The sequence below is a fragment of the Festucalex cinctus genome, chromosome 1 (assembly GCF_051991245.1).
Source record: "Festucalex cinctus isolate MCC-2025b chromosome 1, RoL_Fcin_1.0, whole genome shotgun sequence".
Classification (NCBI taxonomy): Eukaryota; Metazoa; Chordata; class Actinopteri; order Syngnathiformes; family Syngnathidae; genus Festucalex; species Festucalex cinctus.
The window spans coordinates 23,080,771-23,224,949 of NC_135411.1; the positions used below are offsets into that span (position 1 = coordinate 23,080,771).

At 39.4% G+C, this 144,179-nt stretch overlaps 3 protein-coding genes and 1 long non-coding RNA gene across 9 annotated transcripts in view; 3 read left to right on the forward strand and 1 right to left on the reverse strand.

Annotated features, from left to right (window-relative positions):
• The first annotated feature begins 7,938 nt into the window (after positions 1-7,938).
• On the forward strand, positions 7,939-42,515 carry LOC144018973 (uncharacterized). Of its 3 annotated transcripts, none has more exons than XR_013283594.1 (5): positions 7,939-8,178; positions 11,065-11,131; positions 12,943-12,993; positions 14,456-14,524; positions 29,744-29,909. XR_013283594.1 is itself a non-coding variant. In XM_077521838.1 (5 exons), exons 1-5 carry the CDS (start codon positions 8,040-8,042, stop codon positions 42,475-42,477), a joined length of 330 nt encoding a protein of 109 aa, XP_077377964.1. In that variant the 5' UTR covers positions 7,939-8,039; the 3' UTR covers positions 42,478-42,515. The 3 variants fall into 3 exon arrangements, 2 of the variants coding, with proteins under 2 accessions (XP_077377964.1, XP_077377881.1); XM_077521838.1 differs by lacking the exon at positions 29,744-29,909 and adding an exon at positions 42,474-42,515; XM_077521755.1 differs by lacking the exons at positions 14,456-14,524; positions 29,744-29,909 and adding an exon at positions 23,866-24,452.
• Positions 32,255-33,693, forward strand: LOC144018935 (uncharacterized). Its single transcript, XR_013283557.1, has 3 exons — positions 32,255-32,478; positions 33,178-33,420; positions 33,521-33,693. It is a non-coding gene; the product is annotated as an uncharacterized LOC144018935 (long non-coding RNA).
• A 1,681-nt stretch (positions 42,516-44,196) lies between the features above and the next one.
• Positions 44,197-56,446, reverse strand: LOC144020462 (alpha-amylase-like). Of its 4 annotated transcripts, none has more exons than XR_013283889.1 (11): positions 56,023-56,446; positions 51,415-51,759; positions 49,705-49,935; positions 48,268-48,401; positions 47,880-48,102; positions 47,666-47,787; positions 47,409-47,534; positions 45,978-46,163; positions 45,650-45,759; positions 45,452-45,526; positions 45,253-45,324 (listed from the first exon to the last, which is right to left on the reverse strand). XR_013283889.1 is itself a non-coding variant. In XM_077523981.1 (10 exons), the coding sequence occupies exons 1-10, from the start codon at positions 56,191-56,193 to the stop codon at positions 45,243-45,245; spliced, it is 1,695 nt and encodes a 564-aa protein (XP_077380107.1). In that variant the 5' UTR covers positions 56,194-56,446; the 3' UTR covers positions 44,197-45,242. The 4 variants fall into 4 exon arrangements, 2 of the variants coding, with proteins under 2 accessions (XP_077380107.1, XP_077380121.1); XR_013283891.1 differs by having other exon boundaries at positions 45,933-46,163; XM_077523981.1 differs by lacking the exon at positions 45,650-45,759 and having other exon boundaries at positions 44,197-45,324.
• A 31,010-nt stretch (positions 56,447-87,456) lies between these two features.
• Positions 87,457-144,179, forward strand: part of LOC144020474 (collagen alpha-1(XI) chain-like) — an 82,116-nt gene continuing 25,393 nt past the window's right edge. The window contains exons 1-26 of the mRNA XM_077524013.1: positions 87,457-87,537; positions 95,019-95,183; positions 98,457-98,670; positions 99,184-99,346; positions 109,343-109,471; positions 114,862-114,954; positions 115,910-115,993; positions 117,157-117,453; positions 121,628-121,693; positions 123,642-123,683; positions 123,949-124,011; positions 129,113-129,187; positions 129,324-129,407; positions 132,019-132,075; positions 132,397-132,450; positions 134,314-134,367; positions 134,492-134,545; positions 134,620-134,673; positions 136,492-136,545; positions 136,627-136,671; positions 137,774-137,827; positions 137,913-137,957; positions 139,740-139,793; positions 141,707-141,751; positions 142,885-142,938; positions 143,029-143,073. Coding sequence (XP_077380139.1) covers positions 87,489-87,537; positions 95,019-95,183; positions 98,457-98,670; positions 99,184-99,346; positions 109,343-109,471; positions 114,862-114,954; positions 115,910-115,993; positions 117,157-117,453; positions 121,628-121,693; positions 123,642-123,683; positions 123,949-124,011; positions 129,113-129,187; positions 129,324-129,407; positions 132,019-132,075; positions 132,397-132,450; positions 134,314-134,367; positions 134,492-134,545; positions 134,620-134,673; positions 136,492-136,545; positions 136,627-136,671; positions 137,774-137,827; positions 137,913-137,957; positions 139,740-139,793; positions 141,707-141,751; positions 142,885-142,938; positions 143,029-143,073 — 2,193 coding nt within the window. The 5' untranslated portion in view covers positions 87,457-87,488. The remainder of the gene's footprint in view (positions 87,538-95,018; positions 95,184-98,456; positions 98,671-99,183; positions 99,347-109,342; positions 109,472-114,861; positions 114,955-115,909; positions 115,994-117,156; positions 117,454-121,627; positions 121,694-123,641; positions 123,684-123,948; positions 124,012-129,112; positions 129,188-129,323; positions 129,408-132,018; positions 132,076-132,396; positions 132,451-134,313; positions 134,368-134,491; positions 134,546-134,619; positions 134,674-136,491; positions 136,546-136,626; positions 136,672-137,773; positions 137,828-137,912; positions 137,958-139,739; positions 139,794-141,706; positions 141,752-142,884; positions 142,939-143,028; positions 143,074-144,179) is intronic.

The window sequence follows — 144,179 nt, forward strand, 5'->3', positions numbered from 1 at the left end:
GAATTGGGTTCTCAGAGAATACTGTCTTACATTTGAGTCAGTCTGTGGTTTTATTTTGGTAGGTTTCCACTTCCTTTTTGTGTTCCTTTGATCGGATCCTCAGTCAGATTCATTTGATTGACTGGCTTTTTAGTCAACAAATAACTTGAGCTTCTGTGACTTCTGTCTTGCATTCCTTGAGTAGTTTTATTTTGCTAGGTTTGTACTTCTTTTTTGTTACTCTTGCTAGAACATATAGCTAGAGTTGCTATGGAGCAATATTTTGTAAACAAATAACCTTGACTCAAAACTTGTGTGGTTTTATATTGGTAGGTTTCTACTTCTTAATTTTGATGGGAGTCAAAGAACAAAGGGCCTCTTCGGATACTCGCTTTTTCCTCGGAAATTTCCTCTCCTATCCTATCTGAGCGCGATGATCGGTAAATACTTAGAGGATAGGAGCATTCGAATTCTACAAGAAGTGCCTGTATGCCACCTTTAATCCACCTTTAGCAAAGGTTACTTCTGACCACTGATCTGTATATATTACTGGATAGCCGTACCTGTCGGGCCGGATATACAGGACCGCGAAATCGGCCACCCCACTCGCATAAATACAGTGGGGTTAGTGACGTGTAAAACCGAGCTGCTAAAACAGCCCATTTGAGAGTGCTGTTTGAGCTAATGTGATACAAACGGCCATAGAAAAGGGAAACATGGATCGCTTATCTTACAACTTGGGGACTTTGTCAGGCTGTTGTAAGGCATATTTATGACCAAAAACCCACCAAAAGTGAACATTTCATATGAGGGGACCATTAAAATTGTTAAACATAAACAAGAGGGCTTCAGACATTTTACATGCACAAATAATATGCTTAATGATGTTTACAGGAGGTACTAAAGAATTATAACTGTAATTTAGCAAAAGATGCCTCTGCCAAATCTAATTTTGAGGTCCGAAGCAGCACATACTGTCCACTTGTTAAAAAAAAAAAAAATAGTGACCACCGCACCCCCGACCCTATACTAGAACCTACAAGCTGTGTATGTCTAATCTGTACGTATACGTATAATTTATATTCGCTCGCAAGATGGGAGAGGTAAGATGGCCGCCCTTTGGCTTCTACGGCTTGCACAGGCATGTATGAGCTATCTGCTATCAAGTAATATATACAGATCAGTGCTTCTTTCCAACATTTATGAAAGGATATTACCCACAATTCTTTATGACAGCAATATTTAAAGCAACAGAGCACAGACTATGCATTGGCGCTCGAGTTTCACGCTCAAGACTTTAAAAATTAAGTTAAAAAAAAAAAAAAATTAGATAAAATTAGAAATTCAACGTTATTGTCACAAGTGGATAGTCAATGAAATATATAAGTTCAAAGCAAAACGGACATAAAAAAAATTCTAGAGACCTTTCTATGATTTATTTCAGAAAGTGTCATTCCAAAATCAACGAAGAACATCATCATTGATCCTTCACGAAAACAATTAGTATCTCTATTTTTTTTTTTTTTTTGTCACTTCATTAATATTTTATAGGTCAAGTCTGCAAGCAAGAGACTTGCGTCAGTAATACTCGCTGTTGTACGATGTCAGTTAGAAAAAGTGGAGTCGAATTTGTGTGAAAGTGTGCTGTCATTTCCTATGTTCGAAAGGAAGCACTTTTTCATTTCTCCTTGAAACGATGATGTAATCCAACAAAGGTTAAGGAGAGGTGCCATAAGGGTTAGTAGATTTGACTTTCCGAATAGGCCCAAGGACTTTGATTAGGTTTTTCTGTGGCCAGTGCCATGCGTTTAAGTCCATGTGTAGTTTTGTTTTGGTAGGGTCCAGTTTTTTTCCCCTTGGTATTTTAGTCAGTTTGGTATTGACCTTTTTTTTCCCCCCCATCTGCTCTTTCCTTGCCTTTCATTTCCATGATTTGTCTCCCTGTAAAAACTCAATATTTGTATTGTGTATATGTAGTAGCCTATACTTATTGGTTTTGTGCGCCATGCAAGCAGGGGTGATGCATGATGAAAGCAGTGGCAGGTGGACTCCATTTTGAAACCCTCAAAAGACCCACCGGGAGGCAAATCAAACGACCGAGTCTCCATTTCCGCCGCGCCATTGAGGGAGGGGATGCCAGCGGGTTACGGCTTGTCGGCCACCGAGGAATTCCCGCCTCTCTGATGTGATTTGGAGGCGGGGAGAGGAGGGGCACGGTGGGATTCCTCCAGCTGACCCCGCAGCCTCTGAACTGCTGGGGTGTGAAGGGATGGAGTGCTGGCTCAATAGTAGACTATTGTGTTACCATCACCACTCATTCTCCATATTCTCTCAGCCTTTTGAGCAACAGTTTCAGGTAAAATATAATATAAACATGTATGCCATCTATTATCATCAGACCTCATTTCAGTCAGCATCAAATCATTAACACATAGTTTTTTGTTAACAAAAAATGTTAATTTGGCGCTTCCGTGACTTCTGCTGTACATTTCGGTTTGCGCTGTTCTTGGTTTTATTTTGGTAAGACCATACATCCTGTTTTTGATCCAACACCCTTGACATGATGTTTCAGAGCCTGTTTTGATCAACCTGTTGTGAACAATGTTCACAGTTTGACCAGATTTGCATCCAGTCGGTGATTCGGATCTTCTGTGACTGCTTTCCATGTATTGAAGTCCATCTGTTTGCCCTTTTCCTGGTTTGATTTTAGTAGTTTGTACTTCCTGTTTTTTCTCCCTTGATTGGACTGTTAGCTCCGGTAGCAATCGACTTTTTTTGTGTTCCGAGGACATTGATTAGCACTTATATGATTTCTTGACTGTCAGTGGTTGCAACTTGTTGTTCAGTCACATGACAGCGCACAAAGTTTCAAAGGCCTCATTTCCATGAAGCATATAGTAGAAACAATGGAAAGTGATTGACTGATTCTTTACATTCCTATTCAAAATTTTTGTCTAGTTGACATTTATGCGCCCATAAAAATCAATCAATCAATACATACATACATACATACATACATATAATAAAAAATGTTAGCAACTCTTCCATTAGAAAGAATTATATAATTTGTGAAAGGGCAAAAGGACACATTTGAATTGACAGCGTAGGCTGTTTGAAAGCGCTATATAAATAAAGATGACTTGACTTGACTTGATCTGGAAGCTTTTTATTTCATTGAAAAAAAAAATTATGATGAAAGTAGATTGGATTTATGGTTATTTAAATTGTATAGGAATGTAAAAAGATAATATAAAAATAGTTTTAAAAAAAGAATAAAAACAGTTGACAATAAAACAAATGACAAAAAATAAATCATTACATAAATCTGAAGTTACTCACCAGTTGGTAGTCTTACTTGCTCTGGTGGATGAAACTCACTTTTCTTTTCTTTTTTCTTTTTTTTTTTAACTTATTTAACATTTACTAAAGTAAATTTTTTACGCCTGTATCTGTACTTTTAAAGTAAAACTAACCAGCTATTCTGTGAAATGGATAGTTTCAACTCTTCCCTGAAAAAAACTGCCAATTTATGTTGAGCAATTATGATTTGATAACACTTTTTATGACTATTTTTACATTAAGTACTGTATCGGCATTTTGGACAGTAACGTGATCATCGTGACGTATCGTGTGCGTAAAATACACATTGAATGAGATAGCCGTCAGTGGCAGCATTGAACTCACGAGAAATTATCGTGTCCCACGGCGGACATCAAAGGTGGAATTTCGCCTTACAACAAAGAAGCACTTCTTCAAAAGCAGTGCAGCCACGGAGGACACCGAAAGCCGGATAAAACTGGCAGATTCGGCCGCCTGCGAGTCGAGTGGACGTTAATCTTCCGGGTGACTTTTCACTCTGCTACATGTCGTGTGCTAAGCCTGCTTCAGTCCAAATTAGGATCGGCCGAACTACATGAAATGACATGAAATCGGACGTGTTGAGGACTTTACCCCTGAACAGAATTGACGCAGTATTTAGGATCGAAGACGTCTTTTTCTTGCACATTATGTCAGCAAGTTCCCATTGAAAGAAGCGAAGACGGCTTGCGGTTACGCACATGATACGTCATCACGATCACGTGACCAGGTACATGGTGTCCCACACCGTACAATCGAATTCGGACACTTGATCGGTTTAAACTAAAATTCAGGGAATAAGATGCCAAAGATATGTGTACTTTTATTGTTTATAAACAATGCCCTTTCCAATACTGGAAAGTGATTAAGAAGGCTTGTGTTGCTTTAAAGTAAAAAGTAAAAGTACTTGATCCCAATTCAGTCATACTTCAAGTAAAGGTTAAAGTAAATATCAATTAAGAATAATTAACTGATATGCTGGTAATTAAAAAACATACATATGTTAAATATACATACAACATGTATATTAACTAGCATAAAATGACTCTACACATTTATTGATAACTGAGCGCATGCAGTAAACCAGGACCAGCATTATAAAACGACTGGCCAGCAGTTTTTAATACTCAATCTAGGGCTACAGGTGAACAGCCCTTTTGTCTGCGGAATTTTGTCATCTCACTGTCATCTCCTGTCAAGGCTGCCGTTCTCCACTATAACGTCTGTCATGTTGCCTGTTTCGCCAATTAGAAAAGCAGCAGAGTAAAAAGTACAGAGACTCTCAAATGTAGAAAGTTAAAAAAAAAAAAAAGTACCTCTTCGTGAATCCACTCAAGTTGATTTGAACATATAAACATACAAACAAACAAACAAACAAACAAACAACATACAAACTCAAGTAAAGTACAAATACATACAAAATACTTACGTACAGTAACAAAGTACTTCTACTTTGTTACATTCCACTACTGCTTACTTGAGTACAATTTTCTTGTTCGGGCTCTGAGCTCGAGCTGGTATTTCTTAACTTTTTGTGATCAAAGAGCCTGTCCTGCATTTGAGTGCACCTGTCTGCGATAGTTCACAAAAACAGAAGGAAAGTGTAGAATTCTATGTTAGCTACTCACACTATTTTTAGTTTATGTGGCCGTTTAACTTAATATGTGACATTATTGTATTTAAGTAAATAAAGTATTCATAATAGATTGTTTAACTGGTGTATAAAATTATCAATTAAAACATCAAATGTTTACGGGTTGCTCAAGATTTTACGGTGGTGACAGTTTGTCCAAAGGTAAGATATTGACATCCATCTTTTGATGATGGAACGTACAACGGTTGGTTAAACATCATCGACAATATTTGATCAAGTCAGCAATGACGTGAGACTTTTGGCGGAAGTCTTCATCGCTGGAGCGTGGGGTGGACTGACTGTGTGTCGCACCAGAGCCTGAATGATTTATGCCTTTGTCATTTCTCATTTGCCCAAGCAAGGTGTCGTCGTGTGTGCGTGTGTGTGCGTACGTGTTGTGTACGCCAGTCAAGTCTGCAGAGACAAAGAGTTAAGGATGCAGAGAATACCCTTGAAGGAAATGGCAAAGTCAAGCAGGCAATTTCCCATTTTTTGCTATTTTTATTGTACACAAATACCCAATCGTCATGTGACACAATGTTTTAACAGGACAAACTCCTACTTGTTTCGACTTGTACATTTGACCCATAAAATACAAAATATAATTGTTGATAGTTTTTCACATCAACAATTGGAAAAAAAAGAAAATGACTAGAGAAATTGAAATTGAAAAAAAAAGTTCAAAGTACATTCAAATGAATGAAATATTGTCTCGAATTGAACATTTCTTGTGATCAGTTAAACACACCAGTATTGTGCTAAAAAAAAAAAAAATGAACACAGTGCAACAACACAGTGCCTCTGACTATAGGGAACATCAAAACTGTGAATATCAATACCGTGTTTCCTCAACAACAGTGTTTCTGTTAGGCAGACACAAATAAGAGTTTTAACACTTTATTCGCACAACATCGAGAGGCGTAGAACAAACTTGACTAGACGAGAAACAACGAGAAGGTATCAAGAATCGCGAGACGGTAAGCTAACTTGGGCTAACTTGTTGCACAGAGGAACAGAGGTAATAATCCGACCAAAACACACACTTCTCAGACAGGCTTATATAGACAGCGACTCGATCTGATTGACTGTGGCTAGACATGTGGTTAACAGAACTGACATGGAATTATCTGATTGGCTGTTGACCAGATAAAGAGATTAAAGATTCCTGATGTCACATAGCTTCTGACATCACATACCGTTTTACCAGTTGAAACTAGATTCTGGTTACATCAGTTCAAAACAGACACTTGACCACACGGTCATGACCCAAATAACCCTTGCATGACCCAAACACAACCATGTCATGCCCTTGCATGACCCAAACATAACCCTGGCATGACCCAGTCATGACAGTACCATGACCCAAACATAACCCTTGCATGACCCAAACATAACGCTGTCATGCTTTTGCATGACCCAAACTTAACCCTGGCATGACCCAGTCATGACAGTTTCATCCTATTCAAGATTGGAACACCAATCCAACCAGGAAGATAGTTGCCAGCTATGTCTGCTTTTCCAGATGCTTGGCAGTTGTCAACTACTTAGCTTAACCGCCTACCACATAGGAGACCAATATTGGCTTTTCACATTTAAATGGAATTTACAATCAGGGTTTGGGAATACAGATCTACAAAATAAAAAGCCTGCCACAGATCGGCTTTTGCCACAGGTGCTTATACTCAAACTGGCAGGTAAACGAGCTCATCATCATAAGGCCAAACTGTTTCAAGGTTTTACTTTCTGTACCTGGATTCCTCGACCCTGTTTACAATTTTTATTTTTTTATTTTATTTTTTTACCAATAGTAGTCTATTGGTCTTCGAGCTGGAGTCCTGCAGGTTTTAGATGTTTCCATCCATCAACACAGCTAATTCATATAATCAGCTCATCAACAAGCTCTGCGGAAGCCTGATCGCGATTTTCATTTTTAGAATCAGCTGTGTTGGAGGACAGATAAATCTAAAACCTGCAGGACTGTGGCCCTCGAGTACCAGGAGTGAGGAAGGCTGCCTTAAAACAAGGCTGATGTCCATCCATCCATCCATCCATTTTCTTGACCGCTTATTCCTCACAAGGGTCGCGGGGGGTGCTGGAGCCTATCTCAGCTGGCTTTGGGCAGTAGGCGGGGTACTCCCTGGACTGGCCAATCTCAGGTGTTTCCTTTTTGAAGTAACCAAATTGTTATATTCCAAGCAAGCAAGTGAGTAGGCGTGTGTGAGGCATACAAGCAGTGAACATAAAATATTTAAGTGAGCGATACACATGATGATCATGTCTGGACCTAAAGACATTTTCCTGAACTGGACCTCTCACTTTCTTTCTCGTATTGAAATCCCTGTTTTTGTTTGTTTGTGGCTCACTATTCATGAATGCACTTATTCACATTCTTTGTGCACTTTTTGAAACATACTACCATGCCACCAAAGCCGTGTCTATATAGAAATTAGTGTCAAGGAAGTATGTTGAAGTGATACATCTTAACTGAGAGAAAATCCTCGTGTGTTGGGGGTGACTCAGCAAACTTTGTGTTATATTTATCATTGAAGTTATTACCATAGGCACATCAACAAACACTTTTAGAGGGTGCCAATTTTCTCACGTTTTGTCAGTATTTACGGCAGGGCTTGGTCTCTTGGTCCCTGTCCCCCACGAATATCAGAGGATTACGATTTTATTGTTCTGCCCTGGCGGAGGTCTACGCCTGCTCGATTTTTGGCTTGGTGGCACCGTGCATGACCGCGCGAGAGTCGTGCGCCGAGAGCCAAATAAGCTTTCGACTCGCTCTCACGTACGCAACTTTTGGGGGCAAACTTGGCCTCATCCTGTCAGTGGCGTCGCAGGCAGGCAGACAGACGTGCTCCTGCGTGTGTGCGCGTGCGCGCGCGTGTGTGTCAAAGGAAGTGGTCCTCTGTCGACTTGAGGGATTCGCTGAACGGGGGGAAGAAAGGAGGTGAGGCAGACAAAGAGAGTGAATGACAGACACGGCAACAGAGAGGCATGTTTTTTTTTCTTTTTGGTGGAGGGGGAGAAAGTGGAAAAATGCCTCGGGCGAAAACCCAGCGTGAGGATGGCTGGCCAAGTCAATGCTGCTGCCAACCGGACACACAAGACGACGACGACAAGAAGCCCAAATGCATCCATGCTGACGTCTCGGCCCACCAACTTGCATTGGGATGTCGATAACGTAGCCTCACTACTTATAAAAGGTTACCTTGAAGTGCTGAAATGTTGAAGATTTTTGGGTCGTAGACAAGCGGTTCGACTCAAGTACGATGATCATTATAGAACAGGAAAAGTCATGTATGCAGTGGATATAAAAAGTCTACACAGGCCTGTTCAAATGCCATACTTTGTACTATTAAACAAAATGAGATTAAGATAAATCCTTTCCATTTTTTCCCACCATTAATGTGACCTATAATGTACAAATTAATTTATTAATTTTTTTTGTTCCTGTGTTTGTTTAATCTTTTTCAGATGAGCTTATCGGAGATTTTTTTTTTTTCCAAGTGCAATATCCAAGTTATAGGTCACATTAATGCTGGAAAATGTTATTTTTTTCATATCGCAAAAACCTAACATTTGAACAGGGGTGTGTAGCCTTTTTCATACCCACCATATGCGTATTATACACTATAACCGACGTATGTTATTTCCATCAAAAGCTATACAACTACGTGAAAATCCCGACAAATTGAAGGTCGGGAGCACTTTGAAAGTCAAAAGGCTGCAGGCAACCGGAACGAGTGCGGCACAATAGCAGTCAGCTCGATGTCCAATTATTGCTGATGAAAGGCACATTCTGTGTGGCCCACATCAGAGTGGCGGATTAGCCAAAGTGATTTCTTTCGCTTCCTCCTTGGCTTGTTTGACATAGTCTGCCGCTAATCCTCTTGATAACTTTGAGGTTCTGCCTTTTACCGACTGATGGCATGGACACCGATGGGGGGGGGAAACACAAAACGTATAGAGGAATCCGTTTTAATATGATGGCTGTGACGTGATATTACTGTTGGGAAAGTAATAGAATTTCCACACTGTTTAGACTCCCCCTTTTCAAAATTTGAGCAAATCAAACTAGCATCATAGTCATTAGTCAACATTTATCATAATACCAACAATTTTTGCTTGTACTTTTCATGTTTTTTAAACGATGTGTCAACGAAGATATTTTAAGTACCGTATTTTTCGGATTATAAATCGCACCAGCCAAAAAAATGCATAATTAAGAAGGAAAAAACATATATAAGTCGCACTGGAGTATAAGTCGCATTTTTGGGGGAAATTTATTTGATAAAATCCAACACCAAAAACATACACGTCATCTTGAAAGGCAATTTAAAATAAAAATAAAAGAGCAAACAACAGGCTGAATAAATGTATGGTATACTAACGTTCCATGGCTGACATGCCTGGTAATGTCAGTAACGACGTAACATATTGTAACGTTTCACAATGACGCCACCAGCAGTGTAGGTTGGGATGTCACCCATTTAATCTTTTTCGTGAAAGAACCGCCACTTTTGGCAGTGGCCGACGCCAGATAACAGAGCACAACTCTCGAGGTTAGCAGTCCGAAAAACAACAGGAAGAACAGCAACACAAAACAAAACTGAACGTCTCCCCCCCTCCCTGCTGCGAGACATGTGTTGTGTTCACGAACAATCAGACATCCTAGTGCTTAAGCTAAATGGTAGCCCCAGAACACACAACCACTTAGTTCGTTGTGATTTGGAGTGAAACTGATAGTTTGGTAATCTTGTTAGCATGTTCTTTATGCTAGAGTTATATGAATAACTTGTAGTGATGGGAACATAATTCACCCACGGAACGCTGGGACGAAGGGAGAGTTCCGGGTGGGAAGGTTTTGTTATGTGGAAAAGGGGAGTTAGCCTGTTAGCTTCTAGCTGAGTGGGGAGTTGCTGTTAAGACCTCAGAAGCTGATGTCAATAAAACGCCAGCCTTTGGCTCCGTGCTTCAACATTCCGCCTCCGACTCCCGTCACTGCTCGCAACAAACTCTTAATATTGTAACGAACTAAGTGGTTGTGCTAACAGGCTAACTCCCCTTTTCCACATAACAAAACCTTCCCACCCGGAACTCTCCCTTCGTCCCAGCGTTCCGTGGGTGAATTATGTTCCCATCACTACAAGTTATTCATATAACTCTAGCATAAAGAACATGCTAACAAGATTACCAAACTATCAGTTTCACTCCAAATCACTAAATCCAATGAAATCTTCATCCTCGGTGTCACTTTTAAACAACTCCCCCAACTCGGGAGGTAGACGATGTGCCGCTCCCTCCGGCAATGTTGAACTTATCAACACAGGCCTAAAGTGCCCTCTTGCGGTTTAGTGTGAAAATAACATGTGAAATGATATAATATTGTGTTAATAATTTCACACATAAGTCGCACTAGAGTATAAGTCGCACCCCCGACCAAACTATGAAAAAAAAACTGCGATTTATAATCCGAAAAATACGGTATTTGAAAATAATTTTTACCCGTATCCTGTTAGATTAGGCCTCTTTGGTGCACATAATTCGATAGGTGACTTTAAGTAGGCTATTACATTGCTGTGACCTTTCAACTATACTTGCTATGGCCTTCCGTATTTATGGCAGTCTTGGCACATGTACTTTGAAAACACGTTTTATATTCTAGTTTCTTCAAAATAGTCACTCTTTGCCCTGATGATTTTTTCTTTTTGCACACTCTTTGCATTCCCTCGCTGAGCTTCAAGATTGTCACCTGAAATAGTTTTCCAACAGCATTGAATTTGAAGGTGAGAATGCCAAGAATGTGCAAAGCAGTCAATCAGAGCAATTTTGCGTTTTTGAAGAAACTAGAATCTAAAACATGTTTTCAGTTATTTCACCTCTTTTTTGTTAAGTACATAACTCCACGTCTTGATTCTTAGTTTTGATGCCTTCCGTGAGAAACTTCAATGTAAATAGTAATGAGAATAAAGCAAACACATTGCATGTGTCGAAAACCAAAACTTGCTCCAAGTTTTTATGACAATGTGAGTGAACCTATGCAAACGAATAACTTATCTTGTAATTACAGCATTTTTTCTTTCCGTCAGATCCCGGACGAGCTGCTCGCCGTTTGAAGGAACATCTCGACGTGACATGTCGACACTTTGCCCTCAGGTACGAGCAATACCACTTCACAGAGTCAAAACGCTACCATCTGAAGCTCTCGGTGTTTTACGTTTCATTTTTTTTTTGTTCAATTTTACAATAAAAAAAAAAAAGTGATTTAGTGTAGATTCCAATGCAGATCAGACTGTCATGTTTTGGTTTTGTGGGGGGTGGGATTTTGTTTTCTTTTGGTGTTTTTGGTTGTTTGTCATGTGTTCCTTGTCTCTTCCCTTGTCCCGTTATGTCAAACCACGTCCACCTGAGTGTGTCTTCCCTTCCCAATGTATCCACCAATTAGCTTCCCTTGCCACTTGTGTCTTGCCCAGCTGTGTCTAGTCATTGTCAATTAGCTTGTGTGTATTTAGTCACCTGTTTTCCGTTCAGTTCTTGTGGAGTCATTGTGCCTGTTCATGTTCATGTCCCTGTTTTCCATGCCATGCCTTGTGTTTGTTTTTGATCTTGTTAATTTTTTCCATAGTCCCTTGTTTACATTTTTTGTTAATTAAATCCCTTTTTTACTTGCATCCCTGCCTTGCCCTGTTTTTGTTGCCCCCTGCATTTGGGTCCTGCCTCCAACACCGCCACACCGTGACACAGACAAGTTGATTAACTCTCCTAAAATGTTCCGTATTAAGCTGATCAAAAGCCTCAATAAAGCTAACACGGCGTAGTGGACGTGTCAAATGATTGACAATGAAGGTGGATTAGGTTTTTAATCTCCACACTGGATTAAAATGCCAGGGACGTTGCTGGTAAATCCATTGCTTTCTATTCATGGGGGTACGTGTGCATACATCTGTGCGCTCTGGTTAGTATTCTCTCGCAGGCCCGTCGCATTTTCATCCCATTTGACTGCTTCCATTGAATTGTAATGGCGTGTTTAAGTTTAAAGAGAGTCGTGTTAGGCGGAGCGATTCCCCGCGGTGGTCATTACTCAGTACTGACAAACACACCGCGGCGGCACACTGTGGATGTTTGTTTTATGGCTTGGCATTTTTACATGATGGGAGACAGGGGGGGAAAAAAGCATGCATATTTACACTGCAAAGCACGTTTTATGTCATTCTACTCATATAATACTGTTGAACAGATTGTGTATAAATCCGAATACATGATTCCTTCACATACCTCCGGAGTTTAAAAATGTTAAAAGAGCATTTGGTGGCTTCAACTTGGCCAAAAGCACGCACCACTTTTGGCAATTATGTGTTTCCTGGTTAAGATATCTCTGCATATGGTCCTGAACCTCACTAAGTAGTGCTTCCTGGAGAGTTAAAATAAATAAAAATAAATAAAAATAAATAATAATAACTCTGCCCCCGACACTAGTTACAACAAGTTATCCAAAACCGGGTTATAGTGGTGGGCATGTCAATAAGCAATAGTCATTCGCCAGTGGCTGGGCCACCCATCTGTCATCATTATTCCGCCATTATTTCAGGCCAGCCCAGTCCGTCAGTCGTCAATTTGGAACTCATCATCATTTTTTAACCACACTTCCTTCCATCCATCCATCCATCCATCCATCCATCCATCCATCCATCCATTTTCTTAACCTCTTACTCCTCACAAGGGTTGCGGGGGTGCTGGAGCCTATCCCAGCTAGCTTGGGTACACCCTGAACTGGTTGCCAGCCAGCCAATTTCAGTAGTCCAATGATGATCATGAAAAATGTTATGAATGGAACTCTGCTGAAGTGACCTGACTATAAGTTGCCCATCTGATTGGACGAGAAGTTTTGTGCCAAGTATACTGACATGGCATACTTTTGTTGTGCTGATTTTAGTTGAAGTTTGCTGATAATCCCTTCTTTTTTTCAGCACCAGCACCCAAAGATGTAAAAGAGGAGTACAGGCATTGCTTATAAATAGGTGAGTGAAAAAAAACTTTACTATACTAGTAATTTATGGTAGGTGACTACTGCTGACTACTGACTGAGAATGGGTGGATGGATTTGTATTTGGCAATTAACTACAAGTTACTACTTAATAATTACTATTAATACTACTACTGTTTCTACTATTACTACTACTATTACTCGTATTTAATAGTTAATTACGTTGTAATTTTGAAAATGTATCTTTCTATTTCCTTCATTAGTATTCAGCTACTAGCATTCAGCTTTCAGCATTCCCACACAATTTCTACAGAAATTGCACTTAGTCTAGTTCATTTAGAAACAGTTTGTAACACTTTAAAAATAATATATAAATTCATATAAATACAAGAAATATATAAATTCTTACGCTTCTCCTCCACAAACTGCCCCTCATCTTTGCTATTCTGGTTAGTGACGGTTCGGGTGATGGCTGAAAATTGCTTCCTTCTGCACTTAATCCAACAGCATTTCAAATTTTCCGTCAGTCGTTAGTCCGCCAGCGAAACGGGAGTCCGTTCGTGACATACTGACAGCCTTGTGATAACGCGGTGTCACTGCCCACCTCTGCTGGGTAATCAATTCTATTATAACTGAACGCACGGAAACGTATCACACATCCATGACCATAATGGAACAGGAAGTCGTTTTAAGTATGTTCCCAGGGTTTGGACATACCTCAGCAATCTGCTACCAATGAAGTTGCCCAAATGACCAATTGGGAGTAGTTATCCAAGACAAATTGGCAACATTAGATGCTATCTAATGTGGGCATAGCATGGTGTCAAAGTTTGATGGTTATTTTAGGGATTTGGCATGTAGCAGAGGGTGAAATATTGGAAATTTCAGCCCCTGAATCCAATTTCACTTTGGAACATGAGGGTTGGCAGGATGTATAGAAAATTTCAAGAACCTATCCGTTAAGTCTAACAGAAAGTTGGCCGTTTTGGTATGAAGTTTGATACATTAATTTTCGATTCCCAGGCTTCTGACGTACTCTGACAATTTCTCCTTGGTCATTCATAAAAATGCGCCCGAAAGCTGTGTCTTAGACAAATGGTTTAATATCTATGGGGTATATGCCACGGAAGAGAAGAGGCGGGACTGTTTTTGCACATCAGTTTGTTTCCGGTTCGGTTTGCGACGTGTGGGCTGCGTCAAAAATACTTGTGCTTCCGAGTTTGTGCCCCTCGGTTGCGCGTTCGCAACCCGGACCGGAAACAAACTGATGTGCAAAATCACGTCCCGCCTCTTCCGTGGCATATACCCCATTGCCCACACTATCTATTATGGGCAAAGCATTGAAGAGGGAGTCGACAATTATGGTTTAAAATAGACAATGCTTCATGTTCAGGTGATTTCACGGGTTCACCCAAATAAACCCAGATGGGGAGCAGTTATCCTAGACAGATAGGCAACACTAAGACTGTTTTTTTTTTTTTTTGCCGACACTGCAGGTGTCAACCTGAAGGCCTGGAGGCCAAATCCGGCCCACCATATCGTTTTATGAGGCCCGCAAAAGCAAAGTATGTGTTCATGTTTCTTGCTAAAATTACACATTTTCTTCACTTCTAAAAACAATGATATTGCAAGCTTTTTTGTTACCAACAGTTTTATTGGTTAATAAGCCACATACTGCTTCACGATGTCTCAAGACATCATTGTCGGATCACACGATGCCTTTTCTGTCGAATATCTATTCCATTCCATTATAGAGTCCTCTTATCTTCTTGTTATGTCAAAGTGCCTCAGTGAATTAAATTTGTACAATTTATTGGAAAAAAGTGAAATGGCTGCTGAAAGAAATGGAAAAAGTTGAACAATCGCACATCTCAGGCGCTCCAAATATGTCACCACTGGTAAAAAACAAAAAACAAAAAAAAACATCAGGGATCCTTCGTTGCATCTCTCTCCCACACAGGAGTCAACTTCAGGGACGCTTTGTACATTCTACAATGCATCAGCAATGAGATTTTCCACAGCAGATGTTAAATGATACGCATAAAAGAATAGGGAAATATTTGCCAAAGCTTCTGTCGCTAAAATCAGTTTTAACCTCCATCAAGGACCCCCACTCCTGCTTGTTCCCATTGAGATCCATGCAATAATACACGCCCTTAAAGTAGATGTCACTTTTTCCATCAGAAAAAAATGGAGGTAAGTGTAATTGTCGATCTTGTTCACATCTTGTGATCTTGTTCAATGAGTTCATGCTAACCAAATCAGCAACACCTACAGAGCCTTGTAAACAGATGACTGTTTTAAATGAGTACCTGGTGCACTCTTTACAATGATCTTACGTTAAATTTGAGACCGGGTCTTGAATGACAATCATCAGTATAGTAGCTTTTGGCATATTGCAGTTGCTCCACAATGTTGTGTACAGCCATGTCTATGTTCTGGGGCAATTTGGCCTAGACAAACTCCATCTTCCAAAGTAGTTTCTGTGTTACCTAAAAAAATGCCAACTTTAACTCGTTTGCTCCCAATAACGTGTAAATACGTTTTTTTTAAATGTTGTGTCCCAAAGACATGGTTATACATTTTTTTGTTTTTTTTATGCTAGAGCATAGAGAAGGCTTTGATGCAGCCTCTCAACTGCAAAGAACGGTTGCAGAAATGGTAGTTATTACACAAACGGCCAGCAGGTGGCAGCAGAGCAAAGATCAACCAGGGCCATCTAGGAAAAAAGCTAAATTATCATTTTAAATAGATTTGTGAAAACTGATGAAATTTAGCTCTCTTCTAATGCTAATTGCTGCAAAACGGAAACTGATAGAATCATACTTTTTTTTTCCTAATGAAAGAAGAGACTTTAATCTTTCTTTTGGTAGGTTCCATGCTTTTATAGCAATTGAAGACAATATTCTGTGGGCCTTGCAAAATCAGTCAAAATCCAGTAAAACAGCCGGGAGCGAACGGGATTGAGAAATGTGAAAATGGCTGGGAGTGAATGAGTTAATGACGATTAGCATTCTGTTTGCATTGTAATCATTCCACACTGTTGTTGTGTATTTCCACGTTTATGCTCTGTCGAAATTATTTTGAACCTACAGTATATCCTCACTTACTCACTTTTTTTTGTGGTTCTAAAGCCAAAAAGTGTCATTTTGTCGCACCTATAGGAAATTATAAACCTTTCATTACTCATTTTCTCTATTCGTGGCAAGGCTCCTACTTAACTCTGCGCCACGAACAGCAGGGCTTCATTGTAATGGTGTTTCTTTATACATTTTTTTTTGGTACCCACCAATAGAGACCTCCCGTACATTGCAGTTGAGTAAATAAACAACACACCGTCAGTGGCATAGTGGGGTAACTTGAAGTGCAGTTCCAATTGAACAGTGGCTATGCCCTTTTCAACAACAACAAAAAATGTACCCTCAATATCTGCTCTTGAGAGTTGTCAATGTACATTTGATTTGACACTCACAACTGTCTCCTTCACAGTCGGCTTGCTCGTTGGCTGAGTAGTTGTTCGAAACTAATGAGCGTCATGTTTGGCAAATCGTTTTCCGCATGCGACCGCAAATGATCACAACCCGCTCCGCTCAAAACGGTGATTGGCAGTCGCAAACACCTGCGTACGTAAAACGCCCGTCTCAAGTCAAAGTATCATTTGCATAGGCGGCGAAATTCTTTTATGACGATTTCCCAGCTGCTCGCGGCGGGAGATAATGATTCCGTCGAACAGATTGGCTGCCATTACGCCGGTTTCTTCTTCTTTTGCGGGGACTCCCCCGCCAAAAAACATCTTTGTCAATGTGTAGAACTTGGGAAAACATGTTTGTCTTTGGGGAGGAAGATTGAAAAGATGACAGTGCTCTGTTGTTTGTTTATTTTTTGGGGGGGTTGTGTTGTTGTTGAAGTTTCTGAATATATTCTGACAGCAAGCAATATGAATGGTGAAGGATTTTTTCCCCCCCTGTGTAAAGCTTGGAGCAGCCCTTTGAAGGACCTTTGGAAATATCCAAAATGAATCTAAAATTGGAGCTTCCAACCAAAGTGTACATTTTGTTGTCTCTTTCAGACACTTCTTCTTGAGTCAACTCATCAAATTTTATGTTGCTAAGTGAAACTGGCTCTGGCCTTGCGGAGAAAAGTTTCATCTTTTATGATGACTGGCGTGGCGAGTCATCAAACTTTGCTGCCACGCTACGCCCACACCTCACGCCGAAAAGTCACGTTGCCTTGCAAGTTATCGTTTCCATCTGTTTAGTATCTTTATTCATTCATATTATTCACTCTGATGATAAAGTATATGAGAAAATTGGGAGACACCAGTACAGAGAAAATAAAATGCTCTTTCAGGGTGGTTTTGGAGGGGTGTATTATACACGTAGTTAATTTGCATCTTAGCATGTTTTAAAAATAAAAACTTTACAGTTTATAAATATTTTTTGTAGCAAATATCGTTGTTTGTTGATACCGCTGGCCACTTGAAAATGGTATACTAGTATAAACAATACATTGTTTGATGGATTGGTTTTAACTAGGGGTGTCAGGTGGGCACATGACATATCTGTTCTAAATGTACAATTTTTTTTTTTTCGAAGTTTCATACTAGATGCTTGTTAACATAAAAGTAGAAACAATTTTTAAACTAACAGAAATATGACCGCATCTTTTAGTCGATACAGTCATTTCATAATAATTCATAAAATTTTGTTAAAATTAAAATGTGCTGGACTGTAAAAAAAAAAAAAAAAAAAAAAAAAAAAAAAACGAGTGTGATATTGATTTGTGTTATTGTCATTTTTCTGCCACTAGATGGCAGAATTTTACCTATGATGCTGGTGACAGCTCGGTGCATTATTCTTTTCATATTAAGAGCTATCTAAATCTTTAACGTGAACCAACTTCCAAACCAAATTCTGTAAATGTTTTAAATTATTGGGGGATACTTGGGGTGGGGGGTCGTGCATGCTTTGCTGGGCCGCGGTCGATGGCTCCCCTCTTTGGTGGCGGTCCTTATGCATGCCAGGTCTATCACACCAACATCTACTGAAATTCAAACAGAATTCGCTTCTCTCTCCCACTGCTCGTTGAATCAGTGGGTGCTGGTGTCTGTGGATCTCACTCTGCTTCATCTATCCTTCCCTCCTTCCTCTCTTTAGTTTTTCCTCTGGTCTCTTGGGATCTCCTTAATTTGTTGGAATTTAGAGGTTTCTGGAGTTGGCGTAAGACTCTGATTTTGTAACCATGTGGATGGTAGGAAGTGTTTAGTTGGTGCTGGATTTTACTTTGATTTATCTTTCTTTTCTTTGACCTTTCCTTTGGTCTCCTGACCTTCTGAACTTCACGACTCTGGCGAGACTCTGAAGTATCCGGTTAAGGTGAAGGGTAATGGGATTTTTATTAGGGTTTATATGAACTAGTACAAACTTACACGAATTCAGACACATGCACGCACGCACACATACGCGCGCGCACATGTGAGAGAGAGCAATGATGATAAGATGTTGAATCGGTAAGACTGCCGAATGAACAATTCTGAGCTCTCGCTTAAAAAAAAATAAAAAATAAAAAATTGTGAATTACAACTTGACCCCATTCTCCACAAATATATTCATTTCTATTAAATTTATTACTGCTAAATTTTGACATGGATACTGCGTTGCGAGTCTGCGACCAAGGTTATAACTGACCAAAAAACTAAAACTAAATTTCAAAAAACAATTTCATTAATGAAATGTAATAAAATGCTTTTTAAAAAACAAAAACTAACTGAAACTACATTTTATGTTGACAAAACTAACTAAAACTAACTATAATTATAGCAAAAATGTCCTTCGTTTTAGTCTTTGGTAATTTAAAGCATGAGCCTTTGGGGATGATTTTAAGTAGATTTATTTTGATATTAACCGGAATAAGGACATTTGAAAGTGTGTCACACAGAAGTGATGTCATCTAGCAGCAGCCAATAGAAAAGCACGTCGCTACCATGGTGTTTTTGAAATATTGCACATAAGTAATACACATTAAAAAAAAAAAAAAAAAAAAAAAAAAAAAAAAAACTAAAACTAATACTGAAACTACCTAAAACTACACATTTATTAAATAACTAAAACTAATAAAGACTACCATGAAAACTAATTACAACTAATTAAAAAAAAAAACTCACAATGAAATAAAAACTAAAAACTAAAATGAAAAATTCCAAAACTATGATATCCCTGGTTGTGACTGGAATTCCCCCAGTACAGGCTTTCCAAGTAAGGGGCGATCATTAATCACACATTAAAAAATATAAAAAATGTGTCGCGTTAAACAAACTTTAAATGAACGCACTAATTTTGACACCCCTAGTTTTAACTCATTTGTTAAATTAAAGTTGAAGAATTTTAAAGTGAGCGTTGCATCCATACATTTTTCTGTCAGGCCCTTGATAGAAAAAGCTTGGACATACATTGTTGCTGCCAAATCACAATTACCAACAAGAGTCACTAAATGAATGACGGCAGAAATTCGTGTTCAGCAAAAAGAGAGATGCTGGCGAATAAAGCTCATCACACGTCAGAAAGTGTACTCGTGCTGTTCTGTGTCACCGTAAAGACGCAGCCTCCCTTCCTTCCCTCCCCGCCCTCCGTCCCTCCCTCCCGCCGGCCGCCGTCCTTTTCCAAACACGGCCTCTCCAATCGACAGCACAATTGATTTCCTGATTAATGTCCTGGCCCACCTACTTGCATGGAGGCCCCTCGAGACATCATTTCCTTGTGAGCGTGATCAATATTTGCAGCAACATAAATGAATGTCGGGAGAAAAGTAATTTTGTTTAGTCGGAGGAGGCATTGAGGCTAAAATACTTGATGGCTTTCTACCTATTTGCAGCCATCTAGCGATACATTGCAGAGCGCTAATTGCTTTTGCTTCAGTCCAATCATAGAGCGCACGCCGGGAGAGAGACTCTCTTGCAATACTTAACCGCGTTGTGTCCCGAGCTGCCGTCCATCATACTGGGCCGCTTCCAAGTCTGTTTATCTGCATCGCCACCACTACACCGTTTCAGTTTTGTCTTTTAAGGCAAGTCATCAAACTTCACTGCCATGCTTCACCTGCAATTATTTACTTTGATTAAATGTAAACGTACTCAGTGTTATCATTTCAGTTTATCTTCAATAAGTGGATTTTAAGGCTAATTCTTAACTCAAATCAAAAGAAGCGGCAAAGTTCAAGTTCAGAAGGTAAGACAATTCTATCAGTCGTGCGAAGTGCTGAGGTACATTTACAGTCGAGCGACCGTGTCGGAAACACGCAGGAAGGAGAAGTTGCCACTGGACTGCTGACCTCTCTCTTTCTCCGACTCTCGCTCTCTTTCTCTCTTTCACTTGCTCACCATCTTTTACATGATGAGCGCAGATAAAATATGTAAGAGGCTGTCGGCTAATTTTAGCTTCCGAGTCCTCCATCATCACTTTTGAAAGTTTGGAGCTTTTTAAAAGGGACTGTCGGCCTTGTCGTCATCATTTGTGGCTGTATCACAAGGGCAGGTCTGGCATGTTACCTTATTTGCATCTTATTTAATGTTCTATACAGTACACTGTAACTGCAATGGATGATATTTACGTATTTAGTGATTAAGACACATCTAATGTAGTATTTGTACATAAAGGTCTATACAACTCACTTACAATATCCATACAACTCCACTGAATCGTTTTTACACCGTATTTACCATATTTACTTAATGCCTGACTCTATAACAGACTATTTTGCCAAATTTACACCTTATTTAATATTAAATGCTACACTAATGACCCAGGTCATTATTTAATGTTCTATATTGCTCTGATGTACCATTTTTAGTAACATCATTTATGTTGAACGTGCTCTACAACTCTAGTGGATGTTATTTGCATGACATGCACTACTCTAATTGACCACATTTACAAAATAATCTTACATCCATACAATTTGAATGTACTACATTAACATGAACATACTCTACATCTCTTATCTACAATAGTTACATCACATTTAATGCTCTGTAAGTATCATATTAATGTAAAATGTAATGTTCTATACCATTCCAATGTACTATATTGACATTACATCATCTTTAATGCTCTTTACACTCCTAATGTACTCTATACATATACTGCAAACTGTGCACAGTTCGATGCAACTCTAATTTATCATCCATCCATCCATCCATTTTCTTGACCGCTTATTCCTCACAAGGGTCGCGGGGGGTGCTGGCGCCTATCTCAGCTGGCTCTGGGCAGTAGGCGGGGGACACCCTGGACTGGTTGCCAACCAATTGTAGGGCACACAGAGACGAACAACCATCCACACTCACAATCACACCTAGGGACAATTCGGAGCGCCCAATTAACCTGCCATGCATGACTTTGAAATGTGGGAGGATACCGGAGTACCCGGAGAAGACCCACGCAGGCACGGGGAGAACATGCAAACTCCACCCAGGAAGGCCGGAGCCTGGACTCGAACCGGAGTCCTCAGAACTGGGAGGCGGACGTGCTAACCACTCTCCACCGTGCAGCCCTCTAACTTATCAATATACCTCATATTTAATGTTCTATGCAACTTTAATCTACCATGTTTAATCCCATTTATTGCACCGTACAACTGCAATTTCTTATATTTAATTGTTCTATACCACTCTTAATTAATCATATTTAATGTTCTATACAACTCTCATGTACAATATTTACATTATATCCAATATTCCATACGACATTGATTTACCACATTTACAACCTTTTGTAAGTGATGCTTTATATGACCCTAATATGTTGAAAGTTGTATACAACTCTAATTTACCACACTTGCATTATAGTTAATACTCCATAAAACCATGCTGTACCTAATTTGCCAATTTAATGATCTATACTAGTATCTATACTAGTTGCTAATACTCCATATCCATTATCACACTTAATTTGAATTCTTCACAGTTGTTTTCGTGAGTATCTGTTTCTATTTCCTACCAAAGGCTGCTCTTTAAAATAAATAAATAAATAAATAAATACACTTCCTGTGTGGCGATCATTTATCGCTACAATCCCAGACGTCGTAAACCGACCCCCCCAAAACAAAAACAAAAAAAGCCAAACAAAAAGTGTGATTCATTTGTAGGCTGTCGAGACCCGGTATTGTTTCAAGCCACTGATGACTTTGGGAGAATAATTAAAGCGTGGCCAAATTGTTGCCGGGGGATATTTTACATGCGCTAGACGATGGGTGGGGGAGGCAAACGGCCAAGCGATATTGATTACTTCTGGGATTACGGCACCGGCAGCATCGCTCTCAGTCCAACAATGTAATCATCAGCATCCCCACACTTGTAATGCGCAGGTGGCCGCCCGCCTCCTCACCGGCGGAGGGGGTGTCGGGGTGCGTGTGGACGCGGAGCAGATGGATAATGTTGCGTCCGCCGGAGGTCGGGATGAATTGGAAGGCGGAAATGTGCCGACTGGGGATTTGTTCTTCTTAGTGACGTTTGAAACGGCGCACTTCTGGTGCAGTTAAGAAGACGGGACGATCGCTTTGAGCTTTGGTGCCTTCGTCAAGGACGCGACAACACTTTCCTACTAAAAAGCTACTGTTTTCTTGTCTCATTGTATAGGCGACACCGACACAGAATGTTGGGACAAAGTCGACCCGGCAATTTTTCGGCTTTGGCCGTAGTATCAGGAAAACCATGGAACAATTTGTACACTCACTTCTCCTCCCCTGTTTTGTTGAAAGCCGTTACCCCTACCACTCTTACGTATTGAAACAAACGACAAACCATTACTGTTGATTTGGTATTTTTCCTGCTTTGGTGGTCGTATCACAGGCAGTGGTGTCCAAACTAGGGCCCGGGGGCCATTTGTGGCCCACCGTCCATTTTTTAGTGGCCCGCGACATATGCTAAAAAGTGGCATTTGACTCAGTTCAAATAAAATAAAGAAAACAAAAGTGTTTGGAGATGGTCAAAGTAAGAAGGGAAGGTGTCGAAAAACACAGGAGCTGTTAAAGGTTATTTTAGTTAACTAAAACTAACAAAAAAACTAAAATTAAAAAAAAATTCGTCAACGAAATAAAAAAGAAAAAATAACTGAAACTACATTTTAGGATTACAAAACTAACTAAAATAAAACTATAATTATAGCAAACATGTCCTTTGTTTTAGTCTTTGGTAATTAATTTAATGCATGAGCCTTTGGGGATGATTTTAAATGTGACTTTTAGTAGATTTATTTTTATATAAACTGGAATAATGACGTCGCGCCCATGGTGATTTTTAAATGTTGCGCATGAGTAATACACATTAAAAAAAAAAACAACTAATACTGAAACTAACTAAACTAAAACGAAGCATTTATTAAACAGCTGTCTAAAACTAATAAGAAACTAACAGAACCACCCTGAAAAATAATGAAAACTAACTAAATAAATAAAAGAAAAAACTAAAAACAAAATAAAAACTAAAATGAAAAATTCCCAAACTATAATAACCCGACTGCCATATTACAAATAAATTGGTTTATATACTGTAGCATTTTTCTAAATGGTCAAAAGCACAAATAAATTATTTGTACAATTTTTAGGACTAAACACACTTTCTCTTCATAACATTGTGTGGCCCTTGCGTCCTTCTGATTTTCTGTATGTGGCCCTCAAATGAAAAAGGTTTGGACATCCCTGCTGTAAAGGAATGACACTCACGTCATCCTTTTGTGTTTTTGACCTTAAATCTTAAGGTCAAAATTCCGTTTTCTGAAACATTTGGGACCTTAACCGGTTTACATACCTGATTGATTTTTAAAGTATGCGGTGGGATCGGTGGAGCTACAACGATGAATGGCTGTGTCATGGTTCGGTTCTCAGCCCTGTTGTGCTCTTGTGTGTGTGTTTTCAGTGTCAATGACAAGGGGGGCGTTCCCCAGCCCCGCACCTGCATCGAGTTGGCAATCAGGACTATAAGAGGACTCCGACAAGCAACAGCCAGCTGTCGGATTATTATTTGCTCACCATCGTGTCCAAGTGATCTCCGCGTTTCCTGTTGGTAATAGTTTTTTGAATCTGCCGTCGTCTTTAGTTAATTTGTATTCACGTGTGTGTTTCCGCGTCGCCTTTTGTTGATATACTCGTGTTGAATTGATTCCGTGTGCATTTCGTGTCGTCCTTGCCGGTTGCAAGTGGTTTATGTTTTTTCTAGTCCTTGCTGTTAGCAAGTGTTTTTTGTTACGTTAGTTCTCCTTGCCGTTTGCAAGCGATTTTGGTTATGTTAGTTTTCCTTGCAATTGCAAGCGCTTTTTGTTACATTCGCGTTCCCTGCCTTTTGCGGGTGTTTTGTGTTTTCCAATTCCTCCTTGCCTTTTGCAAGTGTCTTTTGTTACTTCCGTGTCCCTCGCCTGTGTGCAGGGACACCGCTGTAAATTCCGTTATCTTGCCTGCGTGCAAGCTTTGTGCCTTCGGTTTTTCAAGTGGAATAAATCGAGCTTGTTTTCCTCCTCTGAGCCTGCCTTTGTGGGATCTATTCTTTATCGACTCGGCTGAGTCCTTACAGGCTGAATCCGAAGCTCACCGGCTACATGCTACTAACACTCGAAGCTAGGAACGAGCGTGCACAACATCGTTACGCCGGATTGATTGACGGGATCGAGAACCAATCGTTAAGATGATCCACCCGGAAGACGCAGCGACAAAAAATTCTTGAATACACCTTTAATTACTCGATCAGTATAAAAAATGTAGCACATTTTAGAGAAGGGTTTCCTATATGGATAACCTTCTTTGAGTAATATTTTCTTTTCCTATGACTATTCACATAAAATGATTTGAAACAAAAGAGTACAACTGGTGGCACAGCTCCAATTTTCATTTTAAGATATCAGAAGACAAATGTGGCGATTCTTTCTGCCATTAGTTCACCAGCTGACTGGCTTGTGAGGAATAATGGCACATATTAATGTCACAATTAGTCCAAAGTCACTTTCACTATGCACAAAAAAAAAGAAAAAAAAAGAATGAATGATTGCGATTACTGAAAGAACAAGCGATGACTATTAATGTATTTTAAGTTGCGGGAAAAATAGTAGAAAACTAGACTGAATGAATCACATTTCATCATTTTTCACAAATGCATGTATCCTGGTAAAATGGATTTATTTTAGAGCTCCCAATGCAACTCCCCCAAAACTCACTCAGTAGCACCCCCTGGAATGTTAGGACAAAAAGAGAGGCCAAGTTTCACTGATCGACACAAAATCGGAATACAATATGTTTATCATGACAGGATGCATGGACATTTCTTAAGGGCCCATGCGGAAACCGAACAGGAACAGGCTATTTTGATTTGAAACAGGCACTTTGGGTGAATTCCAGGGCTCTGATCTACTATCAAATTTGCCCAAATCATCCCCACTGGGAATAAAAAGGCATCTTAGATGAGCAGTTGTACGTTTTGAAGCTTTTTTGCCGTTACCATCTAATGTGGGCAGAGCTGGTCTTCAAAGACTGGCCGTCATTTTGAGGGTTCCCCATGAGAGAGGAAATCGGGGAGGAAAAAAAAAAAAAAGAGAGCTCACTTAGCAACAAGAAATTGGGTGGACATGTCTATCTTAACAGGATGCACAATGAAGTCTTGCAGATCCATGTGTGCAATGGAAAAGGAATTTGACATTTTGATTTGAATCAGCCACTTTGGGGCCAACTCCCACTTGGGAATTTGCCCAAATGAACCCAAATCGCAAGTGTGCATCTTAGACAATTGGTTGACACTAAATAGCAAAGCTTTTTAGCCTACACTCCCCAATGGGGGCAAAGTGGAGCAACAGAAATGGAGAATTAGGACTGGTACTCATTGGTAAATCCCACTCTCAGGAACTTGCATGCTGGAAGAGCCAAGACAAGGGCAGGCAAAATTCTCTCAGACCCTCAATATCCTGGTCACCACCTCATCCAGCTAAATCCCTCAGGTAACACTATTGAAATATGCAAACTAAAGCCAGCAGCCATTAATTCCCTAAAACAGTTGACACGAAATTCCATACTGTCACTTTGCAAATTGCTAGTTTTGCACATCCCTGTGTGACATTCCATTATTTTGTAGTATTGATTATTGAAGCTTCAGTTGGTGATCAATATTCCAGAGCACTAGCCACTTTAAAGTGCTGCAAGACTTTCTGCATCATTGCACATTCAAAGGAGTATCACGACTCTACTGGTCAGTTTAAATCGTGCCACAATTATCTGCATCATCTGCACAACTGTCATTGTGTCGTAATTACTGCACTGCTGCAGAACTGGGGTCACTTTACGAAATTCTGATTCCGAACGGGTGTCAAAGTTTGATGATCAATTTGAGGACTCACCATGAAAAGGTGGTGAATTTTAGGAAAATTCATCCCCTGAACCCAGTTTTAGCAACATGAAATTTGGATGACATGTATATCAAAACATAACGCACAAAAAAAAAAAAAATCTCAAGGCACAATGTCCAAAATTTTACAGGAAGTCATCCATTTTAGTTTTCCTGTGCCATTTGGGGGCGATTTCCAGTACTTGGAGGACCTCTTCCTATAGGGAAGATGTTTAAATGATCGCCAATCAGGTATTCAGGACACGAGATGACGGATGACGCGAAATGCTTACACCATCTAACGTGGGCGGAGCATGGCATCAGAGTTCAATAATCATTTTGAGGATTCGCCATGAATTAGGGGGTTATCACCAGGGGGAAAGTGGGACTCGAGTTATCGTCAGCCTGTGCGTTCAATACTCCACAGAGTTGGTGGTGTCGGAGGGATGTGGATTTGATGGCGGATAATGACGCCATTCACAGCCTCCTGTGTGTGTAGGGGGAAAGTGGAGCTAGCTTCCCTCAGGGGGTTCAGGGGGGTGTTGGGAGAGAGATAAGTGTCCTCTCACGGAATGAGCTGGCAAAAAAACAAAACATTAGATTTCTTTAGATAGAAATAAAGAAAAAAACTAAACTCAAGAATCACTCACGAGTAACCGAGGTGGAAGCATTTGTTTGAATGCTGGGAAGGATTAAGTCCAATGAGTAAATCGCCAGCACAGTTTCCGGTGTTTGCGTGTGCGCGTGTGTGTGTTGTTGGTTTTTTTTTGCGCTGGCAGTGGGGAAACAAGGACAACTGGCAGCGTGTTGACAGTCTGCAAACACAGATGTTCAAAGCGGGACAGCGGAGGTATTCCCGCTTGCTCGCTTGGTGGCCTTCCATCGGGCACAGGCAGATAAGAACAATGAGTCATACTACGCATAGAGTTCACTAGTTAGACACAAAGGACATCAGGTCATCCACGTTGTGTTTTGCTTCTAGACTTAAATGAGGTGGGTTAATCGATACAAATACCAACACCAGTTTTGGTATTGCCATTGCCAGTCCAATGAGATCAATACTGTGCTTTCAGTTTCTCTCCTCTATTGACCAATATTTTGTGGAAGACGAGGCTTTCAAGAAAGTTGCTTAGAATCACAAAAAACACTTGAAGCTCGTGAACATTTGCTCATATTTAGAAATGGGTCCACTTTCATTAAAAAATATGAGAAACTCCGATATTTACCCTGTACTTTCTTAATGTCGGATCGATATCTATCATGCGTCATTCTCATCCTTACATCAGAGAGGATGAAAATACCGGTATGTCTTTTTTTCCTATCTTTGTCACCATCCAGTGCTAGATTAAGTAGTAGTAGTAGTTCTAGTGCTAATCCTTGGCTCAAGGGTGACCAGCAGTGATTAGCAATGGTGACTACACATCACACTAATGGTGCTTATACATCCTTAACCATTCACTCCCAGCCATTTTCACAGAAGCAATCCCGTTCGCTCCCGGCTGTTTTACTGGATTTTGACTGATTTTGCAAGGCCCACAGAATATTGTGTTCTATTGCTATAAAAGCATGAAACCTATCAAAAGAAAGATTAAAGTCTCTTCTTTCTTCAGGAAAAAAAAGTATATTTCTATGTTTTCGTTTTGCAGCAATTAGCATTAGAAGAGAGCTAACTTTCATCAGTTTTCACAAATCTATTCAAAATTGTAAGTAATTGAGCTTTTTTTTTTTTTCTACATGGCGCTGGTTGATCTCCTTTGCTCTGCTGCCACCTGCTGTCCGTTTGTGTAATAACTACCATTTCTGCAACCGTTCTTTGCAGTTGAGAGGCTGCATCAAAGCCTTCTGTATGCTCTAGCATAAAAAAACAAAACAAAACAAAAAACGTATAAATACGTCTTTGGGACACATAAAACATTAAAAAAACGTATTTACACGTTATTGGGAGCAAATGAGTTAAAAACATCCATAATGAGCCTGGAAATAACGCATCATCCTGAAAGAGGACATATTGTGGAAAATAGACTTTTTATTCTTTGTATACATCTTGTTTGGTCTTGTCCCACCCATTAAGTGTGAAATCAAAGAACTAAGTAAATATTTTGTTAGCTGTCTTGTTTAGAAAATGTTTTTGTGAGCAGGCAGTTCTGAAATTTACCGGACTGTAATGTTACAGTGGGACAATTTACAACTCCAAATGTCTGTATGCGTTTGCGGGCGACCCAGATGCCAGCTCTTAAGTTGTCCTTCTCTCGCTCCCTAACTTTCTTTTCGCCCGAGCAACGTCCAACGTTAATGACGTAGAGCAGACAAATGTGACGTCAACGCATACAGTAATCACCAGCATGGCAAACTTGGGGCAACAGGCTGCTACAGCACTCTTTTTAAAAGAACACACTACGAATAACTCAATTTTCCAGTAATGGATTAAGCATTAAAGAATAAAAGTGCAAATACACTTGAATGGGAGTTTGCTGACGTAATGGGCAAAAAAGACCGTCTTCTATCCAGAATACTGCGTCTGGTCAGAGTAAAATCCTCAGCACGTCCGGTTGCATGTGTGGGGGTGGGGTGTGGCCTCTCCTAATGTGGGCTAAAGCATGCTGAGCACACGACATACAGCTGGCCAAGCAGAGTAAATGTCACCTGGATGTGACCTTAGAGACTCTTTACCCCAACCCCATGATGAGTTTCTCCACTAATGACTTGGAAGCAAGCTTGAGTTGGGATCCAAAGTCATTTATAAGTAGTTACTAGACAGAATCACCGTCAGAATCATAATTAAATAAATAAATCAATAAATAAATAAATATATATATATATATATATATATATATATATATATATATATATATATATATTAGCCAAGTATGTAAAACCACGCAGTTTATTCAATTCACATGCAGCATAACACTTAAATGCTTCTTCACCATGTTTGCTTTGAACTCTGGACTTCACTAATTGACCCAAATCTGCAGACCTTAGAGCCCTTATGGTTTTATATTCAATCAGCATTTCCTTAATCTATTCAGGACCCAAACCTTTCAGTGATTTATACGCCAGGAGCAAAATTTTAAAATCCAAACCAGACTTGGCCATTCGCGAAATCTTGTGACAGAACCCAAAACATTGCGCAAATTGTCAGTGGAGTAGTGGCAGCCCTAAGACACAAGGGAACTTTTTAAAATTGTGTAACAGAATGGAAACTAAAAGCCCAAACCAAAACCAAGATCTCCTCCGCCGTCGTGTCATCGACAAGCAAAGACGGCGTCACCTCTACGAAAACATAAGGCGGCAGGGTCGACCTCGCTGAATTAATCGAGACAACATATCGATCGCGGCCTGTTAAATATGCTAAACATTTGTCCGCAGAATCCTGGCTCGCTAGGAATACCAGGAATTAATCTTTTTTTTTCTTTTTTTTTTCTTTTCCCAGACGTGACAGCAAGAGGTTCAATTACACCGCTAATAAAGCATGCAGAGTCACCATCATCAAGCGTCCTTCTGTCTGCAGAATGTTAAATACTCGTGTGATTAAACCCCTCGCTGACTCTATTATTGATGTTTTTGCAGGTTTTAAATGGGATTTTCTAACTAAGACATGTAATCTCTACATAGCCAAAACACGTGCTAACAGCACTTTTTTTTTCTTTTTTTTTTTAAACCGGTCTTTTCTCTGAGAAGACGCCTTCAATGGAGTTGGGAGAGAAATGACTTTCAGTTTGTTCGTAAGGACTTCCTAGAATTCATAGATTCATAATAACAATATGTCTCCTACACTGCCCCCAGGTGGCCAATGTGGACACATCAGAGGAGCAGCATTTAATTGCAGTGTGACAAAAACTGTTTTTCTTTTTTCATCCCTTTTAATGTCATTACGTCATCAATGTCGTCAATGTCATCAATTATGTGATTTCTGTAGTAGTACATCACAGAAGGCTATTTTTCCTCATTAAAATACATATTACAACAATTTTGGTTGTTTTTTTGGGCAAGGCTGGAACGGATTCATGGTAGTTCATAGATGATTTGTGTTATGAGCATGGTCACAAAATGAATTAGACTCGTATCTCAAAGTTTCAGCAAAACTTGCCCTGTATCTACTTTGTACACACACAAACACTTAAAGATTATTAAATTGACTCCAATTTGCTAATAAAGTGATGCAATTGATTATTCAAACGCGTAATAGATAATAATCTGCATTGGTATCAGTGTCAGTATCAGTATCTACTTGTTATCAAATCATAAACTACTGTACTTTTAGTCATTAAAAGTCAGTATCAGTATAAATACTGTCTTTGTATTTACTTGATATTGGACAACGTAAAAACTTTAAGGTCATTTACCAGTGCATGAATTCAGTGTAATTATTGAAAATAACAATACATAGCCAGGGCATTCGTATCAGTATGAACTTATTGAATGTCAGAAACATGTCATGCTAATGAAAATGTATTCATAATTAGCAAGTTATTCACACATCAAGCTTATTTATTAAAAAGATTGGTATCAGTATTGGTTTCAGCAGTCCAATACCTACGTCAACTTGGCAACCAAAACAATTAAACGTCATTAAAATTCAGTTTGATTTATCAATTTGTTGATTCGTACTTGAGTGAGTGCTTAAACCTCCTGCTACCTCTATTATTAATGTTTTTGTGGGTTTTAAATGGGATCTTTCGGCTAAGACGTGTAATCCCTCCGCAGTGAGGATGCGTGCTAACTTTTTTTTCCCTGGCTTTTCTCCGAGAAACGAGAAGCCACGTTTGGTGGAATCAGGAGATAGACTGACTCGCGGCGACATCTGTTGTCATGGAGCGCACCAAAGCTCACTGGGGGGCATCGAATTGTGTTGTTGTTTTTTGACAAACTTTGGTAATGGCACAATCCCAACAGTTCCCCACTGATGTCCGCCCTGCTGTCCACGCGTGTTCCCAAAGCACGAGGCTTCCTTTTGTCTGCTTCCGTGACAGACCGGACCGCCGCTTCCCGCAAGGCTCGCTTGTCCACGTTTGATGCTGAACTTTCTCAAGCCTGTCCCGGCCGTCACGGCGACTGACGTCAGTCTCGGCGTTCCCCCCGCAGAGTGACATGAGACGGCCGAGAAAGTCGTTTTAATTACCGCTCGCGACGTGTTTTTGAGACGCCGCCTCACACTGGGCGGCCTTCTGTTATGGAGAAGACATCTGCTTGATAAGCGGGCATCGCGGTGCTGTGGGAATCCCGCCAAGGGGACGTTTCCTTTTGATTCCTTTCCAGTCCGTGTCTCGCTCGTTGACGGCTCTCTTTTTCAATGTTGTCAGTGTCGAATCCCTGCTGATGGATTCCGAGTTCATTTTAGGGTCCGAGCGTGGCCACCAGACAAGAAGCGCAGACATTTTGGTTTGAAAGTGCAGTCGTTGTGGGATTTTGGCCTTTTCCAGGCATGGACTAGAAGTACTTTGTTAGAAGTTTAGTATAGAAAGTAGGGGTGTAAAAAAAAAAAAAAATCGATTCGGCAATATATCGCAATATTGCGTCGCACAATTCTTGAATCGATTCAATAGGTGGCTGAATCGATTTTTAAACTTCCATTTTTAATGGAAAAATATTCAACAAAACGTGTTACTTCGGGTTAGGGTTCACACCGTAAGCATGGAAGAATGTTATATTAAGGAACATTAAGCCTTAAAGGTACACTCAGTATTATACAGTGGCATCTAGTGGTGAAACAATAAATAATTCGAAAAAAAATAAAATTGTTTGTGTTAGTAGTATGTAAAAAGATATGTTGTATCGCATAAACGTACTTTTTTTTTAAATATAACGGTTAGTCTAGAAATCGCAAATTATCTTACATGTCCGGGCCGCGGCTTCTAGTGTCCGCCATGTTTCGCCGCCATCTTTCTGCTACGGGTGCCGTCAACGACAAATTTCAGCGCTCCATTTCTTAACGCGTTTTTGGAACGCACTTCCGGTTTGTATGGCGACCGCATGTCCACGAAGAAGAAGAGTTTCCGGTCCCCGAAGAGAGCAGTATCAAGCATCACACTTACTTTGGGAATTTATTTTATTTCAGCGCGACAAAACAAGAGTTTATATTGTAGCCGCATTTGCCAGATGGAGAGAAATGAGGAACAGACTAGGTTTGGGACGTGCCGGTGCCTTCGACTGCTTTCTACTTGACCGGTAAGTAAGAGTACATTTGTGTTTACGTTTTGAGAGCGAGAGAAAAAGTATACATCGTACTAATTAATACGATGTTCGTACCTTTGTTTTACGATCACTGTAGCTGTTGATTAGCAACTCCGCACCACTCGAACGATTTCGTTATGTAGCTACTTGCTTTGAAAAAAAAGATTCCCGCTGGCACGTTATATTTAGAGTAAATGCGCAAGTTATTGTGTAATGTAATGTAACTGTGAATTCGGAGGTATATTTGCCCATAACTTCAATGGAGAATCTAAAGCATACTGTATTAGTGGAGGAGTTGAAAATTATTTTCGTTGTGGTTGGTGAAAATAGGGTTCTCGAAATTAATTTTCGGCAGGGAATAACTTTCTGGACTTAAATGCTGGCTGTACCGTAAGCACTGCTAGAGTCTGAACTCTCTCACTCAAGTGTGTACTGGTCCATTGTGTAATTGGGTGCACAAGAATTTACAGGCTGCCACGTTTTCCACGGAAATTCGACAAGCAAGCAGCCTTTGCATATTCTATGCAGTATGCAGTCAAGTTACTTTTATCTAGCTAATACAATGTTTTGGGCCCAAAAACTAAAGATCTTACCTCTATTTTGGGGGCTTTGTTGGGAAGTTGGTGACATATAGTAGTATCATCAATTATTCTATTTTATTTTATAATTTTGTTTTTGTTTGTGTCACACTAGATCAACAGCCAAACTTGAGGGCTTCCAGAACCATATTCTGATGTATACAAGCATTCATGCACCGTTTAAATACATCACCGACCTGCAAGAAAAAAAATATCAAGGGGAGAGTCAGCAGCCATATTGGAATGCCCCGAATGAGGACACTTGAATGGAGGACCCCAGAAGGCTTCGGTGTTGTACCACCAGTATCTCCACCTACCATATCTGAGCTGCAACAAACTGAAGTCAGCCGACGTCTTGGTATGTCATTTACATATGGACGGCATTGCACACTACATGAACTTTTTGTGTGAAGCAATACGGAATGGTCACATGTACAAGCAGCACTTGTTTTACACAGGACCTGCTGACCAGGTGTCTGAAGCCATGGAGTGACTCCTCCCTCACTTTCCTCAGCAAGCCTTTGAAGAATATGATATCATCGTTGGTGGGAACATGCCCTCACTCCATAACATGTACTTGTGCAGTCAAGGAGCATGTCAAACTTAATAAAACCAGCAAACATTGAAGTGACTTCATTTTTACTGCAGTCTGTTCACACAATCAATGGACAAGCCTTCCTTAATTTTGCCCCAATAACATCATAGAGTAGGCGAAAAGTAGTGTTACAGATCATACTGTGTTCGGGAGAGTTTGAGGAATGTTGCAATGTTAATGGGGGGCAATGTCAGCACACACACACACACACAAAAAAACCATCATGGTATTGAGTTAATCAGATATTTTAGCTGTGTACAACACATACTTGCTCTGTAACACTACCTTTGGCCCAAACCTGTATGTCTATTTTCCATATTTTGAAATGCACAGCGTATTGGTAAATTTCTGGAACAACTGCAATTCATGTAGCTCATTATATTCTAACAGCATTTTTTTTTTTTTTTTTAGTTAATATGTTCATTTCATGTAGACTTTTATTTTACTTTATTTTATTCATTCATTTTCATGTACTGTACCTTACATTCATTGGCCAATGAAGAATTGCTTGTCATTGCAAGCATTTATAATAATTCTCCAGGCTTTTGATGTTTTACATTTCTGGTCATGTAAAATAGTGTTAGGTTAGGTGTCGAATGAACACTGCATGTTGACGCCAAAGGAAATAGTATTTTTTAGTTATTCAAAATGTACAAATTAACACACAACAACAATATACAAGTTATACAAACTACAACAACAAGTGTCAGACATGGACTAATTATATGCCAGGTAAAAAACCTTTGTATTGTCCTCGAGGATCTGGGAAAGTGTCACTTATTTGCTACAAGTCCACCAAGGTGCTGCAGTCTGGGATCCAGGTACAGGAAATCATGGTGGTGCTGATGTGGGATCCAGGTACAGGAAATCATGGTGGTGCTGATGTGGGATCCAGGTACAGGAAATCATGGTGGTGCTGATGTGGGATCCAGGTACAGGAAATCATGGTGGTGCTGATGTGGGATCCAGGTACAGGAAATCATGGTGGTGCTGATGTGTCAGCAATGTGTCAAAAAGTATTTCTTGGTGTCAGTCTATCAGCTGGACTTGGATATCTTCATGTTCCTCCATGGTCATTTCCTGTACGAGTCTCTGCAAGAAGGTAACAATTGTATGTCAGATGAGGTACCAAACAATGAACTGAAAGTCACTGAGCCAATGAAGTACATTATTACATGAGCAAGACTATTTGTGAAAGCCATGTAAATTCCTGCACATCGAAGTACAAGGAAGCTGTTGTATCTTCAATCAAAACTAATTAAGTTGCTTAGTGATATTTATTAGGTAAAATTGTTCAACATGGTGACAAATCGATATCTGAGTAAAGGGTTTCAAATGTTTTTGTAAGCAGCACTTTTCTGAGTGGTTAGTAGCAACAAGACACGGGGGGGTTTACGAGTCTGAGTTGCATCTGTGTAGTTCAGTTAACACCATTATTTTTGTACGATATACTAAACATATCAGCAAAGGATGTAATCTAAATACCACATATTCCAAGCAAAGGTATGTTTTGAGCCATTCACATGCATGCTCGAATGGAATTATTTTTCCATGATGACATAATTGTACGTTACGAGGCACCGCGTTCTCTTCCTCGTCGTCTCTCTCGCCCCCTTTGAGATGGTCCACATGTCTATAAAACGTATAACATAACTGTGTGTTCTCTGTTGCATGGTTTAGTTGCACTAACAAATATGAACATAGATAGCCATTATCATTAGCTGACGTACAGTATTTCCAAACAATGCCGACAAAAATATTAATTCTGAAATTAAATGACTAAATCACAAATATTAGGGATCTGTACAGTATGTCTAACAAATGCAATTCACTTACGTCATCACTCGAGGGAATACCAGAAGTTGTTTGCGTTCTGTTCCGGTGAAATTGGTGGTAGGCTGTTGAAGTAGGTTCTCTCTGGGACGCCGTAGTTCGTGTGCTTAAAATCATTGCATTATCTTGTTTGACCGATAGATGGCGGTCGTGAGCTACACACTGGGGCTTTAATATTTTATTTCAATGCTGTTCTAACATGAAACAAATTACCATCTGTATAAGACTGAAGTTTCAGATGAATAAATAATACATTTTCATCCAAATCTTTTTTTTATTTTTTATTTTTATTTATTTTATTTTTTATTTATTTATTTATTTTTTAAGAGCTCAGAATTGTTCATTCGGTAGTCTTACCGATTCAACGTCTTATCATCATTGCTCTTTTTTTTAATTATTTTTTTATTTTATTTTTTTTGTGTATGTGCGCGTGCGTTTGCGTGCGCGTGCGTGCGTTTGTGTGCGTGCGTGCGTGTGTGCACGTGCGTGTGCGTGCAAATACATATAAATTTATACTCATTAATTCACCTAAAACCTTATAAAAATCCCATTACCCTTCACCTTAACCAGGTACTTCAGAGTCTCGCCAGAGTCGTGAGGTTCAAATGGTCAGGAGACCAGAGAAAAGGTCAGAAAAAATAAAGAGAAAAGAAAGATAAATCAAAGTGAAATCCAGCACCGACCAAACACTTCCTGCCTTCCCCATGGTTACAAAATCAAAGTCTTACGCCAACCCCAGAAGCCTCTAAATTCCAACAAATTAACGAGATCTCAAGAGACCAGAGGAAAAATTAAAGAGAGGAAGGAGTGAAGGATCGATGAGGCAGAGTGAGATCCATAGAAACCAGTACATCCAATCCATCAAAGTGAATAAATAATACATTTTCATCCAAATCTTACACTGTACAAGTTTACTGATTAGTATTTTCTAAATTTGAATTTAAAAAATTGCAACAATCGACTTATAAATTTTTATCGGGATTAATCGGTATCGAATCGAATCGTGACCAGTGAATCGTGATACGAATCGAATCGTCAGGTACTAGGCAATTCACACCCCTAATATGAAGTGTACATGTGCATTAACAGGCAGCTGTTTGTGTTTTCTGAATAAAATAAATAAACTTACTTCCTATCGTTCAAGGTTCGAGGTCCAATTTTACTTAGGAGTCTAGTTAATTAAATATGTGCACTAACAAGTGAAGCTGCTGCTCGAGAGCGGACTCAAATTACAAATGGCAGTGATATCCACTCTTATTCATGGTTTGAGGTCGAATTTCGCTAATAAATACACTAACAACAAACAGTAACTGCTGCAGAGTGTTCATTGGAATGCTCTGCCTTTTCGCAGACCACCCACCATGAAAGTCAACCATGGCTCCCATTTGCATCATTATCATGCCGCGCTACGCTACCATCTTACCCACAGCTTCTTTGGGGGGGAAAAGAAAAAGAAAAAAAAACAGTTGCCCAGGTAGGAGGTAAACGGAATAGCAAAAGCGCAGCGGTCGATTGTTTAAAAGGCGAGTGAGAGGCAAAGCGAGTGGAAACATGACAATCCCGAGCCTCTAATGGGCCCCCCACTGGTGGTCTTGCTGCGGTTGATCCCGTGCGATCGCTTGACTTGAATCGACCTCAAATGACAACACCCCCCACAGCCCACCCTTTCCAAACGGTCTCATTTTGTCCGGTAATAAGGAAACCAGAGCACATCAGGCCTGTCGGATCGCTTTGACCCGACTGGGTGGCTGTCAATCATCCCGTGAGCCAATCAGTCTTGGAATTGGAGCAGATGTCAGGAAGGAAAAAGGGCGGCCTGACTTCGACCGCGCTGATGTGATGACTGCCTGTCGGAAAATAGAAAATAAACTGCCGCCATCACAAAACTGTCCTTCACTGTCATGCAAGTGTAAGAATACATCAACCACTTTTCAAATTACGACGTCAAGAAAAGCACAATTTTGTCATGTTAATGATGATGGTGTGATGTAAATTATGAAACAGTCTTTCCTTGACAAGTGAAAATGTAATGCTAGCTAGTGTCACTCTCCAACTCTTGTGTATTTGTAATACCTCCAGCAATGAAATATAGTTTTATCCTAAAAATGAGAGCACAGTTAACATCCATTTGTCGCACTCTTGTGCAAATTAGTTCGGGGACGTTTCTGATGTCTCTGCATTAACAACAAGCAAAGCTGCTGCTTGAGAATAGACAAGAGTGACTTTCATTGATATTTATTTGCCTTGATAATTGATACTCTCTTACATTCTAGGTTATTTTAAAAATTGAATATGTAAATTATTTTGGTGATTAATTGATGAATTGGATAAAAAAATAAAATAATTTCCATCCCTTAATAAAAAAACAGGTCATTATTTCAAATCAACATTGTAGAAAAGGTGCAAACAAATTAATTATTATTTTGTTACTGGTTTGGTAATTTTATTTATTTATTTTAATTAAAAACAAAATATAATCAGTCCGATGTAATGGAGGACGGCAGAAATCGGAGCATATTTACTGTCACAAGGCAAATATTCAAAGGATTTGGACAGTTTTCGATGTGAGGATTGGGCTTTGAAATGGAGTTTATGGAGTTTAAAGCACTTTAAAAAGTAAAGCTGCTGCCTGAGAGTGGACAAGAAGAGTGACATTGTTTCCAATAAAATGTACTTCAATTGTAGGGTGAAAAATTGTATTCCAAGTTTGAGGTCCAATTTCTACTTTGTTGGATGAGAGTTAACAACAAGCAGCTGCTGCTCCAGAGTGGACTAGAGTGGCTTTTGAACAAAGATCTGTTTGTGTTATTCAAGTTTTGATGTCCAAATAAATTTAGAAATGCAGTTTATAACCCCGGAGTTGAGCGAGCGTAGTGAGTGTGGCAAGTCATTTGAAACTGAACATCCCCTGACAACCATCTGATTTCAACGGGGCTCTAAAGTGTGTGAAGTGTGGATATTTTGATCCTGGCCATATTTTGACACCAGACATTAAAAACAAAAAACAAACAAAAACACCATGTTTACATTCATTGAAAATGCGACTGCATGACTTTTGGTGCGACACTACAGAGGCTGAGTTGGCACAACACACATTAGAGAGGGTTGAGCAGTGGGACAGTCCATCAAAAAACAGCAGGCTATAAAAAGTGTAAAGCAATTCTTGAACCTGACCGTATTTTGACCACAGACTTTATTTTTTTTTCGCTTGATTTTTTTATTTTTTGTACAATATATAAAGATGGCGGAGATCTATTTTTGTCCTGATTTTAAGGTGGGGACACAGAAGGTGGCGGCTCACCCGGTCACCAAAGCGATTTTGACGTTGGGTCCGTCCGTCCTGAGCGAGCCATGCAACTTTAATGCTCGTGTGTTGCCCTGGGCTGCCATGTATAATTAAGGCGCTCGTGTGAACTCCTCCCCCGGCACACATGCCGGGAATTAGGTGGCAAAATAGTGAGAAGACGGTACCAAATGTACACACCGCAAATATGACGTGACATGCTGTTTGATTAAATTTGACCTGGGTGTCGGGGAGAAGGATTTTCCAGGCGCCGACTTCCGGAAATCCGTCCCCACGTTGACCTTGACCTCGTGATGATGTCGCTACATCAATTATGAGGGGCGTTTGTTGGGGTAATGTGCTGCATGCGAAGGCAATAAGTTAAGTGTGAGTGGGGCGAGCGGGGTTTGAGGGACGGGACCTGCTGCACTATTCATGCCGCCATCTGCTCCCTTTCACTCGCATTTTCAGACCAGCTTCATATATGCGTGTGCGTGTGAGTGTTCAGTTCAAACGTACCTGAGATGTGGGCGGCGATGAGAGGGCGCAAACAATGGCAGCAATAAGGGAGGGATCAATAAAAGAGCAGCAAAAGGGGAGGGGGCGGCTTGAAAGGGGTCATCTCATAGAGAACCTCGGCCCATGAAATATAAATGTGCCTCAAACAGACGAGATTGCGCCATTTCTACGGCCCCCAAATGTGAATGACAATCACATCGGTATGGACGCTGGACTAATTAGAAGCATTCATCTGTGCCAAACTCACAGCCCAGCTTCTGTTCATTTTTTGTTTTTGTTTTTAAATAATGACGATAACAGGGTGGTTAGGGACAATTGTGCAACGTGATGAGGTGATTTTTTTTTTAGGTTCATTGGAAACGGGTGAATGTCATGATTGCGTATAAAACCCAATCAAAACCCAACTCTATACAAGCTGAAACTTTACCATGCAAAGTGAAAGCCATACATTAAAGACCAACTTGGAAGTAAGGTAGGCCAACCATGTTTTTGAGTAATACCAATGGATGAAACCATTTTAAGCATATTTTCCTTATGTTTTGTTTTTTGTTTTTTAACGCAAGCCTCCCAGGTCCCAGGAAAAAAAAAATATTGTCCAATCATGTTTATTTTGATATTACCCAATCTTTGTGAAGTAACTGGAATACTGCAAAAGAAATTTTTGGTAAAAAAAAAAAAAAAAAGTTTTTATTTTTAAGCTATGATGTGTCCACTACAGAGGACATTTTTTTAAAACTTAAATGCTAGGCTCAAATACATCCATCCATCCATTTTCTTGACCGCTTATTCCTCACAAGGGTCGCGGGGGGTGCTGGCGCCTATCTCAGCTGGCTCTGGGCAGTAGGCGAGGGACACCCTGGACTGGTTGCCAACCAATCGCAGGGCACGCAGAGACGAACAACCATCCACACTCACAAGCACACCTAGGGACAATTCGGAGCGCCCAATCAACCTACCATGCATGTCTTTGGAATGTGGGAGGAGACCGGAGTACCCAGAGAAGACCCACACGGGCACGGGGAGAACATGCAGACTCAAATACAGTTAAAATAATTCAAACAATACTTTAATGTGTTCTTAAGACTCTAAAAGAAAACATGCTAACAACATTTAAAGCCTAAATTTGTTCAATAAAAAGTGTTATACACTTATTTTTCCTCTTCCCTAAGCCATTTTCTCATTTTCTCTCACATTTGGTATCATTGGAAAGCTCTAAATGTCCTCTATAGAGCACAAAAGGAGTTGATTCAATCATATGCACAGGTTGGGAGATATTCAGGTTTAAAAAGGTCCACTACAGAGGACACATTTGAATTGTTGGTAGTCAGGAGGATACAAATCAAGATGAGCTGACTTGATGGAGAAGTAGTCCATATGTATGTTTCAGATACAGAAGATGAGGACCTTGAGGGATTTGATGGATGAGGAGTGATCAAAAGTAACATGAGTACATTGTTAAATACTTACATAAAACACAACCAAACTCAGTTTTGTTTCGCTGCCTTTTTAAAAAAGCAAGTGAAAGCATGCTACCATATGTTTTGTGCTATGTAAGTTTAACCATGCCTTAACAGTGCGCCTTATGGTCATGAAAATGTGGTAGGTGATCTCATAATGCTAATTTACAGCACAGCACAGCATCAAATTTCAAATAATAACGCTAGACTAATAACCGCAGCCTTTATAATTTACTAATCTTCTAATCTCGATGAGTCTTGTCTCCACTCCATGTCAGGTACAACATTTTCAGCGTCCTGATCAGCATCTGGCTCGTACATATACGGTCCAATAAAAAAACATGCCAACATCCTCCGCCTTCCTCCAACTCTTCAAAGACTTGGATCTCCTCATTTAAATTTGACATATTGTTTTCTGAATCTATTTTTCACCGGCTTTGTATACTTTACGTATTGAGCTCTGACATTGTTGTCCGCGGTGTGACGTATCACTTCTGGGTTTGTCGGTCGCCAGGCTCCAACGTCGGAAAAACTATTTTTTTTAGGCAATTACACAAAATTTTTTCATGCTTTTTTTTGGGCTTTGTTTAATTAACTTATAAATAAATTTGTATGTAGTAATAATAACAATAAGAATAAAAATAATGTAATCACATTAACTTGTGGCCCTTTTTGGCATTTTATGAAATTACTTTCAAGTTGGTCTTTAACAACAGCCAGAAATACTGCTGGCTCATCGGAAATTTACTGATGCAAAGTGGAAAAGTGTACTGCGGTCTGACGAGTCCAAATTCAAATTGCTTTTGGAAACATGGAGGTTGTTTCCTCCGGGCCAAAGAGGAAAAGGACCATGCTAATTTTTATCAGTGCAAATTGAAAACCACATAATTTGTGTAGGTAAGGGGGTAGGTGTGTTTGTGCCCATTGCATGGCGAGCTAGCATCTGTGAAGGCACCATTAATGCTGAAAGGTACAAATGAGCGTACTAGACTGGCCTGCCAGCAGTCCAGACCTGTCTCTCATCAAAAATTTGCGGTGTAAGTATGAAGTGCAAAATACGACGTCACGTAGAATTGGAAGCAAGAATGGGAAAGAATTCCACAAGATTGAACAATGTGCCTTCCCTTTACATCCCGAGCAGATGACGGCTTTTACACTGTACCTTTTATTTTATCTGTTCCAAATAAATCAAATATTTATTCACTTTAATAATAATAATAAAAAACTTCTTTATTCTATTTTTAATTAGTTTTTTCATGTATTTTTTTTTCTGCTGTGCATTTTTCTTACTCATTTAACAAAATAAAATTAGTCTATTTTTCATTTTCATTTGTTACGTTTTTTTTTTTTTTTTTTTTTTTTAGTTTTCTGCACCTTATCTTTTACTTGATAAAAGTACAGGCCCTTTTTTTTTTTTTTTTACTTTGTTTTCATTTCTTTTTCAAATTTCTAGCTTGTATAGTCTGTATTTCTTACGTATTTTCGTATTTTGTTCCTTTAAACAAATATAAGTTAGTATTTGCTGTTGCTAAGGTGGTAGTAGTAGTAGTAGTAGTAGAAATATTGTATACAGTATTAGCAATCAATAGTATACAGTATTAGCAATCAATAGTAAGCGTGTAAAGACCCCCCCCCCACCAAACACACTTAAATGAATAAAAATGAAATTATTTTTTATTTTTTTTGCATAAGGTTAATTTCCTTATTTCTCTTTTTTGCTATAGATGAAACTGATTGTGCTAGTCTGTGTGTGCAAAGGTGTTGTCATGGAGAAGATGCCATTGTGGCAAGCCTGAGTGAGGCAAAAGCTGCCTGAGTCCTTCCACGTTCTCAATCAGGTAAATCTTTTTTTCTTTGTTTTCTTTTTTTTTGTGTAAAGTTTTATCCAGGCTTACTTCATTAACACAAAAACAGCTGCTTTGTGTGTTTTTCTTTTTCCCAAATACAATTCATTTGTCAAAAATCTGATGCAATTCTTGGATGTAGTAGTTGAATCTTTTCTGACTTTCAAGTGTCGATAGAAAGAATTCACAGAGCAACAAGAGTAGCCTATGTGACAGTCCCCGTTACAACACTGCCCTCCTGTGGCTGGTAAAGCAACTTCTTTGAGGGCAGTACTGCGCCGCTTCCCAACTGTGTGGTGAGGTGGGGTGAACTGTAAAGCTCGACTCGAATAAATTTGGTCTGAAAGAACTCAATTGAACAATTTTGGAATGAACTAGAAAAGAGTTTGCAATGCATAGTTTTTATAAATGCTAGAGTATATATATATAAAAAAAAAGTCTTACATCGAGATAGTAATCATTTTTCTACACATCAAAAGCAAATAATATAACACCGAGTGAAACTAGCTTAGACACTTTAATTGTGTTTTCTAGACTATATGCAAACACACTTAATTCACACACATACACAGTAGTGAGGTGATGGGCAGGTGTGCTGCGCGGTATGAAATATGAAACAGGAAAAGGCGGCCGCGCCTGACGGCTGTGTCACCAAGCATCAGGGATGGATGACGGCGCCAAAGAGCTCAGCCAGCATTTGCTTGACATCTCCGCGGCTAATCGGAAGCTACAGCAGCTGGACTTCGATGTGGAGATGGTGGTGGGCCGTGGGTGGCAGGTGGGGGTCAATAATTTAGGAGCTGACGATTGTCCAGTGTTTGAGGTTGTCTAGAAAACTAGACAAATAATTTTCTAAAAAGGCCACATGAGGAACTTAAATGCTTGTCGCGAGCCAAGCCAACATGCTAACCTCAACTGTGTTATTGTTAATATGTTTAGTAGTTTTAGAAGCATTAGCTTGTCTTGTTTTAATAAGATGCTACTTGTGTCGATATGATTTACAGTATATTGTTATAAAAATGGAATACAACTTTTAAACAAAATTATAAGCAGGCATTGAAATTACATATACTGTCGGTGCTCATGTGGGCCCATTTCCCGGCCAAAATGGCTGCTTCAAATGAAAATGGCCGCCTTACTGTTCAATTCATTACTGTGTCTTCTGTTTTTGTCTTTTTTTGTTTTTTCTGTATTCCCAGTTATGATAGAGATATACTTCTAATACACATTAGGTGAAACTGATGGAGATGTTTTTTTTGTTTTGTTTTTTTAAACTTTCTAGGAGCCGTTACTGAGTGACTTTGTAAACCCCTAAAGTACATATTGTACATTTTCACTAGGATGCATGTGCTTGCATGCAGGAATTGTTATATTTTCATTGGCAGAAAATGAACACACAAAATCTCTTGGGCAAGTTTCTTTTTGAGGGACCCCTGAAAATGGCCCTAAAATGCCCACTTTGAGGCCAAAATGGAAGATTTATGTTGTCTTCTGTCATGGGTTCATGAGTTTTTTTTGTGGGTCCACTCATGATAGACTTACCTACCAATTTCAGTTAATCTGGCTTTATGGGTTCACCCCCCCCCCCCCCCCCCCCCCCCCCCAAGAAAAAAAATAATAAATAAAAATAGGGAGGATTCCTATTGGGATGTTTTTTGCACAGTGATGCCCACAGACTAACTGGTGTACATTTGCCTGCAAAATTTGGTAAGTTTTTAAGTATGAACCCTAAAAATGTGGTTGCCCTAATAAACAGCAAGGCAATTCAAGAATCTTTACACCCCATTTAAAGCCTGGCATACACATAAAGGAGCATGAATCATTGTTTTTGTGATATCCTCGGAAATCAGTCAATTACAATAAATAAATACATAGAAAAATAAAAAATCCAACACATACGATGTGGAATTGAATGACAGCCAATCAGAAAATGATTTGACTGAAGGAAATGGAAACGTTCAAACAGTGATGGCTTGATCATTCTTCTTTGTTGTATTTTCCAACTGTCTGAATACCTGATGACACATTGCTGCCTCCCACAGGCCAATCCATGTACGGCATTTGATTGATCGCACAAGAGTTCTGGTTTGGGGTGAGGACCACACTCGTCTTTACAGTGTGCCATGTTGGTCATCGATTTCGGGCTTCAGCAATCTTGCCTCGGCATGTGAGGTCGATGATCGAAGATTCGCTTCTCCTAATCGATAATATGCCCTTTAGCATGGCAACCCCCACATTCAGATACAGTACATCTACTGTATTCCTGACCAGCAGGATCCTGATGTCCCTTGTTTATCTCTTCATCCAACGTGTATGTGATTATTCCCCCTCAAAAAGCCACACTCAACATCCATATGTCCAGAAGGCGATGGAGTCAAATATCTTCTTTCTTGCTTCTGCTCTCGGGTCATGTTGCCATGACAACAGAGATGAGATGACGCTTATGGCAAAGCATCACCTTTTTCGCTGTCTGAACTGTGGACGCTGCCACTCAATCCACAGCGCAATGAGGGTACGTAAAGATAAAGAGATAAAGGAGAAGGGAAGAGAGAGCAGTCTCAAGCAGTGGGGTCTCTGGGGGGCCCCCCATTTGCTGCCCCGATACCGGTGGTGAGCTCTCGTCTGTGACACGGTGATGACAGGAAGTCCTCAGTGGATGAGGGAAGTGCAGCGAGGACACTGGTGGGCCACCGCGGGTTCACCCAGGATGTTCACCTGATCAAGGAAATATCTGACAGTAGAAGAAAGGCAAATTTTAACAGTTCTTCCTTCCACTTTGACTTATAGTTGATATCCCACCACCACTGGACGGACATATTTGCTCGATGTCGTATGTGAAGAGATCCAATCAAACACACCTTTTGTTCTCCAGTGCCCCGTTGTAGCAAAGTTGCCTTCCAGTGGATATTAACAGCACCGTAGTCTTCTTGGACCTGATGTCCATAACCACGGAATGGAACATAAACATTTTTTTCGATATGATCAGACAACAATTCAGCCAGGTTTGCTTGTATGAAAATGCAATGACTGTTTAAAATGATAGTCAGCACCCTCACCAGTCAAGCCCCTCCACAGCCGTCCACTCGCCAAATCGAAGCTCAAGCTTTGAAGAACTCTGCCATACATTCAACCAAACTACGATTCTAAGACTAGAAACCAAAGTACCCTGAGAAAACACACGAAAGAACAGTAATGCAACACAGAAACGCACCAGACCGCCTTGTCGCCCCCTCGTAACAGTGAACACTCTACTAACATAAAATCATGTTAAGGCACCAGAACAGAAAACGAGAGGACAGCAGAAGAGAACCTTTCACCACAAAGCCCCTTTAATGGCACCTTTTGTTCGTAGCTCATATTTTGTTCAACTTAGCGAGTGTTTACAGTTTGGATTCAGCGTGAATTGCCACAAAGGGGTCCTCGTCTCGGGTGCTGATCCGGAATTGGGCACGACCATCATCGCCGACGTGGATCTGCTTTCCTGTGCACCTTTCTCCCTCCTTTTGGCCGGAGATGACGTCGCAGTAGATGCCGCCGGGCATGCCAGTGTTCAAGGTCACATCCAGGTCCCTTAAAAAAGACAAAAGCTTCTATTTCATGTATGCATGGGCAAGTGACTGCAGCAAAAACAAAACAAAACAAGAAAACAATTGTAGGGTAGATAAAACATATGGTTCTTTGTGGTGTCAACACAGTATGGAACAATAAGAATATTAGCCAAACGATTGAAATTAAGCGGCAGAATGTGTATCTGGCTGTATACCACCGAGACAACAACAAACTCAAATTCTAGCGACCCTTACTGGACATCAAATGGATAGAGACAAGTGTTGGGAAGAACAGCGCTTTTCCGGAAAGTTTGCTCTGAGTCTATTCATGAAAATTTCATTTGCGCACATTAGATGCACAACTTTTGTTGCACCTCGTCACAATAAAGGTCTCTTGACAGCTGGGATGTGTAGTGACTTTTATTTTGTAGGTGCCGTGGGAAGCATGTCACGACGTGTTTTCCTTCACAATGGACTTGTTAGCATCTAGCAAGAGTCCACCTCCCCAGTAGCCTGAAACTAGTTCAGGCTTTGACAAGATTTATATTGGTGAAAATAACATTGTTAGCAATGTGCCGAAAAACAGCCGCCATGAGGAGTAATTCGAGAACAAATCTGTCCCACCAAGAACCATATACACCATAAACCATAACCATAAATCATAACTAAACACTCGTAAAAAAAAATATATATATATATATATTTCTGTGGTAATTGGCAGTGGTAGAACTTATGATATCTATCATTATGATTCATTTGTGTAACAAATATTCATAAAAATCAATGAAAACATTCTATATAGCCTGGACACGATTTGAATTTCTTAATAAAAATAAAAATATAATCAATCCACCGATTTTCATAAGGTCGCGGGGGTGATGAAGCCTATCCCAGCCAACTTCGGGCAGTAGGCGGGGTACACCCTGAACTGGTTGCCAGCCAATTGCAGTAAAAGATATAATAATACAATAAATAATAATATGAATGTAATATAAAATAAAAAAAAAATCTAATAATATAAATATAAAATAATAATATTTAAAAAATCAAAATTATTTGGTATAAAACAATTTTTAAAGTAGTGAAAATAGTTACTTTGCTCGGTAACGAGTTACTTTTATTATAAAGTAATTCATTTACTAACCGTTACTTTTTTGAGCAAGTAATTACTTTTATAAAGTAACATTCCCAAGACTGAATTAGAGGCACATGGGACATATGCATTCATGAATATTCAATCAATAAGTCAGTCATTTGATCTGCTCACCAGTTATCATTGTTAAAGACGATGAAACCACGATTGCCGCGGCCAAAGGCGACCTGGTTGCCCTGGTTGTCCCACCAGTTGCTATGAGGCTGCCCGTTGACCACGTTGCGGAAAATGACCATGTTCCTGAGGGGATTTGACAAAGAAAAGCCATCAGACACCACGTGCTTTGATAATAAAGAGCAAAAACAGACCAAAACAATCTGTCATCTTGGAGAAGCAATACAAAAGAAGCTCAAAATCCAGGATTTCCTCACTTGATCTGACGCCATCTGTGCTCACACACCCATCCATCCCCACAGGTCTGATCGGGGTTGATGAGAACAGACTTGGTGCTTCCGTTGCTATGACTCGGGGGTCCCATCCAGTCGTTCTGATCCTGAGAACGCGACCAGGGCACAACATGAATCCATCGGAGGATGGATTAACAGCGAGGCGGCCAAATGATCGTCAGAGTTGGCGAGTGAGAACCTTTCCATTGACAATGTGGCGGTTCCAACGGAAGCTCGACATGACCCTGGTTACACCGTAAGGGTGGGCCAACATGTACCCCATGGCCATCTTGTAGAGCCTTGGATCCCAGAAGGTGATAATGGACGCACCGCCTGCGCCGTGGCCGCGCTGGTTGTCGTGGTTGTCGACGAATACGACGGCATTGCCGCTGGGCATGAAAGCCCAGCCCTCTCCCCAGTTTCTGCACATGAAAAATGCAAATGATATTTAAAACAGTAAGTATAGCTGTAACTGAGTGCACCTTCGTGTTCTGCGCCTTTCTTAACCTCGGAACAGTGTATATCAGTACCAGAGTAAAGTGGGTACCACCCTTGTATAATTCCCAAGATGCCTGACTGTGGTGTACCTGGTGTAGCACAACTTCTCGCCGTGCCATTTACGGAAGACGGTTCCTAGTTTTGCGCTGTATTTGAACTCAGTCACTCGTCCCAGGTGGGAGTACTCGTGAGATGAGATAGGTTCACCTCCGAGGTCAATAACCTGAGGGTCGGAGGACAAATAGTTTGTATCAACTGCACAGTGTTTGAATTGGAACACATCTTGCATTCCCACGACAGTTCCTTCAGTTGTTTTTTTTATTTTTTTTACCCGTAAATGCGTAAGATGTATTTGGTTCTCCAGCTGGGGACTTTTGCAGTCGTGTTTAACTCATTCACTGCCTTTGACAAGTATACTTGTCAATTGTATTTTTTAGAGCGGTGCTAAATGGGGGCGAATCTGAGCATGCTCCACTGTAAATATCAAACTTGGAAACAACTTTACTGATGCCCAACCACCGGTAGATGACATCATTGCCCCATTTTATAGGAAATAAACACAGTTTCAGAGTCCATGGGAGAAATGGATGTATTTTGGCAAACCTACATTTTTCTGCTGTCAATTATAAAAGAACGGGACGGGACAAAAAGTAGGGAGTCTATTCTGTTATTTGGTAGATTCGGTTTATATATAATTATTGAATGTAATATCACGTGAGTATTGGAAATGTAAAAATTTTCTATAATGACTGGCAGTGAATGAGTTTTAAATGCAAATTAAATCTAACGACAGTTTGTTTGCTCACTCCTAGTTTGATCTAAAACTGGATTTACACAGCATGTCTCTTTTTCCATGTATATTAAAATGTGATCCATGTCTGCGATGACACTGTATACATTGACAGAATGCAGGAAATGTTCAGTTACCCACATGGCACGAAAGTAATTCCACAAGCGTCAACATCGAGCAAAGTTAAAAAAAAAATGCTAAATATAGCAAATACCGATTCTGGGGCAATTTTGACCTGGGCCAAAAATATCCTCAAATTGTCAATGCCAAACTATGAACTACAGAGCTTTTCAAAATGTAGCAGCATCCTGTCTGACATCAAAGGTTCTTGATTTTGCAAGTACAGATCTCGTGCCTGAGTCAAAGCACCTTCTGACCTCGCTGTGCCTTCTGTTCAGATAATTTCATCTCGAGACTGCAGTTAGTTGTCTATGCTTTTGTTTCAGTTAAACGAAAACAGGTGCTTTTAAAATATTTACTTGTGGTGTTAGTGTGTATCCGTCACAAACCGGTAGATTTTAACTGATAGGGTAGCCTGCAAACCTACATCCAGTTTGTCTGTTGACATTGCAGTCAAACTAGAAGTTTACTGTATTATTTTTTCCACATTTGAAGAGGCCTGGTTCAATCTGAAGATGTCGAATTCAAAGCATTCAAATTAATGCCCAATGTGCCACTTGAATGTAGATCCAGTCTATGAGTTAAATTGAAGTCATTTTGGCGGAATTTTGAGTACCTCCTGGTAAATGAAGGGTCTGGAGCCTTGGCCGAACCACTTGGAGCTGAGGTTGTGCAGGCGGCCGTAGACAGCGGCCAGGTCGCCGGGCCACATGTGCTTGCAGGCGTCCACCCGGAACCCGGCCACGCCCATGTCGATCAGCGTGTTCATGAACTCGGCCACCTTGTCCCGCACGTAGTTCTTCTCCAGGGCGAGGTCCAGGAGGCCCACCAAGCGACAGTCGCGAACCTGGAGAAGTAAATGAATTCTTTTTAAATGATCTCAGGCTTGCCATTATGGACTTGTACTTGTATTTGACCATCAGGATTCAGACTGTGTCCACAATCAAAAACCCATGTTACATAAATTAATGGCCTGTGACGACACTTCTCTGGTGAAAAACGACCTTGCAGCACTTAACCTAGCCATGAACAGAATGAGGAGAGACATGGTCACAAGGTTGCTTGACTTGGAGATAAAAGCTGGACTGGAAACTGCGATGAACCGGAATTGTGATGAAGATGGATCTGACTGAAGGTGTGGTCGGACACATGGCTTTCATTATGCTCAGTTATCTAAAGCTACTGGACTGAGTCAATCTACGTGGTATCAATCAACAAGTGATCAGCAAGCTATTGGAACAAATCTACTGTTTGGAACACAAACTATACGCGATTAAATCATTGGTGAAGATGAGCTGATTGAACTTTTAATAATATCTATTTGCCTGAACTAAAAGACTCCGAACGCAATCAACTGGATAACTAATATTATGGAAATGATGAACTGAGTGAACATTTTTTATCCCTGCTGACTTTTAACTAGGGGTGTTAAAAAAAAACGATTCGGCAATATATCGCAATACTACAGCACGCAATTCTTGAATCGATTCAATAGGCAGCCGAATCGATTTTTTAATGTTGATTTTTGATGGAACAATATGTCTAACTTTCACACCTTAAGCGTGGAAGAATGTTGTATTAATAATGGAACATTAAGCCTTAATATTTTATTTCAATGCTGTTCTAACATGAAAAAGGTTACAACCTGTTTGTTAAATACAGTGGCTCACAGTTAGAAAACTGAAGTTTCAGATCAATAAATAAATACATTTTCATGGTATTTTCTAAATTTGAGTAAAAAAATTGCAACAATCGACTTGTAAATTCATATCGGGATTAATCGGTATCGAATCGAATCGTGACCTATGAATCGTGATACGGATCGAATCGTCAGGTACGAGGCAATTCACACCCCTACTTTTAACTATTAGTTGTTTGATTTTCTGCGTCCTAGTATAGTATGGGAGCGGGAATTTATAAGCTTCATGCTTCTTCCTGCCAGCCGTTTTTCTTTTTGGTTATTATATGTTGAAATTATATGATGAAATGTTTGATTGTCACAATGCTGTCCGAAAGGGAAAATGAACAAATAAATCAATCAAATCAAATGTATTCAGTAATTCAGTTATTCAGCACAAACAAAACATCTTCACAAAGACTCATCAATACTATCAGCTACTAGTAGCTCACTTTATGGATCTCCAACGCAGATGAAAACAAACCAGTGAATTACTGTAAACCTAAAAACAAAACAAACTTTCCCACGAAATAGCCCCAAAGTAAGACTTTTAGGAACGGAAGAGAGGGTAAGATGCAATCTATGAATAGGTGAATGCCGAACTGTGAATATAGAGTTCACTTTGTTGGAAAATCAGATACACCGCACCTGATTAGCATCCCCGTAATTCTCGATTTCACCGCTGCCCGTCCTGCATTTGTGGTCGTTGAAGTCCCAGCCGCTGTAGGGAACGTCGGGGAAGTTCTTGGTGCTGGCGCTGAACCATGTCCCGCACGACGAGTGTTTCCCCTCGCCGCCGGCCGACCCGCACATGTGGTTGATGACGGCGTCCACGTAGATGTTGACCCCGACGTTGTTGCACCTCGTCACCATGTCTCGCAGCTCCTGCTCAGTGCCGGACCTGGAACACAGTTTGTATCCCACCGGCTGGTATCTCTGCCACCACGGCATCCAGGGATTGTTCAGCACAATGTGCTCGTTGGGAGGCGAGATCTGAGCAAGCATACGGGAAGGACATGATGACTCTACGAACATTTAAAGTGACTCAAAGTATTAGAACAATGGGCTGCTCAGCTGTTCCATGTCCAGGTGGGCATGTAGGGCTGCCAATGAAACTGGTTCCCTTGTATGTATTGATGATGACTGCTGACAAATGTAGCAGTCAATATTATTTTCTTATATTCAGACAAGTGCATCAGAACTCATGGGATGACGCTTCACAGTGCAGATGGGCAATGACACAGAGCATACTACGAAAGTAAGAGTTTTTGAAGGCGAAGAAGTAGAATGTTGCCAATGTGCAAGTCCATCATCAGAACTGAAGACTAACACTAAGTGCGTTTCCATTACCCTCAGTTTTGCGCAAAAGGCATGTTTCGCAAAAGTAATCTGGTAATGGAAACACCGGATTTGCGAAAAAAAAACTCAAATATCGCAAAAAAGTTTTTGCGCTTTCACGAGGTGGTTTTTGAGACGTATCGAAAAAGAAGTATTTCGCAAAAGTGTAATGGAAACACTTTTTGCGCATTAGTAGTCATGTGACACCCGCCCGGTTACGGAGGAAAGGAATGTAACACGTTGTTTATGTGTATTTTTATTAAACTTGCAATTACTATTTGTTTTGAGAATTAATAATATCGGTTTTGTATTTTAGTTTTACATGCTGAAGTGATTTGTATCGGCTACTGCACGTCATGAGCGCAAAAGAGAGAGAGGTGTAATTGAGCGAGACTCCGTCGAGAAGTTGAAGGAGAGGAGAGCTTGAAATTGTGTCCTACCATGTCTGGTTAATTTAGCAAAGAGGACGCCAGAAAACATAAGAAACTTTTAACAATTTGTAACCAGCCTTTTACCCAGCCTCTGCATGGGAACAACATTTTAGGATTACAGGAAGTAGGAAGTACGGTGACACTCGCTTTCGTGTCAGAACTGTTTGCCGACTGCCGAGGAAAACACACAACAACACCAACACTAAATGCCCGAAACCGCCCGATGAGGGGGTGAGTGTTTTTTAAAGTAATATAACTACAACGGGCGTCCGTCTACGGTAAACATCATGAGCACCTCCGACAGAACAGCGAGGTCTCGCGAGACGGGACATTCCGAGAATGCCGCCTCAGAAGCGAAACTCGTCAATGGAAACACCGACAATTCGAAATGGTACTTTATCGAAATAGTACAATATCGCTTTTATTTTTTGCGAAAAAGGGTAATGGAAACGCACCAACTGAAGAGGAAATACACAAGCAGAACTCTGAAGACAATGCCTGGCAGAGCAAAAGGAAACAAACAAAACAAACATACAAACAGTTCCTTTAGGGGATTTTTTTCAGTTTCAGGGTACATACTCCATGTTGATCAATGTAAGGGTTTTAAACAGTTTGGCTTTAAGGTTTATATAGCTATGTTTTGAAGGAAATGTATAGAAGGCAGAATTCCTCTGTGTAATTGGTTTTATTGATGCCTCAAAACTAAAGCCCTTTGACTGGCTCAACTGTCATAAGCTGCTCTAAAAATTGAGGAAGAGGAATGACCAACAGTACAATGACCTGGCTTATCGGTACACCAATGAGAGCAAGCAGGTTAAATGGGGAAATACAGTTTCTGTTTCATTTTGTGGTGTTGGTCATGGAGGGTGGGGGTGGCGGGTACTTTCACCAGCTCAATACCCCCAGCCCTATTTGTAATGTGTACATGGATGATTTATCTCATCGCAGGATGTGTGAGTGGTAACATCCTGGTAAATATCCTCATTTTCTCTCCTATTCTGGGTTTCAACAGCTGTTGGAAAAAATCCTATACGATACGTATGCAAGTTATGTTAGCTGCACGTTAGGGATGTTGGTGCCATTTTATCCAGTCAGTACGAGTACGGTACTAAGTAGATACCATTACTACTTTTGACAATGACTATTCATTTTAAATAGTCACGGCGGCTGTGGCTCAGGTCGTTCAGTATCCGGTAGGTTGGCTGTTCGATCCCTGCTCTTCACACACATTGCCCCCAGTGTCACTCACGCTGGTGTCTCAAAGGTGCATATGTTTAGTGGTGGTCGGATGCGCAGCTGTGGCTACTTAGGTAGATTACCACCATCAGTGTGAGTGCACTAATAATGTATTCAGTGTTCAAAAAAGCGCAATATAAATCTGATGTGTTATTATTATAATTAATAATAATAAACACTGCGATTGGCTGGCAACCAGTCCAGGGTGTCCTCCGCCTACTGCCCAGAGCCAGCTGAGATAGGCGCCAGCAGCCCCCGCGACCCTTGTGAGGAATAAGCGGTCAAGAAAATGGATGGATGGATGGATGGATGGATGGATGGATGGATAATAAACACCTACATATCCCAATATATAATTTCCACCACATGAAATTGCAAAAAAATTAGTGGAAATTATCTGTTCTTCTAATTTCAAATTTTTAGTTCCTCATTGTAAAATGGTCACTGGAGGGTAGCCAATCCCATCATGAGTACCAATATCTTAAATAAGGCTGGTATCTGCACCATTACTGATAGTATCAATACTCGCCCATCCCTACCACAAGTATTTGGAGAATATCAAGATTAAGTTTTGAAAGGCATATTGTATTACTCTTCATTATCCTGCTCTCTAGTGGACAATGTTAAAAAAGTCTAGCATCCAAAAGATGAAGTATGATGAAGATGAAGCCAAGGTGCAAGTGTACATTGTGTATCCAGTAGTTGTTGGTTCCATTTTAAAATGCACTGAACATTCACAACCTAAAAATGTTAAGGCCACAGTATCGCCTTCAATTTATTTCCTCCATCCTTTATAAATATGTCATTGCCGAATATAATCAAAGTTGAATGTTCTATCATCATCATTGACTGTAGAGTGGGACCGTAGACTCAGTTTTTGAGTAATATTATTTACACATGGAAGAGAGTAAATAAAATAAAAGTCACTCAAGGTTTGAGGAACAAACTCAGGATATTCAGCTTGGGAGAAAGCCCATCTACTCCCTGAGCCACATAGCTCCTGCTGTTTGTTAGTATATCACTTGTGTCAACTGGAATATTCCTAACTCCAAGGGTGGAGATAAGTAAGCAGGAGGAGGAGCAAAGCTCAGGTGGTAGTCTGTCAGTCTCCCAAGCTGAAGGTCGTGAGTTTGTTCCGCAACCCTTGAGTGACTCCAACCCCCAATTTTTTTATTTTACTTTCTTCCGAGTGTAAATATTAGCCTACTCTAAAACTAAGCCTATTTGGTCCCTCTCTAAATAGCCAAATTTACTCTACAGAATTTACTGTCTATATATACCTTAAAGAATTCAGGCTGTAGGCTTGAACCTAATGATGTTTACATAGGAGCAGCTGTTTGCTTGTGTGATAGGCTGCAATTTACATATGATCTGTAAGGTGACTAATGATGACTACTTGTACCATCAATGACTAGTCGACTATCAAAATAATTTGTGGTAGCACTAGTTGAGAATTATTGCATAAACTACGTTAGTGCTCAGCATAAAAGGGCAAGTCAACCCCCAAAAATCTTTAGAATAATATGTTCTATGCTCCCCCACCAGCCTAAACATGCCATTCTGATTCATATTGCATTAATGTGAAAAAATCCACATTTTTATCTATCTATCTATCTATCTATCTATCTATTAGGGCTGGGAATCTTTGACTGTCTCACGATTCGATTCGATTTTGATTTTTGGGTCTAAGATTGTGATGTCTAAGATTGTCTAAGATCAGGATCGATTCTCGATTCTCGATTCAAACGATTTTCGATTCAAAATTATTTGATTGAAAAATGATTTCTGCTTCAATTTACAGATATGCACAACATTGTCATGATCTACTCCAGTCTGCTTTGCAAGACAAAATGACAAATAGAGACATTAAAGTGTCTTTTTTTTTTTTTAAACATTTATTAATTTTGTATTTTCTAAGTGCCTTTTTCCACAAAAACAGCATGTGGGCTACAACTGCTTTTCCCCTTCTTCTTCATTTCTAATTTAAATAAAATCGATTTTAGGATATTAATATCGATTCGATTCGATTAATAAGTGAGAATCTCGATTCTTTGATGAATCGATTTTTTGACACACCTCTACTAACTAACTAACTATCTATCTATCTATCTATCTATCTATCTATCAGTTTTTTATGATAATCACCCCTTTGTACAATCAAGCACAAGAAATAATCAATGGATACAAAATTGCAGCCAAGATATTTCTGCATTGCACCAAATAATTACCAGACTAGCAAAAATCGGCACACCTGAACTCCCCCGAAACCGTTGGGCCCCAGAAATCGCTCGCATTCCTCGGCGATGTCCTCCCAGCGCCACTCAAACAGGTGCACGATGGAAGTCCTGCCGTGCCGGAGGTGAGGGTGGTGTTGGGCGGCGGCGAGCCCCCACAGCAGCGTCCACACGAAGAACCACTTCATGCTTTTTGGAGGAAATGTTATAAAATCCCACGAGTGCAACTGATGCACCTGTATTTGTACTCTCTTTTTTTTCCCTACCCCTCGGGGGAACCGGTGGGAAGCCTGGCAAATAGTGTCAGGCCGGTTTGACAGCTGCCGACTTTCTCACCCTTTTGAATGGGACTGTCACCTTGATCGAACATACGAGAGAAAAACAAGCCAAAGTTTTGCTGCTGGTCAACTCACAATCCTGTTTCATGTTAGATCACCACCTATTTCTGTGTATGTAGTTTCATTAGTGAGGTAAAAGATTAATCTGTGTTTAAATATGACGTGGCTGCCAGTTGATGTGCGTGTGTCAGTAGTGTAAACAAGAGTAACGACTTGTTCTCAGTGTTGACATCTGAAATGTACTGTCACTGAATTTAGTGATGTACAATGAAAATGGTAAAAACTAAGAATAAAAAAAAAAAAAAAAAAAAAAAAAAAAAAAAAGAAAAGAGTACCAATGCTAACTATGGTCTCATATATTGTACGTGATCCACTCCTCAACTACAATGGCTTTGAAGCAGTAAAAAATAACCACACCAAATGTGTTTGTAACACTAGTAGGCGTGAACCAGTGCCGAGCAGTCATAATAAGCTATTAATGTGGCGCATGCCCAAGCACCTTCAATCAGTGAAATAATTATAGATATACAATACCTTAGTTCTACTGCTTTGGTCTTAAATTTTTGTGTAATTTGTCCTGTTTTCCTTGCGGAGAAGTGGAAAGCCGAGTAGCCGACAACGGATATTTAGCAAGCACGAACTATGGCGATAAACGGGTGTCTCGTGAGAGGAAGCTCGGCTTTGTAAACCGGAAGGCCGTCAGCTTTTGTGCATGCACAATGATAAATAAAGTTGTGTTTGTTCTGAGAGGTTTATAAAACGTGAGCCTTTTGAATGGCAAAAAAAGCTGGCAGTCAAGCAGCGTATCTGACAACAAAGCGCATGCGCATAATTAGCTTACTTGGCTAGCAGTAAAGTGGTTTGTGTCCCGGAGATAGAGGGCCGGCAAATGCCAGATTTCATGCCCGAGGAGGCTCCAGCGTTCTCGGCCATGCGCTGCAGTCCCTCGGCCCACTCTAGGAATGCTCCAGCGAGAATATAATTTCAAGTGGTCGTCCTACTGAAATAATCATCATGAAAACGGGGAAGAATTTCATCCCTCACTTTCAAGAAAGGACGTACGAGAAACATCAGTGGCTAGTTGTAGTTACAGGTGAGCAAACTTTATTGTTGGTTGAAACCTCTTGCGGCTCTTCTGGGTGTCACTTTTTTCCTTCTCCTGGGTTGAGACCACATCATGGGCACCAAATACTGTAAATTCCAATGTATTGGCAAAGTTGTGGCCATGTGATTTTGTCATTTCACTCACCATGGAGCTGGTTACATTAGAGTGTGACCGTGTCAGCCTGTGTCAGTCCTGAATATTTCCGCTTTAATTTTATACCTGCACATGGGTATAACATAATAATTAAATCATAAAAAAAATACCCCAAAATTTTCCACGAGCGCTCGAATATGATATGTCACACTTCAACATGCCCACTCGAAAAAGTCACCGCTCGCCACTGGCGTTGACTATATCCATGTTTCTGGAGAACACAAATTTAGTAGTTCCTGCCCATTTCAAACAAACTGCCAATGGTTTTTGTGGAGGGGGGGGGGAATAAACTGACAATTTTGACATCGGTGTCGAAGTGCCGACTCTAAAGGTTGAAATGTTTTCTGGTTAACTCCAGGCATGGGTCCTTGAGACTTTTTTTGTGGGTCCACTGAGGCCTATGACAGACAGATCATTTCATTTTGTGTTGATTGGTCAAAGTGGTTTTGGGGGAAACGTTCCAGGGGGCACTCCTGAGTGAATTTTGGAATGGTTGTGTTTTTCAATAGATCTGGGCACTTCTATCAATCGTTGCTTCCTGTCATCGACGAACCCCAGTTTTGGCAAGTGAACAATGACGCGAAAATCCACGGACGAAGCACCAACTGAAGAATGTCGATCTGGGCAAGTACAGACGGTCCCTCTCATTTTGTGTATTTTTGCGAAGCTTCGCATCATCAAGCATTCACAGAATATGCGGATGCACTCGGTGAAAGGTGGGTGTCGTCAACAAAAAGCGACGGGAGACGGAAGTGCTCTGGTTCTGAATCTCTTAAAAAGTTACATTTTCATGCACCCCTAAAATTCTTTCCATTTAGTGTAGTCCGTCTGTGGTATACAGGAGGGCAAATCGTCACAAAATGGCAGACTTCCTTTCTGGCATGGTTTCTTGAGACATTTTCATTGTTCTACTCCTGATGTACATGCGATTGATTGTCATGTTACTCCGGGGGTGGAATTTTCCAATGATTCCAGCCCCCCAAAAAGCCCTCCACCCCCAGTGTAAAAGTGAGCAAGCGTAATGCAGTAGCCTAATGCATGCGTAAAACCACATGTTGTGTTTTATTGTGTGTACTGTGTAACTGTGGCAAAAGGAGGTCTATTTTATTTCTTTTTTTACATGTCTGTGGTTTGATAATGAATAAGAAAAATAAATAAATAAATGAATAAATAATGGCTGTGCGGCGAAGTTTATGTCAGGGAGTTCCAGCAAGAAATTCTAACTACTTTCAGCCCTGGGTTTTAAAAAATATTTTGCAGCACGGAGCTTGGTCGAGGCGTGTGTACTCCTGCAGCTGTTTGCATTGGATGTGATCCCATATTGAGCTTAGTCGATGAGTAAATTTGTTTGCCACGTGACGACTGTTGCCGTGCAATTGACTCTTCAGTTGTCAGTTGTGCTTTAAAGATCATTTTCTGTTGATTATTATAATGATGATGATGATTGTTATTATGGGTGAACATTGTGTTGTAGACTGCTGCGAAGTTCCCCATTCCTCAAAGCATTCTGGTCAAACATAAACAAAAAAACATAGCTGAAGTACGAGGCTATGCATATTAGCATATTGTTTGACATGAAAACGCTCGTTTTTTACAGGAAAGTCTATTTCATCACGAACCACAATTTTTAAAATGACGACAGAAAACTTCACGGGAATAGGGACAGAAAAAAAATGTAGGGGAAAACTAAACATGTTCAATACCTCAATATTTTTTAAATTAATCAATTTTTTTTCCTCATTCATTAATTTATTTGCTTGATTGATCATTATTCACAGTTAGTCATATTCTTCAGTTCAATACTTTATTTAGTTATTTATTTAGTTATGTATGTTTTGATCATTATTTATATTTAGATATATTCTCCAATTTAATTTTTCTTCATTCTTTCCTAATTTTATTTATTTTAAAATTACATATGTCGATCAAATTAGTATTGTTTTCTTCATTCTTTCCTAATTTTTATTTATTTTAAAATTACATTTGTCGATCAAATTTGTATTGTTTCCATTCAGTTCTTTTTTTTAAATGTTTCCCCCCCATTAAATTTACTTTGTTTTACAATCAACGGTCCGTGTCTGTACTCTTAAAGTCTGTTCCATGTTAATCTCAAATATGACATTTACCTCGCGATGCAACACTTTTCCCACTGGCCCCCACTTTCTTTTTCCCACGAGCCTTTTGGAACGCTTGTCGGCCCAAGGACAAAAGCTTCCTTTCACATCTGCAGCTGTGACGTCCAGGTAAAAAAATAAATAAAAAATGGTTGTGTAGGATGTCACGCTTGTGCCAAGGGAAAATAGAAAGAAACTGAGCTGGCAGACAGCAAAGGGAAGAATTGAGCGGCTCCATCATCCACCTTTGGCCTTTTTTTTTTTTTTAATTGTGAATGTTTGCATGAACTAATTTGAGTGAAAGAGGAAAGACATCCCACTGAATAAAAATTCACTCAGTCTCATCCAATGGAACGTTTTCTACTGTGCTGATATATTGAGCAGATGTCATTTTCTATTGCGCCGTGAAGAAGGTGAAAAGGAATAATAACCGCAGCAGCATGAGCGGAAGTTCCTGATGACACGCACACACACGTACATCACATCCCTCAATAAAAAAGGTTGACCAGTGTAAGATGTGATCGCCATCCACCACTGACAAGACACCTTCACTTCTTCAAAACACCAATTGTCACACCTTTCAAATGGGTCAATAGTATTTCTTGCCATGAAGTTGCAATATTCTGACACTAAAATTACATTTGATGTAGAATATACAATATTTTGCAATGAAACTGAAATACTCCGACATGAAATATAGCATGTGGCGGGAGGTTAGTTTTGGACACGGGCGTTCACTATAGTCATATGTTACTGACTTCACTTCTGTTGGCAGTTTTTTTTTTGTTTGTTTTTTTTTCCAAAATTGTGTGCAGCATAACAGTTAAATGCTGCTTCACCATCTTTGCTTTGAACTCTGGTCTTCACTAATTGACCCAAGTTCGCAGACATCTGTCACAAACAAGTCAAACCTCTATGTTTAAAGTATAGCAGTTCATATCATTGATTTAATGACAAAAACCAAGATATGTTAAATTAAATATGTTGTAATCAAGAGACATGCTTATGTATGTATCGCGAGTTGCTTCTACAATCATGACTACTGATACTAACAATTAGCATGTCAATATTGTGTGCATTATTTGTTGGCTTTAAGCTATGCAAACACTTTCATAAGGCTGGGATGGGCTCCAGCAACCCCACGACCTTTGTGAGGAGTAAGAAGTTAAGAAAACGGATGGATATTCTTTATCATCTGTGAACAATGACAAAGATTTACTTACAGTAGCAGCAGCAGAAGTCCTGTACTTCCTCGTTTGTGTCTGCATGACTGTATTATACGGTCTCCTGGTGTCAACGGTGAAAACATCAGAACGAGCAGCACAATAAATTGGACTGCAGCATTAAATCATCATGCACAAACTGAAATTCCTTACATTCTCTTCAGTTATGTTTGAGCTTTCATAAAACAACCGTATTTTAAACTCACAAATCAAGACGGCACTGTATTTGGCTCTGAAAATACTATCATTTGACAAAACACTGTAGTTGTGACCAGAATTTTGTTGACATTTTGAGGGAGGTGGTCTCTGGCTCTTCCAACAAGACAATAACCCGAAGCACACATCAAAATTGGTGCAAAAATTCCTCAAGAATACCAAAACCAAAGTCCGAGAGTGGCCGCTCACAGCCCAGACCTCGAAACCTATTGAGAATCTGTGGAAGGTGCTAAAGTGAATATCCATGCACGGAAACCACACAATTTGGACCACCTGGAACAATTTGTAGTTGACAAATGTGACAAAATCCCAGAGGAGACCCATGCCAACCTGGTGGAGAACTACTCGAAGAGCTCGTTGGCAGTTGTGGCTCAGAAAGGGTACACTATTGACTATGAATGGCCAGGGGGTTGATAATTTAGAAATTCTCATTTTTGCCTTTTTGCATTTAAATCATTGTATCCCAAAAAAATATCCTAATCACTAGGGGTGTTTAAAAAAAAAAATCGATTCGGCAGTATATCGCGATACTACAGCACGCAATTCTCAAATCGATTCAATAGGCAGCAGAATCGATTTTTTTTTTAACATCCATTTTTTAAATATTCTAACTTTCACACCTTAAGCATGGAAGAATGTTATATTAATGGAACATGAAGCCTTAATATTTTATTTCAATGCTGTTCTAACATGAAAAGGTTACAACCTGTTTGTTAAATACAGTGGCTCACAGTTATAAAACTGAAGTTTCAGATCAATAAATAATACAACTTCATACAAATCTTACAGTATACATGTACAAGTTTACTGAATGGTATTTTCTAAATTTGAGTAAAAAAAAATCGCAACAATCGACTTGTAAATTCATATTGGGATTAATCGGTATCGAATCGAATCGTGACCTATGAATCATGATACGGATCGAATCGTCAAGTACGAGGCAATTCACACCCCTACTAATCACACTCACACTTGTCAACTTTTGTATTTGTAGCGTATTTGTTTCTCAAATAGCAAACGTGTTGTTAATGGCCTGCTCATTTCCAAGAGTTTTGTCCAATTTCATAAGTGGGGGGTATAATTGTTCACAACTGTATATTTCACATTGAAAATGTAATATTTTGCTATGAAAACACTATTTTGGCATAAAAGTAGATTATCTAAAAATGCTTTCTGTCGTGCAAACTTTATTTTATGGAAGATTTCATAACTGAACACTGATTGAAACACTTTAGGGAGGAATGTAAGGGAGCAGTGAGGAAAGGTTGATGCAAGTGGACTGTGCGGCTTAATTCCATTCCAATTGCACTGCCGGTGGCTGGAAAAGTTGTCAGTGAAAAAACCCCCCAAAAAAACAAGTCAGCTGGACTCAATTTTCTGATCGTCTTTCACACGAGTCAGCGGGAAATGGGAACAGCACTCTTTTGCTTCCATGCTCTTCACCACACTTCTTACTCTCAGTTCTTTTGCTTTACGAATACTGCACCTTTCTTCATATAAGGGCTACTCAGATACACACAAACAAAAAGAAAAATTAATGTTTATCTCTGTCTGTTAATGATACTTAATACGTTCTTATTTTTTCTCAAAAATATTAAAATTTTGGTTGTATTTCCCACACTACTTTTAAGTCTTCTTTTTTTTTTTCTTGCAACATTATGGTGATAACATTTTTACTACATATTTTATGTTTATTTTTTCTGGTTCCTTTTCTTCAATGATTTATTGAGTTATTTTTCCCACATTTGCTTATTTTTTTATGAACTATATTTTATTTTGGTTTGATTTTCAACATTGCACAAATTTTTCATATTTGTATTTTATTTTTGTTTTAACGTTGTATTGTTCTTTTTTCATTTTGTTTTCTCCACTGTTCCTATATTTCACTTTATTGATTTAAATTATTAGTTTACATTGTTTGCAAGTTTATTCTTTTATTTTTTTCGTATTTTTCTCACGATGAAGCTTTTTATTTCTTGATTTCTTGTGAGGAGCAAGCGATACAAAAGATGGATGGAATATTACATAATATTTGTGTATTTTATTGACTGTAATTTGTCTATACTGCACTTAAAAAATGTTTGTTTTAGTCTTATTTTTTGTTCAGTATTTCATTTTCTACACCGCCATTTTATTTCTTTTAATATTTGCTATATTTTTCTTTTTATGATAATTTCTTTTGAAATATTTATCCATATCTTATTTTGTTTTATTTTTATCTTATCAATCATACGTGTATATATTTTAAAATTAACAATCAAAATTGGATTCACATCTTGTTTTTTCATATTTCTCACTTTTTGTGATGCTTTTTTAAATACTGTAAACAGCATGTAGCTATAAACATGTGACCCAGTTGAGAAGTCTTGTATCGGGGCAGATGGACAAACAGGGAAAGGCCTTGAAAGACATCAAGGAAGTTTCCACTGGAGCTCTTCCACCCAGTGTTATGGGAGATAAAAGATAAAAAAAAATGTCTGCCGCCTCCATTCGATCGGGATCAAATCAAAAGCAGAGTTCTAAGTTGTCTTATCTGTTGTTGTTTTTTGTTTTGTTTGTTTTTTAAATACTGTACTGCCTGTTGTTGTTGAGGGTGCACTGGTACTCTCTCCCCACTAGAGGGCTGTCTAATGTTTGTCTTAGAATGTCTTCATTTCAATCCTCCATGGAAACCTCTGAAGCTTCCTGAACTGCAATCTGATATATTTGATATATTTACATGTATTATATATAATGCCACTCATTCCATATAATAGATTATGTCTTCTAATATTAATCAGTTCTGTACTACTTGGTGGCAGTGACCATTCTGACCATCAGTCAACATCCTTTTTAAATTTAATTGCTCAGTTACACAGATAATTTGATGTCTTGTATAATGGGTTTATCCTAATATGCCGAGTATGGAAACAACGTATTTTCTTTTATTTTATCTTTTACCATCCACAAATGTATTTTGCGATACTATATTTCCATGAAAGGTTTTGTCGTCAAAATGAAAAAAAAAAAAAAAAAAAGAATATTTAGCCATTAAACTGTACATTTTGCCATGCTGATTTATGAAAGCTATATTTTGCTGTAGTTCAACATGAAATGCTCAATCCAAAATTATGGGAGCTTAAATGACATGCAGTCTATCTTAAGATAAAGTAACCCCTTCATCGTGAATTTCACTCATTTTTCTATTGTAAAGTGAATAACTATTTTGTTCTGTCTCCTGATTATTTTGGGTGTAATTCCACTGTTGAGCACTAGGTGGCGGCACACTCTTACATTTGAAACTGTATTCATTTGAAGAAGAAGATGGAAATCAGGAAGTGCAGTATTTCAGCTCAGCTTTTTTTGCTGAAAATTATTAAATGTCAATCCCCTTCGATCCTGCTTTTTACGCCTACAGAAAGTGACGACTGTAGGCTTATTTTACAATATATGTCCTTGTGCGTGATGATTGAATATTATATTGCAGTTTAGGGACGGAGAAAAATATAGACTAAACTGCGTCGTATTATGGTTTGGTCGTTTGGTTTGTGATCAGAAAAATACCGTAATCATATTGTGAGTTTCCCGAAAAAAAATGCAAGCAAGGGGCTGGGCAAAATATTAATCCTGCTGCATCATATAATTTTCTTCTGATATCGGGGACATTGTGACACGAATATTGTAAAATAAATAAATAAATAACTACTACTTGTGCCTTCTTTGCAGAATTATTCTAAAGCATCTGCAATCATTGAGTGACTGGCCGCCACTTTCGCAGGACAATGAGTCCACATTTGTCAGCCACGAACGCCTAAACAGGAACGTTCAAAGTATAGCTTAGTCTGGTAGCGCGCATGTGTGTGTGTTTGCGTCTCCATTGGTGAGCGTCGCATGGGCGTATGTGATTTTCTTCCTTCTATTTGCACCAAGGTATCAATTTGGTGAGCCGTGCACCAGTAATAAACTTCTATTCCAGTGCTGCCGGCGCGCTGTTGCCTCCTCCACCGCAGGCTGCGGCGTGGACGGTGGCCCGAGCTGCCCCGAGGAAAAACCGTGCGAGCGCCCCCGAGGTTTACTACGCTGCTCTGGCGAGTTGCCGACAATAATTCAAAATAAGAATGGCTTTTTATTTTTAATCTTCTCCGAGGACAAAATTCTATAAATAATTGTTCTGTCAAGAAAATGCTATATTTTGCTCTCCAAAATTGTATTTAGAGAGATGAAATCTGTATTTTGCCATAAGAATACTATGTTTAGCAACGAGACGCTATATTTTGACATAAGAATGCAAATTTTGACATCAAAACACTGTATTATTCCTTAGCACTCTATTTTTTTTACACAAAAATAATACATTTTACCATGACAATATAATTTGTCACAAAATGGCCATATTTCGCAATGACTACTTTACAGTATTTTATAATTAGATGCTATATTTTAGCATTACAATGCTGTATTTTGCTATGCAGAAAAATGCCAGTAGAATTAAGTTTTCAGACTACATTTAAACTTTATTGTGCCTCTGAAACACTATACTGTATGTATATATATATATATATATATATATATATATATATATATATATATATATATATATATATATATATATATATATATATATATATATATATATATATATATAGCTATGGGCATAAAACTTCCAATGCCAATTTGGCAAATGTGTCATGCATTACCAGCAAAATTGGCTAGTAAATTTTTAGGACCACCCACCAAAATGAATTTTAACCCGTTTTGGCAGGTTGGCCGGTGTTGATTTACATCTCTCGCTCTCTCTCTCTCTATATATATATATATATATATATATATATATATATATATATATATATATATATATATATATATATATATATATATATATATATATATATATATATATATATATATATATATATATATATATATATATATATATATATTCTTAGCCGCTTTCCTCACAAGGGTCGCGGGGGTGCTGGAGCCTATCCCAGCTGGCTTTGGGCAGCAGGCGGGGTACACCCTGCCAGCCAATCCAGGGATAGACAGATAGATAGATAGATAGATAGATAGATAGATAATGTATAGAGAATAGGAGGTAGAGAATGATAGTATAGTGGTATCTCAACTGCTCTGCCATTTTTTTAATTTGTTTCGTCTTGTGAGCAAAATTTTGAGTTATCAGGCAAAGTCTTGAATTTGCTCTAGTTTAGCCGCAACCTCAGTGAGGCTCAGTGACATAGAAAATGGCTGCATGGATGAACACTCGCTCGCAATGGGTGGCACTGGCAGTGAACTTAAGCGAAGTATTTGCTTGTCAAGTGTGTGCTTCAAGCATTTTATTGCTACCCCCAGTAGACGTTTACATTAAAACAATCAATCAATTACATGCTGTGTATTAAATTTTAGCAAATTAACTTTGTCGTACGAAAGCCTGCTTAGCTAAATGTTAACACAATGTAAAACACCTTAGGAAGTCTAACAAAACTAGCATCAATGTTGTGATACTTCTATACCTTTAAACAAGCAGTAGCAACACATGAAGAGAGCTTACAACACTCACCGACATATTCAATGAAAAAACGAAATATTTCATTGAAGCTATGTTGAGATGGTCTCTATACTACCCTCTGGTGGCTAAGGTGAGCATATCAGAATGAGCAGCACACGGAGTCACAATGATGCACAAACTGTTTAATCTTTGCCTTTTATTAAATTACGTCATTACTCTGTTTGTGTAAAGTACAATACTGTAGAGTGCTATATTTTTTTTTTTTATTTGTGGTGCTGTGTCAGATTAATAGCATTTCCCTTCACTTCAATGGGGAAAGATGATTTGGGTGTTTTGAATTACGGGCTTGGTCATGGAAGCAATTCAACTTGGAAGTCAAATACCGCATGTTGTCGTCACATTATTAAGACGAAGAACAATGAACGCCTGTTTCCTCAGTTTGTTGTCTTCCCAGTAACATGTACGTAGTGTGTGTCAGTGGGCGGTGAAACATATAGGAAAACATGACACCTGAATCACAGCGAGCGGAGGAAAAAATGACAAGTCCTATTTGGATGGAATGATTCCACATGTGGGAATGCCTTCTTTTCTTTCACCACCAACTTTTAAACGCTTCCAGACGCGCCTGCTATCGCCTTTACGTCACAACGTAAAGGACTACGTCGACTCACAGGCACACGTACGTGTGTGGACTTTATGCACATATTGGACTGTCTCACACACATACACAACACACAACATTGAAGTCTCAGTAAAGTGAAAATAGTGTCTAAGTTTGATACACCACATGCTGCGAAGAAGTTTAATATCCCTGCCAAATTAGAATGTATATAATAATAATAATAATAACAATAACAATAATAATAATAGACTAATCTTCTGTTCCAAGGTTATTTTAGTTAACTAAAATAAAATTGAAAAAAATAAAATAAAAATGACAGTGTTATTAAAAAAACAATAAGAAGCTAGATGTTATGTTTATATAACTAACTAATTAATTGAAGAAAAAAAAATTAATAATGATGTCTGTGTGTATACATACATACATATATATATATATATATATATATATATATATATTAAGGGTGTCACGATTTCGATTTTTTATCGAAATCGATCGAAATTACGTCACGATTTCGAGCATCGAAATAGAAGAGAGGACACACGATTCGATGCCCCCCCCCCCCCGCGCCCGCCGCCACCGCCACCTCCCAGGAAAGCAAATGAGACGCAGCCATTCAGCTACTAGCTAACGGCACTTGTTAGCTGACTTCTCCTGCAGTCATGATGGCAAGCGCGGACAGACACAGCAATGGTGCTTCAAGCCGCTCCCGCTTCTCTCGTCACCAGTTTGGAAACATTTTGCGTTCCCGGTGAGTTATGTCGACAACGTTCACGTTGTCGATAAAAAGACCACAGTTGCAAGATATGCTATGTGCGCGTACTGTACTCGGCCACGGTGTTACGCCCGGCTCGTCAAGGGGAAGGGAAGTAACACAATAACAGAAAATATAGAGTAGATAAACACGGGTCGACTTTAACATCTGAGTAGTTTTAATTGAAATTTCAGGCAGGGGTTTGACAAGGGAGTGAAAGTGGAAGGTGAACAAATAATAACCGCATTTGACAGAACTGACAGAACGGAGGAGAAACAACAATAACCAATAGGGGTATAATACACGGATACACAATAGCGTCGCGCTGGCACAGTCGTCCAATCGGAGTGTCGCGCTGGCACAGTCCTCCAATCAGAGTGTCGCGCTGGCGCATTCAAACTGAAGTACCATTATACGGGCACCAGCCGACACAAACACACACATACATACTAGGGGAGCGGAGCCGGCGGCGGGCCCGAGCCGCCAGCCGTAACAACGGGAAACACGACAAACATGACGGGACATTTACGCAGGCATCACAAAGATTTAGATTTATCAAATTCAACTAGAAGTGGGAAAACAACGGTCCAACCAACTATCTCATCCTCATTTACAGTGAAACTTCCACACACTTCAGCTCGCGCGAAACGCCAGATCCATAGGTCTATTTATAGCAGCAGACCTGCAGCCTTGGAAAACGCTGGATTCAAACATTTAATTAGTGTACTTGAACCACGCTACAGTATGCCCAGCAACTGTAAATGTTGGGATATAGTTTGTTCAGGCTGTATTTGTTCCATGACTTTGGATACAATATATTTTTTGTTGTTGTTGCACATTGCACATTATTTTAAGAGGAACGCACAGCACACTGTTGTAACCAAAAACAGTCAATAGATGGCAGGCACCCACTGTGACTTTTTGTTTTTGTTTTTTTATTTTTTATTTTACACTTCAGTAAGAACAAGACGGTTAACTTTATATTGTAAATAAATTCTTTGAATTTGATCATTCCTGCCTAATGTCAATTATCATATATTACATAAATTTACACAAAAATAATATGGAAATTGCATCACCTATATGTAGCCGATCTTTTGAAATAAGATTTACTGTACAATGAATAGAACCAATGATCATAGACTAGCCTTAGCCTACAGAAGCATATGCCTGTGTTATAAAGTGGGGGAGCGGAAAAAAAAAAAAAAAAAAAAAAAAAAAAAAAAATCGAAAAAAAAATCGAATCGTGACCCCAAAATCGAAATTTAAATCGAATCGTGGAGTTGGCGAATCGTGACACCCCTAATATATATATATATATATATATATATATATATATATATATATATATATATAAACACCAAAACTAAATTTAATATTGAACTTTTTAAAAATAATAATAATTTAAAAGCAACTGAATGTAAAATACAAAAGTCGACACAAAATAAAATAATTATAATGAAAAATCTACAACTATGTCTATAATCACAGTATACAGTAAAATGAGGCTTAAAATTGTGACAAATCAAACTCAAATGCATGTCTGCTAAAAGTTGCAACCATGCTTCTCTCAAGTGTTAGTTGTCAATCAAATGTGACAGCTGAATACTACTTCTACTACGTACACACAACAAGTTTGAGCCACAAAAATATATCCGCTTAAATCCTACAGTAGCTGGTCTTCTTTGGTCTTTCTCAAGTCTGACTTTTATTTTTATTTGTTTACACATTATACTTGGTTTGTGTGGCGCCCACTGCGGGATAATGCACAGGATGGTGCAGGGATGGTGGCGGCACGATGCAAGATTGCCCAAATTAGGGCTTAGTCTGTTACTTTGAGGGACTAATTACATGCCCCAGTAGGTTCTGCTGATCTGGTGAGCAAAGCAGTTTCAATGCCCCATTTAAGTTAATCTCTAATTCTAAGAGACCGCTTGTTTACGTCGGTAGTTGCTACCGTTTTTGCTTTTAGTTAGCAACAGAGTTCAACTGGTGAAATACGGAGTAGCCTATTGAGGGTCTAAATTTGAGATGCGTGATTTACTTTTTGCAGGTTCACTGCATTATAGACTTTTTTTTTTTATTTTATTTTTTTTTATTGTATTTATAATCACATATTATTTGCTTTATTTCACATGATTTTGCTGTGCCTATTTTTCCACCTGGCCTGTTCCTCTTGTCTCATGTAACAATAAGGGCAAGCAAGGAGAAATTCTGTTTTTGGGGAAATTTTGTGGTCATTTCACATTTAATTAATAAAAGAAGCTAAACTGCAATGTGCATATTGCGTATGGAGTCCAAGTGTCTTCAATTACACAACTGCTCGACTCCGGTAAAGTTAGTATCATTAGCTAATTGAATCTATTTTACCACTGCTCGTTAGAACGACTTGTAATCCACAACAGGTGGTTTGTATAGATAGAGGATGGAAACAGCTGCTGGTGCTCTGTCAATCGCTTTATTCAATAAATGGTTTAAAAAAAATAATAACAGTAAACACAAGCATATTCTAGCAACCTGTCAATGGCCTCAACCGATGCCATCACTCTGCACACGCAGCTGCTAAAACTAAAGCCAGTAAGTAGTCCTCATTTGATGACTTCCACTATAGGTCAAAGCATTGAACATCACAGTTACTATAATAAGAACGGCACCCCTGAGTGGATGAAAAATATACCCGGACCTCACTTGCACTTTGTGATTTTTGGCAGTACAGTGAAGTTTTTATGTACATATGTGCATTGTTTGGTACTGCGGTTCTGGTTAGCAAAGGATTTCAAATAGGGTAGCTGGGGTTATCCAGAGGCTGAGCTGCACTGAGTTTCTTTACAGAGTAGAAAGTTTACTCGATGTGTCCCTTATCTAACATATTCCATGAGGGAACTTGTTACACCTTAAAAAATTTTTAAAAAAATCCTTTAAATTGATGACATTTTATATCGATCTGAGGCACATCAACTATATGAGGAACTATGTCAAAGGCAACACAGAATCTAAGTGTTTTTCCACAGTTTTGAAGGGATGCTCTTGACAGCCGTCAGGACAAATGCGTCACTTCTCTGCGTCCCATTTTTTGGGTTGCCAAACCACGCTACTTTCCCAAGTGTCTTTTATATTTATATTGTCATTGTTCCTGTGGTCGGGACGTGCCATTTATCGGTTTCAAACCGTCACCCAACATCGCAGCCCCCCTCATCATCTCCGCAGCGCTTAATTGCATCTTTTGCAATGTTGTGTCATTTTTAGATGTCAACTCTTTTAGCGGAGATAACCCGTTAGTGGAGTGGAGCTGTTGGGGGTTCGGCGTGGAAACAATGTTGCATCCAGCTGGCGACTGCAACGCAAACCGCTCCGGTGGACGCCGTCCAGTACTCACACTGGGGGAGGTGTTGATCACGGAAAAATAATGTACTACTGCTCCCGCAGCGGTGGCTACTGCTCGTCCTCGGACCTTTTCCACTTTGAATAATTTACATTGACTTGCTGTGGGCACAAAGCTGACAGTCTATGGGCCATTTTTGAAAAAGTGTGTCATGGATATAATTCCTACCTTGAGCAGCAAAACTTTGGTATTAATCATTCAGAACAAAGGGAGTTTTTATGCCAGCCAGCCTAAAATGGAAAAGCAGAAAAAAAAACTGAAAACTGTTGAAAAGACAATTTTTAAAAAGCAGTTATCATAAGGTGACCAGAACTCCCAGTTTACCCGGAACATTCGCAATATAAGCCTTGTGTCCCAAGTCCCAGCGGATTTCGCCAGCCCCATTTTTTGTCGCAACTTTTGCGTAGGTTCCGGCATCTCAGTTTTTAAGCCAATTGCTTGGCCATGAAGTTGTGAATCACACAACTGTCAAAGTAATTCTTACAATAAAAAAACAAAAAGTAATTAATCTGTAGGCGGGGCTCGAAGGTGAGCGTCTAGTGGCCGGGTCTCATGGGTGAAGGCCGAAAAGGCAACGTGGGTCCCCCTTCCTATGGGTTCACCACCTGTGGGAGGGGCCAAAGGGGTCGGGTGCGTAGCGAGCTGGATGGCCGCCAAAGGCGGGAACTTTGGCGGTCCGATTCCCGGCTACAGAAGCTAGCTCTTGGGACACGGAATATCACCTCTCTGGCGGGGGAGGAGGCAGAGAAATTCCGACTAGATATAGTCGGACGCTCCTCCACACACGACTTGGGCTCTGGTACCAATCCTCTTGAGAGGGATTGGACTCTCTTCCACTATGGAGTTGCCCATGGTGAGAGGCGTAGAGCAGATGTGGGTATACTTTTGCCCTCTCCGCCTTGGGGTGGGGGTACAGGTCCTGTCTGTTGTTTGTGCCTATGCACCAAACAGCAGCTCAGAGTACCCACCCATTTTGGAGTCCTTGTGGTGATGTGGTGCTGTTGGCTTCATCAAGCCGTGATCTCCAACGCTCACTGGAGCGGTTCGCAGCTGAGTGTGAAGTGGTTGGGATGAAGATCGGCACCTCCAAATCCGAGACCATGGTCCTTATTCGGAAAAGGGTGGCTTTCCATCTCCGGGTCATGGATGATCCTGCCCCAAGTGGGGGAGTTTAAGTATCTTGGGGTCTTGTTCACGGTGAGGGCAGGAGGGAGCAGGAGATTGAAAGGTCGATTGGTGCAGCGTCTGCAGTGATGTGGACTCTGTGTCGGTCCGTTGTGGTGAAGAAGGAGCTGAGCCAAAAGGCAAAGCTCTCGATTTACCGGTCGATCTACGTTCCAACCCTCACCTTTGGTCACGAGCTGTGGGTGGTGACCGAAAGAACAAGATCCCGGATACAAGCGGCCGAAATGAGTTTCCTCCGCAGGGTGTCCGGGCTCTCCCTTAGAGATAGGGTGAGAAGCTCGGTCATCTCTCGGACTCAGGGTTGAGCCGCTACTCCTCCTCGTGGAGAGGAGCCAGTTGAGCTGGCTCAGGCATCTGTTTCGGATGCCACCTGGGCGCCTCCCGTGACAGGTGTTCCGGGCATGTTTCCTCTGATGACCCAATGACACGTTGGAGAGAGTATGTCTCCCGGCTGCCATGGAAACACCTTGGGATCCCTCCGGAGGAACTGGTTGAAGTGACTGGGGAGAGGGAAGTCTGGGCTTCCCTCCTAAAACTGCTGCTCCCGCGACCCGACCCCGTAGAAGTGGTAGTAAATGGATGGGTTGGTTGGATGGATGGATGGATGATTTACTGTAGGCATGTTTTCGTCATACTGGACCTATAACTACTTCCTTCTTCTGTGTCTAAGAATCATGGGAAATATAATCCTACTAGCCTAATACTGCAGTTGCCAGTCAGACCCAATACAAGATTACCTTTTCTTGCGACCTATTTCTAATGTTACAATGTGGGACCGATGTGAGGGAAACAGCACAGCCAACTTCAAATAGCTGCTGTGACCGACAGTTGGATAATGGTGAGTGCACTGGCTTCTTTAGAGCTGTTGAACTATCAAGCAAGAGAGCATTAAGCATTAGCTAAAGTAATAACACAACCACCCATCACCAGATTGACTAGCGATTAAATTTGTTATAAATAGTTCCTTGTGAGAATTTATTGTTTGATTTTCAGCAAAACTATAGTGTCCCCAATTTAATTTAGAAACTGTAATCACCTTAAGTTGCCACATAAACCGATGGTACTTAGTTTACTTTCTATTGTTAATTTGTATATCTGTCCACCAGATGGCGTTAATTTTCCCCATTCAAACCATGCAGCATTTTCACACATTTCACTGTTTTCAACAACTGAAATGATGCCATCCAGTTGTTTCTTTGCAACTCATTTGCTTTTTTATCCTCTCAACTATTTTGATTGTTCCTGATGTATTACAGTATGAGTAATCTTTTTCATCTGCATTTGGAAATGCCTCCAATCTATTTTGGCATGCTACATGGAGATGGGATTTTTCCAGACAATATACAAAATTTAAAATTATTTACATACATAATGTCTTGCTCCTCAAACTTGCCTAAATTACAAAGGTAACAGCCAAAAAATACAGCTGGTGATCCCTCATTTAAAGACTGTGTTGGAGATGAGTAACATGGTTTCCATTACGGCTTGACAGTATCGATAGCCTCAAATCAAAGGAATCTTGGCCTTGACTCCACACATTTACTCATTCTTGCCATCACATTCGATAGCCTTTGTTACACTGTTTGAAAAAACCCATTTGAGGAAACGTAAACTTTCCAAATCGGAAGAAGCGGATTCGCCTCAAGCAAAAATCGGATATTATACATTCCCCGTTCTGCAACATTTTCCTTGCGCTGATATAGTTGGAAAGTCAGTCCAAATGGGAGGGGGGTGGGGAGGACATTGGAAAACACCAGGCGTTGTCTTTCCAGTTTATTCCTTGCGAGAACGCGACATACAGAATGCAACATTCGTGGTCCTCTGACAAACGCTAAACCGCATCATGGCCACAAAGGTGATTGTTTATGGTTACTTGGAACATGACATTCCAAAAATAACCTTGGTAAATGAGCCACATGCTGCTTCCCCAAAGTCTGGTTGCATGCAGAAGCCTGCTCTAGTTGCACAGAATCTTTTGTGGACCTACAATTCCAAGCTACCTTCAAACCCTGAATCATGTACAATTAGCCTTATTGAGCAAACTTAAAGAGACACCTTTATGAAATTGGCCTGCCACCCTGCCCTGTGATATGCTACAAATGTTGTATACGCCCTCCAAAAGCTGATCCCTTGATTTATTTAATAATTATTTATTTGCTCTAGTACCTAAAACAATTGGATTTTTTAAAAGACTATTCCATCTTTTACTTCTAGGTGTTACCATTTGGATTGAATAGAATTACTTGCAATGATATTCCATGTTTATGTACAGGTAGGTGAGCAAAAATATTGGGACATATTAAAATAGATTTGAGTGAAGACTTCAAATGTGTCTACCGGTATGTTGGTGTCACATATACAATGTTAGTTTGTCCTTTTTTTTGCTTGTTTGTTCAAATGTTGGGTGATATGCATGCTCTATTGAGTTTAAATCTAGAAAATGTCAAGAATGTCATCCCCAAAGCAGATCAAAAATATATTATTAAGAACAAATACTATATTTTTTATTGAACTAAGGGAGCATGAGGACAAAAAGATGAAGAAATGGTAAAACTACGCTAACAAAGGGAAAGACAGAAACAAAAATACACACACACGCAGGTGGACAAGTGGACACCGGAAGAAGGCAGGGGAATAAAAACAATAGTGACAAGACTGCAAAAATGTAAAAGCCATTTCGTAAACAAGAAAGGTAACTAACTTAGGAAAGTCCTACTCCTAACTGCACAATATAGGAACAAACTAAACAACAAATGAAACAAAAGAAACCAGAATTACTTACATGAGCAAAAACAAGAAGCGAGAACTAGTGAAATGTGGTAGAAAACAAGCACGTGATCGACATAGGGGCAACAACGTTCCATCTCTTCAGCACTTAAATGCCCAGCTGATTGGACTGCCAAACAGGTGTGCACTGGAAGCTCCGCCCATCCACCAGAGCCAGAGAGTGGAAAAATACAGTGACTGTCAGTAACAGAACACAGGATCATGAGAAGTCACTCTCATGATATGCTTGGCAAGGTTTTTTTTTTGTTTTTTTTTACAACAGATGCTGGTCCTGATGCAACCCACCCATTTTGCAAGGTCCCACCCTGATCCTTGTGTCCAAAGTCAGCATTGTTGCCCACTGAGCCATCGAGCCACCACCAATGTTTTCGAAGAATGTTATTTTCAATTTATTTCAACCTCAGTACATAAACCTCCAAAATGGTGACCAGCTTCAGCTCTGTAGTCCTTCAGATCTGCTGGATCAAAAATAATGAACCTACCCAGTATTGGGTAAAAATTAACCCAATCTTGTCAAAAACTATAGTTTGCCAGCAAGTGGGTTAGGAAAACAACCCAACAATTTTGTTTGTCTAATATTAATCTTTTGATTTCAAAGTTTTGAGCACGACACCTGGAACTCAAGCAGTTTGAATATGGTTGAACTATAATAAACATTGGCTTTCAACTGGGTTAGCATATTGCCAAGTGCTTTTTTTCTTTCTTTTTTTTTTGCTGCCGTTGCTGACGACGACCACTGCTTCCAACCGCCATCTTTTTGGCCGCCGTTGACGCGAGTCTTTGCCGCATGAAACCCGAGACGCTCAAGCTTTACATTATCAAAGAGCTCGCCAATCCGCCCGCTCTCAGGCGGAGCCTTTCATTATAGTCGGAACAAGTGAAACAACCGCCCCTTCATCTCTAAAAATGTCACTCGCGATAGCTAAGGATTTTTTTTTTATTTTTTTTTTTTTTTAACGCCTCAACAACTGTCAGATGCCTCAACATTATATCGGACATTTATGACCCCCTAAAAGACATTTATGGTCTCCTTGAGGCTTATTTACGCCCTCTGTACATACAAATATGGAAGTGTATGTGTTTTCATATTGGAAAAGATCAGATCAGATCGCCAAACTTGCGAACTTGCTTGAAACGCTATATGTGAAAACCATTCAAATTTCCACTTTGAACTAACATTAATTTTGAACGTTATTTGGGACTACAGAAGGTTTCGGTCCACGGTATTTCGGTGTCAACATATGTTGTCACGTGCCACAAAAGAGCATACAACTAAAAATCCATAAGTGAAACTAAATGATTTCTGTCTGTATGTGGGTTTTGGTCCAGATGAAAAATCTTTTAAGATTGGAAACATCCTCGTCTGTACCCGGCCAAAGCCATTTTTGCACTCACAGAAATATTTCAAGTCTAACTTAAGATTTATGTCATTTTTTTACATGAAAAATTCCCATTTACTTTTACTCAAACTGACCAAATAAACGTTATATGATACATATTCATTAGTCTAATAAAGCCTATTTATTTGAAATGCATAATCCTCAGTTTTATGTACTATATTTAGTATTAATAAAGTGTAATTACTCTAATGAGAGTATTTAATTAAAATACATAAACTATATTGTTTGAATTGCATAATAATCAGGTTAGCGATAGATTTTATTTTATTTTATTTTTTTACATTGTTTTTGGGATGAAAATGAATGCGGACATCCCAAAAATGTGGTAAAAAAAAAAGTACCGGTAATTATACTTTGTTAATATTAAATACATAAACCTGATGATTATGCATTTCAAATAATTAGGCTTTATTAGACTAATGAATATGTACAGTATCATATAAGGTTTATTTGGTAGGTTTCTGTTAAAATTATCTAAAATAAGTAAATGGGAATTTATGTTAAAAATAAATAAATAAATAAATAAATAAACACAAATCTTAAGTTAGGCTTCAAATATTTCTGTGAGTGTGCTTTGTTGCACAAATACTGATTTTGCCAAAGGATAACTTTACAAAATAAAATCCTAGACAAGCTGTTCCACTATGTGTGGGTATATAACAAGCAAACCTAGACAAAAGTCTATTCCACCTGGTCGTTAGGAGTCCCTCTCTTCAACGCATCGGCAAACTTTGACTCGACTGGAACCCTGAGCCCTCTCTGAACTTCCGTGCGCTTCAGGGCAAAGTCGTATAAAAAAAGAAGAAAAAGAAAAGTATGGCGAGGAAATGTCCTCTCAAATTCAGCGAGTTTACAGGCGGTTTACATAAGCGCTAAATGCTTCAAGCTGGATGACCTTTAAGTCTTCGGGCACACTCGCACCACTCGAACTGTGCCACTCGACATCTAAAGTTTCGCTACGTGTGACTGGTGTGAGTGCGCTGATGCACACTCGAGATTGGTACACTTCCCCTCACCTGACACGCTTGTGTGTCATGTAATTAATGCAGTTGAATCATAATTACCAGCACAATAGAAATAAACATTTTTGCACAAATAATTGATTTTCTGTGATTGCTAGTTATTCATGACAATAATCTTGCACAAGAGATATAAATATAAGAAGTTATCCACAGATTTTAAAAAAAGGAAGTAGAATATACTGTGAGTGTACTATAACCACCGCCACCTTGTAAAGTGGTGCCTTGAGATACGAGTCATATACAACATTTCCAGTCCATATCTCACTGAGAGTGTTTGTAAAAGTAAGCGAATGTTGATTTTTCGTCAGGGTGCATTCAAGGTCACAAATGGTGGCAATGACGTTCGCCAGATGTTCGCCAACAGTTTTCATGGTCGCAAATGTCGAGCAGCCCATTTTCTTTGCTTTCACTTGTGAGCAAATATGAGCGCTGTAATGTGGCAACTCATTCCACAACAAGTGACAGTTTGGCAGATAATGACAATTTCATGTAGTTTAACACCACTCAAACTAAGAGAATGTTGTGTTGTTGTGTATTTAAAACAACTCAATCACTTTGCTTTAAAGTCTGCTAACTTAATGCTAACACAAAATGGGAAAAGCCATAGCGAACAGCATCAGTGTCACGGTGTTGTGACGCTTGAAGCAACATATACAGGGAGTCCTCGAGTTAAGGCGCACTCGACTTAAGGCGTTTCGACTTTACAACGGTTATGCCCGGTCCGCCATTTTGACTCCTTGTCCTCCATATAGCTCACAGTGTTTTCACTTGTCCGCTATTTAGCCCTTAGCTAGTGCTTACGCTTGTGCACTTGTGGGAGTATCTTTGGCTTTTTCACCCTCTTTTTTTTCCACATCAGCCTCCCCCCTTCTTCTCCATCCACCTCTAAGTAGTAATGGTAAGTACAGCATCTTATTTTAATTTTTTACTGTATATTAGATTTTTTTATGAAAATAATTTTGATGTAAATATTGACTTTAATGGGGAGATTCGACTTCAGTCGAAATTTGGGTTACATCGCTAGCGTAGGAACGTAACTCTGACGTAACTCGAGGAATTCCTGTATTTGAACATAAACACATTGAGCAAGACATATAGAAAGATAAGAAACCATCACACACAGACATATACTCTTTATCCTCTGCGAAGAATGATTAATATTACTGTGGCTCATTCACGATTTCAGACCATCTCCGTTCATCTATGTTTGCCTCCAAGTGGCCAAGGTATGCTCACCAGAAGGAGCAGCACAATCTCCGTTGAATTGAAGCAAACATGTGGCAAAACTGTTTAATTTCCTTATATAATAGTTCATTATACTGTCAATGTTTTTTTAAAGTACAATATTATAGAGTGCTATTTTTCTTCTTTAAAAAAACACACATGATACACATTTTTGTTGAGTGTGTTTGTTCGGCTGGAACGGATTAATGGCATTTCCATTTAATTCAATGAAAAAAGATGATTTGAGGTACCAGCATGGTATATGTGAGTTACAAGCATGGTCACAGACCAAATTAGTCGTATATCAAGGCACTGCTATACAATAGAAATGTAAAATAAATGACAAACTGTCTATAAACTCAAAAAAAAAAAAAAATCCAGGAGACACAGTCATCCAAAAGTGCATTTTCGCAATGTACATGGCATTAATGATGCAATCTCCCCTCTTGCCAATTAGTCATAGTAATCATCCTCTTGCACTGTAGAAATAAACAGAAATCATCCCCAAAGTCAGGAAAGTTTCCGTCTTCACACATAGCGATGGCACAGATGAAACCATCAGAATGGCTCCCCCAATAAAAAAAAAGGAGGTCAGTACATGTTGGGAACGCCAGCGAAACGCTGATTAAACATGTCTTCCTGTACAACCAAAATACACATGAAAACTTTATTTTCACAGCCGCTCTATGTATGTATTACGACGGCATAATTACACATTGTCAGCCGGGCGCATGTTGGCACCGTATGCACGGCTTGTAATCACATGCCTCGCAACTACAAAGTGTGGCCCGGCATGTCAAATCATCCCGAAAATTAAAGAGCAGCCCAGAAAAAAGACCAACTATAAGAAGAAGTCTGTACATTCTTCTAAGGCGGGTGACTTGATTTTCAAAGGGAGGCACAAAAATGTACATTCATTCTTTGAACAAGATGACCCGTTGGATTAAACTGAACATTTTGGGAGCGCAGTCCCATGGGAAAGGCGGAATGATGAGGAAAAATAAGACGGATTTGACATAGATTCCAAAACGGAGGCGCACGCATCCTTAGAGGTACATAAGTATGAACAGTTCATTCGCAGATGGAATTTTGACTTGTGTATGTATTGGCTAGAAACAGGCTACGCTAACTATGCTGGATATAAAAAGTCTACACACCCCTGTTTAAATGCCAGGTTTTTAAAGTGACGTAAAAAAAAATAAAAATGAGACCAAAATAAATTATTCCAAAGCCTTTTCCAACATGTATGTGATGTATGACTCTTAAAACACAACTGAAATCATGTGGTAGCATAAGTGTGCACACCCCTTACTCGACTGTGTTCGGAACTAACCAGATTCAAACTTAAGTTATTGACAGTCAGCATTAGCATGTCCGCCTCCCAGTGCTGTGGACGCAAGATCGAGTCCGAGCTTCGGCCTTCCTGGGTGGAGTTTGCATGTTCTCCCCATGCCCGAGTGGGTCTTCTCCGGGTACTCCAGTCTCCTCCCACATTCCAAAGACATGCGTGGCAGGTTAGTTGAACAATGAATTGTCCCTATGTGTGAGTGTGTGTGGATGGTTGTTCGTCTCTGTGTGTCCTGCTATTGGCTGGCAACCAGTTCAGGGTGTCCCCCGCCTACTGCTTAAAGCCAGCTGGGATAGGCTCCAGCACCCTCACGACCCTTTTTAGGAGTAAGCGGTACAGAAAATGGATGGAGTTTTTGGATGTTAGGCTTTTCTTGACATGTTTTGCTTCCTAGCTCACACTGACTTTGAACTACTTTGAACTGTTTATAATTCTTTCCACCTTGACCAAGGTCCAGCTCTTGTTCATTTTACCTTAACGTAGTCAGAATTGGAAGTTTTTCTGTGTAAGATAAGGCTTCCATCTTGCGACCCCGTCCCATAGCCTGGACATATGAAGAAGATGGGAGATTGCTGTCATATGTATGACCCAGACATTACTTGCCAGAAATTGCTGCACCTCCTTCCAGCAAATCTTTTCAGCACTTTGAGGGACGTCCAGTCCTTGGTTAATGTCACTTGTGCCCATTCTCACATCTGTTTTAAATGTGTAATAATGGCAGTGGTTAATTTTGAATCAAGGATATTTTGTCAAACATGGACACACATTTTTTTTAAGGACAGTTCTGGCTAGACAATGGAGACAGTGCTGCATAAAACATTTTCATTTATTGTTTGACTTCACACTTTTACCAAAACATGCACGAAAACATAGAGAATTGGTTAAAAACGTCAAATTTGTCATAAAACAGACTTATAGGGTTTGTGTTGGACTTCTCTCCTTCATTTTTCAAATACCCTGCAAATACTTTGGCAGGCATTTGAATTGTTTTGGGATGCTGCCCATTTTTCCCACGAACGGCCAATTGTTTTCCATCCAGTGCGTAACCCTTAAGACAATAGACTGGAGCAGCTGGTGTCCACAGTGGCAAAAATGGAGTTTGCTTGTGCATCCAACAGTAGCCAAGCTCCTCTGAATGTTGCCGTCTGATTGGTTCGGAAATCTCCCCTATACAAAAGCCAATAATCATGTCATATTTGATGCGTCTTTCATGCAGTTGGCAGAGGATCCATCGAGATTCTATTCTCTTGCTCCCGACAGTTGGGTGGCGGTACATTCCCGTCCATCTTATCAACATGCCAATGCGCCGTCTCTTTTTTTATAAGGTGCCATAAAGTACCTGTTTGTGTCACAAAATGGCGCCGTTTTGTGAAATGACTGTGTTTGCGAGCCTTAAACTGCCATGCGGTGGACGGTTTAAAAAAGAAGCCCTTGATTAGGGTGAGGGAGAACATTGAGGCTTTGGCTTTTAGTGCATCCCCTCAGTTATGTGGCTTGTGAGAAAAGGCTTGGCTGGATCATCAGGTTGCTATATGCTAACATTAGCCATATAGGAGGCTAGATAGACTATAGACAGTGGACACTTTTCTACATTGGAAAAAAAAAACATGTTAACATTAACATATGTCCTCTCCTGCCTTGCTCATCTGACTTTGGAGCGAGGGGCAGGGTACACAGTGGACTGGTCCAATACCTGCAATGAGTCAAAACAAACTGCCATAGAAGCAAAGAGTTATCAGGTGTAACAAGTGGAATAGTTGAGGCTTTTCGAGTCAAATTCTAGACTGAAACCCTCATGAAAACTTTCACGCCAACTCGTTGGCAGTTGTTACAGGGGCTCCTCAATGTATGAGGGTGTGCCATTGCTACAGCAGCGAACTATAACCTGCTAGCCTGGTGGTTAGCATGTCTGCCTCACAGTTCTGCGAGGTTGGGTTCAAGTTTTCACTGTTTATATATTCTCCTCGTGCTTGTATGAGTTTTCTCTAGGTGCAAAAGTGGGCCAAGTCGATTTCTTGGATGTTTTTGATGCCTGCTTTCATGGGTGTGGCCATCTTGGAAACGACAGTTGGCCTCGTATTGAACTGATGAATCCAGAAAAGTGTTGCGTGCAAGCCTATATGTCAAATTTGAAATCATACCTTGACAAAGCAGTATTTATCTGAAAGAACAGCCTTTGCTCTATAGTTCTACATTTAACTTCAAAATGACAAACTGAGTTAGTCCACACTAAGTCTCAGGATTCTGTAAATTTTTCCAGGGTGTTGAATTTTAGAGGGTCCACTGCTGTATTTCCAGACGGCGTGTGTGTGTGTTTTAAATAATAATGCAAACAATTAGCAACTTATAAAAACTATCACGGGTTAGCATTCCTACAGGCTGTTTATAGCTTTTAAGAGCTGAAAGTAACATTGTTTGATTAGTGACAAGCGCTCCACTTAGCGTCCGCATGCCGGCTTCTATGGCTTCCACCTGTGCTTCCATTTTGTCTTCCAGGTTTTTTCTGTTGTTTTCTTATCCGCTAATTATTATCAGGCCTGAGGTCTGCAAGAGGAAGCTGGCGAGTCTGGAAAACATTTGGATTTTTTGGCTACCGGGTGCTAGGGTTTTTTTTTTTTTTTCCTCTTATGAAAGCAGTGGCCCATAAAGGAAGTTGTTAAAACTCCATTTTGAAACGTCTACAATAACAACTCCACCCCCTTTCTGCTTCATTTGCATTTCTGGTCAACTGACTTGTCCTTCATTTTGTTTCATTTCTTATAGAAAACAAGGAAGGTGTAAATAGTCAGGTGTGGGGTCAAACTGTGGCTCGTCGTAAAAACCTATTCAATATAGAGTCAAGGTTTCAAAGTAGCTTTTGATGTGTGAACAGTTAAATTGTTTACATTCCTTGATCGCATCACAAAAAAAAAGACAAATGAAAAACAAAATGTCCATATTTAATCCCATTTTATTAGTCCACTTCAAAAGCTTCCCTGGTCATTTTCAAACTAGTCGCTAGGTATTGCGCGTTGAGTCACATGCTAACAGTGTTAGCATCTGCTTGGTAAAAATTGATTATTGCTATGAACTGCATTTCTCATATCACTGGTTCCCGCAAGTGCCACCTCAAGAAATACTTAGTTCTCATGTAACACATCATTAGCTCCATGAAAATATAGTAGCAGAGTATGCCCAAGGAGTTTCTAATTTTCTAAGGTATATGCCACGTGATTGTCATCACACTCATTTTTCACATTCACTGGTACCCTTCTTTGAGGATCACAGAAAAGCTAAAGAAAAGTAAAATATTACACATAATCATGGTTGAAATAAAGTACAGAAAAAAACTAATGCTATAGTGTCGCCATATTATACCATTCGTCACAATGACTAAATGTGTAAAGTCAATTAATCGATCATGTCATTGATATTTTTTTTAAGGCTACGCAACTGCCTCAAAACCTTATGCTTCTTTTCATACTCTGGGACACTCGTAGATATGCAAAGACTTTTTAGCAGGATATTTGGATGCTTCACAGAGCGTTACAGTCCGGCGATGACAGAAGACAGGAACGTGATTAACCAACTACGAGCTTTAAGCATTGATGCAGAGTAGTTATTCGATTTGTCGTCTGGTCAACTAATCGACTCAACCCCTAGCAGTGAATTTCCTTTCCTGTTATAAGGTAATTTATTATCACACTTTTCATAAATCGCTGTTCATGTATGTTGCAATAAGTTCTTTTTTCAGTTCTATGGTTATCATCACACATTCCATCATTATTTATGCCAAATGTTAATGTTAATGTTTTCTGGATTTGTGGTTATTGGCACAATAAAGTTTTATTTCCTGTTCTATGGTTATCACTGCACTCTTAGTCAATAATGTCGTATAACACATTGAGTTCAAATTTCTATGGTTATCATCACTATTTTCACCTCCAATGATCTCACGTCACAGTGTATTCCTTTCCCATTTCAAGGGTTATCGTCACTCTTTAATCTTGGATTATATACCATGTTTTCGTCATTTCTATTTCCTGTTCTATGGTTATTGTTACACTTTTCTTTCCTGCTATCACTTCTTCCTTTCTGTGGGAGCAAGCTGAATTCTCACGAGATTTGCCAAAATCACGTGATGATGCTTGCAAGTCTTTGAAGTTTTATTTGTTTTTTGTAACTATATACCTATATTTTTTTTTCCCCAGAATGAACACCACTTTCCCCCCTTCATTTTTGAAGATTTTGATGTGATTATGTGGGAGGAATTGCACCTGAAGACAGTGATGCTCTGCTCACGATGGAGCTGAGTGGGGTGGGTTTGGGGCAAAAGGGTAGTCTTATGGGGCGTGGAAAGAACTTTACTGAGTGGTGATTTGACGAAAGGATGCTTTTCCACTGCGAGTGTCCTCCTCGTTGGCCTCCGTCCAACTCTTCTGAAGGAGCCTACTGCATTTTTTTTTTTCATGTCAGCGCTCCATCATCAGTGTGCTGCTGCGCTTGACGAAAGGGGGAAGCCGGTCTGAAGTTTCTCGTCAGGCCGCCACAGCCACAGGCATCGTCACTTTCCCCCCCACATGGAGCTGTAGTAGTGAGAGCACGCACACTTTTTCAAGGGGGATTTATTTTAATTTCACTTTTTTCATTTACCGACCAAAGTTCGTGCACCACCCGCGCGGGCGATCACCATGGAGACGCAAAGGCGGCCCGCCAGGTGGAGGACGAAAAGGTGGCTGCGGGGGTCCACGCTCGCCGCCGTCGTTGTTTTAATCCTACAAATTGCTGCTGTCAAAGCAGGTAAGAAGCGTTTTTATGCTAATATGCCTGCCGATCATCCAAATCAGATGTTTTTGTTTGCTAAAAGGACATTTGTGAGTTCTCGCCCGCAGCTCTTGCACCTTGCATTCACAGCTTTTGTTTAGTTCAACGCATGCGCCTTTACGCACCGTTAAACTTTCCTTAAACTCGTTTTACGATGCGTCTCGAGTCACATTCGACTTGCGACTGATTGAAGGTTTCGACTTGAGTTGGCACACACGCACCCCAAATCCCACATATTTTTTTTTTAGGCGTCGTTCACTGAGGTGAGCGTTGATGTTCCAAAAAAAAAAACAAAAAAAAAACGTAAACGATGTACTCTCCATCGTGAACGCTGTGCACTTGTTGGCTTTATTCTCATTCTTCTTGGTTGTAAAAGTGCTGCCTGTTGTGGGGCTGCTCCACTTAATTCTGTCTTTTACGCACGACTTTTACGCATAGAATGAAAAACGCATACGTGAATACAGTACAGGAATCGCTTATTTACCAGTAGAAATAAACGCATTTCTCATTACCCTGTAAATAAACATTTTGATTGTGTGATTCTTGCCATATCAAACAAATACAGCAAATGTTTTTAATTTTTGACATTGTTGAACTCTAAGGCATGGAATTCTCATCCCAGCTCCTGGAAGGATATCTTTTCCATCTCTCCAATATTATCCAAGCCCCCACCCCACCTCGCAAAAAAAGGGAGGCGTTGATGGAAAAGGGAGGGGGGAAGGGGGGTTGGGAGAAAAAAAAAAAGAGGCTATTTTGACTGGTTTAAAAACACATATGTGGGTCACATTAACGTCTAGCTTTGAAGAATAGCGTCGAAGGAGCCAAAGAGGCATACTGTGCGGCTTCTGGCCAAGAATATAAAAAAATTGGGTCTGCTAGCTTTGTCAGTATTTTTGGTTTTAAATATTTGCTTTCTTGGGCTCATTTCAAAGACGAAGACTTGTATATTTCTGTGAAAGACTTGAGTTGGCCTTTATTCATTCCACAATGAGGGGAATTCTGATTTAAGTGGGCAGTAGCAGCAATCAAGAATAAGAAGGCCAAAGAATCAAACCTATTCGCAGCAAGTTGACAATAGATGTGTGGTAAACGGTGCAAAAATGATACAGAAGTGAATGTGACTACCAGCAAGAATAGTCAGCAGAATTGTACCCCCTACGAAATAACTATACATTATGTTTCAAATAATTGTCTGTGGCAAGCTTGACATGAATAGATGCTAAATATACAGTCGTGAATGTGAACAGCAGCAGAAATAGTCAGCAGCAATGTATTGCGGAAGACAGTATAGTGCCCTGTAAATGTGTGCATGGGTGGAGTTTTCTTACTTTTGATATTTTGCTAGACTAGCACAGATAGAAAAGGGTGTTTGCCCTGTTGGGTGCTATTGTGGGAGGGAACGCAGATGACTCCTTGCCAATCGAAGCGGCTCTTCACATTAATGCATTTAAATTCAGTAGAGCGATGCGTGCATGCGGTCTACATGGCGGCAGAACTCGCTTGAGTCCACGCAGCGCTTTTACAGTTAAAGGAACTACAATAAGAGCTACACTTGTGGATCAGTCGTGCATGTGATGTGGGCTGTGACGCGAGATGTATGGGGGGTGCGCCAGCTTGGTATGCCGGAAACCCAGGAGGGCAAAAAACGAAGTTGCGCCTGTTTTTATGCTAAGCGCCTGGGCTCTCAAAATAGGGTATACAGTCTTCCCTCGCTATAACCCGGTTCACTTTTCGCGGTCTCGCTGTATCGCGGATTTTTTTTTAAGTGCAATTTTGCATATTTTTTTACAGTAATATAGCCATTTTATAAAATTTATGAAGGTTTGAACATTGTCAATGTTTGAACAGGAGAGAAATGTGAGAACATGTAAATGCCTCAATGAGAAAAGTGTATAAATTGTGCGGTCGGGGATTTTAGAGCCTTAAAACATTTATAAGAGTTGTAAAACATAAAGCTAACTACTTCGCAGATTTCATTTATTGCGGGTATTTTTTGGAACCTAACCCCAGCGGAAAACGAGGGAACACTGTACATGCATCGATCAATAGTCTATGTATGAATTTAAAACTGAACAACAAAATCGATTCTCATAAGAATTGCGATTCTCATTTACTACGATTCAGAATTGATTTAAAATGTCCCAAAATCAATTTTATTTAAATTATTTTATACTGTCTTGCCCTTTGTGTGTGGCTTTATTGGGAGCGGTGTTCATGTTGTACATGATTTGGCCACTTAGGGGCAGTGTGGTTCCACGTTCTTGCACATTGTTAAGTTGTAGCCACATTAGAGTAGAAGAAAAAAGTCACGATCACATTATGCCATTAAAAGTTGTTGTTTTTTGCAGTGTAGAAAGAGCATATGCTGGTGAGTAATGTTAAAATGCTTCTCTGTATACATTCCTGATGCGGTTTTGTATAATTAGCCGTTCCTTTGAATGATAAAAGTGCCGCGAGTAGCGCGCTAATTAGCGTTAGCGAGTCAATGGCACTTTCCATTGTGCGTTAGCCTTGAGCTATATCTACTTTCAGGAAACAAGCTCAACAACGTGTGTTTGCATTTAAGTGTGCACAGTGTGTAATAATCTTCGTTTTGTGTGTTTAGATTTACGGGTTGGCTTCAACCGGTGGTTAACTGTAACAATAGTATTGTTAGTTTGCGTTCATGTTGCTTGGGGGACTGATATGCAAGTCACTGCTTTAATTGTCCACTATGTAGGGTCAGTGAAAACGGAACAGGGTGAAACAGATACCATGAATGATGTACTGGATGTGAAAAAAGTTGATTCTGTACTCTATATACAGAAATGAATGTGAGCGGCAGCAAGGATAGTCGGCAGCATTGTATGGAGCAAAAAAAAGCAAAAAACTGCCTCAATAATCATTTTGTACTGTACATGTATCAATTAATACTATGTAATACAGAAGTCAATGTAAGCAGAGGCAATAGTCAGCCACATCGATGTAGTAAAACACGATATGCATCAATACATGGAAAGTCATACATGAGGGAATCGATAGGCAATGTGAGCAGCAGCAACAATAGTTAGGAGCATTATATACTGTCTATTGTGAATTCATCAAAGGCAAAGTATCCCATCTGGCCCCTCCTTCTTGTCCCATCATGATTGAGATGGAAGCTCACCATAATTGCATGATGTGCACACGCAAACATTTGCGGGGTCTCTTGGGGGGGCGGGGAGAACTTTAATTGCTGTCATTGCTGCCAGACCTCGTTAGAGTGTCTCGTCAAAGGGAGAGAAGGAAAAAAAAAGTCCCTGGGAGAAGATTCCCGGCTTAATCACAGCTCAATTCCACATCAAAAAGCGAATAGTTGGGTGGAATTTTTGCCTCCACGTCTGCTGCGTTCCCTAGAAATGATTTTAACGAGTTTTTTTGTTTCTTTTGCTTCGTGTCTCTGCACGTACCTCAGACAGGTTATCACATTTTTTATTTTTTTTTTCCCCAGGGGAGCTTGTTAACACGGCAGACATGCTGCTGCTGACACACGTTGACAAATGAGCTGACTTAATGGGCCGCAAACACTCCATTAAAGCAGTCGCGGCTATTAGTCGATTATCTGTGGAGTTCGAGCCGAAGTGGCTGGAATGCTGGATGGGGACAGTGTTGCCGTGCGGTGGAAAGAAGAAAAGCGAAGAAAGGAAAGTGGTGGGGAACGTGGGGGTGGGTAGATGGGCGGCTGTCCTGAGCAATGGGCCACATCTGGAATATATGAGGCCTTGAGGTATGCAGTAATGCACAAAGGTATTCCCAAAGTCGCAGAGAAGAAGCAGTAGCTCCGCACAGTATTCCAAAACAGACAAACACTGATCTTATTTATAGGAATATGTTCCCTTTTTATCACTATTTTGACATGGCATTTCAAGTTCCCTTCTTTATAACATTAACAATTAACAGCAATGTTCATTAGGTTTTGGCTCACGATTGGGCATATGCGAGCTAGAGTCATACATAAATCTTATATCGCATATGACATATTGGCATTCATTACATCTTTATAGAGCAATAAAACTAGGTTATAACCACTTTATAAAGCATTTATGAGCCCTGCATGACGGCAACTAGTGTGGTAATGTGTTAATAACGATACACAGTAAAGGTTGCCAGCAAATGTACCAAATAGTGTCTTCATACTCAATTGTAGTAAGCCATTTAAACTGCTAATTAGCAGCTACTTATTAACTACTTGTGTGGTTATGTATGTGTAAGTTTGGCAACAAATTTACCAAATACATATTGTCTCAATAGCCAGTTGTAGTAAGTTATTTTTAACTGATTATTAACTATTTATAAAATCATTATTATAAGGGTACTTTAATTATTAACTATTACGTAATCATAAGCAACTGCCCCACTTAAAGGTTATCGTGTGACTTAAAACCAAATCATTTAACCTTGATAAATGTGCTATAAATCCTTTAAAAAGCCTTCATTAGCGTAACTTGCTCGTTAATGCTTTACAAAGATGAAATAAGTCATATGAGAAGATGTCGAGCAGTCAATACCAGACTGCAGTAATAAGTAGCTTAATAATGATGTCATAAAAGTCTTATGTCGCAATAGACAACTAAAATGATCAACAATAGACATTAGGAGCGTTACGCAAAATGTTATTTTACAGTATGACTTATTATGTCTTTGTAAAGCATTATTTGCAATAGTAATTAATAAGCACTTCATAAGGAATTGGATAGTTAATAATTGCTTTATAAAGCATTAGTAGCATTAATGACCTAATTAATAACTTTAAAAAGCATGACAATAGCAGTTAATAACTGCTTTATAAAGAATTAGTAGCATTAATGACCTAATTAATAAATTTAAAAAGCATGACAATAGCAGTTAATAACTGCTTTATAAAGCATTAGTAGCATTAATGACCTAATTAATAACTTTAAAAAGCATGACAATAGCAGTTAATAACTGCTTTAGAGGTTATTTACCACTTTATAAATCATTCCCAAATTAGTTAAGAACCTCTTTATAAGGCATTATACAAGAAGTTAAAACACTTCATGAAGCATTCACAAATGCGATTTAACCACTTTATGATGCATCAATTTATTAATTAATAACATCTTAATGAATCATTATCAATTGACATACATTTTCTGTGCTGCTTACCCTCAGGGTCAAATTACAGCATTAAAATAATTAATAAACTGCTTCATAACCACGTCTTAATATCATTAATGAACTCCTTTATAATACTTTTTAAAACATTAACAAAGTTCTTTTAATTACTTTCATAAAGCATTAATATAATAGTTAATAACCTCCTTATAAAGATTAACAAATTACATTACAGCAATATAAAGCATTAATAAATTAGTTACGCACTTAAAGCAGAAAGCTATAAACCGCTTTGTTAAGCATAAATAAATTAATTAATAACTACTTTTTACAGCATTAACAAAGTAGTTAATTACCTCATTATAATGCCTTCATAAACTAGTTAATGGCTTGTAAATTATAGCTTGTAAAAAGTAATTAAAAAGTATTAACTAACAAGTCTTTAACCACTTTATGAATCATTAATGAACTTGTTAGTAATTAACCCATCATTAATCCATCCATTCTCTAAAACACTACTACTCACTAGGACACTGGAGCCTATCCCTGGTGTCTTTCCGAAAAAGGCAGGGTCACCTAGAACTGACTGCCAGCCAATTGCAAGGCCAATAAGTAGTTAATAACCATTTTTGAAATGATTAATAAATGAGCTAATAACCACTTGATAAAACGTTAATAAACTAATTAATAATCACTTCAACTTATCAACTGAATGCTTAATAGAGTATTGACAAACACGTTACTAGCCACATCATAAATCATAATGAAACTAGTTAATGACTTTGTGAATCATTAGTTACAACCACTTGTTAAATCATCAATAAACTGGTTAATAAACACTTAATAAAACAATAATAAACTAGTTAGTAATCACTTCATAAAGCAATAATAAACTACTTGATAACCACTTGAAGAATTACTAAAGCCTTGCAAAGGGTGCTCAAAGAAAGCGAAGCAGCGGCGAAAGTTGGGGCCATCCTAGTTTAGTCTTGTGTATGTTTTAATAAAGGGGGGGGGTGAGGGGTGCGTAGAGAGTGGTGCCAGGCCTATAATGGCTTCAGCATGTGGACTTCAAGCTCCAGCAGAAGCCCCGCCACCACTCACCACCTCCCCCCGCCCATCCCAACCAAGCAGCAGCCACCCATACAGGAACCGCACAATCAGCACTTCCCTTGCTTCACGTGCCATCAGAAGAAAATCATATCAAGCGGCGGATGTTTTCATTCTGTTTTTTTTACACTTTGAAAATGTGTGAGTGGTCAAAAGTCACGGGCTTGGTCCGTGATCTTGTCCCGCTGGAGGTTTTTCCCACGTAAATCGTAATTCCTCGGGGGGATTTTTGAGGTCATCCGTTAGACGTGGTTGGTGTTTTGAAGAAGACACATCCCATAACTTCCCATTGGTAGACAGCCTTATGTTGTTTTTAGTCTTGCACTGTATTGGTCTTTTTAATGAGCAAGTCAATATGCTACAATCTGTACTGTGCGGAGTGGGCAAGTAACAAGACAAGGCGGGATCACCATATTTGTATTTGTTTGCAATCGTCAGGGTGTGTGGTCTGACAAGAACGAGGAAGCAGACGGCAATGAACGACTCGAGTCATGTCAAGTCACAATAGCAAAGTCATAAACATTAAAATGACGGAACAAAACTAGTTTCGATTCTTGGACATGCAGACACTGAAAATTTCCCTGAACATTAATAATAATAATAAAAAAAAAATAAAAAAAAGAAAGGCGAGAAGTAAGAGACTAACAAAATAAATAAAGATACATTTGTCTCCTTTTACCACGTTATGACCGATGGTACTGCTCCTTCCCGCTTCACTGCACGAAAGGTAGCATCAGAAAGTACTGTTAGTATGTTAGTTAGTTAGTTAGTTAGCAGGCTACTTTCTGGTTCATCGAGAATAGACAACTATTTACCATCTACCATTTATATTCTGAAATGGGGGAGACATGTCCATTGTGATGTCAAAAAGCAAAAATGGCAAAAAAAAAAAAAAAAAAAAAATATATATATATATATATATATATATGTATATGTATGTATATATCACAAATTCGCCATACTTTTTGTTTTTCTGTCCATATGTTAGCTTGCAGGATAATTCTTGATTCATGAAGACTGCTCCGAGACCATAAACAAACAGGATTAGCATTAGCAATCTAAGGCAGAGAGGATCAGTACCATCTTGTCTCATGTGGCAAAACAAAAACAATCCACAAACAGTTACGTTAGCTAGTATGCTAACTTGCAGGCTACTTGCTAATTCCTGGAGACTGCGAACTGGACTCTCCCATTTATTTCCTTAGACTGCAAATGGTTGTCCTGTTTGTAAGGTCTTAATGCAGTCTTCATGAATACAATATAGACAAAACCAAAGCATTTGAAGACTCCATGAATGTTCTTTTTTTTGCTTTTTGAGTCATGACGGTACTGCGACTGCTAGAATCTTGTTTGCCTAAGGCAGTGTTTCCCAACCCTGGTCCTCGGGACACACTATCCAGCCTGTTTTCCATGTCTCCCGATTCCAACGCAGGTGAGGATCGTTATCAGGCTTCTCCAGAGCTTGCTAATGAGCTGTCATTGGAATCACCTGCGTTGCAAATAGAGAGACATGGAAAACAGTCTGGATAGTGTGCTCTGAGGACCAGGGTTGAAAAACACTGGTCTAAGGTAGTGATTCCCTACTATTGAGTCACAGCACATTAGTATGTCATAAAAGATCATCAGATGTCGCGGTGAATTATTTTCACTTACTTACAAAATGTATTTATTGACTACAAATAATGTATCTTTGTTCATCTATCTATGGCAGCGATATAGTAACAGGCAGAACAAGTAGATGCTCTTCCACTAGGTGGCAGAAGGTACAATTAACCGGTCTATCGACCTGTTGCCATTCTAGCTTTGTGTTCAACGAGTTAATCGAGATAAGACTGCCATAATGTTAGCTTTTAGGCTTCTTCCTGATTCATCAATAACAGGACTGCATTCTGAGGTTATAGGGGAAGTACCATTGTGAAGGATTTGTATTTTAGTGGAGTTTGTGGACAATGACCTAAAAGAAAACAATAAGACGGATGGAACATCCACTATCAAAGAAAGCTGCTGTGTGAAAGTTATTTTGTCATTTTCTCTCATAGTTCCATGCTGTATTTTTTTTTTTCAAAATGTGTAATACATGATTAAAGGATTCTAAAAGTGGACAGTGCCAATCTATCACCCAAGCGTGCACGAGAACAAAAGAGCCAAAATACATGTTCTGATGGATTTTTTTTGTGTATTTGCTAAGCGAAGTGACCTTAAACAACACTTTCACGGCAGAAACGCAATCAGCCGGCCTCATTTCCCCTCTTATCATCGCTGTAATAAGTCGTCACGTGACAGGAAAAGGACACAAAATGGGGATTTGTTTGAGGAATGCAGTGTGTATTATTTAGGGAGGGGGCGAGACACAAGAAAAGAGTCGTTTGGAGAGTGTTAAATAGTTTGGATGGTTGCCCAAACAGCTACAGGGGAGCCTTAAAAACCTGCTAATATTCTAGAAATAATATAATGTGGTGGAGTATTATTATTACGTGTTTTCACGGGACCTCTCTTTCAGATGGGGGTCTAGTGGCATGCGTGTGAGTCTGTGAAAAGTTAGCTCATGAGAGGTGTTTGATATAACTGCAAGGCAAAGTTTTGATTTTGTGTAAAAAACAAACAAACGTAATCTTAATTATAATAATTCATCTTAAAAATAATATTTTTTACCTTATAAACATGACTCATTTTCATGTGGGAAATACATAACTTTTTCATGTAATGTTATGACTTTTTGTCTTGAAAAATACTTCTTATCTTGGGGAAAAAATACAACTTTAGTATTGTAATAGTTTTTTTTAATCTTGAAAAAATACACCTTTATTGTCACAAAAGTCATAATGTCTATCTGGAGGGGAAATGGTATATTAAGACTTTTTATAGGAAATTCTATTTATTTGTTTAATATTTCAACTTTTTTTTTCTGGCAAAACATGTAGATACTCTAGTCCGCATGTATTCTTCCACTGCACAGTATCTTTCACTTCTGTTTATATGTGCCTTTTTTCTTTTGTCGGACTGTACCGTGTAGGGGTGTTAAAAAAAATCGATTCGGCAATATATCGCGATATTACATCGCACAATTCTCGAATCGATTCAATAGGTGGCCGAATCGATTTTTAAATATCCATTTTTGAAGGAAAATATTCACCAAAACGTCTTAGGACTTTGGGTTTACACCTTAAGCATGGAAGAATGTTATATTAATGGAACATTAAGACTTAATATTTTATTTTAATGCTGCTCAAACATGAAACAGATTTCAACCTGTATAAGACTGAAGTTTCAGATAAATAAATAATACATTTTCATACAAATTTTACACTGTACAAGTTTGCTGATTAGTATTTTCTAAATTTAAATCAGAAAAAATCGCAACAATGGACATAAATTCGTATCGGGATTAATTGGTATCGAATCGAATCGTGACCTATGAATCGTGATACGAATTGAATCGTCAGGTACTGGGCAATTCACACCCCTAGTACCGTGATTACCGAATCCGTACCATACCGTGTACCGTGATTGTTGGCTGCGTTTCATACAGTAGTTGTGATGCACTTTAGTCATTGTTGTCATCGGCTAGACCAAGTCTACTGATCATCATAGCGTCAATGGTGACATTTCTATGGAGTTGAATTGAATTGTATCTTGTCTTCACAGCCAAGCCAGTGGACGTGCTGAAGGCTTTGGACTTCAAGAGCTCACCACAAGGCGTCAAGAAAACGCCCGGATTTTGCACAATGCGCCGAGGAGCCAAACCTGATATTGCGTACCGAGTGAGCAAAAACGCTCAGATCAGCGCTCCGACAAAGCAGCTCTTCCCAGGTAAATGTCTTCGTCTTGTTGGTAACTAACACTTGCAGTGTCCAAATATTTTCTATTGAGTACAGATATAGAAAAAATATTATAAAAGGATGATGTGGATCACCTTAATTGCATCTTTTATTTCTTAAAAATCAGCATACTGTTAAGTTAAGGCTAATAAAACAGCCTTCACCCAGATGAGAGGTGTCCAAACCTTTTCCATAAGGTGCCGGTTGAAGCAAATTTTGAGGAACGTGACCAATCACTTTGACATTCCAGCTTTTGATTCGAAAAACGCTAAAATAAATAGACATCCAATGTAGGTCAATATAATGCTTCAACTAAACCAGAAGTGTACATATTTTTCCCATCAGATGCCAAATGCAGAAAAATTTAATTATGCTGTAGGTCACCGTGATGTAATTCCATCTTTTGTTTATTAGAATATAGTAAAAATTCCAAAGTCAAGAAATGCTAAGAAAAAGCAGCATTCAGCATGTCGAAAGACTATACATCAGTTGCCGATGCTGACATTCTTTGAAAATGTAAAAGAATTTATAAAATTCTTAAATTCTTTGATTATTAAACTAAAGGAAGAAATTAATCATTGGTCAATATATACTAACGAAAATTAGCCTTCATCTAAACCAGAAGTATCCAAACCTTTTCCATCATGCGTTAAATGCTGAAAAATTGAAAGTTGTGGCCAGTCTTCTTGTGTTTATTATACATGATTTTAAACACAGAAGGAAAAAAAATGTCTAAACCAGACTAGTCCAAACCTTTTTCTGTTGGTGCTGGAAACAAAAAAATGGAAGTGTTAGGGCCTCAACTGGAATCAGGTACCCTAAACAGCCAGGTGACAGAAAATTGTGATTGTTTGTGAAGGTTTTTTACACCAACATGGGTGACATCAGAATCCAATGATCATTTTTAGCATTGACCATGAACAACGGGGTACAAAGGAACATTTGTTCAATTGTATTTCACTGGCGAACATAGTGTAAAATGGCTCATGATAGGAAATAGCTCTCCCAGAAGGTCTAAATCAACATCTTCCACTGTTCAATCGTCACGTAAACAAAGAGCAACACCCGCTTTGTGTTATCCAATCATGTGTGGAAAAGCGGCGACGCACTACTTGTAATTAAGTGCAGTGTAAACTGCCAGGGTCAATATACAGTGTGCCCCCTTCTCAAGTTTAATTGCTGCCAGCCTCCACTTTGCTGCAGTTGGCAGACAGTTGAAGACTGTCTGGCTCTCTTTTTTTTTCTTTTATAAGAAGCAGAAGGCTGCCATAACGCGTTGAGGGCAGGGTTGGGCAACATGTAGAGTGTGGACCATCTGAGTAGTCGTATGTGTCATGTGAGGGCACCTCGCGAAACCAGATATGAACAATCCCTCGAAAGTCGCTGCGGTAGACATAATGAACACTTTCTCTGGCTGCAGCTGTCTGGAGTCTGGATGCTTTGGTTTTACGTGGCAAGAGAAAGACACTTGGCGAATGCAGGCGACGTGGTTCTAGTCCTTCACACTGAACTAATTTATTTTAGCCTTTATGCTAAGCTTAACTCAGAAATTCCTATATTCATACTAAAGTAAACTCTTTTAGCCTCCGTACTAAGTCAAACACTTGTCTTTCATCCTTCACACTAAGCTAAACCAAGCTTTGTAAATATTAATGCTGAGGTAAACGCTACACTATTAACCTTCACATTCAGCTCAACTCAACTATATAGCCTTCATGCAAATTTTTCTACTTTCATACAAAGCTCAAATCTTTTGGCCTTCATGCAAAGCTAATCTTGACAAATGGCGCAGCCTGCTTCCAATAGCTGTCAGGGACCGAGCAAATAAAGGTTGGATAATGGTGAGTGCATTGACAAGCGCTGTTGAACAGTCAACCAAGATAGCATTTAGCATTAGCGATTGATGCGCTGGTCGGCCATTTTACGAAACCACAAACGCCGACCCTCCCCCATTCCGCCAATCACTTGACAAAGTAGGTCTAGCAATGAAATTTGGTGACATGTATTGTATATTCGATAGTGACCCGCCAATTATAAAAAATATGGCAACACTACACTATTTGGCCTTCACATTAAGATGAACCTAGATATTTTATCATTCACACTAAGCAAAACTCAGCATTTTCTACTTCCATACTAAACTCAACTCTTTTACCTTGCTTGCTAGGCTAAATTTGACACTTTTAGCCTTCATGCTAAGATAACTGTAGCTCTTTAAGCCTGTATGTGACAGGTAGTGGTTTCAGCTGAGGACAGCCGTAGACAAGCGTTGCTGGATAGGCAAAGCAGAGACCAAAGACATGCGACATTCCACTTCTACTCACTTTAAATTGACCAAGAATTGTATTTGTCGCTACCACGCGTCACAGGAAAGTGTAGTGGTCTTGTACACATTGTAACGCATGGTGGCTGATCAGCCATGGCTAGCGCAGTGAGACAGTGAAAATAGGAGAGAAACTGGAAGTCCACAGGTTACTTTATGCCTTCCTGGCATGAAAAACATTCACAGCCAAAAACGAAAAAGCGCTGCATATTGTTACAACATGACTGTTCAGGTCCATGGCAAAAAGTACACTGAAAGGCAAACCAAGAAGCGACCCAATGGCACAACAAAACAAATAGGCGCCACCATCTGGTGTGGTGCCGTATTGCGGACTATTATAAGCCTTCACACTAAAGCCTGGCCCTCGTGGACCGGACGTGTAGTCACACTACAAGTCTGAACTCGACAAGACACCACCTGATCATCGCGCGCTGTCATGCCAAGAGAACTGCGTCAGCACTGGTTGTCGGGGAGGCGGAATAAAAAAAAAAAAAAAAAGAGAGAGGCAGGACAGGGAGAGTTTGCATGAATGGAAGGTGCTGGTAGGTATGTCACATTGTGTGATAAGACAAGCAAAAATTCTGACATGCTCGACTTTCCTCGTTGAACGGGTCACACTACACGGGCGACGCTACGTCCATCCATCCATCCATCCATCCATCCATCCATCCATCCAGCCATCCAGCCATCCAGCCAGCCAGCCAGCCAGTCAGACAGCCATCCATTTTCTTAACCGCTTACTCCACACAAGGGTCACAGGGGTGCTGGAGCCTATCCAAGCCGGCTTCGGGCAGTAGGCGGGGTACATCCGCAACCGGTTGCCTGGACTTGATCTTGCGTCCTCTGCACTGGGAGGTGGACGTGCTAACCAGTCATCCACCGTGCCGCCCTTCGTTGTCTATGTTGTCTATTCTAACGAAACATCTTTGGTGCAATTTTCAGGCGGAGTTTTCCCAGAAGACTTCTCCATCATGTTCACTGTCAAACCCAAATCAGGCCTGCAGTCCTTCCTGCTGTCTGTGTACAACGAGCAGGGCATCCAGCAGCTCGGCGTGGAGGTGGGCCGCTCACCTATCTTCCTGTACGAGGACCAGCATGGAAAGCCGGCTCCCGAGGAATACCCCCTGTTCCGCTCCATCAACCTGGCTGACGGCAAGTGAGTGATTCAGTGACCGCTTTCTCCATGAGCTCGTCTCCACCCTGGATGCTGGCTGTTAACTAAGCTAGACAGTCTTCTTATGGACTTTAACATAATGCTAAGTTAAACTTAGCATTTCCTTTTTCATTTCAACCTAACATCAGAGTTAATTTTGTGTTAAGACAGTAAATCCTCAGTTTACCTGAGCATGATGGCAGGAAGTGTCTAAAGTTTACTGCAGCATGTAAAACAAGTTTTAAACTGTTTTAAACTTATGTTTTCAGAATAGATACTATAGTTGATTAAAGTATTAAGCACTAGACAAAGCAGAATAAAATATAGCAGAACGTTTCGACATATTGGGTTTAGTTGCCATTTAAAATAAACTCAAGGATGCAGGGGAAATAAGGTTCAAGAACTCTACTTGAAAGCAAACAGTAAATTAGACAATTGGGATTGAAAGTCAAATTTCAGGTGATTTCAGCCATTTCAAGGGTTGGTATGTGAATAATTGCCTGTGTTGGTCATTAGGTGGCATCGTGTGGCCATCAGCGTAGAGAAGAAGAGCGTCACCATGTTTGTGGACTGTAAGAGAAAGGTGACGAAGACTCTGGCCAGGGGTGAAGAGGCGGCCATCAACACGCAAGGCATCACCGTCTTCGGCACCAGGATCCTGGATGAGCAAGTCTTCGAGGTGAGCCGCTCATGTATTGGAAGCTCTGTTTGAACCCAAGTTTCCCGCATTCCCACGGTGACGGTGGAACATTTAAGAGGAGCTTTATCCGTCAAGGCGACAAGATTGATTTGATTGTAAAATTGGTCAGGGGAAGATGTTTTTGGACAAGTTACTGTTTTTTTCCATGTTCGCTTTTGTGCTAAGTTAAACCCAACACTAGCAGCCTTCATGATACTCATGCCAAGCTAAACTCAACACTCCATCCACAACTAAACATGTCATTATAATATAAAGTCAACACTTATATCCATTTTTCCTAAACTAAATATGAGACTTGATGGAATATAGCCAAACTTGTGCTAATGGTTCTTCATTACCTACCTGAATGCAAATCTCAATTTATGAGCTAAACTCAACATACGTATGAGAAGAATGCTAACCTAATCCCAACTCTCTTAGCCATGATGCTAAGCTAGTGCCTATACTTCCTACTTTCAAACTCAACCCAACTCTTTTAGTGTTCATGCTAGAGTTGACACGTTTAGCCTTCAGGCTAATAAGCCCAACTCCTTAGCCTTCATGATAAGGTTGTTACATTTAGCCTTCATACTAAGCTAAATACTGATGTTTTTTTTTTTGTTTGTTTGTTTGTTTTTTGTTTTCATGTAACCAAAATGCAGATCTTTTAGACTTCACATTCAGGTAACAACAGATCTTTTATTCTTCATGCTATGCTAAACCCAACTCTCATAGCCTTCATGCTATAGTCCTTCCAGAATTGACACATTTAGCCATCATGCTAAGCTAAACCAAACTCCTTTATCGTTCATACTAAGCTAAAGTTGTTACATTTTGTTGTAGCCTCGGCCCCCAACAGAAAACCGGGGTCCCTTTCCCCTCGGGTGGCTCGAAGCCGAGGCCAGAAGTCGACCGCAGCTCACCTGGCGGGTTGTTGGCCAAGCAAGTGCACCAGGCACATTCAAATAAAAAAACTCACCAGGATTCAATTCTCCTCAACATACGAAATGTTACATTCCACTCTCCTCAGAAAAACACATCAGGATTCGACTCCAATGCTTCCTAACTTACTTCCTTAACTTCCTAGCTTCCCAATATTAGGCTTCAGGGTTTTTTTTCCTCCTGTATCAGAGCAACTTCTTCCTCTCGCTCCGCATAGAAAATGCTAGAAAGTTCCCTCCCTCGAGCGAACGAAGGGTGACGCAATCCAATGCGCAATGCGTTCACAGCAAACGGAAAAAAACAATATCAATTGTAAGACGTAACATTAAATAAAAATTTACGAAAATACAATAAAATAATAATAATAATATTCATGTCAAACCCTCAGTTACACAAAGCTAAACTCATCTTGCTTTTGCGCGAGACTCTGCTCAGCAATTTCATCCTTCTAGCTAATTTCAATTGTTTTAACATTCATGGTAAATCTGAAGCTAGCTCTTTGAGTCGTAATGTTTGGTTCAACTTAACTTCTTGAGCTTTTACACCAAGCCCAACTCTTTTAGATTTCCTTCTTAGTTCTATTCACACTAAACTATGTTTAGCTATTTTTGCTTACTCTGTGCTCAGTTATATTTAGCAAAGCCAAGCAGGTTGTGACCTGAGTGGAAAATGTGACTTTGTCGCTCAACGCTTTGATGTGTGATCTCAGAATTGCTGGCTAAAGTGAAGCAGTCGTGGTTAAATGTCATGACAGCATTGATAAGGAAATATAGCATGGTTACGTGGGGCTATAAAAGTCGCGGTTGTGAATTAGTTTTATGGGGGAAAGAACGCCAGACTGGAAGCCACAGTGAAGATTGTAATTAAGGTTGTTATGAATTGAGGGGAGACGAGTGAACAAAAACACTTTCTCCAAGTTTTAACTATTCTTAACATGATGGAGAGTTGTTATTTTCTTAAATTACTTCATGTTAAGTTAACTCAATAAATGTAGCATGTCCTGTCTTTATCTTAATCTAATCTAAAAATATATTCATATAAAACTAAATTTGATGTGTTTAGTGTTCAAGTTCAAGCTAAATTAACGTTTACTCTTTTAACTTGCATGCCAATCTAAACTTCATTCATTCATGCTAACCTAAATACAACTCGGTTGGCCATCTTGCGTAGCTAAAGTCAACATATTTTATCTTCATGTTAAGTCTACCGCGACCCTTGTCAGGAGTAAGCGGTCAAGAAAATGGATGGATAGATGGATGGATGTTAAGTCTAATCTTGGTGTGTCTTAATACTAAAATAAATGCAAGGCTTTCTTCTATCATGCTAAACAAAACTTAGCTATTTTAGCCTACATTCTAAGGTTGAGTTAAATTCACACGCTAAGGTTCGCTAAGGTCTATTCAACATTTCCGAATTTCATGCTCAACTAAAGTCACCATTTTCTATCTACATACGAAACTCACCTCATTTAGTTTTTGTGCTGAGTCCCTCATTCTTCCTTAATTTAGATACACTCAACTCATTTAAACTTCACCATAAACTATGTACTACACTAAACTCCTTTAGCATTTAAGTTTATCTCGTCATGTTTCAAAACTAGTCTGCATTTTCTACCTTCATTCTAAATTTAATTAACTCTTGTAGACTTCAAGCCAACCTAGACTAGACATTTTTTTTTTTTAGCTTTCATGCTTTTAGTTATTGAAATAAAAGTTGAATAAAAATAAATAAGACCTGTGATTGGCTGGTGGCCAGTTGAGGGTGTACCCTGCCTCTCAACCAAAGAGGAAAAGCTCCAGCATGCCTATGACACGAGTGAGGATAAGTGGTTCAGCTAATGAATGGATTAATAAAAATACAAATAAAAACTAAACACTTGTAGACTTTCTGCTTAACTGCCCACGATACATTTGGCCTTTCAGCTAAGTTAAACAGACATTGAGGTGTTTTTCATCAGACACTCTTAAGACATTGAAACATATGTTCGCCTGGGTTATAATTGCTTCCTGCTTAATGGCTGATTAAAACTATATTGTGTTGTTGTATTGTCATTACTGTAACATATGTTCACATAATATAAGCCATATGTTTTCTGACTTCAGGTTTTGTTGTGATCTTACTACACAGTCCCCCTTGACACCTTTGGAATGTAACCAGCTGTGCTGAAAAGTTGCATATGTTTATGCTCAGAAAATACAATTCCATCCATAGGAAATAATGGAAAGTGAATTCATCCATTCCAGCCTCACATAGTTGCGCATTGTAATTCTTGATCACTAGTTCAGGCCTTGATGGTTTAAAAAACAAAAAAAAAAATAAAAAATAAAATAACCAAAAATGTGAACATTCCCAACTGTTGTGTAAGTGTAAGAAAAAATAATTAGCCACTGTACAGCACAACAGTACCACTAAAATAAAGCTATTTACTCTTTAAAGAGCACACACAAACATCTAAGTGTCACCTTCAAATTGTGATATGTTGAAGTTGTCATTCTTATGCCCTTCGTTCTAAGTGAAACTCGGCATGACTGAACTCATTCAGCGTCTTCAGCGTCTATGCTCAGCCAAACTCAGCACTTTGTCTTCATACTAAACTCTACATTTTCAGCCTGCTTTGCTAACCTAAAAACTCAGGTCTTTAACTTTTTTTTTTTTTTTTAAAGTTATGGTCAGCCAAACTCAGCACTTCTTGTCTTCCTACTAAACGATACTCTTTTAGCCTGTATGCTAACCTATAAATTCAGCTCTTCAGCATTTTCATTAATTTTTTATTTTTTTTTTAAGTTGTGGTAAGCTTAACTGAGCATTTTAGCATTTGTGCTAAATTAAACTCAGCACTTCTTGTCTTCATACTAAACTCATCTCTTTTAGCTTGACTGGTAAACTAAACCCAACAATGTTAGCCTTCACACTAACCTGAACTCTACTGTTTTAATAAGCATTCTTGCGAAACTAAAGGCAACGCTTTTATCTCTCATGCTCTCTCATGAAACTCAACTATTTTATCTCCACGTTGCCCTAATTTATTTTACTTATTGTCAGACATTTTTAGCCTTTATGCTAACTAAACTCAGTAGTACTTGTTTTCATACTAAATGACACACTTTACCTTGATGCAAACCTAAACTCAACACTTTTAGCCATCGCGTTAAGCTAAATTAAAGTTTTTGCCAACATGTTGAAATAACCTTAATAACTTTAAATTTTGCACTAAATTGGTTTATTTTAGCCTTCATGCCTAATCTAGACTGACAATTTTAGCTTTCACGCTAGCCTGAACTTGAATGCTTTACCTTAATTTTAAGCTAAATTCAACACATCTTGTCTTCATGTTTAAACTCAGCATACCTTCATGCTTAACTAAAGTCTTTCAGCCTTCATGCTAAACTCACCTCAGCACTTTATTCTTTTACACAGCTATACTCAACTATTTTAGCCTAGTGCTGGGTGGCAGATGCAGGAGTCTTGGAAGTGCAAGGAGAAGCTGGAGTAATGATCAGCATGTGTTCACATTCCACAGCTGGTAGACACATATCCTCACCCTGCAGGTCTAACAATTATGTAGCCTCTGTGCTCCCACTTTTTTATATTTAATACAGATGGTGTTGAGTCACTTGTGAAATGAGACTTTTGTTTGGTTGAGCTCCGCTAATTGTACCACCTTTGGGGTTAATTAGCACAAAGGCTTAAACAAATTGAGTTAGCAGTAGTGGGCACTTCCATCTCTCCATCAGCCCTGTCTTTGACGGATGCCCACATTTTAGGCAAGGTTTTTCTGGTGCGAAGTCTCGTAAAAATACATGGACTGAGCGGGACCATCTGTACTGACCTGGATCGACTGAGAACTAAATAAAAACTGTTTAATATAACTAATTGTGCAGGCTAAAAGAGTATAGATTAGCATGAAAACTAAAAGTGTTATGTGTGGGTTACCATGGTGACAGGAAAAATCTGCTTTAATTAAGCGTAAAGCAAGAGTAGGGAACCCTGGCCCTCCAGAGCCCCTGTTTTCTATGTCTCCCTCCACCAACACACCTGATTCCATGACATGATTGTTGTAAGGCTTCTACAGAGCTTGCTGTTGAGCTGAGCATTTGAGTCAGCTGTGTTGAGGAGGGAGACATGGAAAACAAGCAGGACATTGGTTATCGAGGAACAGGGTTCTCTATCCCTTAGTTCAGTGGTGTCAAAGTCCGGTCCTCGGGGGCCGGAGTCCTGCATGTTTTCGAGGCTTCCCACGTTCAACACAGCTGATTCATGTTTAAGATCATCAGCAAGCTATGCAGGAGCCTGATAATGATCCTGATCAGGTGTGTTGAAGTAGAGAAACCTCGAAAACATGCAGGGCTCAGGCCCTCGAGGACCGGATCTTGGCACATGTGACTTAGTTGATATTGAAGGTGGGGCATTTTGGGTTTTGCCTGGCATGAAGGCAGGACGTACTTAAGTGGTCGCCCTCTTTGTGTAATTTTCTGAAATAAATAAATAAAACATTTCAAGTGCCTGTAAATTCCTCCAAACAAAAAAAAAATGAAGAAGAAGAAAAAAGTTTAACAAAGTACTTGACCCCGATTATATTGCCCTTACTAGTAGTCTTCTCATGAATAGTCGTGAAAAGTCAAGTTAATTTTGACGTCGACTTGGGCTGTGTCCGATTGTGAAGTCTCTTCCCTACATGGTGCACTACTAAGGGGTCACAGGATATTGCAGGGGTGTCCAAATGTTGCACACTCAAAATTACCCACAATGCACTTGGAAACGTAGTGAACCTTGATGGTCACTGAACCGGATAAGACCATTGCATTGCAAGCAGGAAAACAACATGGCACAAGCGAGTGACAGCGATACATTAACTACTGTATATACCACGGAAATAATTAATTCATTTTAAAAGAAAATAACATGTATAACAAAGGAAATAACGGACAAAGGAAATAAAATGCAGTTTAAAACATTTTTTTATTCACAAATACGATGAGGAGAAAGTTGGTGAGATGGCTGTCCTAATCGCCATTCCAGACACAGCCTTTGAGAACCCCTTGGAATTTTGGAACGTATCTGCTTGTTGGCAGATATTTTTGACTGAAATTTGTCAACTAATTAGAGAATGGGTTCCCCGAGTGTCTGATGAAATGGATCGGTAATAGAGATGTGTTGAGAAAAACAACGTTCTGTAATTTGAAGGCATTTTTTGACCAGGGTTTCATAGGCGATAGTACACAAAAACGTATCCAAAAAAGGCTTCTTTTTTTTTCTTTTTCTTTTTTTTTTCCAAAAACAAAAAACTTGATTTTTTCCAAATTTGAATTCTTGCTGCCTTGTACTTAAGTGGCCATTCCAACTAGGCTTGGCATTTTGACAGATTGTCATTTTGGGGAAATGTTGTCATGTTGCTAAAGCAAGCAATTAGTTAAGGGTAGCATGTAGGCTAAATGTGTCGTGTCTGGCTGTCCATGGAATTCTTAAGATTAGCATAAATTCCAGTGCTGAGTTTAGGTTAGCGTGAAGGTAGGGGAAATTCAACCAGTAGTTAAGTTGAACTCAGCATGAACGCAGAGTTTTGAGTTTAGGGTAGTGGGTAGGCAAAAAAAGTTGAGTAAGCTCGAACGTTAATGTCTCGAGTTTAGCTTTGCATGGATGTAGAAAGAACTGAGCTCAGATTAGTGTGTAGGCTAAAACAGCAGCGTTTATGAACATAAAAGTTACAACAGTTGAATTTAGTAGGAAGACAAGAAGTGTTAAGTTTATAGCATAGCATGAGTGCAGGAGGCGCTGCGTTTACCTTAGCATCAAAGTGCTGAACTTGGCTTAGCTTGAATGTCGAAGAACCATAAGCAGACACCTGGCTACAATTCAAGTGCAGCTTAGCATTACGGCTACACATCACGAGATTCCATTGCACTTAATGTGATGCTATCCCACACATCCTGTTCACATAAAGCACCATTGCTCTCATCTCAGCAGACTTCTTCAGACTTTGCCACTGCTACTAAAACCCGCGGTCGGGATGGGAATCTGGAGAGTGTTAGGCACACTTCCCTCGGCTAATTGTTGTCCTTGTGCGACTTTTTTTTCTCAAATTCCATCTGCGTGTGTTGTTCCACTCCCACATCGCTTGTGTAAGTGCAATCAGAAATGCAAAAAGAAATAAAGCATGTGAGTTTTTCACATACAGGAGGAGTAAGCAGCTGGATGGTGTGTCACCTCCTGAGCTGGACAAATGTGGGCCCTGATTGGTGTCAGGGGCAGGCCAGAGTGATGTCATCTAAGAGAGAGAGAGGGAGGGAGGGAGAGAGAGAGAGAGAGAGAGAGAGAGAGAGAGAGAGAGAGAGAGAGAGAGAGAGAGAGAGAGAGAGAGAGAGAGAGAGAGAGAGAGAGAGAGAGAGAGTTGTGCCAGAGTGAAGCTGTCACCATCTTGTTTTTTTAAAACTCTATGGGCAGTGTTCAAACTATCATTTTATTATTCGTACAAGTGTAAAAACAAGTTAACCGTCGTTAGTGAGACATAAAACAATAAAATATGCAAACTCGAAATGGCACTTCTTCAGCTTCAGTTTTGTTGCATTGAGTTTAGAATCTAGATTAAAATGGTTGATTTTAAATAAATGTGAAGGCTGAATCTGTCAAGTTGTGCAAGTTAAAAGAGTTGAATTCAAGTTTAGTTTCACATTAAGCTGGATGTGTGTAGACTACATTAGTTTATCTTAACATGGCTTGAGGGCTGAATGTGGCAATTTTTTTTTAGTCTATATTGTAGTAGGAATCTAGGAGTTTAGGTGATCATAAATGCCAAAAGTGCACATTCTGGCTGGTAGATGCGGCATTTAGTTTAGTATGTGCTTTAAGAGTTGATATAATTAGAATGCCATACATGCTGTGTGTAGCATAGCGTGTATAACGATATGCTAATTAATTACACTCCTTTAGCCTGAATATGTTGGGTTTCACCCAGAGGAAATGGACGAAGTGGCTGGAGTGAGGGAAGTCTGGGCTTCTCTGCTAAAGTTGCTACCCCCATGACCCGACCCCAGATAAGCGGCAGAAAATCACTGGATGGATTTTAGTTTAGGTTGGAGTGTTAGCAGCCTCCAAGTATCACATGAGTAGCATTGGACATTGTGATTTTCTATGAATGTTGTAGTTATAATATGGAAATGTGACCAGCGGCACATGATTTAACTTAACTTGAAGGCTGAACGTTTCACATTTAGGCTAGCGTGTATGCTAAAGACTAAAGAGTTTAGGTTAGGGTGTATGATAAAGAGTAATGTACAACACAGGTGGCAGAGAACCCAGCCAAAGGTGCTTCTACTCAACCGAAAGGACCTGGAATTGCCTCCTTTGGAGTTTAACATAGCTTTAGTCTGTTTTAACTGAAGGCTGAGTGTGTTGAGTTTAGGTCTGCAGGCAGGCTGAGAGTTATCAAATTTAAGTGTATGTGTTGCATTTAGCTTAGCAAGAAGGCAATAGCGTATATGATGTAGCTCAGGCTGTAAACAGGAAGTATTGAGTTTAATTTAGCAAAAGTTAACTTATCATGAAGGCTATTAGCTTAGCATGATGGCTAAGAGTCAAATGCCTTGTTTAGTTTAGCGTGAAGACAGAAAATGGTAAATTTAGGTTTTGGGTGTTCTAAAATAATTTGAATTGATCTTAGCATAAAAGCCAAATGTGTCATGTTTAGCTTATGTTTAGTATATTTAGGCTAATAAAAAGGTTGATTGTAACTTTTTTTTTAAATCCTGAATGTGTTGAGTTCATGTCTGCATTGGAAAATAGAGTTAAGTTTAACTCTTAACTTAATTGGCTCGAATGGTCAATGTATCGAGCTTAGCTTAGCATGAAGTGCATGTTGTCTTGTGGGCTTCCCTGTCGGACTGACATTTCAACGTAAACATCCTACGACACAGAATTAATAAACGTAGAACTGAGGATGTGAAGCGGATATCAACAACTTCCTGCGCATTAACAACAACAAAGACTAGACAAACAGACAAATAAGCACTATGCTGCCCGGCTTGTTGTTGCGTCTTAGTGCACGCTGCATCATTTGTAACAACACTGTCTCGTAGTATGAAGAATGTGTAGCAACTTGACTGTCAGACAAGTGTAAAAAGAAGTTAAAGTACAACAACTTAACTTCACTTTAATAACAAATCCTTGTTATACTGACTGGGCAGCCAGAATGCAGAAACTTGCCTACCACTTTTATATTCGATGGATAACATCACACTACTGAGCAATCAAAGCTAAAGAAAGAGCACGTATGTTGAATTAATTCCTTACATGCGTCCTGAGTTGACATCCTACAGGTTTTAGTTAACAAACCGAGTTTCTTGCACTTCAAAATTGTACAAAACTACCTTTACAGTTTATTTGAAAACATTTATGACTTTATACAGCTTTGTTGTTATTTTTCATTTGTTTACTGATTGGCAGGGAAAAGTCACCGGGTTCCACTACATTTATACTGAGACATGTTTAAGGGTTTAAGTTACCCAATATAACATCTTGTGTGTCAAAATTATACAAAAAAAAAAAGATAGAAAATAAATCTAAAGTAAAAATTTTAAAAATATTTTAGGACATTTACAATGTTATAACTGTTTATTCACACTAATTTCATTTGCTGTTTGGCTGGAAGTGGTCACATTCTTCAACTTGCCTAAGAGTGAGGCGTGTTGGCTGACGACAGAGTTAGCGGTGCAGATGTAATTTCCTTTTCCAAAAGCTCATGAAAACCAGACGTCCTGCGATAACTACAGACCTTGGTTATTTATCTGCTGTGCACGGGGACTGGCAGCCTCTCCCGTGGCAGATGCTACAATAGGTTGCAGATTCGCCTTGAGCCTTGATTAATGATCTTTTATATCAGGAGGATTACGGCCTATCGTGCTCTACCACATCCTGCTTGTTGTGTTTTTACTGTCACCTTTTATGATCGCCATGCTGTGTTAATCAAGTAGAAGCCGCAGACTCTTTGTATGTGAACACTCGATTTGGGTCTATTTTGTGGGGTTTTAGCTCACATTGTCTGTCTTTGTCATGGTCCAGGGTGACATCCAGCAGCTGCTGATCGTTGCAGACCCCCGAGCCGCATATGACTACTGTGAACACTACAGCCCCGACTGTGAAACCCCCAACCACCAGGACACCCCCCAAGCCCAGGAACCTGAAGAAGAGGTCAGTAGAAAAAGGAATGCAGTGGTCCCTCGCTACTTTGCGGTTCACTTATTACTGATTTGTATTTAGGTCCAAAATTCGTATATTACGGGGTTTATCTTGGGTTGTACCTCGCTATTTTGTGGGTTTTTCAGAGATTATTACTCAAACCAATCAATTTTTCTTATTATATTTACTATGTCAACAAGTGTTTGGAAGGGTGGGAAATGTGTGGTGGCTTCATTATGGCTCAGTAGAGGTGTAACTCGCCATCCCAAAAAAAAAAAAAAAAAAAAAACTTTTAAAATTTTTTACCGTCCTCTACTTCGCGGAAATTCACCTACCGTGGATTGGCGTGGAACGTAACACCCGCGAAAAGTGAGGGAACACTCTACAAGGAAAGTCGACATTCACATATTAAATTGTGCAAATATGATCATACATTGTTAAATTTTTACAAAATAATTTATGATCATTTTATTACTAACATTTATACAGCAGTATCACATAAATGACTTTCATTACATTTAATGGTACCTTTTTTTTTTGCGTATATCTTTTTGCCCTCAGTTTATATTACCATTATTTATATTATTTATTTATATTTATATTATTTCTATTTATATTTATTTTATATTGGGTGGCTGACTAGTTAGCACGTTCCCCTCCCAATACTGAGGACGCAAGATCAAGTCCAGGCTCCGCCCTTCCTGGGTGGAATTTGCATGTTCTCCCCGTGTCCGCGTGGGTCTTCTCCTGGTACTCCGGTCTCCTCCCACATTCCAAAGACATGCATGGCAGGTTAATTGAGCACTCTCATTGTCCCTAGGTGTGCTTGTGAGTGAGTGGTCATTCGTCTCTGTGTGCCCTGCGATTGGCTGGCAACCAGTTTGGGGTGTACCCCGCCTACTGCCCAAAGCCAGCTGGGATAGGCTCCAGCACCCCCGCGACCCTTGTGAGGAGTAAGCAGTTAAGGAAATGGATGGATGGATAGTTCTTTGCCTCTCTAATTATGAAAACATATTCCTTAGACTTAGACTTAGACTTGACTTTATTGATCCCTTTGGGATGGCTCCCTCTGGGAAATTTACATTTCCAGCAGCAATAAGAACAGGTAATAAAATAAAAAATAAAAATTAAATCAATCAATAAATAAGGTTATTAGACTTGAGATTGAATTAATACTACTACTACTACTACTAATAATAATAATAATAATAATAATTAATAAGAATAATTAATAAGAATAATAATAATTAAAAATAATAATAAAAATTCAATCAATCAATAAATAAGGTTATTACACCAGAGATTGAATTAAATAAATCAAATTAAATTAAATACAGTACAGTATAGTACAGTACAGTACAGTAAAGTGCCATATTTGTGAAGTGAAGTGCACTCTACACCCTCCTCCCCCCACAGTGAGGAGTCGTAGAGTACAATGGCATGGTGGACAAAAGAGTTCTTGAGTCTGTTTAATTCTTCTTCTTCTTCTTCTTCTTCTTCTTCTTCTTATTATTATTATTATTATTATTATTATTATTATTATTATTAGTATTATTATTATTATTATTTGCTAATTTCTGCAGAGTCACATGCCTTACTGCCTTAGAGCCAGGTGTGTGGCATCCATTTTGGCTCAAGTTACCAAATGTGATTCTTCCTGACGTCAAATGTACACAAAAAATATTGAACACGCATATAATGTATTAGTTTATTTTTAGGCAATTGCAACTCCAATCTTTTATTATTTTATTTTACTTGCTCTTTTGTGGAGGGAAGTCACATGGTTCGACCGTCTTCAGTCAGTGAGGTGTGTTGGTTCAAGTTAAAAAATAAGGTTCCCTGGTATAAAATTACTTTCAATATTCTACTGAAAATATCAAAAAAAAATTAGCAATTTACTTTATTTCAGGACATCTTAACTTTATATTATTATTATTATTATTATTATTATTATTATTATTATTATTATTACTATTATTATTATTATTATTATTATTAATATTATTATTATTATTATTATTATTATCCATCCATCCATTTTCTTAACCGCTTTTCCTCACAAGGGCTGCGGAAGTGCTGGAGCCTATCCCAGCCGGCTTCGGGCAGTATACTCAATTGACATCCTGAATATCTGGACATTTACACCTAGGGAGAATTAGAGTGCACAATTAACCTGCCATGCATGTCTTTGGAATGTGGGAGGAGACCGGAGTACCAGGAGAAGACCCACACAGGCATGGGGAGAACATGCAAACTCCACCCAGGAAGGCCGAAGCCTGGACTCAGTCTTGCGTCCTCAGCACTGGGGTGGGAACGTGCTAACTAGTCAGCCACGTGCCGCCCGCGTTTATTATTATTATTATTATTATTATTATTTTATTTTTTTTATTTTTTATTTATTTTTTATTTTTTTTTGTTATGATTATTATAACAACAACCACTACTACCGCCACTACTTTTGATGATTGGCTAGGAGACATCACATGCTTCAACTGCCATTTCAACTACAATTTTAAGTTCGTTGCCCTTCAAATTATACAAATACATTTTGAAATTGACAAAACTGAAAACATTTCTATATATCTATTTAAAGAATTGCTTTGTGGACATTTCTGTCTTCATAAATCACCCCCCCCCCCCCCCCCCCCACCCCCCCATATTTTGATTAGTAGCTTTTGGCTGTGGGAAATCACAAGGTTGTGCACTCCCTTATAGTGAAGTGTAGGTCATCCATAGTGACGGAATATGATTCCTTGCCCTTCAAAGTTTTCACTCATTTTTTGTGTGTTACGTCTCTAATAAGAGCTGCTGCTGTCAGCTGACATTTTTCCGTCAAGTGTTTGACCAAATAACTGATGAGCTCACTCTGGAAAACTTTCCCCATTTTTTGTCTCTGCCGCCAAGCCCGACCCGAGCCCCGCTTTGGAGTGGCCCCGTGATTTATATCACTAACGAGTTCAGCAGGCTGTGCTACCCGAAATCCAACCTTTTTTCCTTTCCCTCCATGCAGCAAGACTCCCAATACCTGGAATTTTTTTTTCTCTCTCTCTCTCTCTCTCACTCACTTGAGTTCAAGTGTGGAAGAAGTGGCTGGAAAATGTTGCTTCATCATCATCAAGTTCGCTCTAGTGGAGGCTGTCAAGCGGAGACAAGCGAGAGAGAGAGTGAGACAGCTTGGCTGCACGTATAGTTTATTCACCGGCAACATTATAGCTGGAATGTTCCGCGCAGTCCCTCTCATTATAGCTTTTTAGACAGATTTATTCATTATAAATGTGCATGGAGGAGATCTTTGTTTTTGTTTTTAGGGAAGTGCAGCATCAAGAGTTTGCCTTCTTTTAGGAAAGAACAACATCAATAGTTTGGTTTCCTTATAAGAAAGAGCAACAGCAGTAATTTTTCTTATGATGGAAGTTCCAGCATCAATGGTTCGTCTTCTTTTTAGGAACGTCTAACATCTATTGTGTGTTTTCCTTTTAGGAAAGAACAACAGCAATACTTAATTTTTTACAAATGTTTCATGCAGTGCCCCTCATTAAAGACTATTAGACAGATTTACATATGGATGTGTATGGAAACCTCCGCCAGGGAGCAACCGCCTTGACCCTGCCGTCACTTGCAGTTGTCAGCCACATGTGTGCGACCCGGGATAAAAGCAAAGAGGAAGCGGGAGTGATACGGGAGTGCGTGTCCATATGTGTGCACAAGTCCCCGTCCAATTCCAATTTCATCCGAGCCTCGCGGTGAAACTCCCAGCCAAGCACTTCACCGTCGTAAATCCACGCCCCCACAATCCATCAACCCTCCCGCTCTCCCTTCTTGTCAGACTGTCTCGCCTGTCTGGCCGGGCCTTCGCTCCTAGCGTGACCTCCGGACGGATGTTGAGCCAACACTGTGCCTTTTATCACTTTCTCACAATGTCAACAGTTGTCCAGGGGACTAATATTAATCCCTGTAATACATATCAGGAATTGGAGTTTAATTTACGTCGTCAGTATTGTTAAACTGTCAATAAATGCACGGTGGGAGGAAAGGGTGTTACTAAATGGTAGCACCGTTAATTATCCAAGAAATGAAAGATTCTCAAACAAACACTTCATCATATGTAGCAGTGGAAATCGTTTCTTTTTAGAAAAATAAAAGCAATGTTTGTTTGTTTGTTTGTTTGTTTGTTTTTAGGAAAATGCAACACCAAGAAGGTGCTTTCTTTTAAGGAAAGTGTAACATCAGTAGTTTGTTTTTATTTATTTTTTTGTCAAGTACAACTTCAAAACATGTTTCTTCTTTCTTGTAAAGTCCAAACATCAATAGCATGCCTCCTTTCAGTAAACTGTGACATCATTAGTTTAAGGTTAGCATAGCAAATCTTTTGATTCTACCTTTGACATTTGCAAAGGTGTTGATGATGAATTTAGAATACATTACTATAAAACCTTTACTCCACTTAATCTGATAGACAATAGTTGTAGATAGCCACACATAGTTTAGCTCCATGTATTCTTAGTTAATCTTTGTGTAAATTTGATTATGTGTTTGGAAGTTTATGTGAACCTTAAATGTAAAGGCACATCCACATACGTACTGGGAACACAGAGAACAAGAGCCCCCATTTTTATCTGTACTCTTGACAAATGTAACACACTTAATGAGTCATTTTGCTGTAAATCCCTTTGTACTCCTCCCCACCAAAAAGAAAATATGACTAACTCAATAGTCGTGGGACAGCAATGCTTAGCTATTTTTTAAAGCGTGCCTTCGAGTCTACTTTTGAAGTTAGTGTAAACGCTTTCTGAATTGGTGCTTAGGCTAGCATCAATTCCCAGATTGTATGCTAATCACAGAAAGTTGCATCCATTTCCTGTGTGGTTTGTCCTGAGTGGCTCAACTGCTAGGCTGTAAATAAACAGCAACATTATATCACCGAAGCTGATTTTTTTGCACCGCATCCATGTGGGCTATTTTAGAGCTCAGGCCGCACGTTTATTTAACGCTATAAGTCATTTAGTGGCTGCTATTTGCTCCTGTAATTTTGCCTTTTCCCACCATGAGTCAGGACTGCACACTCACTGTTAATGAGGCCCCATTAATGAATGCCTCTGGCTATTGTTGACATTGAGACCTACGTGTAGCAACGCGTCATGTTTGACCACGTAATAACTTGTTTGGAAGCAAACAAGATTTATTGTTATTTTCATCCATATATTATTATTTTTTTTCTGTTCATATGGATGTGATTTATTTGAACATGTTATTTCTAAAATAGCATGTCGAGTATAACTCAGCCTTGCTCTCACTTGCCATGTAAATACTGTACAATATGACATTGTGCTGGTGTATTTACATGACGGTATTGATGGATTGACTGCATCCTTTCCCGTCCATTTCTTCTTCCCCTTTTACAGTACACTACTAACTATGATTATGGTGACTTCTATGACTACAGCGAAGGAACGCTCACCACAGAAACTGCCCCAACCGAAGGAGCCAAGACTGAGGTACCGCCGCTACTAATACCGTTTTCATGGCCGATGCTGTCATGAATAACAAGCGTGCTCTTCTTGTCCATCTTTTATCTGTCTCTATTTTCCTTTTTGGTTTTATGCCCAGTTTAATATCTTTCAGGTTTTATTTGGGTTTTTAATAGGCCAACACTCAAACAGCTACGCAGTAAAATTGGTCATTTTAAAACATTTTATTGGCAGTCAAAAGTCAAGAAAGTGCAACGTGAAGAGCCTGTCTTTTTAGGAACCGAAGGATGCAAAAAGTGTAACCGTAGAATTTTGATGCTGTTCCAAATGAATGAACAAGTTTGATGTATTGCCAAAAGCATATTACTAGCCATAAGGCTGAGCTTTACTGTAATTGTTTATGCAGTGGATGGCTAGAGAGTGAAGCAATTACACTTTTTGTCCCATACATCATGTTTTGTCTAGGAACTCAGTGTATCGATGTACCTTTACACTAAATGACTTTTTGTAGAAATAAACCAAATAAATGTCAAAGTGATCCTACATAGCTGAGCTCCATACATATGACACCACTCCTCAGTATACACACAATGGAATGTTCAAAACATTTATTCCATTAAAAATGATGATTAATTGACAAATTCATTCTCATGCGGAGCCTATAGTAGCCCATAATACAGTTCAACATGGCATTTATATGGATGGCAAAGTTATGTGAAACCTGTTGCAAATTTGTTTTTCCCGGCTGTATGGTAACTAATAAGGCAAATTATAAGTATTTTTAAAAATTTGAAAAGATAGCCTTCTTTAGCCTTACATCTGCAATTCAGAGGTCTTAAAAATGGCAGAGCCATCATAAAAAAAAATTGCTATATTGTTTGCTATAATTTGATTAATTTCTCGTTGCTCACCATTCACTATTTAAAATTATGTTTTGCATATTCAGTACCGGTAAGTTGTACATTTTTGTTTCTGATTTCAGACCTTCGTAGATGGCGACTACTTCACCGATTACGACTACACCATTGTGGATGGAAGTCAGCCTGAAACGCCCACGGCGAGCCATGTAATTTATTTTTATTTTTTTATGTCAAGAACCATATTTAATTAAGAGTCATCGATACAGTCTAATGCTTAAGAATTTGTCTCACTCGAATCACTAAGATGGATGAGTCAAGTAAGTCACGTCAATTTGAGGCGAGTGACATTAGATTGTAAAAATTATTTAAAATCTACTCTAATATTCCACATTCATCAGCTGTCTTGATACTAGCATCCACTTTCTGGAAAGTTTTTAGAAATGTAAAGATGGTGGTCAATACCCTTATTTGGTCAAAATCAGCAAGCTGCATATGCTACAGTTTTTCCCCACGAGAAACAACGTCGTAAAGATGGCCACAGCAGGAAATCGTTGTTATTCAGCGAAGCATAACCAATGGAAAACTGGTAGGCAGACAGACAAATCTTCCCTCCCTTTTGCGTGCATCTGACATATCCAGAATTTGGCAGCACTTAATTTGTGCTTAATCATTGCAAACATAAACAGCACCCTAATGAAGAACATTCGGGGGTTAAATGGGAACAGTATGGCCGTTTGTTTTCCGTAAGCCACGTTGTCTGCTCGACGCATGGTGGCATAAAACTCAATATGGCAATAATAGTTTGTGCTACTTGTTGCAGAAAAGCTAGTTTCAATTAGTTTTGAAATAGTGTTTTCCACCTTGACTGATGACTACAAAAGGTTATGGAGGGATGATGCATTAAATGTGGTATCTGTACTAGAAAAGTGTCAGATCCAGGAATCAAAAATCCAGGAAACTCGTGAGTAGTCACGGGTCAAATAAGGCCATGAAATGTTCGTGCTGATGCGGATGAGGATGACAGAGCAATTGTTCACTTTCTTAACATATTCAAGATGACATTTTTTTATTATTAATAATTTTCTCAGTACATGCAGAAACAATCTGCTCTAGGTTTAAGCAGGAGACAATCTATGATGATGTAAAATTTGATTGCACTCATATTTGGTAGCAACCACACAAAATCTCTCGGACGAATTGACGGATTACTAAAATGACCCTAAAAAAGCCACTTCACACCAAATCGTCAGACTTTCTATTCTATTTCGTCAGGCATGGACTGCTCGAAATATTGTGGGTCTACTCATAATATACTTGCCTCCTAAATGTTCATGTCTTCTCCCTTCTTCCCCTCCGGGATCTTTCCCAGACATACGAAGAGGGAAATGTTGACGATTACATCACAGGCGTGGAACAGGTCGGGGCAGACCCAACTCCTGCTGTAGAGACCGTCGCCTCAGTGGACACCAACGACAACGTGGACGCCGGCACCGATACAAACGAATTCAGGGAATACGACCTGATTGAAGGGGAGGAGACCGAGGAGACACCCTACGACTACGGCAACTATGGCGACTATGGCACGACAACTGAAACCAAGAGTTCCACGGGGGAGGAAGAGTTTGGCCCTGGCGTTCCGGCCGAAACCGACTTCAGGGAGAGCGGCGTAAGTGATGAAAGTGGAGGGTATTAGTAAGGTGTGCTGGTGATCAGGAATGCAAGTTTTGGAATGCAGCGAGTGTTTGTTGTTTCGGGGTGTTTGTTGTTTCAGACGGTGTCGGGTTGTAGCTTGAAGCGTAGACACCTTCGAGGATTTTGCAGATGTTAACCTCTCTGTCACTGCTGACATGAACTCTGTAACCCAGTGACCTGTTCAGTTTAGACAATGTTTCCTACTGATGCGTTACACCATGACCAAGTATTATGCTTTTAAAGCAAAGCACATCGATCAGGGTCTTTTAAAATAAATTGACAGAAAATCTCCCCATGTTTGAAAACCTAAACCTTGTGTAAAAGCCCAATTTGGAACCCTAACTGTCATCACATTAAGTCTTGTTTTCTTATGCCTTGTCCTGATCATTAAGTTTTCATTTTCACCTGTGCTCATCAAGCTGGTCCAATGTTTCTTTCAATCAGCTCCCTCAGCCAGTCGTGTCTTGTCCAGGTGTTTCATGTTGTCTCATCAGTTTGCTTATATATATGCTGCATTCAAGGAAAGTGGGAAGTTGGACTTTTCCGACTTCAAACCAGGATGTGTGTACGGGAACACAGGAACTCGGAAATCCCACGGTAAAAAAAAAAAAAAAGTACCCTGACTTCACCAACTGACCACAATGTGATGTCATTCTACAATGGCGACCCATTTCAAAATACAGACGGTGAATGGTAAAACACAATTTACTCGAGTATAAAACGAGATAGCTTTCTTCATTCATAATTATTCAACATAACTTCATGTGACACAACATACGTGACAGTTGCCGATATCTCCCTGCATAAAATTATACAGTGAACTACTGAACTGTATGAAATGCTCATGAAATAAGATAAATACAATAAATGAAGCAAAAGTGCGAGAAGGCAAGTTAGCTGGAGGTCAAAATCTGTTTTGAGGACCAGAATAAAAAAAACAATTTATCACTAGCCGCCATTTTGGTTGTTTACTTCCGTGTTGAACGCTTTCAGTTTGGAACTCAGAAAAGCTGGGATAACTCCGACTTTCGACTATCCTCGAATGCAGCATTAGTTGCCTGGTTTCTTTCCATCTTTGTGGTCTCATTGTGTTTACTGTCAGTTCATGTCACCAGTCAAGTCGTGTTGAGTCTTACCCAAGTGTTAGCCCTTGGAACTCTACATTGAAGTTATAAACCTGGCTTGAACCCTTGTCTTTTCAAACCTTTATCCTGTCCTGAAATCCAAATCTGCAACCCTAACACTGGTTTTAAAACCTAATTTGTAATCCTAAACACCTGTTTGAAACTCTAATTTGCAGCCCTACCTTAGTAGCGCCTCTGGTTATAACGCTACTTTGAAACTCTACACCTTGTCTTGAAAACCAAATTTGAATGAATCATTAACCCTGTGTTGAAACCCTAACTGGTTTGGAACACCAACCCTGTCATGAAACCGTAATTTGAAACCCTAACCTTTGCTTGCAGTGTCATGAAATTCTACTTTGAAATTATTTGAAACCTTAAAGCTTGTCTTTCAACCCGTCTTGAAACCATAATTTGAAACCCTAATCCTAGTTTTAAAACCCTAACTCTGTTTGGAACTCCAAATTTAAGACCTTAACCCTGGCTTGAGACCCAATTTTGAAGCAGTAATTCTGTCATGAAAGCCAAATTTGAAACTTGAACCCTGACTCTAATTTAGTGTTGTTCCGATACTGATACCAGTATCGGGAGAGACACCGATACTGCATTAAAACAGTGGAATCGGCATCGGCAAGTACAAACAAGTAACATGCCGATACCATTATTTCCGACGCTAATATAGGACTTTGGATGCAGCATCTTGTGTCTTGATTGTGCACAACATTCACTGATGTGTGACGTGTTCACTAGAGGTGGGAATCTTGGGGCACCTCACGATTCGATTGCGATTACGATTCAGAGGCTACGATTCGATTATAAAACGATTATTGATTTCCCCCCCAGGCAGCAGAAAAAAAACAATGTATTTTTGTGCTTTTAATGTTTCGTACATTAGTTACAAAAATAGTACAAAAGTCCTCTCAGGCCTACATAAACTACTATTTCAGTATCAAGTTAACAGTTCAAAACAGTAAATAAAATACTCAAGTCCTCATTCTGTAACAACAGCTTTTAAGTATATTCAGTCTTCAACAGAATAAAACATAGCACTGAGCAAAAATATATTATTTTTATCCACTCAAAAGTGCATTGAGGTATAAATGAAAGACAATGTGAACTACTACTTCAATACAAATGCCTAAAAAAAAAAAAGTGCTTTCCTGCTTTTTAAGTTGTGTAAAGATGAACACGTAAACATTAAAGTTTCTCAGAGGTACAAAAAAAAAAACCCTCAAGTGCTTTTCTGCTTTTTAACTTGTGTAAACATGAACGTGTAAACATTAATGGGATCGTTCGGCTTTTTTAACATGAATCTCAATTTGATCCTCACCTCCCGTGTGTGCGATCGGTGACACCAGTTCTGGTTCGACGTTGGACGAGAAGAAAATAAAAAAAGAAAATAGTCCAGCAAGATGGCTGGGGTCTCGGAAATAAAGCGTTTTTCTTCTAAAAACTATTTGTTTTCAAAAGCGTGATACATTTCCATCACAATACTCTTTTCTGAATAAAGTCAGACGCCATTACCGCCAGCCACTACTTTTTTGTTCGTTCGTTCGTATCACTGCGCGACGCCCTGTAGAACGCTAACCGACGCACTGCAGCCAGCTAGCTGATACTTCCGCCTCAAGTTGTTTGCCTTTTCGGAGCAGGTCTGATCTCACGAAGAGGTGGGTTGGTCAGCTCAGCCATGCTTGTTGTTGTTTTGAATCTCGAGGCGTGAGTTGTGGATGTGTACTCTCGGTCCGTCCCAAAAAGCGTCCCGAAGACCGCGCGCGCTACTGCGTTTCAGTTCCTCGTACTTTTCGCTCGTTTCGCTTCCCTTGGCATATTTATATAATCGGAATTTGGACGTTTGTGAATCGTTCTCGATTGTCCCACGGCCGAATCGTGAATAATCTAAGAATCGGAAATTTTGCACACCTCTAGTGTTCACTGCATGCCGAGCCAAGATATCCTATTGGCCCTTGAAGGCTCTGAACCAATGTCAGGGCAGCTTTTTAATGTTGGGGGAAAAAAAACAAACTAGGTATCGGTACGGTATCGGCATTAGCCGATACTGCAAAACTGGGTATCGGAATCGGTATAGTGGGCCAAAAAATGGTGTCGGAATAACACTACCCTAATTCCAATCTGACTCCTTAACCATTTTTGAAACCCAAACCCAGGATCCAAATCCTTGTTGGAAACCAAACTTTAGTTTGAAATACTAGCCTTTCTTTGAAATACTAACCAATGCTTTACCTAATTTAAAACTAACCCTGCCGCTTGAAACCTGGCCCCTGATTTGGAATCCTACTTTGAAATCCTAATTCCTTCCTGAAACCCAAATCCTTACTTGACTATTTTGAAATCCTAAACCTGACATGAAACGTGAACCCTGTTTTGAAATCCTATGGATACTAAACACGAAAGAATATGACTCAAACAATATTATACACTTCCGCAGTTGGCGATGAAACCAGCAATATTAAATTTAAATTGAATTGTCTATATTATAACCAAGTACTTATTCCAGTGTCTATGAGATGAAGATTCTCTAAGGCAGGAAGTGACTAACCTTGTGGGGTTAATCGCCAACATGCTATTAGCGCTCTCCGGGCTACAATCCCAGCACACCGCAAAAGTCCTCCATGACTTTCACAAACTGCTGGACACTGTCCTTCTTGTGGGGCTTTGGGAATTCCACTCATGTGAAGTCATTGTATGGATAGTGTCAGGTAACCACCCCTGTAGTTGGGGTCGGGTTTTTTTTTAATTTTTTTTTTTTTTTTTTTTAATGTCTAGTAAGGAAGCTTACTAAATGGGAGTCCAAATTATAACCCCTGGCTGTATTATTCCTGAGGTTTATTTTTCCAAGCAGGCAGCAGAGCGCTACTTAAATCTTCATGAACAGTAGTCAGCAGTCTGCGGCACTTTTATCACTATCTCCTGCTGCTCGTCAGTCTGGCCTTTTCACGTTCTTGCCCACCCCATCATAAACATGCATTGATGTGTTTAAGAAAAGGTTTCCTGTCATGTCCACAGGTGGGAGGAAGTCAAAGTTACCTGGGAGAGAAAGGAGAGAAGGGAGAGCCTGCTGTCATTGAGCCCGTAAGTCATATTTTAACATCAACTCCACAATACTCATCCCACTTGTTTGAGTCCAAACACACACTCATTTTATACCTAACTATGTATTATTGCTAATCGCCGAGTTTATGTCCCAAAGCTACTTTTAGCAGGTTTTGGTTGCCAAAAAAATAATCAGGGTTGATGAGGAATCCAGGTCCAGAAAGTATGCTCACCTTTCGACAAGTGCACAATGACGCAAAGCCTCAAAAAAATACACGGACTGACCACTGACTGAAGCAGCTTTACGTGATCGGGGTGAGTGTAGAAACAGACGGTCCTTTTCTTCCCGTGTATTTCTGTGAGGCTTTGCATCATAAATCATTCGCCGAAAATGTGGAAGCATTGTGTGGAAGGTGGGTATCATCATTGATGTGAATTGATGATTTGTGGAAATGCCCACCTCTGCTATAGAAGCCTACTAGGAAATGCCATGGATTCTTTTCCTGCTGGTTGGTCTATTTATTGTTAGCACTCTGAAATCACTGTGCCAACCCTCTCCTATTAGATGCATCGTCTGATGTCATAGCAAAACTGCTTTCAAGTTGAACAATTTTTTCAACACAAGGCAAAAGCCCACCTGACGTGACACTGCACCTTCACAAGCACATACACGATGAATGGGTTCTTCAGTGGCTGTTAAGTGGTGTGAAAAGGCCTTTGGTATACAATGACAGTTAACGTGTTACTGCAATAGATCTTAGTTAGTTGATAAGCTACAGCGAACATCTGACTTGCTGTTTTGATATGGTGTACTGTAGATTTTAGGTGCGGCTTTTGACGTTAAACGATGCCTACCTAGCTACCTACAGCTAACAACTGACCATATACACTCATATAAGCTCCACATAATTGACAACGTATCTAAACTATTAACTCATTTGCTCCCAATAACTTATAAATGTGTTTTTTTTTATGTTTTACGTGTCCCAAAGACGTATTTATACGTTTTTGTTTTTGTTTTATGCTAGAGCATACAGAAGGCTTTGATGCAGGCTCTCAACTGCAAAGAACAGTTGCAGAAATGGTAGCTATTACACACACGGCCAGCAGGTGGCAGCAGAGCAAAGAGCTCAACCAGGGCCATGTTGAAAAAAAGCTCAATTACTCACAATTTTAAATGAAACTCAGCTATGTTCTAATGCTAATTGCTGCAAAACGAAAACAGATAGAAATATATATTATATATAAATATTCCTGATGAAGAAGAGACTTTAATCTTTCTTTTGATAGGTTCCATGTTTTTTATTGCAGTAGAACACAATATTCTGTGGGCTTTGCAAAATCAGTCAAAATCCAGTAAAGCAGCCATTAGCGAACGGGATTGCTTCTGTGAAAATGGCTGGGAGCGAATGAGTTAATAGCAAATGCTAACTCTAAAGCTAACAAGTGATTATTTCCCCATTTAAAATTAACCTCAAAGAAAGTTAATGTTTAGATTTTAATCATGATGTTCTTATGTTAGCTAGCAGCTCACTGGCCAGATACAGCTAACTTCTGACTCATTTAAAGATTAACAATGGGTCTAGTTGCTACTACAATACAGACCTGGCTGTCAAATACATGAAGTTACCTGCAGGTAATCTGCCAAGTGGCTGTTAATTTGTAAACAAATTGAATGTACAGTAGTCAGACTCTGACATTTAATGCGTATGTTGAAGATTTTCTGGCTTATTTTCAGCGAATACGTGACATATGCGACTCTTTCCGTATAGTCTAAGCTATACAACCCTAATATTAAGGGAAACGGTTACTCCTCCCGTACCATCTGCGTTGTATCCTGTCCAAAAGTGTGACCACACACACATAGCCATCAATGAAATACTGCGTGTAGCAATACGTAAACTGCTCAACCTCAAACCCGCAGCAGCCGTCTGTTATTTGTAACGCTACTGTATTATCTACTCTTTTGCTTCTTTTTTTTTTTCAGGGTATGCTTATAGAAGGACCCCAAGGATCCCCCGGCCAGGCAGTGAGTATCACGTTTTTTCCTGTCTGCCTTGCACACATGGAGAACAGCTAAAAAGGGGATAAAGGAGGGGGTGCCTTTATGGAAAGAGTGTTGGTGGTGGAGTGTGATGAGGGTAGGGGGGGGGGGGTTGTCGAATTTTGAGGTCTTTTTGAAGCCATCTTTGCTTCTGTCTTTGTTGGCCGATGCACCGTGAGCGCTGGATGGACCGCCTGCGGTGAGCTTTGGGATATAATGAACTCAAAGTATGCATTTGTGTTTTTTTCAGGGTGTCCCAGGAACCCCAGGACTGCAGGGTCCTCCAGGACCTCCTGGAGATCCCGGTGCGAGGGTGAGTTGAGGCCCCACAGCGTATTTAATTCATTAATTTTTCCACTCAGATCGACATTACTTTCGTCCTATGATGATTAGTCTACAAAGTAACCACACAGAACAAAACAATTATTCTGTGTTAGATTAACGGCATGTTACGGGAATAATTGTATCATGTATAATTGATAAAGTTGCAGTATGACTGAAGTCATAATTTAGTAAGCTATATATATAGTTATAAAAAAAAAAAATCTTTTTCAAGAAAGCTATGTGTATTTTTTTAAAGAAACAAGTGAGTATTCTTTCAAGAAAAAAATCTTTTCAAGAATAATGATTGTATGTCTTACCGAAGAAGTCATATATTTTTTTTCTAAAATTACATTTTTCAAAAAGAAAAGTGGAGTGGAACCTCGATTTAATGGACTAATTTGGGAGCAGTCATTCCTTACAGCCATTTTCTCCATTGAGTTGAAGTAGGCCTGTTTTTTTTTTTTTTGTCCTAAAAACACCCACTAAGCCTGGTTTATACTTCTGCGTTTGCTCTTGCGTTAATGACCGGCGTACATCATGTGATCGACGCCAGACAAGACAAGTACAGCGTCGCCTTGTGGCCGGGTGCTGCGCATTCATCTCCAAATCTTGTACACCGTAGATGGCAGGTCGTAACATTGTTCGTGATTCGTCCGTTTGATGGCGTACTCTCTCTCTCTCTCTCTCTCTCTCTCTCTCTCTCTCTCTCTCTCTCTCTCTCTCTCTCTCTCTCTCTCTCTCTCTCTCTCCCCCCCGCCCGGATAGTTTCTGTGAAGGCAACTGTGTTTGTAAGCGCAGGCGGCGCGAATCCTCTTTCCGCCCGGGAGACCACGATTGTACCGTACATGTGGATATGTATGTGTGACAAGAGGTGGAGAAAAAAAAAAAAAAAAACTCGTTCGCTAAGCTGTTTTGCTTTGGCGAGTTTACGGCCGACACGGTTGCAAATTGGCAGTAAATAATTTTCATGGTGATGAGCCAATTCTCCTCCCGGATTTGTTTCTTGTTCCTGAAACGAAAAACAACTTCCTAAATTGGTCATAAAATGCAGAGCGATCTCCACTCTGTGGCGTCCTAGCCAATAGCTGCTGTAGCGACACCCCGACATGGAGTGAAACTGCAGCAAAACCTGAAGTGTATTTTGATGTGTATTACGCGCAAGTATGAAGGCAAACGCACGAGCGGGGTTCTGCCGTAACGTCTCCTCCATAGCCTGACGCAGAAGTATAACAAGGCCTTTATTACAGTACAAAAATATTTTCTGTACTGTTTCTGTTGCCTAAAAATATGGAATACAGTACAAAATTATTGTAAATTAGTATGAAAAATATTTTAAGACTGTTTGCACAGTTTTAAAGTTAATCGTTACCTCGCTGTTGTTTGGTGTACACTTGATATACACAACGAGAAGCAATAGCCATAAATATGAATGGGTAGATACAGTACATGCTCCTTTTGAGCTGTGTGCTTATGGCATTGCTAAACTAATATCCATGCTTTTGTTTACCATTGCTGGACTGTCACAATCTGCCATCACGGCCACCACTTAGGCGCCTCTGTTAGCTGGCTCGAGTCTAATCTGTAGTGTGTATCTGTGACAACAACGGCACAACCCAGATATATATTTCCCAGTCTGTCTGTTATTGCACCACAGCGCTAGTAAACAGCAGTGGCCAATTCTGGAACCAACAGACTTTGATGAATTTTGTATGAGGTAACATTTTGAGCGGACTGGACAGTAGACACTCTTTTCTGTCCATTAAATCCAGAGTAATATACTCTGAGTCTCTTAAATCGAGGTTCCACTGTAGTATTTTTTGTGAAATTAAGTTATATTTTTTCCAAGCGAAAAAATATCACAACTTTTTCAGGGAAGTTATATAATAATTTATTACTTTATTATTATTTTATAATTATTATCTTTTGTCTCACCTACTTAAAAAAACCCATTAATAAGCAATAAAGACATACACTTTACGTCACATGCCACTGGGAAAAGCGTTCTAAACCACCACCACCACGACACACTCTTTTAGGAAAAGCCTGTTTTCGACTGCCATTTATAATGGGAAAAATATGAGCAGTAGCTTCACTGTGTATACTTAAGGATTTCGGAAAAGTTCAACAAGTTTGGTTGGGCTTGTAAACCATTTTTCCAGCACTGTGGGAGTGGAGTTAATTTCCTCTATTGATTGGCAGCCCATTTTCTCAAATGCCACCATTCTTATCACATCATAGGGATTGATCAATAACATCTATGACTAGGTCAGGAACAACATAAACTGAGGACAGTTTAGTAGTTTTTGAGATAATTTTTTTCTTTTTTGGGGTGGAGGGTAGTATTTTTATAGAGAGAAATTTATTCATTTATTACGAAAATGGTATTTTTCTGGAGAACGAAATAGCGTTTTTTTTTAAGAAATGTTTTTTCAGAGAATAGCCTATTTTTTTTAAATAAATAAAAGTGCTTTTTTTATGGAAAAAAGTCATTTTTCTTTTTTAATTGAGAATAAAACTGTATTTTTCTATAATTAAGTCTTCATATATATATATATATATATATATATATATATATATATATATGAAGACTTAATTATAGAAAAATACAGTTTTATATACATACATACATAGCCTATTGTGAGGACAAGGGTTGCGGGTGTGCTGTTGCCAGCCAATCCATGTGTGTGTGTGTGTGTGTGTGTGTGTATATATATATATACATATATACATATATATATATTTATATATATATATATATATATATATATATATATATATATATATATATATATATATATATATATATATATATATATATATATATATATATATATATATATATGTATGTATATATATATATATGTATATATATACCCCACCAACTGCCTGAAGCCAACTGGGATGGGCTCCAGCATCCTTGTGAGGAGCAAGCGGTTAAGAAAATGGATGGATTTTATTTTTAATTTTTTTCCCCTGAAAGATCAGAGTATTTTGGTGAATAATTCATTTTTTGAGAAATACAGTATATATTATTTTTTATGGAAATCGATAGTGTTTTTCCTTACATTGAAGTCATTTTTATTATTTTATAGGAGGAAACATTTTTGATAATAAAGTTTTTTGTTTTTCAAAGAAAGATAGGCTTTTTATAGGAAGAAAGGCATGTTACTTTCAAGAACTAAGTTGCAAAATAATGTGATGTTTTATTATTTATTATACATTTTATTAAAAACAAAAAATCTGAGTACAGTAGTATTCCCCCGAGTGTGAGTACAGTAGCAGAAAGAAAAAAAAAGAAAGGCAAAATCTTTTCTTTCTTTCTTTCTTTCTTTCTTTCTTTCTTTCTTTCTTTCTTATTTTTACCAAAATATGTATACAGTACTGGTATTTATTTTAAAAAAAAATGTTGAGAAAAAATCTCATGCAAAAAAAATGTGAAAGAAAAAGAAAGTGACCTCACTGACACAATGTGGTGATTCCTCTGGGTGTTCAAGCAAAAGTTGATCCATCCCTCTCCCCTCCTGTCACGTCCTCCCATGGGAAAACAGTCTGGCCCAGGAGGATTAGACGTGACTCCTTCCTGTAGTCAGGCGGTTTTCTGTGGCGTAGCGCTCAAGTCTGGATGCATCATCGTTGTCGTAGCTAACCATCTTTTAACGTCACTTTCCAAGACGTTGGATGGCCTAAGTGATCTGGTTTCGCTTGAAAATTTACAGCAGCCTCTTTGCCTCTATTAAATCAACATCCAATATAGCTAGACTAGCACCTCCTTTTTTGCAAGGAATATGCAACAAAGACAACCCCTAATGCAAATCATGGTGCTTTATTGGCTATGAAGACATTTTTCCCCGCCACTATTTATTTTGAAGGTCTGTGCATGGAGAGAGGGAGGGTACAGCAACTGTCAAGTTGATGCGGTGATTAAAAAAGACTGGGAAAGGCAGCTTAATCTGCAAACATCATGTTTATGCTGAAAAGCACAAGTAACTTCCAATTGACCCCATTGGGAAACTGTTTATTGCTGCTATAAATCAAAGAAAAAAAATATTGGAATTGAATGTGTTAATAGACTTTTGGGTGGTTTCAAAATGCCCTCAAAAAACCTCACAGATTTTTGCAAGCACATGTCTCCCCATCAAAATTTATTTTAGGGGTCCCATACACAACCCCTGCAAAAGTCACTCAGTAGCGCCCCTCCGGAAAGTTTGGAAAAAGAATCAGCTCTCGACAACAGGTTTACCGACTGACATGAAACTGGATGAACATGTCTGTTATGACAAGACACAAAGAGAAATCTCAGATAACCATGTCTAGTATTGAACAGAAAGTCGACCATTTTGGTTTTAGGCAGCCATTTTGGAATGAATTCCATTGTACAGGTTTGTGAAAATACACGCCTGCCAACAGTTTTCCCCAATCAACACGAAATTGGGTAGCTATGTCAATCATGACAAGATGCACGAGATCATCAAGGACCCATATTTGAAATTGAACACAAAGTCAGCCATTTTGGTTTCAGTTGACCATTTTGTAGTAAATTCCAAGGCTTGTACTTAGATGAACTCCGACTAGGGAATTAGCATGAGCATCAGTCGGAAGCAAGTATCCTAGATGAACGAGAGCAACGTTCAATTCCAAATCTTTTTTGTTTGCTCCAACTCATATTGGTGAAGCCTGGCGTCAAAGTTTGATTATTTGATGTCATCGCAAACCATCGCCATGAACCATCAAGTTCACGGAAGATAATTAGATCTGCCCAAAAGTTAATCACACAAAAGAATATGTACTCAACTGTAGGAGTCCACATGTGACTACGGTAATAAATTTACCCCCACCACTAGTTTCACCAATTAACGCAAAATTGGATGGGCATGCCTATCAAATAATAATAAGTCATATGAAAAGTCTGATGATATGTGCCAGATATTGAACACCAAGTTTCTGTTTTAGACAAATTCCAGGGCTCATAGAACTTAGATAAACCCGTACTGGAATTTGCCGAATTGAGCCCTAAATAGAAGTAGGTAATCTAGACGTCTTGGTGTTTTAGAATTACGGCAAGTATTTTGATGATCATTTGCATTCCACAGGGTTTTCCAGGACGACCTGGAATTCCGGGTTCGGACGGTGTCCCTGGGCCTGCAGGTACCATTCTGATGCTTCCAGTAAGTTCTACCACTTAACGCACTAGTACAGTGGGCTGTCCCTCAATTTGCATTTCCCGTCTTTCGCACGTACCAGTTAAGTTGTCAGGGCTTTTTGATCTAAACCGCGTCATGCTTTTTTCGTTTTGATCGACAGTTCCGAGCAGGCGGCGAAGCACACAAAGGACCTGTGGTGACGGCGCAAGAGGCTCAGGCTCAGGCCATCCTTTCCCAGGCCAGGGTAAGTCATCACCGATACAGCAAAGGTATGCAGCACCTGTCTTTTCTGAAGGGGAAATCAAGTAAAAAAACAATCATGTTTTCTATATGCGGTCACAGTAGTCTAAACATGGTATTCTGTTTGTGGAATATGTATTAAGCAGAAAAATCTACTTGTTTTTATCCATTTCAAGGGGTGGGCATTTTGCCACTTGCTGTCAAGTGAAAATAACATACAATTGCTCAGTGCTCAGGCAAAGGCCAATCACGGCTCACCTGTTTTTTGAAGATGAGACGTGATTGGTTGTTACTTAAGCCCTGAGCAACTGTGATATCTTTTTCAGTCGACAGCAAGTGGCAAAATGGCCACCTTCTGAGATGGATATAAACGTGTGGATTTTGCTGGTGCTTAATTCATGTTAATTACAACGCCGTGTTTTGACTAGTGGGGGCACATATAACATTATTGTAAAGAAAAATTTTAACTTGACTTCTGTAAAACAGCCAAGCAGTTTAGCACCTACCCTAAATCAACAACTTTTTTTCCATGGCACTTTATTTTTACACACTGTCACTACCTAAATCAGCTTTGCAGTTGCCACATTGTCTGCTGTAACGCTGGTGAAGTTTCTTTTATTAATTCTATTTTCATGTCCATTCTCATTCCTTTGCAGAGGCAATGTTAAAATACTTAGTGCGTTGTGTGGTGTAATGTTGCAGAAATTTCTTGAAACAGCACTGTTTGTTACAGCTTTACAGGTGGCATATTTTCTGCTCATGCTTGTGTTGTTGTACAAAGTGAAATTTTAACATTTTGTTATTGTTTCTAGTAACCGTTTTATGGCAATGTAATAAGTTAACCACTGTTAAATATAGTAAAGTGTAAAAACAATAAAACACGAAAGCATTATTTTAAGTGTGAAAAGAAGTTAACCAGTAGTAAGTAAAAAAGGATAGAAAAATTACTAGAAGCTGTACCCTCCTTTACTTGCTGTATTTACTGAATGTAAACGTAAAAAATATGAATTTTGAATGATTTTGAAGTTTAAATGTTTTTTTTAAGGATTAAAGTTAGAAAAATCTACAATAAAGTAATAAGTACAATTGTAAAATGTTCTAAATTAAAATAATCAATTTAAAGAAAAATAAAATTGCAAAATTTTAACGAAGAAAAATCCAAGTTAGATGTGAAATACATTACGGTACATACAAAAATGTGATAAATATAATAAATTATTTAATTTTTATTTTATAGGATTTTTTTTTGTTATAAGAAATAAATTTAAATCCAAGCTTAAAAAGTTCAATACAAAATGAAATAAGATTATAAAACATTACTTTTTTTTTTTAATGAAAGTACAATAACACCAGAATTTAAAAAAAAAAAACTTCTACAGTATTGGACTTTAGAGGTTTTGTTGTATGAAGGTTACCACTTTATAATTATGCAGCATTTGTCACAGTCCTTTTTTTATAATGCTTCACATAATCTTAACAGTAAAAAAAAAAAAAAAAAAAAAAAAAAAAAAAAAAAAAATGACACAAAAGCAAAACCCAGTACAGTTCAACATTACCTTTAAAATAATACCCTAACCTAACGTGTTAAAGCCAAGAGCGTTATTTGGTCATGTGCATTGTCGAGACGTACCTAACAAATTGGCATGTGGAAAAAGATGGAGTGGTCGAGTTGCTTTATAAGAGAGGTAAGAGGGCAGCTCTTACAACACATGGAGTTCATTAAGGGGAGCACAAACGTCATATTTGCAGTATTGGAGTGCAGCCAAAACTCATTATAAAGTCAAAGCACTTTGTTTTTACGTTTGTCTTATTTTTCCTTAGAACTAGGCACATTCAAAAGGAATGATTATCACACCTGGAAGCCAAGCAACGGCATTAATTTTGCCTTGTGAGGGTGCAGTAGGACATGGATTGCTTCCTTTAGCAAATTAGCTCGTTTTTAGGCCATTAGGCTGCAAATGTTCCACACATTATTGCTAAAGCACTGAGAAAACTAGTGCCCACTTTGTACATTTTAAGCCTTATTTGAATTATTTTTCAGACACATGTTGGCGACGGGCAGTGTAGTGGGCAGGTTGTGACTCATGTAGTGGCCAGAGAGCACGGCAGGTTGCACCCTTACAAACGTCAGCTTTACAGATGCCATATCTGCCATGCAGGTGGTGTGTCTGACTATATTCCTTTTCTGGACACGACTTGGCTGATTTTGCAAATAAAACCACTCTTAGAACATTGTGTCCAGCTCCTTCATAAGCATTTTTGATACAACTTCTTGCTAACTTCATTCAGTGATGCGCTCAAAAGGCAAATGTCAGCTTTACAGATGCCACATCTACCATGCTGGTGGTTTGTCCTCATTCTCCTGTCATGTATGTCATAAATCAACTCTTGTAGATGTGCTTGTACACAGGCCAAATCTTGGCTTTACAGATGCCACATGCTACTGTGTTGTGGTCAAGCCGCAGAAGATTTGAGTATGGTACATTCATAGACATTAAAGGTTTCCTTATAGGCTACATGAACTTAGATCAAATCTGTGACAAAGTCAACCATTGCGCGTACAACTGCAGTGTGGGCGAGCAGTGGTTTTACATGTCTCTTTCATTCCCCCCCAGCTGGCCATGAGAGGTCCTCCAGGGCCAGCGGGCATGGCGGGACGCTCCGGTCCTGTGGTGAGTCCCTTCTCAAAGCACTTTGCACTGTGAATCCGCATGCTTGTCTGTTCAGCCCACACCGCACATGAGGTCATGAGCACAGCCTTGATGTGCGGATATATATCATCACACGCCCATACATGTGTAAGTCACTGGGCGGCTGAGGTCATGCAGTCATCTCTGGTTTGGTTCCAGTCCAACTGTGTCTCCCACACCCAGCCCCTCACTCTGTGATTTTTACACTGTAAACGCCTGATTCAGGAAGTGATTTACTGCATTTTATTATGTTAGGTCCTTGTCCAGCAACATGTTCACCCACTAAATTCATTTTTCTAACAGGGCGGTCCTGGTGCTCCCGGTCTTAAAGGGGACAGTGGAGACAATGGACCACAGGTACGTTGTTTTTTGACATTTTTTTTTCTCACCGTGAGCCATGCTTTGACTTCAATAGCTGTTTCAAAAGTTTGCATATTGGAAAATCCCATAAAATAACAAGGTACAATCTGCTTGTCTTTATTTGATCTATTCTAGTCTAGTAATCATTTGCATGCAAGGTGCCTGCAGGCCTTAGCAAGGCTTGAACGTAGTGCCTTAAAAAGCTCTTTAAAGGCGTCTTATACAGAGTGCATGCGCACTTATGTGTGTGTCCCTGCCCATTTGCTGTTGTGTGCGTGCACACCCGTTATCTTATGGACCCCACTGAAGCCCAATTCACACTGGCTGCGGAATGGACGCGGTGCGTTCTCCGTACGGCAGCCGTACGGACGTCGCAAGGATAGAACGCTTTCAAGTCTACGTGTCAATTCACACCTGCTGCGGTGCGATGCGCATGCGGTGCGGAACGACTGCGGCGATGCGGAAGGTTTCCGCAAGTGTTCTACTTCTTCCGGACGTCACATGCAATTTCATGAAGCTTAAGAAATTACACGAGCCGGACAGGAAATAGGGCATCTCGCATCAAGGTAAATCCGGTATATTTCAAAATAAAACCGTTTTTTTGTGAACTCGTTTTTTTTTTGGGGAGGGAAGCTAGCTAGCTACATATCATGACACGAGTCGGACATTTAAGACAAAAAATGAGCTCAGAATAAATTAAACATGACAAAATGACACTATTTAAACACAAAACTTACTTACCCATGGAGAACAGCCATGGTAGAAGTCCCGGAAATAATGTCCAAAAAGCATATCGATGTGACAACAGACAAGCGTGGCTATGGTTTACAAATAGGACTCTATATGCACGGTTGTTATTGGGTGAACTCAACTCTCCAGCGTGAACCCCCGTGATCTTGTGGTCTGTCGGGAGCAGATTTCCGGACACGCAATGCACGCGGTGTGAATGGCAGTCCTTGCGGAAGCCGTACGGAAAACGCTACGCGTCCTTTCCGCAGTCAGTGTGAATTGGACTTTAGTGAGTGTCCACCCTGGCCACCCCACTGAAAGAGTTTCGCCCCTGAGTCTTTTATCAAAGTGGCCTATAAATTGTATTAAATTTAACCAAAGTGGCCTTAACCCTGTAAAGCCTGAACCAGGAATTATATGTGTACTGGTATTTATTGGTCCTTTAGAACATTTTATTTTTTTTTTTTTAATTAACTTCCACGTATGACTTTTGATTTGTGTCATATTTGATACATCCGGTCACAATGCTTTAAATTTGTACATTTATAACTGTCAAAAATATGATAATAAACAGACATATCAAACATATAAGTATTTCCAAAAATCTGAAAGAATATTTTCCACTATTAATAAGTATAGATGTCGCTACTTTCTCAATTAGGGCAATCTTGCAAAGTGGCTGGAAAAGCCAACAGCTGGGTGATACTGCCCTCTGCTTTTTCAAAGGTCTTAATATGCATTAATTTGATCAGAATTCATTTGACCTAAATTATTATTATTATTATTATTATTTTTATTTTTTATTTTTTATTTATTTATTTTTTTTATTGAAGTGGACTGAAAGAAGACCTCCAAATCCTGACAGTTGATACAAGAGGCATTTTAAAAAATTAATATATTAAAAATTCTGAAATTTTACCAGCATATTCTTAAATTTTACAAAAATCTGAAATTTTCACTAATGATTCTGAAACGGATTTAAAAAAAAATCTGAAATTGTGGCCTTTCTTATATTTGATCAGAGTGGACATCATATGTATATATATCTTCTTTGATAGAGTATATTGCAATCTTATATTAGACCTTGAGAGACGAGATAAATGACTGTTATATTATCTGTTTGTTCCTTAGGGCCCCAGAGGTCTTCAGGGCCCTACAGGTCCCCCAGGAAAGGCAGGAAAGAGAGTGAGTTAAGCTTGGATGACTAAATCTATCCACCTGGAGACCATTTGCAGGAGTCCATCAGGACCTCTCCGCTGGCATCCATCTTAACTCATATTTGCAATATGGTTTGTGTGTGCTGCGCTAGGGCCGTAATGGAGCTGACGGCTCACGAGGAATGCCAGGAGAGCCCGGAACCAAGGTAACTTACGCATGCAGTCATGATTGACCATTGTAGGCGTTGTTGCACCTGTCATGACATCACTGTCTTTCTAGGGTGACCGAGGTTTTGACGGCCTTCCCGGTCTACCTGGAGAGAAGGGCCATCGGGTGAGTCCCATGTTTTGTTTTGTTTTGTTTTTTTTAAATTCACGTTTCTCTTAAAGGGATACTTGACTAATTTTCAGCAGTGAAAAGTTAATATTTTGTCTAGAATTAATGTGGTAACTGCATTATTTTTCATGTAAAATTAATACCTTTAAAAAGTCATGTTTCTACTTGCTGTCGACTGATGATGACATCACCTGTGCTGAGGAAGTAGGTAACGACCAATCATTGCTCACCTGTTTTCTGGGTTTGGGCCGCAACTGAACCATAATTGGTTGTTACCTACTTCCTCAGCACAGGTGATGTCATCTTCAGTCAACAGCAAGTCCAAAAATTACTTTTAAAGGTATTAATTGTACATGAAAAATAATGGTTACCACATTAATTATAGACAAAATATTAACTTTTTACTGCTGAAAATAGCTCAATGAGTCAAGTATCCCTTTTTAACCTCCCTTAGTCCCTTTTATGTTCCTTTCTTGGGCGCACCAGCAATGGTCACGCGTCTTTTTAAAGTTTAACCATCCAGAAACAAACGCCACACAAAGAGTAAATCAATTCAATAAATAATAAAGTCATTAAAGTCGTTTGTTCTGTTTCACATCAAATTGACAGTTAACATTTAAAAAAAAAAAACTATTGTAATTGACTTGTTTTTGTGCTTTTCTCTTTATTAGATAACTACATTATTATTATTATTATTATTATTATTATTATTGTTGTTGTTGTTGTTATCATTATTTCTAGTCTGTCTAGTGTTATTTTATACTGTGCAAGGTGTTGGTCATCATTCATCATGAATAACTGGCAAGAGAAGTGGTCACATTAATCATGCTGCGTTTATTGCATCTGCACCTGTGTGGTTTATTTCAAGTTCTTGTACTGTGCAAGGTTACATCATTGTGTTGTTTTCTATTGTGCAGAGTGACGGTTATCATTGATAAGTAGTGATATGATATCATTTAGTCATATGATGCATGCACATATCTACATGCTTCATTTCTACTAGTTCATTTCTATTGTGCAAGCTGGCATGATAGTTTATATCTTTTGTGCATGATGACATTTATCATAAGTACTGGTAACTGGCGAGATGAGCATTCATTTAGTCATTTGACCTTTCCATGTTGGATAATTTGTAGTTCTTCTCTTTATTTCAATAGTGCAAGGTGGCACTGTTGTATTAATTTTTATTTTGCAAAGAGGAGGGTGAAATTAATAGTCGATGAAATGAATGATTGAACATGAACATGAGCATGGCGCTTGTGCCCGTGCGAGACAATTTTTTGCTTAAATTTCAACTTCTAGTGTTCATTTCTATTGTGCATGGTGGCCTCCATTTTGTATAGCATTTCGGGTCATTATGAGCTGGAACCTATTCCAACTGACCTGGCACACGTAGAGAGACATAACCATTACCAGTTCACATCTATGGACAAGTTAGTTTTCAGTCAATTTGAATATAAATGGTTTTCAAAAACAGCAACCGATACACGTCAGATGTTGGTTCCAAAGCGGTGCGACCCTTTTTGTGTTTAAAAAAAGAAAAAGAAAAAAAAAGGCGTTGGCTGTGGAAGAGTCCTTTCACAGATTTACAGACGTCAATTCCATCCTATAGGGCGTAATTAAAGGACGTATAGAGGACGTGTAAATACAGGGAATCACATTCTACCAAATGCGGTCACCCGCGCTTTAAGTTCAAGTCTTTGCGTCGTTTCGTAATTGCCGAGCCATTAGCATTTTTCCTTTTTCGGCCCCAAGCTGAAAGCCTGGCACACCCCCTTGCTTAGTAAACCTCTCTTTGATACCTCTTTTCTCCAGGGGGAGCACGGTCCGACAGGGCCTCCAGGACCTCCAGGAGAAGATGGGCCAAGAGTGAGTAGTGGGCGCCACACGACCCCTCCAATTCCAACGTACTTGTTTCAATGCCAGTAACCCCGTGTGTTGCGTCCGCAGGGGGAAGACGGCCAGGTTGGACAGAGAGGTGTGGCTGGAGAGGGCGTAAGTGGATTTATTACCTCAATCTTGAAAAGAAAATGTGGTGATAGAAGTCCGACACGTGGCAGCAAATCAAGCTGTCAAAGGCACCGTCTTGGTCATCAAAACCAAAAACAATGTGTGTGAGAATAGAACGTCTCATAATGCGTGTGAGACAGCACACACACTCACACATACTTGATTATAAGTCTCCAAATTGAGGTACATGGAGTGGGAGATACCCATATTGACCACATGAGGTCAGTGTTTATGAGCACAATAGTTGCAGAGCGCTCCAAATTCCCACATTTTTATGCTGCTGGGCCACTACGACTAAAGGCAGCACTTTGCACGTTGTCATGCAATTCAATTGTCTTTTCTTTTTTTTTTTAATAAAATTTTCTTGGAGATTTTACTTTATGCTTCTTTTTATTTGCTCTTTTCCTTGAGATTTTTCTAAGACCATTTCACTCATTTTTTTGCTATTATACTGAAATGTTCCAAACTCATTGTTATTGTTTACTTAGTTTTCTATTTCCTTAAGTGCTTACTCAATTTTCTATATTCTCTTCATCTTACCAGCCTTTGATCTTTGCTGTTTTACTGTGTGCACATTCCTGTTTTCTTAACTATTGTGTAGTTCACGTTCTTTCCCATCCGTTCTTATTCAATGTTCCTTTCTCAATGTTATTACGTTTAGCTTTATTTTATGTCATTTTCATTTTTTTTTTCACCATTTCATTAATTTACTTTTTTTGTTCAAAATTCTTCACGGTTTCATTTTGCATTTTTACTTGGTGTTCTTCACTGTTTACCAAAACATCTTTTGTTTTCAGTTCTTGTTTTGCATAAAACCATTTTATTTTTTCTTTACTGTCATTCAATATTCTTTTTTTTTTTTTCTTTACTTTATACGCTTTTCAACAGTTTTTTCTTTGCTGTTGTACTAAATACTCTTTAGTTCCTGTTTTACTCAATATTATTTTTGTTTTTCTGGACTGTTTTTCACACAAGCCTTTTCTTTTTTATACTCTCAATGTTCCTCAACCAGTGTTTTTTCATGACTTCTAGTGTTCCTTGTTCTTGTATTCAACGTCATGCACTTTGCGATTGTTTCATCATCCAGGGTCCTCGAGGTTTGCTCGGCCCCAGAGGTTCTGCAGGTCCTGCAGGACAGCGTGTACGTACACCGCACGTTATGTATCATCGTGCTCGCATTGCTCTCTGACTAAGCGCCCTAACCTGTCAAACTCGTTTCCCTTCAGGGTCTTCCTGGACTTGATGGTCAAGCGGGTCCCAAAGGAAACATGGTGAGGACCATGTTTTTGTGTCTTCGTGGTGTGTTTTTTTTCCAATATTTGCCCCACAAGGGCATTGAATCACGTGTCAAGACCACCAGAACGATCGCTTCGTCATCCGCCCTACTTGACGTTAATCGCATGTCATAACAAAGGTCACAGTTCGTTTTCATATGGCAGAGCAGCAGAGTTGTTGAGACTTTTTTTATTGTAACTACAAAGCGCAAAGATAAATCAGGATGATGAACATGCCGTCGGCTTTTGTGAGGGTCTCACTGGGAAGCTGGAATGGGGTGGGGTCACTGGTCAAGAAGCCTAAACAAGTCCACATGTGGTTACTGACTCACTGACATGAAGACTTTCATAAAGTCAACGTGTTATATGGTTAATCTCTATGAGGCCTCATTGTCCTCACTCAGGGATTACACTGATGCTTCGTTAGCCTTCTTTTCCATCAAAGTTGTCACGTCATGTTTATATAAAGCTCTGAACATCTGAAGCAGATTGCCCTCTGGGAGGTTGTTCTGCCTGTGTGTGGTTTATGACACATTTAAATCCCGAAAAGAGGTGCAAAAAAATAAAAGTTGTGATCTCCTCCCAGATGTTACAGTAACACACTGTACCTATTAGACACCTCACTGTGAAATGTAAGATGTTTAAACAGCAATTCATCCAAAAAGTCACTAGATTTGTCAGTTTGTGAGGTCACAAGTCACTGGCGTTGAGCCTGCTGGTTTACCTTAGAAGAAAAAAATAAGAAAAACGAGCCGTCTACAAAAGTTTGAAATCTTTAATTGCCCCAAATGTTTAACCTAAAAAAGTTAGATAGTATTGTAAATTTTTAGATCACCCCAAAAGTGTTTGATGGGGATCTTCCACAACAAACTCAAACAAGCCTTTAAAAATGGCCAAACAAAGACTGAACTTGTACGACCATTACGTAATGGACATACAAGGGCCTTCCCCAAAGTCGGAACTTAGCAAACTGCTGCCCAAACTGTCATATGTCATATGGCTTTTGCCTGAGTTGACTCAAAACAACAAGGATTGGTTTCTTATTAAGAAAGTGCAGCATCAGTTATATTAAATGAACGAAAGAGCAATACGTTTGATTCATGTTGGCATAATGACATTTGAAACGGGTTAACGAGTTTGTCGTGATGCCAAAAGCATGTCGCTAGCCATGATGTCCGCACTGGTTCGATTCCTTAGCCAGGTCCCAAGCCCAGATTTTAAAAAATGGATCATTTTTGTGATTTGCTGTTGCGACCTATCCTGGCAATAATCCATCTGGTACCTCTCCACAGTAATTTCGTCGGGTAAAGGCGAGACATTCTGTACAATAATTTGAGCTGATTGGAGTATGCGACATTCTACACGTTTGTATTAACCAATCACGGCCGTGGGTGAAAATTTCGTCTTCGTTCTTGCCGAAGGGGGAAAAGCACGAACATCTTACCAGCTAGAAATGCACGAAGCGCCTCTCGCTGTTCAACATTCAACAAGGAAACGATGAGAAACGATGGCTTCCTGGTTTCGTCACAGTTGTATATCCCGCCCCCAAACACAATGTCGCTCTCTCATTGGTCCGAACCTTAAAGTTGAGTTGAGTTGAGTTTATATACAAAAATACAAAGTCACAATAGAGAACAGGGCTGAATTCAGATGGCCTTGAAGAAGGCACCTGACAGAAAACCCTTGACTGAGAAACCTCGATTGAGAGAGCTTGGCTGGATGTTTTGCAAACAACACAATCAAATCCAATATTCACGACGTGCTTCTTCGATATTCCAGGGTGTACAAGGAGAGCCAGGTCCTCCCGGACAGCAGGGTTTGCCTGGTCCTAATGTAAGTCCTCAACTCCCTCCATCCATCCATTTGTCAGTCTGTCGGCATGCTCTGTTTTCCAACTCAACATGATCACTTCCTGCCTTAAATTCTACCCCTCGCTATTTCTTTATTCTCCTTCTCAGACGTCTGTTTTCCCCATCCAACGTCTGCACAAACACTTTCTCTCTTATCTCCTCCCCTTTTTTTAGTCTGAGAAATTCACATGAAGAGTTGACTTAGGTTCACTTCTCAGGAGGAACCGTAATAATTTCCCTGGGTCTATTTGACCCAAAGGGGCTTGTTTAATGATCGAAATATGTCTAAAAAGCCCAATAAAAACTTGTTAGAGCTCATTAACTCCAATTCATATTCCGTTTCAATCAAGATTTAGTGGAGAGCTGCATGGCTCAGTGGTAGAGTGGTTCTCTCCCAACCGGAAGGTTGTGGATTCGATCCTCACACCTGATGACCATGCAGAAGTGTCATTGAGTAAGACACCGAACACTAATTTGCTCCCAGTGGACCTGGAAGCACCCTGCATGTCAGTAGCTGACCACTAGTGTATGAATGAATGAATGTGAGGGTTTGTAAAGTGCTTTGGGCACCATATGGTGGAGATAAAGCGCTATATAAAAAGCAGTCTATTTACCATAGTGTCAAATTCTTCAATGAGACGATTCATGAAAAAAAGAATAACTGTAAAGCTTTTATAAGTTTATGTCAGAAAGACAACACAACCAATTGATTTACACACATGAATTCAAAACAAATTATAATAAAAAAAATATATAGCAATCCATCCATTTAATTATTATTGTTATATAATGATAATTATATTAGTAGTATTTTTTTTTTTTCATTGGATTGTTGATGCTAATCTTCTCTTCTGGGCCAAGTTGACCCGCTGACAAATCAAGACATGACAGCTGCAAATAAGATTTTTTTTGCTAGATGTAGCAATCAACATACAATATTCTTACAATCTTACCATCTTACAATATTTGCAAGTTTCTCAAATGAGTCACTACGAAGACCTTTTTAACATAACCATGGTCAAATTTGCATGCTGACAATCATGAATTGCAAATATGTGAAATGAATAGAGGTTTGCATCGCTCCACAAAACATGATTTGATAGGATTCTCCATACATAGGGTATCATATGCTTGAAGAATGTAACGATTTAAAAAAAATAGAATTCGTTTCAATTCAGTGGGATTTCGATTCCATATGGTATGGCTGTAGCTTCCGTCACGTTTATTAATATGCAACAAAATGTAAAGTTTCTCCAAAGCCAAAATCATCCAAGTTAATTAAATTTTAAAAAAAATCATTGGAAGCATTCAACTGATTGAAAATATCCCAATAAACAATGTCTATATGTGATAACTCTTTTACTCATCATTTTAATCATTAACTTACTGAACATAATTTACTGCTTTAACGCAGACATCATATTTCAATTAGATCTTGTTTTTTCATCAAAAACATTTTAAACAAAAGGTTTACATTGGAAAATACTAACTAAAAAGAAAAAAATACCATCACAGCTTCTCATGACACAACTTTTTTTTTTTATTTATGTACTTCCCCCCCCCAACTGTTAACCCAGGAACCAAATGAGGCTTGAAAATGAAAGAGCTTGCCTTTTTTTATGGTGGGAAAAATGTCAAATATGTTCCTAAATACTTATTCTTCTCATGGATCGAAGCCTCTGGAGTAAAGTCAAGCGACCTGAGGAAATAATAATAAAAGTCCATTTGCATGGGCAGCTGAGCGTGTCTGAATAAACACTGCCTAAGTGCTTCCAATGTGGAAGCAATGAAGTGGTGAAAATAAGCAAATTAAAACTGGAAACAGACTTGACAGGTGCTCTTTTTTGCACTTTGTGCGTAACACCCACTCTGTCTCTCTCTCGCCTTCTTTTTCAGGGTCTCATTGGGCCTCAAGGTCCGATCGGGCCTCCTGGTGAAAAAGTGAGTACTCCCTCCCTCTGCCTAAAAAGCCCATTTTCACTTAAAAGCGCTTCAGCAGATGTGCTGCTGTGGAAGACAGTTTCAAGTGGTTGCCTTCATCTGACTCTGCACGCCTCACATTTGACAACTTTGAGGTTAAATCCATAGAATTACACGCAATATATATAAGTACAACTGCTAAGAAGGGACTTTGATGAGTTAAAGTGAACCCTTGCAAATGGCAGCGGTGTGGAACCAAAACCAGCTGTGATTTCAAACATTTGCAAATAATAATTTGGACTCTAAATACACCCTAATGTATCATTAGAAACACTTAATTATCATTTCACACACTGATTAAAAACAGTTGGGTGAACTCAAACTTTCAAGGCAACATACATTATCATTTCGAGTTCCAGAAGTGTGAGGACACTGGCGTGTATGTCGCTGCTTCACAACCCTGAAAATATCAATTACTATTTTCCTATGAGCCATTATTACATGTTTGATTTAGTGATACACATTTTAGATACACTTTATATTTAGGTGGGTTCTTACTTTACCAGCTGGCTGTTTGTGGCTGATAAGCTGCTAATAGTGGTCTAGACCTTTCTCTGCATCATCTTGCGATGACTACCACTCATGCTCGTACTAACTAATCATTAAACTATTATTTCTGCATATTATTGACAACATTTTTGTGGTAAAAGTAACACAAAAACTACCATTTTTAAGGTCGACTTGGTATTGGGACAGCACAGTGGAGGAGTTTTTAGCACGTCTGCCTCACAATACCGAGTACCCAACAAACAGCCAAACTTGGGACGACTTGGGAGGCTATTTTTTTATTTTTATTTTTTTTGTCACAAATTTCCTCTATGACGTTGGCAGTACGCTTCTGTTGTGGCCTCACAAAAAAGCCAACGAAAACAAAATGCAGTTAAATCCATAGGTGCTCACTAAAGTCTTGGGCGACGTCTCACGAGATGATGCAATCAGCTTACAGCTTGTTACGCAACATTTTTAACATTTTAAGACATTTTTATGGCAGATAAAATATTGCATAATTGTACAAATTCCAAGACAAATGTTAAGGTTTTCCTGTATTTTTTATTTACTTCCTGTCTTCTCTCTCCATTCACACATGAATCTAGGGACCTCAAGGTAAACAGGGTTTGGCTGGCCTTGCTGGTGCCGATGGACCTCCTGTAAGTAAAGTCTCTCTTCACTCCGTTCAAAATGCCAACAAATAAAATTGTATTCAACTAAGGACATGTTTGTTTGTTTTTGTTTTTTAGGGTCACCCAGGTAAAGAGGGTCCTCCGGGAGAGAAAGGAGCAGCTGTAAGTGTTTGTGTGGTATTCGGGCTTGGATACCATGGCAAATGAATGATGTACCGTCATGTTTTTATATGATAATAAAATAGTTCAAACAACTACTTGGGTAGGCTTACATACCAGGGGTGTATTTCACAAAGCAGGCTCAACAAACTGTGAGATTTACCCTAACAACGAGTTGACACACCCTCGGATAGGAAACTCTGCGTTTTCGATTCCAGCACAGCTGATTCCAGTGAGTTAAATCAACACTGAGTAGTTGCACCTGGAGTTACAACCAGACTTAAAAGACTGCCTCAATGGAGCCCCGATTCATTGAGGCACCATGGCAACAGGGACATCGAGCGTAGCGCCGCCCTCTGCTTCCGCATTGTTTTTTTGTTTTTTTTACCCCTCTCAAATGAAAATCTTAATGCGATCATATGGCAAATTTGAACTTTAGAAAAAAAAGTGCAACCCCGCAGCAGCTCCCAATAGAGGAAGGCGGCATGGGAAAATATTGCTGCTCAGGTCAATACGTAAATTTAAATGTAGTCCTTTGCAATTTCAGTATTATTACAGGGGAAACCTGTTGCATGGTAGCTCATGAATTCATTTCATTTAGGTGCAATCCTGCGAGGGAGAAGCTTAAGAAACTTAAGATGAAATATAAAAAATGTACATGAAATATAAAAACATTCAAAGGGGTATAAGAAAAAACGGAGCGCAACACTTATGCTGCGATGAGTGCGCATATGACTACGCCTGGGAATGTTTCAAATGTAAGGACGGATTAAGTTGTGTATGTAGGTGATGGACTGTGATGTGAAACGATACCGTTCAAAAAGCAAACTGTCCGACACAACGGCCTAGCTCAATTCACCTATCTAATTATTAAGAGTCCTAATCTAACTGCAATAAAGCGGCACCTTCATCAATAGGGTCATTGTCAAAAGGACATGTTTGTGTCAAAAGTGGACTTTACGCTGGAAACTATTGGCGTATTTACGCAAAAAATCGCCGTAGCGGACTTAATGAATGAGGAAATGAATTGTCGTGTGTGGCTGAATGGAGGCGGGGACAGAGAAAACCTTGAGGTTCATTGTGAAAAACCTGCTACCGACCAGGTTAGG

What these genes read in the sequence shown, in the direction of transcription:
- LOC144018973 (XM_077521755.1), top strand. Translation starts at nt 8,040, where the DNA reads ATGGCTGGCCAAGTCAATGCTGCTGCCAACCGGACACACAAGACGACG. An exon ending in AGCCTCACTACTTATAAAAG is followed by an intron (nt 8,179 to 11,064) that starts GTTACCTTGAAG and finishes TCTTTCCGTCAG; the next exon opens with ATCCCGGACGAGCTGCTCGC. An exon ending in TGTCGACACTTTGCCCTCAG is followed by an intron (nt 11,132 to 12,942) that starts GTACGAGCAATA and finishes TCTTTTTTTCAG; the next exon opens with CACCAGCACCCAAAGATGTA.
- LOC144020462 (XM_077523981.1), bottom strand. Translation starts at nt 56,193, where the DNA reads ATGAAGTGGTTCTTCGTGTGGACGCTGCTGTGGGGGCTCGCCGCCGCC. An exon ending in GCCACATTGTCAATGGAAAG is followed by an intron (nt 47,788 to 47,879) that starts GTTCTCACTCGC and finishes TCGCGTTCTCAG; the next exon opens with GATCAGAACGACTGGATGGG. An exon ending in ATTCACGCTGAATCCAAACT is followed by an intron (nt 45,527 to 45,977) that starts GTAAACACTCGC and finishes TATGGACATCAG; the next exon opens with GTCCAAGAAGACTACGGTGC.